Raw genomic sequence first — 144179 nt, forward strand, 5'->3', positions numbered from 1 at the left:
ACCCCCAACTTCTGTTAAAGCAATAGCCTCCATATCCTTCTGATATGACACAACCCCAGAAGGACTGAAAGACCTGTTTACCTGGCCCCTTGTGGGAAGGAGCCCATAGACCTTTAGAAAAAGGTCCAGGCAGGGAAAGGGGAGACCTCCCCTTTTACACCCATGCTTGCAAAAGGGCCCAAAACAGTGATTGATTTTTTTTTAAGTTAAACTTGCTTCTTTATTGCAGGAATTCCCAGAAGTTTTATCTTAAAATATATTGTGAATCTTCTAGAAAGTTACAAAATACATTTCCTATTTTTTCTAGTTTTATTGACATATAATTGACAAATAAAAATCTTATGTATTCAAGACGTACGATGAGATGACTTGCTATACATATATATTGTGTAATGATTACCACAGTCGAATTAGTTAATGCACTAGTCACCACACATAGTTACTGTGTATGTGTGTGTTTGGGGTGGTGAGGACACTTAAGATCTACTCTCTAAGCAGTAGTGAGATCTGCATAGAGAGTAGATATAGGTGAGATCATACAGCGTTTGTCTTTGTGGATTGTGTTTTCCTTTGATAATCCACCTTATTATAAGAACACCAAGGCAGAAACGAGATGGGGATAGATTCATTTGAGAACCTTGCCAGACCTCACGTTGTAGTTTTGCTTCAGGCATGTTAGCTCTAGAGGTCTCTTTGTCCTCATTTTGGCCCTGCTTTCTGTTGGTTATAGTCAGGAAGGCCCCACTGAGAGGCAGTTACTTCTTTTTCCTCTAGCTAGTCATGTTAATAACCATCACATATTAAGTTCTATTATAGGTCAGACCATTCGAGAAGCTCTTCATAAACTACCTCTAATCCTTACGACTCCACAAGACATTATTATCCCCATTTAGCAGATGTACCTCACAGAGTTTAAGTAATTTTCTTACATAGCCAGTACATTAAATAGAGAATCTGAAGTAATGTCTATGTAACTCCTAAGGCCATGCTCTTTCAAATATTCTTCTAAATCTTTTAGAATTAGATTGAAAATACAACCTCACATAATGTCCTTTCTGTGAACTTTGTCTTTGTAACATTCTCTAAAAGTAAAGTACCCAAGCTCTATTGCGTAAATTTTTTCTTATTGTTGCGAACCTAAAGGATATGAAATAACTAATTCTCATTGTACTACAAGGGAAAATATTTTATTCCTTTATTTTTATTAATGTCCAATTCCCTCATTTATTCTTAGAGTTTTGGTTTGTAGAGAATTAAATCCATGGTCTTCTCGGGCATAATCTGGCCACCCTCCAGGGGGCTGCAGGTACAGGAGTCATCCTATGTTTTTCTTCTCATGGTTATGAATTATAACATTGGTGGATCCGAGGGTTGTAGAACTCTGTTGCCGCAGTGATACAACTGTTTCAGCTACTAAATGATTTTCTCCTCCACTGGGGCTTGGCAGATTTTTCTAAATTGTTAAATTTTCATTAGATTATAATGTGGCTGTTTTAATCATGGTGCACTGTGATTGCTTGTTGAGGTCATCAAATCACAATTCCCAGGGCAAGCCCTGAAAAAGCATCATTGAGACTGGTTCATCTCCCATCCATTGTTTTCCCAGGGTTTCAGATTCAAGCTTCTACGTGTGTGTGTGTATGTGTGTATGTGTGTGTGTGTGTTTTGCAACAACTATTTTGCCCATAACCCTATAAAAGAAAATTGGCTGACTCACTTCTTGGTTATATTCTTTAAAGTGTCAACCTGTGGATAGGAAATTGGAAATAACTGTATTAGAAGGAAAAAATGTAAAGTAGGAAAAGGGAGTGCTGGTTAAAAGAGGTGGCTACCCTTGCCAGAAGAGTAAGTTAATGGATTTTCTCTCTTTTCAGATAAGGTATGATGAGCATTCAGACCCAGTGATGGATACACCCTAGCCCTCTGTGTGAAAACTCTTCTTCTGTCAAGAGATTCAGCTGGGGGAATATTCTGCATAGCCCACCACAGCTGATTGGATTGGGAAAGGCATCTGGCCATATCTGGTCAGTAGACTATAAGGGGAGCTTAGAACAAAGTCTCTGCCCATGTAGGGAGAACATGGACCAACCTCACCAGCTCTGTCTTAGAAATCTACACAAGTCAGTATAGAGAAGTTCATATAATTAGTGGCAGCTGTAGAAGATGAAAGTCCATGAGGTAGAGAGGTCATGGTGGACTGTAAGTGAGCACGTGCTATATGTAAGAAGAAACCAAATGGAAACCAGCTGGTAGAGGGAAGATGCGTGAAAGAGACCCAGAGTGAAACAGGTTGAGAGAGAGTAGCTGAGTCTTACGGATGATTCAGGCCTTTGATGAAAATGGAGGAACTTGTGCCTGCATCCCTCCAGTAGCCTTTGATTTGGTCTGGGGTGGGTTATGTGTCTCTGAGCTTCTGTGAGGCCTATTTGACATCGATTCAAAACAATGATTCCTGTTTTCTCATTTCTGTGTGTATTCTGACAATAAGATCCATGTTCTCCGAAGAAACTTGGAGATTTTTCAATCTTCCTGATTTGTATTAATATCTATAACATTTATTTTAAATAGTAATTTTTCCAGTCAATATTTATTATTTTATTGATTAGCATAGGAAGTAGAAAGGGCATGTAAGAAATTTATTTTTGAATATACTTCTACAAATAGAAAGGACATAGAGTTTATGCATTCTTCCTTACATTTAGGAGGAAGTTAATGTTACATACATTCTCTGTGCATGAAGGTGAACTAAGAGAAAAGACAGCAGTCAATATATTATGATTCTATCTTACCAAATCAAGAATTTCCTTTAGAGAATTAACCATGTTGCTGATCACCACTTATCAACACTTATACTTATGGGTTGAAATTGTGTTTATTCAGCAAAGTCTAATTTACCCTGCATTGCAAGTTGAAGGCTTTAGAAGGAACTGTTTCCTTCCCAAAGCTAGAGCTCTGCAAAGCTTCACTCTTCATTCAACTAAGGCAAGACAGTCACAGGCATAATGCAAGCATGATAGAGATATGCTTTCATTCTTTTGGGTTAGGGAGGAAATAGAGCAAGTGGCTGAGAATAGAGATGTTGATTCAAAACCCAGCTCTATTACTTACTATGTGTAAGCTTGGGTAGGTTAATCTCTAGTTTCCTTATATAGAAAATGGAGATGATGATAATATCCACTGTGTAGTGCTGGTATTGTAAGGATATATTAAAATATCTAACATAATACTTGACATTTACTAACGGCTCAAATAAATAGATGTGATGGTAGTAGTAGTGTAGTAGTATATGTTGTTGTGGTTGTTGTATTTGTGTAATTATTGTTGCTGTTGTTGGATGGTAGTGTCCAGGGATTAGCTAACTATATAGTCCAGGCTCAAATCTGACCCAGAGTTTGTTTTTGTAAATAAAGTTTTATTGGAACATAGTCACATTCACTCATTTGCTTATTGTCTATGGCTGTTTTCACACCACAACAGAACCTAAAACGTGTACTATTTGGCTCCTTGTAGAAAATATTTTCTGATCTTTAGCACAGTGGAAATAAGAAACAGTAAAAGCTTATCATTTATATAGTCATGCTTGAGTTCCGATTCTTCTCCTTAGCTTGGTGGAATTGGTCAAATTTACCTTTGAGACTCAGTTTCCTCTATGGTTACTATGAGACATAGACATATTATTGTGATTAAATGTGTGAAATTAGCACAAAATTGTTGCTCAATAAGTATCAACTTCAGTGTCTTCCTTTGACATTCCTTCTGGTTTCCTTGTTGTAGTAAGTTAAATAGGTTGGATGTTTCTGGATTTAATCTCGCTGTTTCAAAAAATGTGAAAACATTGCTGGTTTATGCTTTATATATACATTATTGCCTACTACAAGTGGCTAGCTGTACTTTGCTCAAATTCTTAGAACCAAGTAGGACCACTCAAAGCTATTAGCAAAAGAAGCTGGTATTTAAGTCAAATAAAAAATATGCTCATTTAAGGCAGAAATAGTTATTTTGTCTTTCAAAGTTATTAAAGCAAATTTCTCAAAGCAGAATGTTATATAAATGTACTAATAGTTTCAATATTTTATTTATTACGCTTCATATAGATTGAAGTGACTTGATATTTGCATCATGACAGTGATAATAATTCTAAGTTAGAGAAGATTTTTTTCTTTATGAGTGGTTCCAATAGGTTTTCAGACTTAGGTCTATCTGGTGGAGAGGAGCTGGACAAAAAGTGTGTCATAGCTTCCACATTCTATTTTAGAGAAGTGTAGGAATAATTAATCATAGTCAAGTTCTCTGGTGATTATATTAGAAGAATAAATGTAGTGTTACATTTTCATGCAAATCACTCTTCTTGTTCTTCAGTCTTGGAAATGTTTAGTTGTTTTAATTTTGTCATACTTGTAATCACTTGTGAATAACTTTTCCTGTTTTTCTGCTAATTTGGAAAAAACCCCACCATCTTGTCTCTAGAAATTAAAGACTAATAAATGTATCCCCTTTTCAGAGTATCAGAGAGATACATCATTACATGTGTACATGCTGAACACATTTGTTTTGATATTTACTATTATTTTTTTCATTTCCTTTTTCGTCTTCTTAAAAATTCTTCTTGGATTGCTTACCTATGTTGACTAATTCCCATCTTTTAGATATTCTTCTTTATACACCCCATTGTGATCCTAGGTCTTAGAATGCAGAACTTTAACAATGGAGCCTGGAGATAGTGATATTGAACATTCTATCTAATTTTCATTTTTTCCTCATAAAACTAATTTTAAAATTCTATATTCTTAACACTTTTGCCACTGGCCCACACAACTTTGCTTTTCACCAGTGTCTAAAGTGGCTGAAACATCAGCATTGGGTGGTGGCAATGCCTTGAGGGATATCTTATCATATGCAGCATGGCATCTCTGGGTAGGTGTGTTAAGTTATCCTATATTACTTAGGCTAATTTGTGACAAAGTTGGTAGGCTCAATGAAATAAACAAACATTTTGTAAAGAGGTAGAATAATCTCCCCACCCAGTATCTTATTCAAGTTTTTTAAAAGAGTAATTCCATCCCTAGACTTCCCACACTTAGTGGTCTTACATAAAACATACACATAGCAGACCCTCACTAGCAAACCTATTAAGAGAATAAATGAGTTTGCAGCACTAGTTGCTCAACCCAATTTGAGTATAGTTTTTGCTTATGTCACACACTGAACACACAGTTAAATAAACTTTTACTTCTTCCCTCTCTAATGCTGTTGGCTCCCTCAGAGCATCTCCTGCATAGATAACCTGCACCTGAGTCTTAACTCTGCTCTTAGGGTCACCCTAACTAAGACAAGATTATCTGAATAATGGCATATTACTTTTCAATATCTGAAATAAGTGTAGGACAGGAAGTACAAATTGTGCTGTTTTTCTAGAAGACGGAATAAATACTTTTTTAAGGTCTCATAATCTCAATTATAAATGAAAACTTAAGTGACCTTGGCATACTGTCAATGTAAATCTAGCTTTTAAAAAAGAGATCTTCTCTGCACCATGAATTCTAAATCTATCTGGGCTTTTTAATTTTAACCCTTCAGGGAAATTGAACTCAAATAGTAGGAGCACTTGTTCTTCAGGAAGCCTGAGGGTTATTAAAAAGGCCAATCCAAAATATTGTAGTAGCTATGGAACTGCAGAAGAGAGTCCAACTGTGAGGAAAATGCCAGTGTACAAACATTTATGTTGATATTTGCCTCCTGGGCTCATATCTTAGAAACTTCCTAGATACTTAGCAATTTGATTTATCTCATCCCATATAAAAGATAAAGTTGTCATTTATTTGAAATCCATCTAGAGAATTTAAGAAAACGTGAGGGTTCTGCATTCCAGATTATCCTTCGCACCTGAAGCAGTGCCTTGGTTCAACAAGGCCTTGTCTGGACTCTCTAGTGTTCAGATAAGTATAGACATAGAAGAGACTCCTTGCTGAGATAATTGACCCTAAGTCCCTTATTATGTGCTTCAAGGAGGAAAAACTCAGATTTGTCCAAGGTCAGACAACAGCAGCAGGCTGGACTTCGGTTTCCTGTCTGTCTTCTGCTGTGACTGGGCCACATGAAAAAAGGTTCCAATTGGGTATGAAGACTTCCCATAAAACGTTGGCTCAGATGGACATACTGGTGTTAATATCAAAAAAGAAGGTCAGAGTTGGGCCGGGCATGGTGACTCACGCCTGTAATCCCAGCACTTTGGGAGGCCGAGGCGAGGGGATCACAAGGTTCAAGACCAGCCTGACCAACGTGGTGAAACCCCATCTCTACTAAAAATACAAAAAATTAGCCAGGCGTGGTGGTGCGCACCTGTAATCCCTGCTACTAAGGAGGCTGAGGCAGGAGAATTGCTTGAACCCTGGGAGGCAGAGGTCACAGTGAGCTGAGATCCCACCATTGCACTCCAGCCTGGGTGATACAGCAAGACTCCACCTCAAAAGAAAAAAAAAAAAAAAGAAAGAGTTAAGACTGGTGTGTAAACCATTAAGGAAAAATTTTAAAGAAATTTTGTTTTAGCAAGCCGCATGCCAAAATAATCAGAAATTCACAAAGAAGTCTTGTCTCATTGCATATTTGCTGGGACAAATGCATCATTCATGTTCTTAGTTTAGAATGAAATCTTCAAAGTCTTGAATGTTTCTTTCAAAATCATCATTATTATTGTGGATTAAATTCAATATTAAGTTATAAAACTTTATATAAGTTATGAAGTGTTTGAAGATACTTGTTTTTTTGTTGTTGCTGTTGGTCATTTCAGGGATACCAAGAAAACATTTCTTGTCCCCAAATTTTCTTCTCACTTGTCTCCTTGATGCCTAACATTTTTCCTTTGATTTCTGCCTTTTGGGTTTTCATCATGGTGGGCTGCTGAAGAGTTGTCAGTGATACACAATGGCATATCAGCTTCAGTTACTTAGTAGTAGTCTTCCAGAGAGTTGACACCCAAGGGAATGGCATATGGGATGGAAAGTTTTTATGTAAGTCATAAGAGAGAGCACCAAAGAAGGGAGATCTGCATTAAGGTGGGGACAAAGCAGAAGTAAATTTTTTGAAAAAGAGAAACACCAAGAGAGTAGCAGAAGCTGCTGAATTATAATATTGCCTATCCCACAGTTTTGGCTAGAATTTGCTCTGATGGCTAATAATTTATAGAGGCTTTGGAGTTTTTCCTTTTTACTAACACACTGATTACATTTACATGGTGTTTTACAAGTTATCAAGCACAGCCATAGGCATGATCTTATCTAAATTACTCTGTCAGTTAGCCAGGATGGGTACCAGCAGCTCCATTTTACAGACAGTGAAATCGAGGCCCAGAGTTGTTAAGAGACTGGTTCCAACTCACATAAGCAGTGAATAGAGAAGCCAACCTGGGAACTCTCCTATTGTGATTTTGACAGGTGATCTTTCCCCTGCACTGCATGAGGTTGGGAAAATATTTTATGCTTTGGAGTCAGATGACCCAGGCTTAAACTTGCCAATTTTCTTGCCAGCAGTGTGACTTTAAATATGTTACTAACTACTCTGAATCTCTGTTTCTTCATCTGTAAAAAAAGAAAAATAATTCTACCTTGTCAGATTGTTGTGAAAATTCCATTTGGTAAAGCAAGGAAAGCAACCAGCTTAATGCTTGGCACACAGTAGGCACTCAATATACTTTCCCTGCAGTTAGAGATGAAATGATGAATGAGGGTAACTGTTAAATGACACTATGCCTCCTTGGTTTACTTTAATTCCTGAAATGATCTCCTGTGAAAGAGAGTGTGTGTGTGCATATGTTAATGTATCTGTGCGTGTACACACCTGTGTGCATGTCTTGGTGTACACCACACGCACCTGTGCACATCTCTTAGGGCACTGAAGTTGTTCTCTATGTTCTTAGGCTTCGTGGAACCAGACATAGTGATCAAACATGGAGCATATTTCTACTGCAGATAACTAGAAACTGGATCATGGCAATAAAGCTAATCCAACTGGATGGATCCTAGCTCTGTGACATGGCTGACTTCCAGAAGCACAGGCTTTTTTTGCTCTCAAATATCAGGATGATACCTGGAGTTCTGAGTCTGATGACCTGGAAGATTTGGGGTAATTCCGTTTAGTAGACACAGCTATTGACTCACACAAAATCGCATTCATTTTTGAGTCTACTTTATTTACAGTTATTTATCCTTTCTTGAAAACTTTTAGCATCGCCTTGATTAAAATAAGTTCATAAAATAATCTTCACTGTATTTGTTACATATGGCACAGAATAATTTAGCACTTTATAAATATGTCTCATTGATGCACAAATGGGAGAAGCACCCTTTGCTGAAAGCAGTACAGTGACTTAGTTCAATTTGGCTACGGTAGCACTTTAAAAAATTACCATGAGATGGCGCTGTGGCCAAGTAAATGCAGTATGCTTTAAACAGTTTTCCCTAATTATGGCAGTTAATTGCTTTTTTTTGAATATAGAGGAATCTATCATTCAACTTAAAGTAGAGCAAGGTTTGTTACTCCGTTTCAATAGTATTGATTAAAAGTGAATCCTTTAATCACAGATCCATAAATCATTTGACAACTGTGTTTCACTTAGGTGTGAGTCTGTTTAAAAAGCCATAGTAGTCAGAAAATTGCCAGACTAAACAAAGGGCCCAAAGGTACCATTTTATTTAGGATCAAGAAACTATATATGTGGACCATTGTTTTCGCCACCCTCATAGACTTGTCTTAAAGTTCTTCCACAAAATTAGATTAATTTCCAGTTTATTTAAAGAGCTGATATTTTTGTTACACTTTAATCTGCTTTGCAGCAATGGAAGGTCATAGAAATATTAGAACATGAATTCACATTTAAATAAACATGATACAAACATGCACACATGTGTATATACTGAGTGTTTTCATTGACTTGCTTTTCGTCCATATAAATATATAAATATTGAATAAAGTGCATGAGAACATGTCTGTACATATATACAGCTACACATTTGCCTATACAGTATACACTTGAATAGATACTTATGGAAGAAAAAAACACATACACATTTGTAATATATAGGTAGTCAAAAGACATCTATCAGGCAAAATTAATGTTCATTCTGATCAAGATTGAGTATATGGGGGTAGAATCTGTAATCTTTTCCCTAATATATAATGAAATGTGCAGAGTTACAAGTGAAGGCAAAATACATTAAAGCGGAGACATTTTAACATTTATATTTTCATCAGTTAGTATGGTATATCATAAGGAGTAGTTCAGTTCAAATGCAGCCTTGGTACTAGCAGCATATTATACATTCTATCTTTGAAATAGTGAACCATCTTTCAACATATCTATGAGGACATAATGAGAATTTTATGCATTTCCAAATTACACAGTGACACTTCCCACATTCTTCAGTTTTCAAATCTGTATTTTTTTCCCAAAGGTTTAGGGCAAACACTATTTCTCATTCAATAGAAATGCTTCAGCATTGTAATAATATATATATAACATTGATTCCAATAACAACATGCAATTTAACCTTGAGTGTTATAATATCGAGGTGGTTTAACTGTTGTTAATCTCTTTTTCTCTTTAGTAACCATTTCAATGAAATATTATAATATCTGCTTTTCTATTAGGGAGCCCAGTGTCAATGAGTAATACTGAAATGAGTGAGTTTTTGGAGAAATAGAAGAAAAATTTTGCTCAAAACTATGGTAGTTATAAACTGGCTTGAGATTGAGGTGCGTATTTCTAAATTAATTGCAATGTTAAGCCTCAAGTGATATTTTCCCCCTCCTTTATTTGTTTGGTGTTTATTGGTAACCAATCAGGAAAACTTATTTTTAAAACTACTCTCACAGTTGAAACAAACTTGTTTCTGAACCAGGTAAGAAGGAAATAAGTTGAAAGGATTCTAAAAATAAGTCTGTTTATATTTTTTGACTAAGACCATTTCAGTTTAGTCATTGTCTTTTTTTCTTTCTTTTTTTTTTGTGATAGGGTCTCACTCTGTTGCCCAGGAGGAAATGGCAGTGGTGTGAACTTGGCTCACTGCAGCCTTGAGCTTCTGGGCTCAAGTGATCCTTGTGTCTCAGCCTTCCGTGTAGCTGGGACCACAGTTGTGTGCCACAAGGATCAGATAATTTTTTGATTTTTTTTTGTAGAGACAGGGAGGTCTCACTTTGTTACCCAGGTTGGTCTCAAACTCTTGGCCTCAAGTGATCCTCCCATCTCAGCCTCCCAAAGTGCTAGGATTACACGCACGAGCCTCCGTGCCTGGCCGAGCCATTTTGTTTAAAGGCAAGGATTTTGTTTTAATTATTTTTATATTTCTCATATCTAGAAATTTGCTTCACACATAAATGCACACTCAATAGATGATTGTGGAACCAAGCAGAATGGTTTTAATAAATAGTATAAACCAATGGATCTGAAAGCATCAGTTTACCTGATGAGTGTCATAGGAAAGTCACCTGCTTTTTACAGAGATGTCCTAGGACTCTACCACTGTCAGCAGCCGGAAACCTGAGTTCATCCTCAATCCTGACACAGTTACATCAATATACATTTACTGCTCAAAAGAGTGCATGCATGATGCAGTCATTTCACAGCAAGTTACCAAATACCTCGATAGTGCTGTTTTAGAGAAGCAATTGCTAGAAAGGCATTTGGTAATGTTAAATCATCCTTTTGCTAGTTTACCTAGAAGAACAAATATTAAACAAGACCACACTGGAAATTCAGAGTAAAGCACAAGAAGTAGAAGAGAAAGCAGCAATAGTTATTGAATAACATATGAAGTCTTTTTCACTTCTGAGAATTAACTTGAAATGCAGCAAATGCCAGCAACCTTGTGAATATTTCAAAATGGTATCTATGAAAAAGCAGGAATGAAAAATGTTGTCAAGTATTTCATTTAATTATCTTAGCAATACAGATTTTATAACACTGACCTTAGTGTCTTTTTTTTTCTCCTTTCAAAATATATACCATAGTAAGTTTTAAAGATAATTTTTAAGAGGCCATTATATTCAATAAAATTTTCACTATTTATAGCTATTTTTATTTACAGCAATAGGTAACCAACTCAATCCCATGTCATCAATGAACAGCATAGCAGCAAGGTTTCCACTTGAAAATAGAAGTTAATTTAGATTTACTTAGGGCTTCATAATTATACAATAAAAGTGAATCATTTTAAAGACATATCATTTACAATGTTATAAATAAGTATGAGAAAGCTCACAGCTGAAATGCTGTCAGAACATTTTCCAAGCACACATTTTGTAGCATTGAACCCCGCTTTTCATTGACAGAATAAAATGAGGCATACAAATATGATGGTTGGCTCCACTACACTTGTCTAATTTTTTCCAATCTCTTATTTTTTTTTTTTTTTCCAGATAGGTGAAAACTTGCTCAGTGTGCCTTCCACAGTTGCCACGGCAACTAGCCTATCACACACAGCTCACCTTTTCATTCACTCCGTCGCTATTGTCTTTAGAAGCCTCTTCAGAATGCTGCTTTCCTAGAGCAACCATTGAGCAGTCATTATCTGTTGTCTTGGCATCTTGCTTTGAATTCTTTTTTTGTCCCATTTGAAGTTGGCTAGACTTGTAGGCCAAAGCCGGTATAGTGTTCACTAAAATTAACTGCAATGGTTTTTTGTTTTCCTTGTACTGACACTGAATATACCGTGAAAAGGCTGACCTATAGGTCTTGTTGAACAGTGTGTAAACTAGTGGGTTGACTGCTGAAGAGAGATAACCAATCCAAACAAACACATTGAGCAGGGCCCCAATGACATCCTCATTGCAGGACTCTTTGCAGATGACGGCCATGATGTTCGTGATGAAGAAAGGGCACCACATCACCACAAACAGGAAGAAGACGATGCCCAGCACCTTGCATGCCTTTTGCTCATTGCTGATGGACTGCATAGTCCTCCTGCCTGTGTAGGACCCTGGCTCCCTATGGATCGACCGCTGGAAGAGCTTTTCTGAAGACAAAGAACTCTGAGGGAGGAAGCTGAAAGAAGCTAATTTGGCCCGTGTGCCAAGATCACTTACACACAAAGTAGCTTCTTTCTGGAGTGACTTGATAGTTAGAAAGTAGGTGATCACCATGATGGTTAAGGGAATGAAAAATGACACAAAAGAGCCGATCAGGACAAAGTTATCATCGGCGAGTAAGCAACTCCCCTCCTTAAAGACCTTTGAATCGTCCTGTAGCCCAAAGACTGGTATTGGCATGGATATACCTGGAGTTGAACAGAAAATGAAACATGATTATTAAGGAATTAAGTATATGAAGGCAAGAGCATCACCACATAATATTGGCTATTGAAAAGATTTTATATCATCATTGTTTAAAAGCTTAACATAATTTGAGAATTTAAAATTCCTTTGGACTTACGTATGTGTTTTGTAAGTATATATTATGTAGTTCCTTGTATGTTATATTGCCCTATATAGCTAACCCTTATAAAGAAGTATAATAAATCTAGCTTTATTTTTTATGCCATATTTTTCTGATTATAATATGATACTTATTAATTGAAGAAACACACAGAGAGGCAAATAAACTAAAAAATGTCCAATAACGTCACCATCTAGAGATAGCCACAATTAACAACTGATGCTGTTCATTTTATTTATTTATGTATTTATTTATTTTTGTCTATGGAAATCTAGAATATAGATTTGTTTCTTTTTTTGATACTGTTCATTTTAGATACATTCACACACTTCCCATGTGCACACATTTTAAAACAGAATTGAGGTTCTTTTTCACAAATAGTTCTGTATCTTTTTTTTAAAATCTAATAATATGTCACAAGCATGGCTTATATATAAAAATAACTATAAAATTTTAAATATAGTTTATTTTCTCTCTAGAAAATTTGGGAGGTAAAAAAATGTAACAATGAATAAAGAAAAATAATATGTATTCTCACCAGTCAGGGGCAACCATAATTTACATTTGCATCATTTCTTCTTCCACTTACATGTACATATAAAAGCAAATGTGTATATGCAGTACTTTACATGCAGTACTTTGTGCCTTATATGTTTTAGATCTTCCTATTCCATTTAACATTATAAATCATGATAATTGCACATAAAATATTTTTGAGAAATACAATTTTCTAATATTAATTTAAAATAACTTTAACCAATTTTAATTCTTTTTAAAAAAGCTTTTATTATGGGACATTTTTAACACACACACAACTAACAAACCAAAACCAAACCCAGTACAGTGAACTCATCACCCAGCTTCAAAGATTATCAGCTCAAGCCCAATCTTGTTTCATCCATATGTCCTCTGGCTGCCATCCCTGCCATGTTATTATGAAGCAAATCCTAGACATCATGTCATTCAATCTGAAAATATTTATTACGTAGATCTAAAAGCCATGCACTCTTAGACAAACCTAATATTTTCACAATACCATTCTCACTCCTAAATATAGAAGTTTAATATTTCCTTAATATTAAATGTAGAGTTAGTGTTCAAATTTCCAATTGTCCCATAAAGGTTGTTGTATGTTTTTAGTAGTAGAGCATTCATAAGGATGGATTGCAAAAAACAAGACAGCCATAGACTTTCTATTGACAAATATAAAAAGTAGGTATAGGATGAGATAATACAGGGGAACATGGGCCTATATGGTTCATTGCTCCATCACCCAGATTTGGGGGATCTGTAAGGCTCCCTCAGGTACAGGGATTAGGCAGAGGAGGAAGCAGAAGTGAATAAAGGCAACCCCTGGCCTCTAATCATGCTATGTGCCCCACATGATGATAGGACCTTTTTAAAGGAAGATTCAACTGGCCATGTTGTGCAGTTTCACCACCCAGCCCCCACCATGGACAACCTCTCTGCTCCTGGGGAAATAGGTGTATCTTTCTCTACTGGCCTGGGATGGTTGGTCCAAGGCAATCATGAGATGGCTTATTCTCTCTGCCATAAAGGTAGAATCAGGGTGATAAAAAAGAGAGGAAACATGAATCAACTACTCTGTATAACTTAGTTTAAGATTGTTTCTTTCATGAAATGGTAGATATTGCAGGGACAGCCTGGGAGAAAAAGTCAGAAAAATAGTCCCCTTCTAACTCCTGCCCGTATTATCAGCACACTCAGAATTGTAGAATAAAGAGTGTTGTGGTTACTGCTTCTGACCGTCTTTAGAGTCTAATACATGGTCTCACACCAGCCAAGAACACTGGTTTATTCCAGAATTGGGGGCCACTGCCTCACTCTTGCCATCCATCTGGAAAAAGGTTTTTGGAGAATCTCTAATCTAACTTCTGCATACTCAGAACAGAGTTCCGCTTCATCCAAGCACAGGCATGACTGTCCTAACCTCATGTCACCTCACATCGGCCATCGTGGCCAGGAAAGAACATTGAGTTGATGTAATATTCAACACAAATCTTTCTTAGTGACATTTGCCATTATCTTCAAAGACTTAATTGACAATATTTGTCACTTGCCTATGCAAGCCCATCCAGGATTCTTGGAAGGTGGAGATAAATGACATCAGAGCTGTTCATAAGGACACTTATTGTGGCTAATGACTCTTCATTTCCTCCATCCCTCTCTGTTCCTGACCCATTGTTTGCAACATTCAAGAAGAGATTGATGAGCTGTGCCTCCAAGGAGAACATCCTCTGAGACCCTGGATATTGACCAGTTTTGCTTATCCTTCAGAAAACTCTTGATTGTAAAAGTAAGGGCATGATTTCTAAGAAGAGTGTTTTTCTCCCAGTGTTTGAATCTAGATCTGTGAAAGATATTTCCTGTACTCATGTACAAGGTCTTGTCAGACAGCACAGTTGCTCATTGATTAGAAAGGATGCTTTGTTCATCCATTCGAGACATCCCTGGATTTGAGTCTTGGCTGTGGCTCTGGGCTCCTGAATTGGCTACTTCATTCCTGTAGTCCCCACTTCTTCATCTATTGTGGGAGGCTGGCACCAACATACCTTCATGCATTTGGTGAGGATAAAATGGATCAAGTTTGCAGAGCACCTAGCGCAGCACCCAGTCCATAGTGATGTTCTACCAGTGGTCAATACACATGAGAGTAGCTTTCTCTGCAGAACTATTTATATGAAATATATCAACATTATTTTATTCTAATCCATTTTGCTTGGTTTGTATACACTAGATTTTATATAGCAGATCTTTTTAAACCAAAAGAGACTAAAAAGACTTTTGGCTATTGGCCATAGAGTTAACACTGATGTAATTTTAGCTTCTGCCAGGGTGACGCCGGGTCTTAATCAATTTTAATTTTGTGCAGCTAGAACTGTTGATTACTTTCCTAATGTGATGAATTACAGCATTACTATTAGTCATGATACACAGAAACAAGATATCAACTGTCCAAAAAAGGTGTGTGATTTTGTTATTAAACTCTTGAGTGTTCTTTTTCTAATTAATACAAAGGAAGTAACTACCTTGAGAGCCTTTTGCCCTATTTGCTTATAACCTGGTAATGTACATAAGTGGCAATTCTCAATTAACCAGAATGTGGGCTTACCTAAAATGCCAAATTCTTTAATTATTTGGAATAGTGTCTTTGGTTGGACACACACACACACACACACACACACACACACACACACACCCTTACAGAATAGCCCAGTTTCTGAGAGGGGTGATGGAGTCATCTGCACTGAAATAGAGAATCCCTCTCTTAAATGCCCAGGATAAAAAGCCACTCTACAAGAGGATGTGGTAAGAGGTTACACGCAGAGCTGTTCTGTCTGGAAGGGGGATATTAATTTGGAAGTGGAGAATCAAGCTGATCAGTTATTTAAATGGCCTATTCATCTTTACATATAACAAAAACATCCTGAATACTATCGTATACCATTCTTTTTCCATGCCTCACTCATAGTATCTGGTCAGCAAGGGTTGTAGAAAGAATAACCAGAAAGTCAAAGTAATACTCTATAAAGAGGAGAGGAAATTTTATGTCAAAAAACTAGAACACATAGATAGGCTTTGTGGGTACAATCAGCAGCTCAAAAGCATGTGCCTCTACCAAAAGAGATGAAGACATGGGCTGATATCCAATATCGTGGTCACAGCCGTCTCTGGGGCATTAATTATCTGGCTGCTTTGTTTGATAATAGCTGCTTTTGGAGACCTGACATCTCCTCTCACTTGAAATTTCTGCATATAAAGCATTTTCCTTTATGAACAAAACAGACAGTAACCTGAATTACATGACTCTGCATTTTGTTTAATATATTTTTTCTGAAGAGTGGAAAAACAGCAGTCAAAATTCACTATCAGTATTAGATCCTCTATGTAGAATTTTATTCATTTCCATTGAAACTCAGACAATAAAATGAATGGGAAACCTTGACACCTAAGAACACAAAAGCTTTGGTTGGTGTCTTTCTTTCAGCATAGCTCTGCTTACTTCCTGCACATAAACTTTGCACCTCTAGTTAACATCTTACCACAGGCTGCATAAATAATTCACTTTGAACCGCTGGCTGTGAAGGACTGGCTTTATTCTTAATCTTGGACTTTTTCTGAGACAGTGTACATTTCTTGGGAAATAAGAAGATTGCCTTCCTAGATAACCATCCTCTTGTAGGGAACAGGACAGTGGCAGTCCCTAGGGCCCTCAGCTGGAAAGGAGGTGGAGGGCACAGAAGTTATTTCGGGGCTCTTGTGAAAAAGATTGAAATTTGGGTTCATAGGTTTCTGTTTCCCCAAACTGCTACCTTTTCTTTGAATTTTAATGCATGCTGTATTTTTCAAGTTATAAGAACAAATTTACTAGTAGTTTGACAGAAAACACCACTGGTAAACACTGCAGGATAATCCTCATAATACAGGGAAAGAAGAATTGAATATATAGGGCAACTGCCAATGGGACTCACTATCCTGATGCAGAGTGGCTAAATTCCTTCTAATCTATGTATGATGTGTTGACAAGGCAGATGTACATAAAAATGAGAGCTACACAAACATGTCAGTTACCCAAAAGCTGTATGTTTCTTTTTCTCAGCTTAATTCCAAATAGCTCTGATAATAAATTGCAACTTTTCAAGGTATTATCACACATATTTACTCTAAATTGTAAATTTACTCTACAATTTATTTACTCTAAATTGATTTTTACAAAATTGTTAAAACATTACCCACACCTTCTTATGGGGCAGATGAAAATCCCACTTTACAGATATGAAAACTTGGGCCTACCAAGCTTAAGTAATTTAGTTAGAATCACACAGAAAGTTGGGGGCAAAATCAAGACCTCTACTTAGGGTTCTTAATTCTTATGGTGGATTTTTAAAAACTGCTTATTTGTTCCTTTGAAGGTAGTTACAAAAGTCTATGACTACCTCTGAGGCTTTTAACATTGGCTTCAGGAAGTCTATGATAGTCCTAAAATCTGAAAAATTTGTATATATGTATATTTCCTTGGAGATAGATCTTTCCTTAGATGGGCAGAAAAATTCTAGCCCCTAATATGACTAATAAGCACTCAATTACACCAACTGATATGGTTTCATTCTGTGTCTCCACCCAAATCTCATCTTGAATTGTAATCCTCATAATCCCCACATGTCGGGACAGGGACCTGGTGGGAGGTGATTGGATCATGGGGAGGTTTCTCCCATGCTGTTCTCGTGATAGTGAGAGTTCTCACAAGATCTGATGGTTTTATGTGTTTGACAGTTCCTCCTTCCCATGCTCTCTCTCACCTGCCACCATGTAAGATGCACCTGCTTCCCTTTCTGGCATGATTGTAAGTTTCCTGAGGCCTCCCCAGCCATGTGGAACTGTGAGTCAATTAAACCTCTTTCCTTTATAAATTACCCAGTCTTGGGCATTTCTTTATAGCAGTGTGAGAACAGACTAATACGCCAATGTTGCATGTACAGCACAAACTCTCTCTCTCTCCACCACCCCCACCAGTGATTTTCTGTACCATGATTTTGTTTTTGCATTCTTTCATCTCAAAGCCACAAGTTCCTCTAGCCAGACATTAAATTCATTGAGGCCAGAAAAATAGTTCAAAAATAAAATCCTTATAATCAACATTTAGTTTCTTTCAAATACTAGGGAAGTTATTCTCAACTGTAGCTGCACATTAGAATCACTGAGGGAGTTTTAAAAGTTACATTGCCTGAGCCTCATTCCCGGGGCTTCTGATGTTAGTACTTTAAAAAATATAAATGCCCAGGCACTACATAAACATGAAAACGACAACCACTCCAGGGATCTCTGTAAGCAGTTGTGCACTGCAGAAGCTGGTGGCCTAATTGCCCCCATCATAGATTCCTTATAAAGTGGTCTCTGTCTCCTCTGACCCTCCTTCCTTTTCCTTTCCATTTCATAGCCTAGAAGTTGTGCTTCAATATAAAGATCTTGTACTGAAAGGCGAAGAGATTGAATTCTGGCTTGTAGACGGGGCTTGTCAGCCGTCACTGCAACACTTAAGAACCCATCCACATCTCTCTTGTCTCAGAGAAGATTGACTTTTATCTACCATTTCCCCCCCCCAGACAATATATTACAAAACCCAAAGAGAATCTGAACCATATACTGTAATTTGAATAAATAAGCAGAGCCTTGTTTTGTTGTTGGAATCACAAGTAATAAGGCAACTTCTGCTGATCACTATGTTAGTCAGCTTAATTTCATCATTCTACATTGTAGGCATCGACCAAAATATCACATTTGTACATCATCAATGATACAATTATGATTCACAAATGAAAAATAATATTAATAATAAAAATAAAACTCTTCAATGCCACAGAAAGTTGGGGGCAAAATCAAGACCTGCCTCCTTCTTTTTTAATGAGTGGATATTACACTATCTACCCCTAGCAGGTGCTCTTTTCTAGGCTGCATATTTAGCAACGTGCTCATGAGTAAAGATTTATTTAGAAAAAAAACTCATCTCTGTCCTACATTATTGGGCCCCATCTTGAAAGTATTGTATCCTTTCTCCCATTTCTATCAGGGGGGCAGATTTTGGAGTGATTCTCTCTGAAAGCTTGGAGAATGAGTCTTACATGTGACATGTCTCATTTCAGAGACTCTGGTCTAGAAGGTGTGGGGAGAAACAGCCATGGTGTCTGGAAAGCTAGGTTGCGGCAGGTGCGCACATAATCCAGACCCACAACAGTCAGTTCTCTTTCCTCCAGCCTCGCTTGTATGCAGCATCCTGAAGCACCTTTTCCATCGTATTACACAAGAGACTATAGTGTCCCTAACACTCGAGCAATTACCAGCTACTCAGCCCACCCTACAGGGTCTTTGTAATCTGATTTTAACATAATTATTCAACTTTCTCAATAGTCATATGGTGTTCTCTCTCTGTTGCTCTCTTCTTTATGTTATGTCTTGAACTGCTCAGGAGGATATTACCCATAGCAAGATTTTTCAACCAGTCACAGAGTGTGATTTAAGGAGCCCCCAAGTCCTGCCTCCTCTCATATATGTCTTCTCTCAGTAGCTTGCTTGGTATACAGTAGTCCTCCCTTAAGCTTGCTTTCCCTTTCCATAGCTTCGGTTACCCAGTCAACCACAGTCTGAAAATATTAAATGGAAAATGCCAGAAATAAACAATTCGTAAGTTTTACATTGTGAACTGTTCTGAGTAGCATGATGAAATCTTGTGTTGTCCTACTCCACCCCACCTGGGATGTAAGCCATCCCTTGGTACAGTGGATCCATGCTGCAGATGCTCTGTGCCCATAAGTCACTTAGTAGTAGCCATTTCAGCAGATCAACTATTGTGGGATCACAATGCTTGTGTTCAAGAAACCCTTATTTTACCCAAGAATGGCCCCAAAGTGCAAGAGTAGTGAGGTTGGCATATTGTTATAATTGTTCTATTTTATTATTAATGATTGTTAGTCTCTTACTGTGTCTAATCTATAAATTAAACTCTATCATAGGTATGTGCACATAGAAAAAACATAGTATATATAGGGTTCAGTACAATCCACAGTGTCTGGCATCCACTAGGGGTCTTGGAATGTGAGCCCCAAGGGCAAGGGGAAACTATTGTACTGCAGTGTCTCTGTTAGAGTGAGAGGTCCATTCTGTGTACCTATAATACCCTGGAGGGTTGACTATTAACCTAAGTTCATGGTGTAGCAGCACAAAGACGCATAGTAGGGAGGACTCCTGAGGGCATAGGCCTTGGAAAGGAAGGTTGCCCTAGGAGGGAAGACATACAAGATTGCTCAGGGATGCAGGTCTGAGGGAGGTATGGTGGCTGTGCCACGCTGGGCTGTTCATTAAAGCCCACAGCACCATGGGGAAGGGGCAATCTAAACGGCTACTGGGAGGTACAGAGACTTACTTTTCATTTTTGCCCTGGGCCAATTTTGATGACTTTCCTTTCCCTGAAATGCTACACCAATGAGTAGGGGCTCCAGGATTTCTATGTAGCAGGGGCTTAGGAGTGGCGGCTGGGGGGCATGGGGGAATGAGGCAACCTGTCTTGAGGCTACATTTGCATACAAAACACATTATTGTACTTTAACTGTACAATTATTTGGGAGTGCTTTGGGAATCTGCAGATGGAGATCATGTTTCCAAACCACACCCTACAATTTTTTTCAAAACGTATCTCAAAGCACATCTGCTATATGAAATCTTCCCCAAATTAATTCTCTCTATAATAAGAACTATTTTTCTTACTCAATATTCCTTCAACAACTCCATAAATAAATTATACTGTGCTAGTTCACACTTTCAATATCTTACAATTTTTCTCTAGACATGTCATTATATTCATGAGATGACAATCTCATTAATAGCAGGGATATCTTTTTCTTTGTGTATTGTAAGACATCCCAGCATCGAATGTGCTTCTGCTTATACTTAGAGCTTAGTAAATGCTTGTGGGATTGATGGGTAAACAAATGAGAGAGAGGAAAATAAAAGAGAGAGTTGGGAATTATAATACACTTTATAGACACAGCTTGAAGTTACTGAATAATTTCGTAATGCTTCCCTTCATTTTTGTTGGGAAAACACAGTAATGAGGCTGCCAATTAGCCACATAGGGTGGAAAAAAGAAAATGGACATTTGTATGATACAAAATTTGTATACTACATAATTTGTACACTCTTTTAAGGGAGCCACATATAGGATTAACCAGCACATGAGCTGACCACCTTAACAGCTAAAATCACAAGGGAAAAGATCGCTGTAGAACATGGTGCCTAGTGAGAATCAGGAGACCTGCGTTTATTCCTGTCTGTTCTGACTCATATCCTGGATCTAGGCCCGTTATTTTTCACAAAGTGTCTTTCAGGTAAATTAAACAAGTATGTATCAGCAAACTGGAGCATGAATATAGTGGGAAAATCACAGAATTTGGAATCACAAGACACAGGTTTGCCTCCAGACTCTGTTAATCACTAGCTGGGTGACCTTAGGCTGCTTAACTTTCAAGCTTCCGTCTGTAGGGTGGAGATAATATAAAGAGGCCTCCTCTAATTTTCATGCAAGGCTTTGGTGAAAAAGCAGTGAGATGATGAGTCTGAATCATTTTGTAAAGTTTTAAGATTTATTTAGATGAGAGTGATTATAATTTACTTAACACTATGTGAGACTCTGGGTAAAGCAAAAGACCTTTGAGACATTTCATGATGTCTAAGATCTTTTTTTTAAGCTTTTTATTATGGAAAATTTTAAACACACGAAGCTAGAGAAAATAGTACTGTGAACCCTATGTACACATCACCCAAGTTCAATATAATCATGATGTCTAAGATCTTATAGGGAAAACAAAATATACACAATTGATTTAGGAAGGCAGCAGTGCAGGACAGAATGAGATTGAGAGGCAAAATAGATGACATAGATAAATTCCTATGTGATGTCACAGTGCGAGGCTCATTGTTGGTTGGCATCCCTGGGAAAGGCACAGGAGCTGAGCTGGGCCTGTGAATGAATAGAATCTGGACAGGGATGAGGCAAGGAGACAGGAGTGATCTCTCCACCCTGGGCCAAGGTGAGCCTGGACTTGCTGGGGCTGAGGCAGTCTGTTGTCTGGTATGCAACTGTGAACTCAGGAGCAAGTGCACACATTGCTTATCACTTACCAGAAGCACTGAGCAGGTCCTCTATCTATGATAGCAATCAGTTTTGTTCCTTCATCCATCAATCAAGTAGTAATTGAGCCTACACTGAGCTAGGTATTTGAGGAATTTGAGGGGAAGGTGGTTGAGTCTATAATAGTTACTTTACAATCTAACACCTTCACTACCATTCATTCATTCATCACTCCAAAAAAAAAAAAAAAAGAAAGAAAAAAAGACTAGGGAGGCAGAGGATACAGAGATATAAGCAGAAAACTAGGATCTTACAGGGAAATATATCTGCTTCTGCTTCAGTCTGTTGTGAAGTTACATAGCATGTATCCTCTGGAAAACTCTCTACCCTCTTAAAAGGGTGAATGGGAGAAAGGAAAATAATATCTTATCATAGTCATGCACCCATAACAATGTTTCAGTCAACATCAGACTGCACACACAACAGTGGTCCCATAAGATTAGAATAAGATTATAACACTGTATTTTTACTATACCTTTTCTGATATGTTTAAATACACAACTACCATTGGGTTATAATTGTCTATGGGGTTCAGTACAGTAACACTCTGTACAGATTTGTAGCCTAGGAGCATTAGGCTGTCCCACACAGCCTAGGTAGGGAGCATGCTACGCCATCTTGGTTTGTGCAAGTACACTCTGTGAGGTTCACACAGGATGCAATTGCCTAATGATCTATTTTTCAGAACACATCCCCTTAATTAAGCGATGCATGACTATATTTTGAAAATAGTATTGAACCCCTGGACATCCTGAAAGGATCTTAGGGATCCCTGGGAACCTGCAGAATATGTTTGGAAAGTCACTGATACAGGAGAAAAAAAGCCATTAGTTTGCAGTGAGAAAACCCAAATTTGGATCCCCTCTGGTTTTAAGCAAGTCATTTAATCTGAGTTTTTTTTTCTCCCATAAAATGGGGATTAACAGTGTACCCTTCAAGAGATGATCATGAGAAATATAAATGGGAATTGCTACCCTTATATAGTAAATATAAAGTAAATACTATATAGTAAATATAGTATTGTCTAACAGCTGGCAATTATAGAGAAGAATGTTCTACAGCCATCCTTAACGCCCAGAGTTCTTCATTCTGTCTAAAAATCTCTGCTGTAGCTGAAACCTCCAACCACTCTTGTTTGGTGCTAACAGAAATGAAAACCAGTTTAATATCATCTTTATATTTAGTTTAAAAATCTGTACATTGCTTGCCACTTTGCACATAGGTCTCTGTTAATATGGAACCAGTTCATCACCCAAGATAGGGGTCCTGCAGAGCAAGAATGTTTCCCAGAATGGCTGATAATGGTCTCCTCAGTGAAAATTGAATGACCTCTTGACTGTGGATGGTGACAATGAAGTTAAGTGCCAAGGGTGCTGAGTAATGGGTGTGCAATGTCATATTGCCTTAAAAGTACACATTGGGATTCACAGAACAAGGACAAAAGAGAGACTTCCACTGTGTCCTTTCTCTGTGGGAAGAAGGGTGGTCATATGAAATCTGGGACTTTTTTCACAGGTGTTATGTTAATAAGGAATCAGTTCTTTGCACAGAGGTCTATGTTAATACGGAATCAGTTCCTTACCCAAGACAACAGAAGGACCTGCCACAGTGTCACTAGTGTCATTTCTGTCCAGGGAATTCAGTCATGCAAGCCCTGGAAACCTGACACCTCAGCTGTGCTGGCAAAAATGGGGGTGGCTGACTCCTCCTGTTTGTTCATTTTGCTCTTTTCCAAATTGCAGTTTTGCCAGCATGCTGCTCTTTGGTGGAACCGAGGCTATAAGCCAATGTCCTAGCTACAAAGAAGGGTGGGAATTTGAGTTTCGATTCTTGGGAATTTCCCAAAATATTGAAAGGCTAGTTGAAAGAAATATGGCAGGCACCCACTTCACTTGACCTACGGCATGATTTGTAGCTGCTGTAATTGGGGCAGTGAGCGGGGGTGCCTCTTTCAAAGATGGTTCTGCTAGGATTTCTACCCTTTTTCAATTTCCCACTTTTTTCCCCTATGATCTTCCTCTCTTTTTCTGGCATCTCTGCAGTCAACATAAATTCAAGTGTTTAACAGTTAAAAATGAATCCATCTGTAAACATAAACTATATACCAATAGCTATCATCTCAAATGCTTACAGGGCCAGTGAAGTAATGTAATTGAGCTACCCGTTGGCAGATAAGATGGTAGGAAGGGTGTTGCTTGGTAAACTGGATAGTGCCTGAGGGCAATCAAGTTCAATACAGTAAGAAACAAAACACATTGTGCAAGCCAAACAAAACAGATCTGTGGGCTAGACACATTTTTCATTATTCAATTAGCTTGGCACAGGTTTAGAGCTTTACAAATTTCTTTTGGGTTCTTCTTTATTTCCATCTCTTATGGACTTCTCATCTTGGCCTTGCTCTTGTGGTCACTGTTCTCGTCCTGATCAGCTGACACTATTTGTACCACGAGGCCCAAATAACTTTTTGTTTTGGGTCCTAAATCCTAAGATTAGGCAGGATCTTTCTTAGTTTGGGTTTCAGATGCACACCTCTGGGATTCGGATAAAAATTGTTATCATGCAGATAGATTAGTGCCCCTGGGCACTATTTGGGGCACAGAAAGTCCCTAACTAGCAACTTCTTCTTGTAACCCAAGCTAAACTTCTGTATCTCCCTCTTGTCTTACCCACTGTTTCCTAGAGCTTCTAGGATTCTAGAAGCTTCTTCACAGTTTCACTTTTTATCACTCAACAGTCTGGTTGGCTGAGACCTCCAAACTTCCCATCCAGCTCAGGGAAGCCCAAGATGAAGACCTTTTGGTTTTGCTGTCTTTCAGTGAGTGATATGAAAGCCTCTACTCTATGAGATTTCATTTACTCCATCTCCTAAAAAGTTGTACGTACCCTGAAACATTAGTGATTTGGAGGGAGAATTTTTTGTTCATTTTGCAACATTGTAGAGACATTTCTATGGTTTAATTTCTGCTTGTGAAGGCCCTGTCTTCCCCAGTCTTAAGTATGCCTTTAGTTTGCAGAAAGATGCACTGGGTTCAGGTTAAAAGAAGCTTTAATCAAGAAGTTTATCTGGTTGTTTTCAAGATCTTGTACAGATTTTTCTTGAAGAGATGAAATAGAGCTTAGCGATTATCTAAGGAAGCAGCTTTCTTTTACAGTTAATGAGTCAAGGTAGAACTGTTAAGCTCTCTGTGTAAGTTTAATAGGTAAAAAGTGGGGGAAAACCCCACATTTACAGGTGTCCACAATGCAACAGACACTATGTAGGTCTTCACAGATGTCAGCACATTTCATCCTCACGAGGAACTCACAAGGAAGGAATTATTATTCCCATTTTACAGATGAAGAAAATATATTCTATAACTTGGTCTAGGCCTTATACTTAATAAATGCACAAGCTAAGACTCAAATCTACATCTGATTTGTTTTCTTCTGTACTTCCATTTTTTGTTAGAATCTGGACCTTATGAACCCTAATCTAGTGTTCTTTTCATGACATCAGAAGAGTTTAGTTAGCTTTTTCATTGGTTTCATTTTGTAGTTCATACTTTTTGGGTTTTAAGGATTAAGAGTGTTTACTTGTAAAGAACTTTGAGATGCATATGGAAATTACTGCTATCTGATATTACTTATACGTGGGAAGCAGGAATAGAAACAGGAGATAGGAAACTGAAAACAACAAAACCTCCACCCCAAGGGCTAAGCATTGTCATAATAAGTAATGAACAACTGAGACATTTAGCTGCCTCCTTGGCCTCTCAATTTGGATGTCTCCGATGGGCATCCCTAACCTTATACCATCACACTAGGACTCTGGGTTGCACTCGCTCACCCCCCACCTTTCCTTATCCCAGTAAATGGTCCTACCATCTATCCAGATATACAGCTTAAAAACTTAGGAGTCTCTTTCCATTATCCTGCCTTTGCAAAAGACTCACCAGCATTCTAATAAGTCTACCTAATAATCTATCCTAATTTTACCTGCAAAATACACTTTTTGACCTAATCTGCCTACTTCTCTTTCTCCACTGCCATCTCTGTACTCTAAGCCACTAGGACTCCTGCCTGAATTACCACAAGACCTTCCCCACTGCCCTCAAGGGGCTCCCATCCTTACCTGTGTACCTCTGAGCCTAAGACCCTCAGAGACCCTGCACTGCACTGAGAATACCATCCAAACTCCTTACTTTGGCTGCAGGCCCTCAGAGATGTGGCCCTGCTGACCTCTTCTTCCTCCTCTCTTCTCACTCCTTCCTTTCTTACTATACTTGAGCTGGACTGTCTGCTTTCTGCTCCTTCAACCCCGTAAGCTGGTTACTTCATCAGGGCCTTGGGACTTGCTGTTCCCACTGCCAGGAACACGCCACTCTCTACTGATATTACCATGGCTGGCTTCTTCTTATTTGGTGTCCATGTAAATGCCCTCTCCCCAATCAGCCTTCCTCACCCTGCCTGAGTCACTCTGTAGCGGATTTCTCTGATTTGTTTTTTTCCTTTAGCAGTTGCCACTGTATGAGATTATCTTGTTTGGTCTATTTATTTGCTTGTCATCTCTCTGTTTACGTGAATGTGAGCTCCATAAAAGCAGATACTTTTCCTAAGACAGTGCATGGCACATAGTATTTAAATATTAAACATGAAATAAAGATTTCTGGAATAAATGAATAAGCAAATGCAGAGGCCTTTGGGAACACATACAACATAAAAAGAAGAGGAGAGAACAATTATGACTACCTAGTAGACTTCCTTATTACCTTAGTTATCTTGGCAAGGGCAAGAAATTGCCCAAATATAGATCATTTGGGGGCTAACAATTCTGACAAAGTAGGGCTTTATAGAAGTTGAAGGTAAAGCTAGTTAATTTGAGGACTTTCCATACACGCAGCCCTTTCTCTAATATCCTAGTTAATAATAATCATCCATCTTTACATCCTAACAGTGCATCAGGGAGGACTATGTCACGGTGGTGGTAGTGAATAATAATGATAAAAAATAACACAATCAAATACTTACATGGTGCTTACTGTGCTCCAGGCACTATCCTAAGTGCTTTATACAGATTAGCTCACTTACTCCTCACAGTCACCCTATGAGTTTGTGCTATTATTATCACTGTTTGCTGATGAGAAAGTGGAAGCACAGAGAAGTTAGGCAAGTTGCCAAATGTCACACAGTAAGTGCTGAAACTAGAATTTTGAGCCACAGCCTGGCTCTGTAGTCTGTATTTTTCTATGCTCTGTAGCCTCAGCACACTTTTGCCATCAGGTATGCAGGCTTGGGGATCAAACTTCCTCACTTCAGAAAAGTTGCTGCTTGAAGAGTTGCTGCTTCATTGCTGCTCAAGGCTGGCTCTTAGATCCGGAGCCTGGAATTCATGCAGTGTCCTACCTATGAAATCTTTTTGTGGGGACAGGCCTCCTTTTATCTGTGCTTGTGTTGCAGGGGCTATACTTTTCTCATTTAGAGCCATTTACATGATATCTATGGGAAGACTGGCTATAGAAACCATCTTTTAAGAACTTAATGCTAAGGAGCAGTTATCTTTTACTGCAAGTCTTTAATGCACAATGCCAAGATCAACATTTTTTGAAATTACAATTTTCTCTGCTATTTCTTACAATGCATATTTTCTTTCCATGGTTCCCAGCTAATTGGTGTCCCGTACCTGTGCTGATGTTGAATGTTTTTCCTCCAAATTAACCTATAGATGATTTCTGGGGTGGGGGTGAGGATGGGGCAGAAACCCTTTGAAAAGGAGTGCAAAAGTTCATGTTCATGTGACTACGTACATTTTTCAGGAAAGAGGTAATTATCCCAATACTCTGCAACACAAAAAAGATTCTGAATCACTGAGCCTGGATGTACAAACACTATGTCTTGTGTGTATGTGTCTGTGTATATGTGTGTTTCCTAGTAAAACCAGTTTCATATCTTCATAGTTCTATTTCTTCTGGATAGTACTTTTCTAGAGAATATGGCAGTAATTTCTAATTTTAAAAGTCATAAGAAACAAAAGTCACAGTAAAAATCTAATCAGCCAAATAGTTTATAAGAAAATGCAGGAAAAAGATAAAGAATGAGCTCCTTGATACATTACATATTCTGGTTCAAACATAGTACATGCACAGATACATACAGCACAAAACACACTAACTTTAATATCCTGTGGAGAAGTTAATTTGCTGGATTACATATATGCATGTTAAATGGGAGCATTTATTAGAATAAGTCAGACCAAAAGAACACTTTCGCATGGAATATTTATATAATGGAAACAGGGATTTCTGAAAAATTGCTTCAGTTTTCCAGGTGGCTTTACAAGGGCAGGAGGGATGTAGAGTAACTGGGAGAGAGACTCTCCTTTTAGCAACATTCTGGGCATGAAAGGCAGTTGTGGATCCAGCCAAATAAGCTGCAAACTTCCCGATGATGTATTCACCGCTTTTCTACATTTTGTGATAGTAATAAGGAAGGTGTTAACTCTAGCCTGCTAAATGTTTGAATCTGATGCATTTTGTAATCAGCAGAATAATGGTCCCCAAAAATGCCTACGCCTAACTCCTGGATGCTGTGAATATGTTGTGTTATATGGCAAGGATAAACTAAAGTTGCAGATGGGAATTAAAGATGTCAATCAGCTGAGCTGGAAATAATTAGAGTGCCCTGGATTATTCAGGTGCGCCCAATGTAATCACAGATTTCCTTAAAAGTGGAAGAGGGAGGAAGGTGTGTTGGGTCAAAGTGATTCAATAAGAGCAGCATTCAATCTGTACTGGCTACCTTGGAAGATAACAGGAAAAGGACCATGGGCCAAGGAGTGTAGGTGGCTTCTAGAAGCTGGAGGGGCCAGTGACATTTTTTTTCCCTAGTGCTTCCAGAAAGAACGCAGCCCTACTGACACCTTGGTTTTGGCCTGGTGAGACCAACTTTGGACTTTTCACTTCCAAAACTGTAAGTAATAAATTTGTGTTGTTTGAAGCCAACAGCAGAGGTGTCATTTCAGTTTGTAGTCATTGCTACAGCAGCACTAGGGAGCTGGCACACATTGCCGGGACTCACTCTTGCTCTGGCGCTTGGGCGGCACTGTAGGTGTCCACGTTCTTGGAGGTAGTCAGCAAAGGGGGGCTCTGTCGGCTGGGCTGGCCACGTCTGCTTACACAGAGTGCTCCCCTCTTCCCACTGCGGTAACAGCCTTGCCTTAGCCCCTGTGTGTTTGGAGTGGCATTCGCTACAAAAGTTCTTCGTCAAAGGGACAAACAATGAGCTATGATGCCATTCAGACTGACGTGTTAACTTCTAAGATTTCCTATGATTAAGATAATTGTTCTATGATATGAGGAACGGCATTGCATGCAGTATATTTCTTTATGTGCTGTTAAAATGCAGTTCACAGCTGTAGACAGGTGGGGTGAAATTAGCACCAGACTGGGAGACAGAAGCCCTGATTTCTTTCCTTGGCCTGTCCACATACAAGCTATGGGTGTAATGAACTTTTGTTTTCCCATAAACATTTTAAAATCACTTAGTCATGCTCCTCAAAAAATTTTAACTTTTGGATTAAAACTGTTGAAACTGTAGATAATCTGGTGGAAAACGAACACCTTAGTTCTACAGTTAACAGAGGTAAGTTATCTCAATAATTTGAACATGTTATATTTTTGTCTACTTAGGTCTTGTCTGTCCTATAATAGTTCTAGGGTTTTTTTTTCCTATAAAGTTCCTGGTAATTCTTATCTGATTTTTCTTTTTCTCCTTAATATAGTGCATTATTCTGAATTGTTAGGTAAAAGTTGGTCTGCTTGTTGTCTGTATCTTATAGAGTTTGTGCTTCTCATATGCCTAGAAACTTTTTCTTGTGACTTTATATCCCCTTCAGGGGATATAAGATGCCATGATTAATATCGTACACCAGGAGAAGGGGTTACAGCCTGTGCGCGCCTCCTGGTGATCTTGATTAGGAAGAAGGGGAAGGTGGACCTTAGGGCAGATGGCCTCTAGCATTGAAATGTGGGCTCCCAGATCCTCCATCTGTCCACATCTTGCTGGATACATCCATACTTATCTGCCTGGGCCACTTCTCTGACTCCCAATCCCCTAACCCTTGGGCTGGGAGGAGAAAGAGCTCAGAAGCCAGCAGGTTGCTCTCTTCCCTTGCTGTGTGCTCTCAGTGGTTGTTGGCAGCACACTGGAATCACCTGGCAGCCTTAAATACTGATAGTGGGTTGAATCCATAGAGATTCTGATTTTGTGCATTCCAGGTGAGGCCAAGTGCATCAGGCTGTTTGAAACCTCCCCAGATGATTCTAATGTGCTGCTAAGGTTGAGATCCCCAGTCCCAGCCCTCTCCTGAAGCCACCCCACTGGCTGGAGAAGATACTGGGCTGACATTGCTTTTTCTCTGCCCTGCCATGGTTACTGGGTGGGCAGGCCCCTGTCCAGGGTAGCGTGGACACTCTTCCAAGGCAGCATCTACGACTCTCAGCTGTCACTCTCAGCTCTCCTCCATCTAAAACATCTTAGTTTTACAGTTGTGCTTTTCATATGCCTAGAAGTTTCTGGGCTACATTTCTCTCCCATATATGGACTTCATGACCGTCTATTTTCCCAGAGGTTTTTTGCAGTTTTTATGCTAGTTTTTGATTCACCAATCTTTTCCTTCTGTTAGGTTTAAAGAAAAAAGTCTACAGTTCCAGTTAGTCTACTTTTGTAACAGGACCTGACAACTCCACTCTACTTCCAATCCTGAAAGACTACAGGAAAAACTAGCCCAAGTGACTGAGCTGGGGGGTCCTAATCATCGGTAGTATGGGTATTTTGCTTTGGAATATTATTAAATAGTGGGGGGACCAGCACAGTGGACTTAGTGTCAAGTCTAGGATTTGATTCTTAGCTAACAAATTTCCTCTCTGAGTTGTGACGATTAAATGCAATAAAATGGAAAAGTGCCCAACAGTGATGGGCTTTCAGGAGATGCCATAGACATTAGCTGAATTTGAACATTTTCAACTTGAATGGTACAGAAACATTAACTGGAGTTGACAGGAGGATCAGCGATGTATCTAATAAGTAGCATTACAAATAGCACAAGCTTAGGTGTTCCTCAGCTACCACACCTTAGTGCTTGCTCCTCTGTTAGGATTATCTATCAGACTTTGCTATTTACTTTTATTACATTTTTATATTACAAGAGGGGCACATAATAGAGCTCATGCAATTTGGTTCATTTCAGACTTGGGCCAGCCTTAGGTGAAAGCTGCTGGAACTAATTTTTATAGCCAGGACTTCAAATAGTGACTTTGAGCCTATGTCAGAACAAAATATCATTATCCCCAGCTCTGGCTCTGACATCAGTTCTTTTGAGGTTGAAAGTTGCCCTGGGGTTGTAAGATCTTACATGACCAATAACAGAAGTCAGCAGAGACTCCTAGGCACAGAGATGTGATAACATAATTAATATTTTGATAGCATTCCAAACAGCAACAGAATAATGCCTTTGGCCAGGAAATCACAGATCCCTACCCACCCTGTTATGGTGGAACTGTGTCCCCTCAAATGATCCCCAGTAGCTGTGAATGTGATCTTATTTGGAAATAGATTCTTTAGTAGATGATCAAGTTAAGGTTAAGTAAGGTCATTAGGGTGGGCCCTAATCCACTACCACTGAACTTATAAAAAGAGAAAAAATTTGGACACGGACATGTGTACACTGAGATAACATTATGTGAAGATGAAGGCAGAGATTGGGAGACGGAACTATAAGTCAGGGAACACCAAATATGACTAATGTCCCCCCAGAGCTAAGAAGAGGCCATGGAACAGCCTCTCCTTCACAGGTCAGAAGGAACCAATCCTGCCAATACCTTGATTCCCAGAATTCTGACCTCCAGAACTGTGACACAAGAAATCTGTCAGTTTAAGCCAATAAGTTTGAGGTACTTTGTTACAGTAGCCCTAGGAAACCAGTACACCCCCTTTTCTCTCACTCTGCCTTCCAGGAGAAGTGATACTATAGATTGCTCAAACTCAAGGGAACTCCTTCAGTTTTTCGGTTGAAACATGTGAAAAGGCTGATATGTAACCACTATGACCTTCAGAAGGGGCAGTTTCACAGGATGTAGTCAAATATATTTTCTGGTGGGTGGAGCTTTGTGTGAGACATAAATCAATCTCACTGGGTAGCTGTCTCAATTTCCACTTTCCGAGTTCAGTGTGGGTGGATGGGGAAGGTGCTCTCAACTGGGAGGTACACAGACTGCTTTTCTCATTGGCTTTCCTTTATGCTTCTGGGACATTCTTCATTCTGTGTGGCCAGGGAACATGTAAACTGGAGACAGAACCCAAAAGCTTTCCCTCCCTAAAAAGGCCTAAGGTGGGATGGCCAGTAGGGCAGGTGAGGACCTTGCTACAAAAATTTTAGGACCGAGAAAAGGAAGTACTGCTCCCCCAAAAATTCAATCTCAAAATTAATATTTAACTTAAATATCTAAAATATAACATGTCCACTAGCCAGATCAGCTGATAGTAGAGTATATAAAGTTATATTTAATGTGGTGTATTATGTATAATATATGATGTGGTGGGGTCTGCAAAAGTAAGGGTGCCAAAGGTCTGAAACAGCTTTGGGCGTTGGAGCAAATGGTCTTTCCTCTGGCTACTATTGTCTTGTACTTACACCTTCCTCCTGACTGGTGTGTTCTTTGATATTCCAAAATAGTAAGATTAGAGACCTAGTGTGGGTTTGGGACAGAACAGGTAGAATAAAGCAATCCCTTACCCTGCTTCATCCCTGGTTATATGTTGATCTTAGAAAATGAAGAGTGCTCTGGACAGTGGGTGGGGAAGATTCAAGTACATCTTCGTTGCTGACAATATGCTCTCCTATCTTTTGTAAGAGTACACAATTTAAATTTCTAAAAATTCATTACAATAAAAAGCAAAACAATCCCTCATAGATTTATAATCAAACTAATATACCACTTAGAAAAGATTTGAAATAAATGCAAATACCTAGGTACAATGTTTTATCTTTTTAATGACACTTCAATAAACCTAATAACTTTTATTTTTCTGAACAAAGCAAGTGGGAAGAAAAATGTAAAGTGTTTCTTCATATCCTGCAAGCTTATGAAATTCAAGAGGTAGAAAGTGCAGCAGCGTTTTGAAGAAGAGCCTTTTAAGTGAATGTGAGGCTTGGCTATCCCTACACTTGGGAAGCAGGTCTTCTAAATGGATGTAAGTCTTGGGTATACCTTGAAGTCGATGAAAGTGAAAGTCAGCAAATCCTTCCCCAGTAGGCTTTAACTCTCTTAGTTAAACAAACAAACAAACAAACAAACAAAAAAAACCCCACTAGGCTGAATGGGCCATTTGTATCATCTAGTACGATGACTCTTATGTATGTACTTCTATCCTGGGACGAAAGTCCTTAATGAAGGATTTGCAGATTAGGTTAAGAGGGTTATCATTATCCAATTACACAACAAATGCATTCATCTCGCAAATACTTAGTGAACGTCTCCTAAGTGCCAGGCAGAATGCTAAACAAACTTGTCCAAAACAGCCACATGATAGCAGGGGCACGATAACAGTCCCTGTTGTCATGCAGCTCAGTTGAGTAGGAGGCATCTATAATTCCATGTGAGGATGAGGGCAGTGCAAGGTGCTGGGGGGAGCCCTAGCATCCTCATCCATTCAGGCTGCTAGAACGGTCTGCCACAGCCTAGGTGGCTTGTAAACAATAGAAATTCATTGCTGGCTGGGCGCGGTGGCTCACGACTGTAATCTCAGCACTTTGGGAGGCTCAGGTGGGTGGATCACGAGGTCAAGAGATAGAGACCATCCTGGCCAACTTGGTGAAATCCTGTCTCTACTAAAAACACAAAAATTAGCTGGGGGTGATTGTGCTCCCCTGCAGTCCCAGCTACTCAGGAGGCTGAGGCAGAAGAATCACTTGAACCTGGGAGGTGGAGGTTTCAGTGAGCTGAGATCATACCACTGCACTCCAGCCTGGTGACAGAGTGAGACTCCATCTTAAAAAAAAAAAAAAAAAATCATTGCCCACAGATCTCAAGGCTGGGATGTCCAAGATGAAAGCACCAGCAGATTCAGTGTCTAATGAGGGTTGGTTTTCCCAGTTCATAAATGGCACCTGCTCACTGCATCCTCACAGGATGGAAGGGCCAAGGCAGCTCTCTAGGGCCCCTTTGATAAGGGCTCTAATCTCATTCCTGAGAGCTCTGCCTTCATGATTTAACCACCTCTCAAAGGACTCACCTCCAAATACATAATCACACTGATGATTGCATTTCTACCTGTGAATTTTGGGGAGATGCATTCAGACCATAGTAAGTAGGGAGGGGCATTTGACTTGAATTTGAGAACTGATCAAAAAGGCTTTCTGTAGAAAGTGATAGCGAGGCCTCAAAAACAAGAAGGGCTTATTCAGACAAATGAAATAAATGCCCTGGAGGCAAGAAAGCACAGCATATAAGAGCTGAAAGTAATTTGATATGAGGTAAGGATCCTCCAGAGAGAGGAACCTGGGGAGGTAGGCAGAAGCCACATCTCGAAGGGCCTTGCAAGCCATATGGAGAAGATTCACCTCTACCCTGAGGGCAATAAGAAGCTACTAAATGACTTTAAGCAGAGAATGGAAATATTCAGATGACAGCCTGGCTGTTTGGTGGGTGGATTAGAGGGAAACTAGACCAGTAAAGAGGCTGCTGCAGTAAGCAAGGTGGGAAATGAGAAACAGTGCCACTGGGGACAAAAGTGGGGGACTCCTAAGACAGTGGCAGGGAACATCAGCAGGATTTAGTGATTGGGTGGAGGTGCAAGTAAGAAAATGAAGGTTAAGAGTTTAGCTTTGTAGAGTGGTACCTCTCTGTGGAGCTTGAGAACTTGGAGAGAAGAAAGTTTTGGTGGGAAGGGGACGATTCAGTTTTAGACATACTGATCTGGATATACATAAAGTATAGCCAAGCAGAGCTGCTTGGAAAACAGGTACCTGAATCTGACGACCCCTCACTCAGACAGCTCTCAGGGCAGGGGATTCCAGGAAGGAGTACTGAGCTGCCTTGAGGATGAAGAGTAGTGGGAGGGGGTGTGGCAGGAAATGCTTGGAAGCTGGGGAATGATGATGAGACTTACATGCCATGAGGAACTGCAGGTAGTACAGAGGGCTGTGGATGGAAGGCAGGGAATAATTCTTGATGGGTTTTGCCTGTCATATTTTATGCCTAAGGAATGAGATAGAGCTAATATAATATTTTAGACAGGCGAGAAACCTGATCATATTTGGGTTTTACAAATTAGACTGGCACTGGCATGAGTGTGAACTGGAAATGGAAATAAATCAGACCGGTTAAAATAATCTAGTTTTATGCCTGTCAAAAGATCAAGTCCTAAACTAAGGCTGAACAGTAAGGGTGAGGAAGAAGGAATGAATTTTAGGGATATTGAGGTGGCAGAAATGATAGCTATAGCCATGGACTAAATGTGGGAGGTGAGGAAGATGGCAAGAATGATATTCAGGGTTCTGGCTTGGCTGATGGTGGACCATTTGGTGAGATGGGCACTACCCATCTCAGAGGTGGAATGGCAAGGTACAGGTCTGAGAAAAGCAGGGCAGATGAGCCATAAACCCTGATCTCACAATTGACTGAAAAATCATGAGTCACTAAGACATTCGAATTCTTGATCCCTGCAAGGAACAGCAATTTTAATTACTTTCATCTGCAGTGACGAATTTGGCATCACTTTACCCTTTTTGTCAACATTAAGGCTTGGGAATTAGTTCTGTTTGCAAAACTACTTTATTTTTTGAAAGAAACAGATACTCAACATGGTAAAAATGGCCAAAATATAACTTGGTATTTGCAGGGATCTCTCTTTCCCAAATAATCAGATATTTAAAATCTTTTGTTGAAGAGAAGTACCTATAATTTGCCCAAGCCTTCAAGATGCTGATTCCTCTCATTCTTCAAGTTTCAGCTGAGATGAAAATGGTCAGAAAAGCATTTCCTGAACACCTTCTCCAAACAGGTCCTGTTATTACTATCATGGCACTACGTCCTGTCATCCATACCATTTCATCAGCTTAAAAGTATATTTTTATTTACATATTACTCTCTTCCCACTATGATTATAAGGTCCTTCAGGGTTGATATGGTTTGGATCTGTGTCCCTGCTCAAATCTCCTGTCAAATTATAATCTCCAATGTGGAGGTGGGGCTGGTGGGAGGTGATTGGATCATGGGGGTGGTTCCTGATGATTTAGCACCATCCCCCTAGTGCTGTTTCATGAGAGAGTTCTCAGGAGATCTGGTTGTTTGCAAGTGTGTAGCACCTCCCTCACCTTCCTCCTGCTCTGGGCCATGTAATTTGTGCCTGCTTCACCTTCTGCCATGATTGAAAGTTTCCCGAGGCCTCCCCAGAAGCCACCATGCTTCCTGTACAGCCTGCAGAACCGTGAGCCGATTAAACCTCTTTTCTTTATAAATTACCCAGCCTCAGGTATTTCTTTACAGCAATGCAAGAGTGGACTGATACAAGGTAAAGATTGTGCCTGCTTCTTTTACCTGAGTATAGCTAGTGGCAGCTTTATGCCCTGGCATATCATCACCATCCTATAAATACTAATTAAGTTCACGGCTAAAGAACAGTCACGATTCCTGTTCTCAAGGCTCTTTTTAGCCAGTATCATTTTTATGGCCATGTCGGTTGTTAAAATTCAAACTCCTTCTATACTTAAATCAATAACCTCTGCTCAGAGCCCTGGAAGTCTCCCAGCCCTTACTCATTCTTCTATTTGCCCTTTTCGAGGAATTCTCAGAATTCTCCTCAACCCACAACTTAAGGCCTAATACTTGGCCCAGTGTGCCCTAGTTCTGGTGCTGAGGACTGTGTGTGTTGGTTGGTGTCTGTGCTGTACGGGTTGGTAAATATTTTGAAGGTCATACCTGCCTAGACTTCTAATCCAAACCCAGAATCTACTTTCTGTTGCTATATAATACATAGAAACTTCCATAGTAATGACATAGAGTAACATAGGAAAAGATCCCTATTGCTAATGATGAACAAGTTAAATTCATATTAAAGCAAAACCATAGCCTCAGATAGGGTAAACAGATGGCCAGGTCTGTGTGAATGTGTTTGTGTCAGGGTTAGGAGTTAGGGAGGTCTGTGGCAAGGGAGGATTGCAGAACAATCACCTTTATGTTCTTTTGGATTGAAGACAAGTTTCATCTCTTCCAAGGAGAGAGAAGAGCTTTATTGAAAAAAGTCAAACTTCAACTGCGAATATATTCCTTAAGTGGAGAGATCCTGGGTGAGACTCCATCCAGAAGCTGGCTTAATTGGACTCCAACTGGGCAGAATGAATTCTTAATCAGAACATATTTTATTTGCTTAAAATGAATATTATTGCAGTTACCCCCGATTTATCAACAAAGTGGCCATTAACAGCCATCAGTGGCTGACCTTGACAGATTCCATTACTGAAATAATGAAATTTGATGGGTTACTATTATTAAGATTTGCTAATGGTTTTACATTGCAGAGCTTGAGACCAGTGAAACAGAGCTGCTTACTCAGGCAGGTTGACCACAGGGAAAATGAGAGGGAGGGAGTAATGAAAAGCACAGGGAGCTTGATGAAAAATGAATGGCTCCCAGGCAGAATTTCCACAAATGAAATGCAAATTCAGATATATATCTCTTAATCACCAAACTGAAAAGGTTGATTACTTAAAATTAGACTCACCAGATGTTTTTGTTGTAGGCAGGAATGGAAAGCTGACTAAGTGGGAAAATACAAATTTATTCTTTAAAAGGTCCTAGTTATCTCATAATAGCTGGTAGGAAATTGAACTGAAATCATAAATGGAAAGCAGCTAGATTCAGAAGGGAATGAGGAGAAAAGCTCAGAGGCAAGAAAAGGAGAAGAAATAAGACAATTCTATTGTGTTAGCATTCCTGATATTTGTAAACTTGGGCTGACGTGGAAAAGAAGTGATTTACTTTTTTTTTCCTAAAAATTCATTGGTTAGCAGCTTTCTTCTCACATAATTTTAGATTGTAAACATTTTACTTCCCTTATCCTCAAAGCCATTATTAATTTCCATTACCTTCAGACATGACCCAGCTACAAGAAACACCAACCCAAGTTCGTTTGAGTGGAACCAGCTGTGGGCAAAGGAGTAAAGTTGCTTCTGGGTTACAGTTTGGGAGACATTGGAAAGGCCTGTTCTTAGATTGTGTCCCTCACCTTCCTGGTTTTCCCATCAAAGATTTGTTTGTTTGGATCTATCAAGCATTTTGAACTTACTGGCTTCTGTTTAAAATGCAAACACTTCCGAAGAGGCGATAACTGAGAACCTATTAGGCTTATCAACTAATACCTTTGCCTAAATAGAGATTCTGTCAGGATAAAAGTTTTGAGGAGTGGATTATTTCAGAGCAATTAGTGTTTGGGAGAGGGAAAAAGGCACTCCTAAGAGTTGGAAGAGATCATTTTTACCTATCTTACAATTTCCAAGAGGAGGGCCCTTCTGTGGCTTAACTAGTATTTATTGCCAAAACTTCATGGATCAAAAACTCCCAAACTGAAGTCAGTTTTGGTTTCCTCATGCCTCTCTATATGGCAAAAGAACCCTAGATAATGAGGAATATTGGATGCACATGGAGATAACCTCCTTGTTTGTCTATAAGATAGAAATAGATTCTGTCTTGCTATTGCCTGTCCTTTACTTTCTGGGTCAGTGGTCCAGGATCCTGTTAATTTCTTACATAACAAATTAGCTGTGGACCTCAATAACCACTGTCCAAGTTTGTAAAACAGAGAACGAGATATGAGTAAGTTCCTTGCCAGATCTATTATAATTAAGTTACTGTAACTTCTGTAAGTGTACTTAAGCCTAACAGTCAGTACACAGCATATAGGAAATGCATATGTGGTTTTGAACCAATCAGCTTAAGTATATTGTACATTAGAGGAGATAGGCTCAAAGCAAGTAATTCCTTTTAAAATGTTTTTATATGCATCACATCCATAACTAAGGGCCTACTGTGTGGTAGGTATCACAATCCAGGAATGCAAAGGTAAGAACTGTGTAACATATGGGCCTGTTCTATGGAAATGAATGTAAGGGAATCTGTTATATTTTGCTATCAAGGTTAACAAAACAAAAACAGAAAAAGTTAGCCGGGGGGAAATGTATTGTATAATCCATTTTGGGATAGATAAAAGGTGACTTTGGGGAACATAGAGCCCCTTGCCCCCCATAAGAAACTCCAGAAATAGAAAAGAGAAACAGGAAAACCAAAACTGGCTGGCCACTCGGAAGATCACATTTGTTAGTGGCTTCCGCTAAGTGAACTATTTGAGACAACTTATAACTTATGTTGGGTCAGGTAACTCTAGAAGTGCCCTCTAGTTGATAATAAATAGCTTGTAATATGTCTGGTTCATATAATAAAACTTTATTTGAATGCCACTATTGTCAGAACATGTAGAAAGATATTATATTTGCACTACCTATAAAATGGTATTTGTTCTGCAAAGGTATAAAATTATAGGGGGATAATTAAAATGCTTAGACTTTTCAGGCACTTGACAGTCATTTCTGTGTAAATGACTTAAATCACTAATTGTAAAACATTTCAATTTAATCCTCAAGATACCTCAAGGACCTCCACTCGCTGATATTCTTTCTGGTATAACACTAGTTACCATGTGCATTGGAGAATAAAAATTTCTCTGAAATAAACTGCAATTTTGACTCTTTAATTCAGACTTATTTTCTCAACAATTAGTCAAAATTAGTCAAATAAGGTGAAAGTATAAATGGTTATACAAAACTCTTAATTTCTTATGAAGACTATAAGGGCAATTATACATGAAAAATAAAAGGCTTAACTCTCACTTTTAAAAATAAGAGAATCCAGTTTGATAGCTCTGATGCTTAAAAAATAAAAAGGGAATAAGAACAAAAGTTCTCTTTTCTTAGAGCATTTTCCTTTGTAAACTTGTAATTGGCCCGGTGTGGTGGCTCATACCTATAAATTTCAGCACTTTGGAAGGCTGAGGTGGAAGGATTGCTTGAGCCCAGGAGTTCAAGACCACTCTGGGCAACATAGCAGCGCCTCATCTCTACAAAGAGTAGAAAAATTAGCTGAGCGTGGTGGAGTGTGCCTGTAGTCCCAGCTACTTAGGGGGCTGAGGCAGGAGGATTGCTTGAGCCCAGGAGTTCAAGGCTGCCGTGAGCTATGAAGTAAGCTGCCACTGCACTCCAGCCTGGGCACCAGAGTGAGACTCCCTCAAAATGAAAAAAAAAAAAAAAAAAAAAAAAAGAAAAAGACAGTCATATGAAAAAAGCTCAACATCACTGATCATTTGAAAATCAAAACCACAATGAGATACCATCTCATGCCAGTCAGAATGGTGATTATTAGGAAGTAAATAACACGCTGGCAAGGTTGTGGAGAAAAAGGAACACTTATACACTGTCGGTGGGAGTGTCAATTAGTTCAACCATTGTGGAAGACAGTGTGGTGGTTCCTCAAAGATCTAGAGGCAGAAATATCATTTGACCCAGCAATCACATTACTGAATATATACCCAAAGGAATATAAATTATTCTGTAATAAAGACACATGCACACATATATTCATTGCAGCACTATTCACAATAGCAAAGACATGGAATCAACATAAATGTCCATCACTGATAGACTGGATAAAGAAAATGTGGTACATATATACCATAGAATACTATGCAGTCATAAAAATGAGATCATGTCCTTTGCAGGGACATGGATGGAGCCTGGAGGCCATTATCCTTAGCAAAACTAAACTATACACATGTTCTCACATATAAGTGGGAGCTAAATGATGAGAACACATGGACACATAGGGGAACAACACACAACTAGGGCCTGTTGGAGGCTGGGGCCTGGGAGGAAGTTAGACGATCAGGAAAAATAAATAATGGGTACTAGGCTTAATACCTGGGTGACGAAATAATCTGTACAACAAACTTGTGCCATGACACACGCTCACCTACATGACAAACCTGCACAGGTAGCCCTGAACTTAAACGTTCATCACACCCTTGTAATTATAAATTCTTTCTTTGGCTCTTTGAGATGAAAAATATTTTAAAAGGCCCTCGCAGGTCTTACAAGCCAGGAGTGTCATTTTCTAGGACCAAGGAGCCATCTCTCTGACGTAAAGGAGACAACACTTCTATCTTGCGGCTTCGGTAAGAAGGTAGGAGCCTAAACTTCCGAGGATCCTCTTCCTCCAACTTGCAAAACTACTTCTTGTCATTAAGATATGAGAAGTTTGTTTTTCCCTTTATAAGACACTAATTAGCTAACACAGATGTTCACCCCAATTACCAGGTATATTTAGGATGAACTATGGGAGGCACATGGTGCTGTCAAGTCCTTATGTGAGGACTGGCTAGTTGTTTATCTAGAGAATGCCTATGTAATAGGATGCATCTGTTTGGCTGTATAAAAGAGTGAGATTTGTCTTTGCAATCCCTCAGTGGATTCCCTGTATGTGTATCATATTGTAGTTTAGCGTTTATTCAATAATAAAGCTGCTTTCTTTCTCTACTATACTTGTAAAGAGGTTTTTTTAGGTTGGAAGATGATTTTGTCTTTAAATTTACCCAACCTAACCTCATATTGATTTTAGATATATTTCACATGCTCTTAAACTATGTCCCTAAAACCTGAGCAGATGTTAACATTAGCTTTACTGCCTATGGGTTAACCATTCATGTCAACACTGATTCTCCTTCCTCCGGATCTTGCTGAATCACCCTAGAACATGTTTTGCCACCCTTCCTCACTCACTTCCTGGTATTATCACTGATAATGGTCTGCAGCTTTAATTTAAATTAGAGGATTAATTTTATGATATCTCAAATAATGTGATAACAGCAAGTAGATTGTCTTAAAAGTCATGTGTCAGCTCGCTGAGAAAGACTGCAAGTGATAGGGAGGAAAGAGGCTGAGCTGTTAGGGATTTAAGGTCAGTGAGTAAATAACAAAAAATAAAATATTACATGCCTAGAAAGGCAGGACAAGATGAAGCAATGGCTCAAAGTTCATCAACAGAAAAGAAGTAATATAAGAGATTTCAGCCTTCAGTTCTAGCAACAGCCTGCAATACAAAACAATTCTGGCTCTACTAGGTGAAGATGCTGACCTAAACCAGTCCTGTGTCACCTGGACTGTACTTGGAGCAGCAATGTCCATTGGAACTTTCTGTGATGGAAGGGTTCCATATCTACTGCCCAATGTACTAGCCACCAGCCATGTGTGTACTGACTACTGAAAATGTGGCTGGTGTGACAGAGCAGTTGAATGTTAAATTTAAGTTGATAAAATAAAAATGAAATGGCAATATATATGGCTAGTGGCTACTCTATTGGACAGCACAGAATGAAATGGCAATATATATGGCTAGTGGCTACTCTATTGGACAGCACAGAACTATATGATTCAAGGGAAGATGATTTTTGGGGTCATTTACTTAAATATTACAAGGCTTGCGCTATTTGGAGAGAAATCTCTTGTGTAGGATACTGATCAGCATTTATCACTGATTGGAAGATGTACAGATAGTAGAGTTGAAGTGGTCCTAGATGTTGTTGGCAGTGATGGGAACATTTGGGTGCTTGAGACGAGGTAAGCTTTTCTGGGTTCTCTCCAGCCATCTCATGAGACTTCTTGCTGTATTTTTCACATATTTCATTATTTTCAAGTTCTGCTATCTTTCTCTTGCTCACATCCTGGGAATCATAAGAGGATTAATTCATGAGTTTCATAAATTGTTTTGTAGATTAAAATTCGCTATTAAAGTGTCTATTACTATCAGCAGTCCTGACTTGGAGAGATTAGATTTCTGACAATTCCTGTTTATAGGGTTCGGAGCAATCCATCTGTGCTATTAGCCCAGGAGGCAGGCCCACACAGACTCAGTTAGATTAAGCAATCAGCTTCCTGATAGGCTTACCGAGAAAGCTGACTCGCCCTTCAGCCTCAGCCTGGCCTCATGGTTCCTCCCTTCTCTGCCTGCTTCCTGTCCTAGGGTCTGTCAGCCACTCTGCAGAGCTATCCTGTACTGCCTGAGGGGCTGTGCAATCAACTCAGGCCTTAGGGGAGAGAGCAGCTGAGGAATGTATATGGTGCACAGTGTAAACAGTAATGCACTTGAAGTCACAAGACCTGGCTTTGAGTCCCAGACTTGCCTTGTTAATTATGAAATTCTGACTAGGTACTTAGTCTCTTTGAAACTTACTTTTCCCATTCCCATTCACTTAACAAATATTGAGTTAGGTACTGTGTTAGGAACTGGGGAGTCATCAGTGAACTAGACTAAAAACTTCTACCCTCATGGAATTTACATTTTCAGCAAGAGGAACTGAAAATAAAACATAATAAATGCATTACATAACACATCAGAAGGTAATAAGTAGGCCAGGCATGGTGGCTCATGCCAGTAATCCCAGAACTTTGGGAGGCCAAGGTGGGTGGATCACCTGAGGTCAGAAGTTCGAGACCAGCCTGGCCAACCTGGTGAAACATATTCTCTACTAAAAATACAAAGATTAGCTGGGTGTGGTGGTGGGCGCCTGTAATCCCAGTTACTTGGGCAGCTGAGGCAGGAGAATCGCTTGACCTGGGAGGCAGAGGTTGCAGTGAGTCGCGATTGCGCCACTGCACTCCAGCCTGGGTGACAAGAGTGAAACTCTGTCTCAAAAAGTGATAAGTGAGGGAGATAGATAAAGCTTGGCAAACTGGATGGGGAATAGATGGGAGACAACATGGTTTTTGTGGGGGAATCAGGATAAGCCTCACTGAGAAATAGACATTTGGGCCAAAGCTTGAGGAAATAAGGCAAGTACCTATCTGTGAAGAACCGTCCAAGTTTAAGTCCAGACATAAGACAGAGAAACCTGAAAATAAAAACTGGTTGATGACCGTCACCTAGAGATAAGTTACCCTTAAAATGCCTACTATGTGCTAGGTGCCAAATACTTACTTACATTTAAAGGCTGACGCTGACTGACTTCCTTCATCATGGAAAATGAAGGTTATCCAAATACCTTGACAAGTTAAAAGCATCTCAGGAAAGGGATCATTTTCAATTTGAATCTGTCTTGTTCCACTGTTTACTATGAATTTGTAGCAGTATTATGAGATAGCTTGCTGCATATGTGTATGTAATATATAAAACTGTTAGCCAATTCTGCATGGGAATCTGAGTTGCTAATTTCTCCAGAACATCTCTTGAAGGATTTTCGAATAGTGAATAATCTTTCAAGATGGAGATAGTGTCTCCATCTGGAGCAAAGGTCAGGTTTGCTTCCTGCTCATTATGAAGATTTGGGTTTGTTAAGCTCGGTTTTCTTTCCTGTATACAATCCACTGTGTCTGTAGTTGCCATATGGCCCTCTTTACATCACCCTGTGAAAATTGGGACTTGTGCAACTACTGCAAGAAAGTGGTGATACTCTGGCTATTGTACTGTGGTGAATCTCTTATCCAAGAGTCTCATGTCTTGCAGCAAGATAATGTGTTAGCCTGCAACTAGAATAAAATCCAAAACCTGCCTTTAAGTCTTGACATCTATGATTTGAGATAGAGATTTTTTAAAGAGAACTAAGTGAACTTTTTGTCCTGAGTGAAGCACAAAGTACCCACATTATAAAGTGGAAAACAGAATGGTTCATCAATTGTCCCAGCACCACTGCAAAGAGACAGTTACTTCTTAAGTAGCTGGTTTCCTTAGGCAACTGGAAATCTAGATAATATTGTGAATTTAATTGACCACTAATGGAAGTTCTCTATTTTTAAACATTTTTCTTTCCATCTTTCTGAAGCGATAGGAATACTTTTTCCCTAGAAAGGTCAGACTTCAGGAAGCACATAACATTTAAATAATCTGAAAGCTCAGCATCCCTGGATGTGCAAAGCTGCCAGAGCTGGGTCAGAGAGTCAAGCTGAATGGAATTACTGAAGGCAGCTATATGGCTGGAAATGCAGTCTGAAGATGAAGTGGAAAGCTAAGCTCTGACAGCTTGGTATTGAGATTTAACATTTGTACAAGGTTGTTGAGGATAAAGGCAATTGCCAAGAACAAGTAAAACTATTCAGAAGTTCATAGATTTGAGGGGGTCATTCATACGACCAAAAGAAAACTCCAACTCAAGGAACTGTGTATTACTTGTGTCTAATATTTCCCCAAAATATCATTGCTAAATTTTTTTTCTTCAAAATTAGGGAATTAGCACTCTTACAGATATATCATTTTTACTATTAAACATAGTTCTTTGAAAGAACCTACTCACAGGGGGTATATATGAAATTCCCTATGTTCAACTGAGTTTCTATTTTATCCTGTATGCAGCATTTCCATCATTTGTCCTTGGGCAATTCCCAAAGGAAGTCTAGGGCAGTTTTTCATCCTTGAAGCATCTAAATGTGCTCTATAAACTATATTCTATATTCACCAGCTACTTATATAATGTTATTTCTAAATGTGGAACAAAAAATTATTTACTTCCACTATTGGCACACAAATTCAATATGTATTAAAATATTCTTATTAAGAAGTGTTAGAAAAATAAAACTTCATGAAAATCTTTTAAAATTCCCAGATATATTGTTAAATAATAAGCAAGCAAACAGTGACTGGACTTATGGTGATAAAGTAGCTTTACGGAATCTGAAGAGACTGAAAAGGGAAAGTATATTAGAGAAATACAAAGTGATTGAAGTAGATATGTCACCAAAAGCACAAACAAAAACAGAAAAATAGATAAACCGGACTTCGTCATTATTAAAAACCTTTGTGCATCAAAGTATATTACCAAGACAGTGAAAAGACAACCTACAGAATGAGAAAAAATATTTGCAAGTCATATGTTTGATAACGGTTTAATGTCCAGAACATAAAGAATTTCTGAAACTCAACAGATAAAACAGCCCAATTAAAAATTGGGCAAAGAATTTGAATAGGGATTTCTTCAAAGAAGACATTACAAATGACCAATAAGCACATGAAATGATCAACGTCAGTAGTCATTAGGGAAATGCAAATCAGAATCACAATGAGATAACCACTTCTCACATACTATGATGGCTGTAACAAACACAAGGAAAATATTGTTGAGGACTTGGAGAAATCAGAACCCTTGTACGTTGATGGCGGGAGTGTAAAATCACACAGATGCTGTAGAAGACAGTTTGATAGTTCATCAAAAATTTAAAGATAGAACTATCATATGACCCAGTAATTCCACTCCTAGGTGTATTCCCCAAAGAATTAAAAACAGGGACTCAGTTATTAATATGCCAGTGCTCTGAATTGTAACATTATTCAGAATAGTCAAAAGCAGAAATAATCCACATATCCATCAACAGATGAATGAATCAAATGAGGTACATATATATAATGAAATATTATTCAGCCATAAAAAATGAAGTTCTGATATGTACTATACTACAGACCCTGAAAACAGTATGGTAAGTGAAATAAGCCAGATAGAGAATAAATGTTGTATAATTGCACTTGTATAAAATATCTAGAACAGATGAATTAAGAGACGGCAGATTAGAGGTTACCAGGGAGTTGGGTTGGAAGGAGTGGGGAGTTATTGCTTGATGGTTACAGAATTTGTTTGTGAAGGTGAAAAAATTTGGAAATAGATAGTGGTGATGGCAGCACAAGATTGTGAATTTAATTTATGCCACTAAATCATTACACTTAGAAATGGTTAAAATGGCAAATTCTCTATTATATATTTTACTGCATAAAGTATATGCCTTTATTTGTGACTTTTAAAAATATGAATTCTAAACTGGTCAAATATATATAATCGATTTTTTAAAACAAGAAAGTGAAGAAATTATTGGGGTCTAAGTAAACATACCTGAGATAATTACAGGCAAGTGAAACTAAAAGGACAGATATAGACTACTGTAGGGGTAGAATAAAATAAATCAGATCAAATGCTAAACTACTGTCTTGAACATGCTACTTTATTTGTAATGGTCAAGACTAGAAACAGAATTGGAAGAATAGTTAACAGATTGTGGTATACCAATATGAGAGAATAACTTGCAGGTATTAAAGTCATTATAAAGCCCATGTAGAAAAACAAATTGACAATACAATGTTATGTGAAAGGATCAGAATATAGAACAGTATATTACATTATTGCAACTTTGCTAAGATACGTTGTATGTGGCAGACAAAATATGAAAACAGTTGTGCTAGGATTAAAACATTTCTACTACTGTTGCTTTATTGTTAATTCAGGTTTTTAGAAAAAAGGATACATGAAAACATTGGTTTAATACCTTGCATCTCTATTAGTAATTATCTATTGTGCAAAATAACTTTGGAGATTCAGGCTAGCTTCTCTTTACTCTAGAGTTATATCCATCATATACTGTTTTACTATGCAGATTTGTTATGTCTAAATTGGGCTGTGATTAGTGACATTAGAGCTAAGCCAGGGATTTGAAGAAGTTAAAAGCTTAAGAAATTCCACAATGAGTTTTGCTTGGGATCTCACTAAATATTCTTATTTAACTCCAATATTTGAAGATTCAATATATATATAACTAAGATTATATAGTTTGAAATTAGCTTAGGAATTCAGTAGTCCAAGTTCTTTTAACAAATGAAAAAACTAAGGTATACAGCCCATGTGCTGACAAAAGCCAGACAGTAGCCAAGGTTGCCTGTCTTAATACTCTGCTCATTCCATTATGCCAGAGCAACTTCTCATCTATCCTCAAACTCCACATTACCATGTAATATAGACAGACACGTGCCTGCATGAGCTTGGTGCTGGAAGACATAACTTCAAAAGGATGCTAGCTTATTGCTGTTTACTTGTACTGAATTAACTGAACCCATTATCTCTTTGACATTGTGAGAATTACTTCAACTTATCAGTGCAACCTGATTCAGATTTCTTATTCCATCCTTGTGAAAAAGCTATTCCAAATCCATAAATTCAATGGGTCAGTTTTGACCTGAAAAAGTGAAATCAGTAATGAAAATATTGCCTCCTTTTATGATTATTCAATTCTACTTGAAGCAAGAGGCTGGATTGAAAAACAACCTCTTTTGGTCCATCAGTTCTCTTTTGGTCTAATTTTATTGCCAAATTATTACAGGCTGCTGAACCACTGATCAGGTTGCTAACTAATCAGTTTTCTACCCTATACTCATCCATAGTGGAAAAAGAAAATAAACAAGCAATTCAGAAAATACATTATTTAGCATTACTCTTTCAATATGGTCTATGACTTAGTTTATTACACCAAGAACCAACCCAATTTCAAATAATTACAAAGTGTTAGTAAACTCTCCAGGTAGGCACACAGAGACATGAGTTGCAGATAACGCTGCATGCATTGGTCAGGCCAGTAAGAGGTTTCAGTATCTTTCCCTGCATTTTTGACACCTAACTGGATGAGTATGGCTCTGCGGGTCATGTGGAAACTTAGAAGTAGAATCTCTGCCAACAGAACAAAAGCATCTTTGTTCAGAGGCTTGCTGACAATTTTAGGTGTTGAAACCCAACAGTAGAAAATGGAATTATAGAGCTGGAAAGGATTATCAAAATGTAATTTAATTCTAGACAAATCCCACATAAGACATGATTTTCTGAACTATTTCAGAAGAGTACCAGGGAAATTACTTTAGTCATATCTTTTATTTTTCCTCTTTAAATTCCGATAAATATCTTATTAATGGACAGTGATATCTTTACAATACCATGGTGTCCTTTCAAATATGAGAAGGTACTTTTTTACTCTGACCAATTTGGAATGAAAACTACACTTAAGTGTAGACTTTAAATCAAAGATAATGTGAGAGAAAATTATAAGAATCAAAGTGATATGCACCCACTTAAGGAAATCAGAATTGGTTATCAATGGCCAGTTTTAGCACTTATTAAGCGCCTGCTTTGCTAGTGGTGAGGAACTCAAAGACAAATAAGACATAGCCCCTGTCCTTCAGAGGTTATAAATCTAGCATGCTGTATTGCATGGTTTATTTGACCACTCTGTATATTACTAATGGAAGTGCTAATATTAACAAGCGTATGTGCAAAAAGGATATATGAAAACATTAGTTTAATACTTTGCATCTCAATTAGTAATTATTATGCAAAATAACTTTGGAGTTTCAGGCTAGCTTCTCTTTATTCTAGAGTTGTATCAATTATATACTATTTTATTATATAGATTTGTTATGTCTAAATTGGACTACAATTAGTTATGATTTGTTATGTCTGTTTATTTGACCACTCTGTATACTACTAATGGAGGTGCTAACATTAACAAGTGTACGTGCAAAAAGGACACATGAAAACATTGGTTTAATACCTTGTGTCTCTGTTAGTTTAATACCTTGCATCTCTATATACAAAAGCCCTGACATTTAAAAAAGTGTACATGCAGTATAATTCATGAGTAGATGTTAAAAGTCTGCTCCAATCCTAAACTGATAGTGTAGGCAGTGCTTCTCAGAGTGTCCCAATTTTTGGACTTCCCATTAGTTCCTACTCAGATTCTCTGGGAATGGGCCCCGAGAGTATGTATTTCCCAGTAATTATTATTATTATTATTTTGAGATGGAGTTTTGCTCTTGTTGCCCAGGCTGGAGTGCAATGGCGTGATCTCAGCTCACTGAAACCTCCGCCTCCCGGTTCAAGTGATTCTTCTGCCTCAGTAGCTGGGCGTGAGCCACCGCACCCGGCCACTGCCATTGTTTCCTGACTTTGCCTAGAAAAGTTAGCCTTCAGAGACAAATTCTCATTCAAAGGTGAAATGATCTTCAGTTATGAGTGATTATTTTTGCATCTATTTTACTTTCTTTTTTTTTTTAACCTTGGAACCAGTTTATTCTTGTGCTAAGCAGAACTGTAAAATAGTTAAAATGTCCTATCAAGTAATTCACTGATTACATAGACATCACTTTTGTTTTTTATTCCATTTTTTGTTTTAACTCATGTGGTAGTGATATTTAATACTTTCTGATCAAACAGGTTCAAAGTGAATCTTTAAATTTCAAATTTCTTTTTTAATTGTGATAATACATTTTATTTAACACAGTATATCCAAAACATTATTCCCAACTGTAATATAAAATTTATTATTATTATTATTATTATACTTTAAGTTTTAGGGTACATGTGCACAATGTGCCGGTTAGTTACATATGTATACATGTGCCATGCTGGTGTGCTGCACCCGTTAACTCGTCATTTAGCATTAGGTATATCTCCTAATGCTATCCCTCCCCCCTCCCCCCACCCCACAACAGTCCCCAGAGTGTGATGTTCCCCTTCCTGTGTCCATGTGTTCTCATTGTTCAATTCCCATCTATGAGTGAGAACATGCGGTGTTTGGTTTTTTGTCCTTGCGATAGTTTACTGAGAATGATGATTTCCAATTTACTTTCAAACTTGTCTGAGAACGGTTACTCTGGATGTTCAGAAACATTTCACTTCCACAGTTCAGTCATATTCTTGTCTTTCATTCAAATGTCCGCAAAAATAGGCAGGTGAGCAAGTGCTGGCTAAGGCAGTTCACTGAGGAAAGGGCTAGAGGGGAGGAGTTCTGAAGGCCATAACCAGAATCTAAAAGAAGTTCATTCCCCTGAGGAAAATTCCCTATTAACACTGTTCCCATAATTGCTTTCACTTTTATGAGAAATGTAAACAGTCAGAAATGAAACCTCATTAATATAATGAAAATATTTCTTGCTGGAATTAATAAAACTCTCTCCTGCTGAGTTTAAAGCACCAAGTTATTGAAAAGACAAAAGTGTGACTTTCAGCTTTTGCCTGACAATTGGAACGTGAAATTCTCATGGTATGTCTCTTATTCTTAGCTTCAGTCTTGCCAAAACTATTTCCATGGAAACAGACATCAAATCTGAAAATACTGAAAAAGCTACTATGGGAATGATCATCTAAACTCATTTGCTATACTTCACCAAGTAAGGTCCCGAGTGTAAAAAGGCGAACACAGGCTGGCATCCTAGTATAAAAATGACTTTGCTATCAGGGAAAAACCACAAGGGCCTCTTAGGGGACCATGTTTCTTCCTTCTATTTCCCTATCCCTCTTTTGTTTCTTTTTCCCTCCCTTCTCTTCTCACTTATTCAGTCATTCCTTCACCCAGTATAATTGAGTTCCTATTTATGGTTAAATATATGTACACATATTTGTTTTCTCCCATGTAAGTCAGGAACACTGATGCATGGTTTTCAGAGAGAAACCAATAGACAGATACTGTCTTGCATTGTATCTAGGAAGCATGTCTGTTTAAACAGATACAAACAATGGAAGGGCAAGGTTGGTGTCTTGCCATCACTGGCATCTAACACAAAATGGCTCCATAAACATTAGGAATCCTGACGCCTGAACAGAATGGTTGGAGCCATAGTAGAACTGTTGAGGACTGGTATAGGAAATGTGTTGGAGAGTTAGTGTAGCTGAGAAACACAAAAGGAACCTCGTTTCCTTTGAGTGAAGAAGCCACAGGTGTGTGGTTGGGGAATTCAGAAGCCTGTGCCTAAGGTGGAAATAGTAGACATAAAACCACAGTGCTTGAAGCACAGCCAATAAATGAGGATCAACTCTCTTTATTCCAGACAGGATTGAACATCTTCTCTCAAATGAAACAACTTTAATACAAAATTACCCTTATCAAAGAAAGATGGATTAATTGGTCTATTAGAAAAATAAAGAACACCCCTGAGTAGACAGACCTTTGATTTCTGTAGCAACTGGGTCATGTCCAAAAGTTCTCTATTAAATGTATAGCCTGAGTGGTTTCCTTGAATAATATGTCCAGTGGGAATTAATTGCACAATGTATTAATTATGGGAATATAGCCTACAAATGTAGTCAGTCATGTAAACCTTTATAGTTGTTCATCTGGGATTTTAAAAACTTTCAAATATGAAAAGGAATCATGAATCTACCCCCACATAAAATAGGGAATGGTAGGAGAAAAATCAATTCCCATTTTTAAAGACCTTTTAAAAAGTGGAGAATGGCAAGCATTCATGATTGTTACCCTAAAGGTTCTTATTGACACATGCTAATATAAATTGAGCAAAAGGTTTTGTTCATCTTTACATCTCACCATAGCTAATGGTTCTAACTCATGAAATCAGTTATTAATAATTAAAATTAATTTTAAAAGACAGTAGATAATTGACTTTGAAGACATCACTTTTTAAAGTGCCACCATACTTCATGTTTCTCAGCTCCTCCTGGTTAAAACAAAAGCTATTATAGACCCTTAAACAGGGCCCTAGAGTGTGAGGAAAGGTCAGAAAAATGCTGCCTTATGAAATGAGAGCCAAGGAGGATCATCATAAAATGGATGAAAATGTTCACCTACAGAAATCTTCCTAGAAGTGACTCATCAGAAGAAAGGTTTTGAAAATGTTTCCGATTAAAAACATAGCTCCCTGTTCATCCAGGACTCCAAAGCGGCTCTCCAAAAGTAATCCAAAACAAATACCCACAGCACAACTAGAGAAAGCAGGTGCTAATTTTGGAACTGTAATAGTAATATATGTTATAACAGACAATTTTGATGATTGACAAGAGATACTGAAAAAGATGAGTTCAACAGCTAAAAAGTCTTCAGCATTCTTTGCAGGGGAGAAGACATTCTGATTTTAGAAAACTGATCTTGCTTATCTAATCACAAATATCCCTAGAGTGGAAAATGGTGATTCATCAATGTTATCGAGTTATAAAAATATCCTTTAAAGAACATCTTAGTTCATATATCTCAATCTGTTGCTTATCAAGCCATATCATAACATCTTTCTTCCATATTATTCTATCTTCTTTGAAAGTTCTGGCCTATTCTCCATTTCTACTGTTGAAATTCTGCCCATCCTTCAAGGTTCAACTCAAGCATCTCCCTCTTGACACAACCATCTCTGATCCCCAATTTTTGCCAGAGTTCTCTGCATTTTTATTATGATGGCAGATTCTGCTTTCTCAGAATTAGCAGTTTCTTCATTCAATTGTAAGCCATTTGCTGTGTGCTTGTATTTTGATTCATATATATATATATATATATATATATATATATATATATATTTTTTTTTTTTTTTTGAGACAGAGTCTCGCTCTGTCGCCCAGGCTGGAGTGCAGTGGCGCGATCTCGGCTCACTGCAAGCTCCGCCTCCCGGGTTCACGCCATTCTTCTGCCTCAGCCTCCTGAGTAGCTGGGACTACAAGCGCCTGCCACCACGCCCTACTAATTTTCTTTTTTTTGTATTTTTAGTAGAGACGGGGTTTCACTGTGTTAGCCAGGATGGTCTCGATCTCCTGACCTCGTGATCCACCCGCCTCGGCCTCCCAAAGTGCTGGGATTACAGGCGTGAGCCACCGTGCCTGTCCTTGATTCACATTTTTAACAAAAGTTCGTGAGAATGTATCTGTCCAACTCTTTTGCTAGATGTTTTATGTTCACTGAATCCTCACTGTGTCCCCCACATGCTTGTATAGTCCCTTATCCACTGTGGACCCTTACTAACTTTGCATTGCCATTTAATATGACCAGCTGAGAAGATTCTCTTATCAGGAAGGTGTGTCCTTGCAGGTGAATGGATCCAGGAAAATGGGTTCCTATTACATTCATTTTAAATAAGTGAGCTTATTGGAATTTGAGTAATATAAGCCAACTTCCCAGAGTGCAATCATCTCTGGATGAAGGGGAAAACATAGTATATCTAAACTTACAAGTTGATGCCTAAACTGTGGAATGTGGGGACTCCACTAATGAGTAGCTGTTATGGTGAGACCCATGAGGCCTCTAGAAGCTATACTGTACCCCTTCTTATATATATTTTCCAAAAGCATCCAATTTAAAGAACAAAAAAACTGCCCTGAGATGATATGTGTATTCCAGTATGGCAGAACTCAGCTTAGATGAGAACGATTCTTGCACGCTTTCCAAAGAAATCACAAAATCTGAAATGAAAGCTCACCAACTTGATTGGGGAGAAATTCAAAATAAATCAACAGCTCAACAGCTCTTTTTTTAAGCAGACCTTACTAACTAGGCCTTCATAATTACAACACAGTGATATTAAGTAGACAAACAAAAGTAGTTTATTCTTATATAAAGGTTAGGCTTTCATTTAAAGTACTGTATAGGGAAAGCAATCTAAAACTTTTGAAACCAAGGGCACAAGGAAACATTTTTTTCAAAGTGCTTGCAGAGTCAGACTCCAGAAATTAATTTTTATATGCAGGTGTACCTGGATAGACATTTTCTATTACATAGTTTGTACTCAAGATGAAGTACATTTTCTGCTTTGCTTTCCATTCCTTGCACTCTGAAAATTTGTGACCTAGTAGGGGAATAAACTAATGATTATAATCAAATATGTGAAAAGATAGAGAGATGGAGGGGTTTTGGAAGAATCAAAGCAGGGCAAGTACCTCATTTATAGAGGGAAGTGGAAATGTGAAGGCTTCCTGGAAGAGGTGATGCCAAAATCATAGGAAAGTAGAAAAGTAGAAGGCAGCTAGGCAAGAGGATGAGAAGGCTTTTCAAGCAGAAGATTAAAAAATGAAAGTGTGGGAGTGAAATGACATGAGAATGATGGGAAATTTATTGCAGCTGGAGAATAAAAGATGAGGCAATATACGGTAAGAGATGAAATAGAGGCATGGACCAGGTCTGTATTTATGGGGACTTTATGCCTTTCATTTAAGGATCCGTACTTTATGGGGCAGGAGAGACACTCAAGAGTTTCAATCAGGAGAGCAATTTAGTTAAACCTGTTTCATATGGCTCACTTCAGTGGCAAGGTAGAGAATGAGAGCAACAACCCTGTGGACAGGGAAATGTTTGCATTAGCACCAGAGAGAGATGATGAGGGCTGACTGGGAGGAGAAAACTGATCTAGGAAACAGTGAGCAAGTAAAAACAAAAGAACCACTCAACTGCTTGCGTGTGGAGCTTAGGAGGAGGAGAGAAATTCTGTGAGTCTAATGGGCTGAGTAGATGTTGATGGCAGATGCTAAGACAGCCTTCAGGAGAAACAGGTAGACAATGAGTAGAGCTTTTCACCTGAGAAGCGTGGGGGACTTCTGGCTATAAGCAGCCACAGGGTAGTTGGATGCTGGAGGTTGAAGCCCTGGGAAGCACTTCATGCTGGGATGTGGATTATTAAGCAGTTTGTCAGTGTTCTAAGAGCTGAACCCACGAAAAGAAAAGGACCCAGCAGAAGCAAGAATAAAAAATGAGAAGGTAGAGAATGGGTCTCTGGAGGATATTACCATTTAAGGAAGAGGAGAAAAGGAGTCTGCAAAAGCCACAGAGGAAGAAGATCTAGGGAGTGGGAAGGAGCTGAGGAAGAAGACAGATGTGAAGAAATCAATCCACAGAATCAAACAATTGCATTAAAGAGTAACAGTAGATGAGTATGTGCATATATGTGTATGTATACACATATGATTCTGTTTTTGTGGATCAAGATAGTATCTGAGCACAAGTTTATACTGCCTCACCCCTAAAATTCTATTTAATGATACAAAAGAATTAGAAGAAAAAAATCAGAATTACTGAAAAGAAAATGTCATTTTATTAGTATTTTTTAAATGATGGAAGAATTTCTGGAAGACAGCAGATGGGATCTAGAGGGAAACAGAACTTGAAGAAAGGACAAAAACAAATATAAGAAACTGCAGCAAATGTCAGCAGGGTTTTGAGGAAACTGCATGAAATGCAGGATAAAAGGATATACACATGGATGGGAATTAAGGGGCATTCTCCAAGGGCTGAAATCTGAGGGAGCTTTGCTTGGCAGTGCTCCTCTCCTGCCTATGCTCTGCACTGGGGAGGAACAGCACAGTTCAAGGTTAACACAAGAGCTGTGGGTGCTGATCCAGAGAGGCAGAGAGGATGAAGGATAACTTCACTTTGTATTCTCTATAGTCCTGAGCTGTTTCTTTCATGTTGAGAATGTATTTGTGTATTACCTGAATAAATTGTTGAAATAGAAATAGTCTTTCGGATTCAATTGGAAATGCAGAAGGGCTTGGTGACCTTGACAAGAACAATAAAAGGGAAGGAGGCTGCAGCCAATGTTGCTTTGAGACATGAATGAAAGGTGACAAAATAGAAAAGCAAGGGTAAAATCTTGGGGAAATTAACATAAGTTGGAGAGAGATGGAGAGAAATCAAATTCTTGGGAAGGACAGGAGGTAGAGACAGGAAGTACAGAAGATCAGGGGTACAATTGGAAGATGGGAGTAGAAAAAACAATTGTGCATGATGGTCTTTTCTTGGGGAAGAATGGGACATGATTATCTGCCTTAGACAGTGGCAATCAAAGGCTGTAAAAAGGACCTAAACAGAAAAATCTGAAAAAAATCACTACCTGGCACAGTGGCTCATGCCTGTTATCCCAACACTTTGAAAGGCTGAAGTGGGAAGATTGCTTGAGCCAGGAGTTCAAGATCAGCCTGGGCAACACATTGAAAGCCCATCTCTACAAAAAATACAAAAATTAGCCAGGTGTGGTGACATGCACCTATATTCCCAGCTACTCAGAAGGCTGAGGTGGGAGGATCGCTTGAGCATGGGAGGCTGAGGCTGCAGTGAGCCATGATCACACCCCTGCACTCCAGCCTAGGTGACAGAGTGAGACCCTGGATCAAAAACAAAAAAAATCCAAGAACAAATTAAAGGACTGATAGCAATGAACAAGAGGATCTAGCTGAGGTTGAAAACCACAGATAGGTGGTGTGCCCAATTCACAGAGTAAAATTTTCTCCAGCAGGTCTGAGTTACTTGAGTGTAGCAACAGTAAAGGCTGGTTTGTCAGAGCCATCCAGGTTGGGTTTTGGTTAGGCCAATGAAGGAGTAGGATACTAGGACACAGAGGATGCTGGTGACAATAAACTGATCAGAAGATCCACCTTAGCTCCTTGCATGGTGACGATTCCTATCTCTTAGCCCAGAAAAGACTGATCTGGAGAGAGTGGAAGCCTCAAGAGCATACAGGATCCTGATGCAGCCCAAGGGCAGAGGGTGGGCATGAAGGGGCAGCATGCAGATGTTATTCCTCTGCTTTAAATAGCCAGAAGCAACACAAGTACCCTGTCCCTTCTCTTCCTCTTAGAAAGAATATTTAGCAAAAGAATAAAGAAATTCATAGTCCATAAGCCAGGCCAAATCAACAGACTAACAAAAAATAAAGCACTTCTGACCGGGCATGGTGGCTCACACCTATAATCCCTGCACTTTGGGAGGCCGAGGCAGGCGGATCTCCTGAGGTCAGGAGATCAAGACTAGCCTGACTAACATGGTGAAACCCCGTCTCCAATAAAAATAGAAAAATTAGCTGGGTGTGGTGGTGGGCACCTGTAATCCCAGCTACTCAGGAGGCTGAGGCAGGAGAATCACTTGATCCTGGGAGGCAGAGGTTGCGGTGAGCCAAAATGGTGCCACTGCACTCCAGCCTGGGTGACAGAGTGAGACTCTGTCTCAAATAAAAAGAAAAAAAAAGAAGGCACTTCTTTCTTTCTTATGACCTGATCGTTTCTTAATTATTCTCACCAGTTTCCAGTGGCCATGGAGCATCTATGCTGTGCTAAGTGCTGTTTTATTGAGCATGTTTTCCCAAAGATGAGGCTGAAGTCTGCCATGCAGACAGAAGTCAGCTGCCACTCTGGCAGGCTCTCAGCTGCCTGGGTCATTAAATGACTTCTTATCCATGGGTTAATGTCCCGAAGGACAACCGAGGACATGTCTTTCAAGAGCAGAGGTTTTCGTGATATTTTACCATATTGTGCTTCTAAGTATGAGACAACTGGCCAGGCAAGGAGATGTCCCTAAATTCTCTTGCATCTGTGGGCAGAGGAGGGGAAGGGTCACTGCACTCAGGGACAAGAGAAGGGGTGGGCCAAGTGGTGGCCCTGCGGATCCTTTGTTTCAGGGTAGTGACAAGCATAGATGGCCACTTGACACTTGACAGCTCTCCAGCACTGCCATACTCTAGAGACAGCAGCACTTTCTCTCAACATGGCTGTGAACATCTCTGTTCCTGGATGCCAAGCCACTCAGCTGCCGGCTGGGGCAGTGCCTGGATGTCTCTCTGGACCTCTGGGGAGGGAAATGAAGTATGGCAGGAGCAAAAATAAAGATACAACAAATGGAGGCAATTTCACTTCTTCCCCCTAGGAGAGAAAGTGAAACGATAGAGAAACCAAAGGAGACTTGGACTAATTCAAGTTTCCGTTTGTATTCTGGTAGATGCTAACTTACCATATGATCTCCCAGAAGTGGAAGTGAGGACAGGTAACCCAAAGCCCTTTCTATCCTGGTTGCCTGAATAGTCTCTGACATGTACTTCTCAGGCTGACTAATAGCCATATAAAGGAGTTGGGCATAAACCTGGAGGGTCCCAGGAGAGACAATCTCAAGTGGATTCCTCAGATAGTTTGTTTCGGGCTGTGGGGCTGGGAATGTCCTCCAGTGTAAAGGCTGACAGAACACCATCTGGTTTTGAGTCTGGTTTACTCAGTTGATTTATTTTTTCAAGCATTTTTTTTCCAGAAGATACGGCATCATAGGGAAATATATTTTGCTGTCATTCCTCTTGGACCTAAATGAGCATGCTATTTTTTCAACCTAAGTGCTTAGATTTTATGTAGTTACATTTGCTTATATACATTCACTTCATTCCATATAGAATTTGAGGTGGCTCATAAAAAAAGAAGTAAAAAATAAGACCAAAAAAAGTGCAAAAAGTATGCCAGTCAAAAGGTCTAGAAAGTAGATACATGAAGTTACATGCAATTCCAAGTATAGTAGTTTTTGGGAAATTAGAGGCTGAGTTTTGAAACTCACAAGCAAGTGAAAATGGTCAGGGAAGTTAAAAAAAAATGAGAGAGTACTAAATCAGAGACAATAAAAAAATCCTTAATTAAAAGTATGCTGTGGTGAACGACTAGACAGATCAGTAGAAACAGTCAATAAACACCTAAATACACATGGAATGCAGTAGATGGCAAAGGTGGTATATGAAGTCTATGGGGGAAACAAATGATGCTGGGACAATAGGTTGCCATGCAGAAAAAGATAAAATTAGATCACATGTTAATTTCTAAATGGCCCAAAGACTTAAATTTATAAAACAAAACCATAAAAGTAATGGGAGGAAACATTTAACTTTATAGTGGAAAAGGCTTTTGTAGTAATGATTCAAAATTCAGAAGCCTTAAGAGAAAGGAACATTAATAAATGAGACTCCATAAATCCATGTGGAAAAAAACAAGTAATGTCAAGTGACAAGTAACAAACTGGGAATGTACAGGTAAGATGTGATAACACAAAGAGCTTAATCCCCTAATTTACCAATTAGGAAAAAGCCAAGACAAGAGTTCAAATTATGTTGAAAACTTAATTAACACTTATATGACAAACATTACATTTACTCAGTCTTTAACCTCATAAAGACAGAAAATAAATTAGCATCTATTTTCTTTTCTCACATGGCTAATTAGTATAGGAAATAGAATCCAAGAGAGATCCACCATGCAAACAGAAACCATAATGTAGGTTCTGTTACCATCTCCATTTTATCACCAGGAACCTGAGACACAGAGAGGTGAAGTAACTTGCCCAAGGTCACACAGCTCAGAAGGGACAGAGCCAGTATTCAAATCCAGATAGTGTGGCTCCAGACATTTTGCTTATATTCACCAAGTCCTACAGTAAAAACCATGGAGAGCCAATTATAGAAAACAAAAACATAACATGAAGCGATGCTAAAACCCCCATATACTAAATCAACACAAAACTACAATGAGATTTTATCATTTTCTCTGTCCTTCAAAGCTTCCTGAAACATCTGCACTGTCTAGGAAGGTAGGTATTTGAGCTGCATGAAGGCAAGAGGTTAGGTCCAGGAAGGTTAGGATTCTATGTAAGGTGTCACAGCTTGAGGGGAATGGCCCCAAATAAATGTAACCCAGCTTGCCTTTCCTCCCATTACAAAAGTAATAATGCAGAAAATACATGATTATGTTTATCCTTGAGGGAAAAAAGTCTATTTAGACTGATGGTACTTCAAAATTACCCCATAAACTGCAAATATATTTCTGAAATGAAATAACATCCAGAAAAGGAATTTAAAGTGGTATCTTTGGTTGCCTGTCAGAATACGGCAATGTGAGAATAGTCATTTTCACCTTTTCTGAGATATGTCTTTGCTAAAGACAGGAAATAAAGTAGCTTCTATTTTCTCTTCTCATGGCATTGGCAGATGGAAAAAGGATACATCATGAAGGGTCCATGAGAAAAGAAACCATCCTGAGGAAAGGGTTTGCTCATTTTATACGTTGCGGTGAAGTCACAGTTACTGCTGATCATGGGAAGTAGGTTTATAAAGGGAAAATGAAATCCATAGAGAATACTAGGATCACTCTCTCTCCACCCCGCAGGATTATTCTTAATCCAATGCTTCAATCTCCTGTCACTGCTGCTTTACTCAGAAGCTCCCACACAGAAAACACAATGATTTGCAATTATGTTCCTTTTCCTCAGAATTAGATGGAATCCTTAGCAAGCAGTGAAGTGACCACACTGATAATGGTGAGCAAGGGGAAAGCAGCAGTACATTTCAGGAGTACTGAGTGCGGGAAAACTTGACTAATCTGTGATGTGGTTACCGAGGTGAAAATGTGTCAGATCCTTGCTGACTTTGAAAGTTGGCCGCCTCATCCAAGAAGCTGTCTTTGACCCATGATGCAGTTATAACAGCTGCATTCTGGATCATCTGAAACACTTTGGAATAAAAATATTTGTGACAGGCCGGGTGAAGTGGCTCATGCCTGTAATCCCAGCACTTTGGGAGGCCAAGGCCCCTACTTGGTATGGAGGGCAATTTAAAACTTTCAAATTGTCTACTTCTTGAATTTTCCATTTAACAATTTCAGACTGTGGCTAACTGGATAAATAAAACAATGGAAAGGGAAACTATAGATAAATGGAAACAACTGTAGTCTCAATATTTTTAAGATCTTCAAAATATTCTGCAATTTAGAGAAAAGTGAGATATCTAAACAAATCCAAGGTGGGCGGATCATGAGGTCAGGAGATCAAGACCATCCTGGCTAACACGGTGAAAATCCATCTCTACTAAAAATACAAAAAATTAGCTGGGAGTGGTGGTGCGCACCTGTAGTCCCAGATATTCAGGAGGCTGAGCCAGGAGAATGGCGTGAACCTGGGAGGCAGAGCTCGCAGTGAGCCATGATTGCACCACTGCACTCCAGCCTGGGCAACAGAGCAAGACTCTGTCTCAAGAAAAAAACAGAACAAAACGAAACTGTGACAAAACTATATAGAAATGCTTAAGGAAAAAGATGACAATCCTGCCATTCTTTCTAATTTAATCATCTTGATAAGTGTGAAGTCTTTTGACAGATTCTCAGCACTTGTGTGTGTATTTGTGTGTGTATGTATACATATATATATATATCCACATATTATCACTATATTATCATTAGTTTACCAGAATGAGCTCACACCATGCATACCACTCCAAAACTTGCTTCTTGCATTTAACATTATGAACATTCCTTCACTTAAATATCAAATACAGTGGTCCCCCCTTATCTGAGGGCCATACATTCCAAGACCCCCAGTAGATGCCTGAAACCAAGGATACTAAACTTGATATAGACTGTTTTTTTTCCTGTATATGCGTACCTATGATAAAACTTTATAAAGAAAGCACAGTAAGAGATTAGCAGCAGTAAGAATTAAAGTATTAGTAAATGATTGAGTAAAATAAAGATGACTGGACTACAAGCACTATGATGCCATGGCAGTTGATCAGATGACTGAGATGGCTACCAAGTGACTCACAGGTGGATAGCATCTGCAGTGTGGATATGCTGGACAAAAGGATAATTCTGGGTAATACGAGGCAGGATGGCGGGAGAGTTTATCACTCTACTTGGTATGGAGGGCAATTTAAAACTTTCAAGTTGTCTATTTCTTGAATTTTCCATTTAACAATTTCAGACTGTGGTTAACTGGGTAAATAAAACCATGGGAAGGGAAACTGGATAAATGGAAACAACTGTAGTCTCAACTTAATATTTTTAAGATCTTCAAAATATTCTGCAATTTAGAGAAAAGTGACATATCTAAACATAATCCAACCTTTCCATTTCTTCCATTCTGAAGAAATTGCTGCATTAAAAATCATTACGTGTGCTTTTGTTTTTCTATAGAATAGATTCTCTCAAGTGGAATTGGTAGGTCAAGTTTTAATAGCTTTTGCTAGATGGCCCAAGAACAAATAATTCACATTTCCACAAGCAGGGTTTTGAGAGAGTGCAAGTGGTGCCATATTCAGGGCAGCACTGGCTGTTTTCACTAACTTCATTTTGCCAATTGGATAAGTGAAAAATGTTACTGCATTGTTTTAGATTATATTGCCATGACTGTTAAAGAGGCTAAACATGTTAAATAAGTTTTATTGTCCATTTCAAGTTATGTTTCTGTGAATTGCCTGAAATTTTAGTTTGCTTATTCTCTCTGTTAGATTGTTTCCTTTTCCTCTTTTTAAATATGTTGCTATTTGTATTTTAAGGTTATTAACCCTTGGTCTGCCAATCATATACATTACAAGTATTTTTCATTTAACTTTGCTTACACTGATTTTAGCCATATCAAACTTATATAACTGTTTATGTATATATTCTTCTTTATGGCATCTGCATTTTTTGACTTGCTTTTAAAGATCTATTCTGCCACTAGGTTATTTAGAAATTATTGGAAAACTTGTGAATTGGGACTCAGGGTAATGAGGAAATAACTTAATGAGATTATTTATTTTAGATATATTAATAGAAATAACGTGATGATTTGAAATGGGACTGTAATCATGACAGCAATGGAAGAGTCCCATAACAATTCAAACTAACGGGGATGGAGGAAGGAAATTAAGACATTGTGCAAGTCAGTAAATGAAATAGCTCATTTAAAAATGAGCTATTAAAATATAAATATAAGATGGAAGGGCTAAAACTGATGCTGATTGTCACAAATGTGGGCAGGTAAAATTTCAATATTAAAAACGCAAAGACTAACAGATTTTGTTAAATAAATCTATCCATATGTTACTTGTGAAAATGCACATAAAGCAAAGCTACAAAAACATATTAAAAATGAAAAGGTGAGAAAATAGCCTGGGGAGAGTCAAACAAAAAAGATAGAGTAATATTAGTACCACATAAAGCAGAATTCAAGGTCCCAAACCTGTCCTTGGGGTCAGGGAGAGAAAAAGCAATTGGTGAGAGGGTACCAAGGTAGCCAGGATGTTAAGAAGTTAAGATTCTGGAGTGAAGGGAAGAGCAAGAAAGCAAGGTAATACTATGAGCTACCTTTCTACTCAGGCAGTTGCCAGTTTGTTAAAGGAACAGATTGAGAGACTGAATAGCTAAAGAGAGTTAGCAGTAGTCTTACGATGTTGAGGATATAAAACTTGAAGCTCAGAGCTCCTCAAAATGGAGAACACGTCAGGCTTTCATCTGGGATCATGAAAAAATACATCCTAGGTATAAAGACAAACTGGAAATAGACTGGCTTTTATAAGAAGCTTGCCTTAAATAAACTCAATCCCTTATTGGATTAAGGGGAACTGTGCTTACTTTAACTGCTGTTAATGCTAAAAGACTCCACTCTGGAGAAAGACAGTATCAACAAAGCACCCAAACATTTTATTTCAGTGTATTTCAGTATTCAATTAAAAAGAATTACCAGGCGGCCAGGCGCAGTGGCTCATGCCTGTAATCCCAGCACTTTGGGATGCCGAGGCGGGCGGATCATGAGGTCAGTAGATCGAGACCATCCTGGCTAACATGGTGAAACCCCGTCTCTACTAAAAATACAAAAAAAAAAAATTAGCCGGGTGTGGTGGCAGGCGCCTGTAGTCCCAGCTACTTGGGAGGCTGAGGCAGGAGAATGGCATGAACCCAGGAGGTGGAGCTTGCAGTGAGCCGAGATCGCGCCACTGCACTCCAGCGGGGGCGACAGAGTGAGACTCTGTCTCAAAAAAAAAAAAAAAAATTATCAGGCATACACAATACTCAATTAAAAAAATTACCAGACATATCAACAGACAGAATGAAGAGAAAAAAAACCCCAAAACTCAGAAAAGAGAAATCCCTAGGTAATCCCACAACCCAGAAAAGAGAGATCCAGATAACTTGTGATTAATATTTAAGAAAATAGATGAAAACATGGAGAATTATTCTAAAAACCTGGAATTTATAAAGAATTAAATGAAAAAATCTAGAACTAAAAGTGTATGAATTAAAATTAAGAAAACAAGAGATGGGTCTTAGGCAGATTAGAAGTAGCTGATGAGAGGACTAGCAACAGAAGAAGAAAAGTCAGTAAAGCTATCTAAAGAAATAAGAGGAGAAAAATGTACAAAATGTAGAAGTGTTTAACACTGCATGTTCTCACTAATATGTGGGAGCTGAATCGTGAGAACACGTGGACACATGGTGGGGATCAACACACACTGGGGCCTGTTGGTGGGGGGAGGTGGGAGGGAGAGCATCAGGAAGAATAGCTAATGGATGCTGGGCTTAATACCTGGGTAATGGGATGATCTGTGCAGCAAACCACCATGGCACACGTTTACCCATGTAACAAACCTGCACATCCTGCACATGTACCCCTGAACTTAAAAGTTGAAGAACAAAGCAAAAAAAAAAAAAATGTAGAAGTGCTTGAGTTATAAAGAACTTGGGTAAAAGGTTTAGCATACATGAGATTGGAGTCCCAGACATGAGGAAGAGAGAGAATGGGGCAGAAGCAATATTTGAAAAGATGATGACCAAGAGTTTTGTCAAAGTGGCCGAAGTCACAAGTTTAAGAATCAGTACATACACCATGCAGGATAAAAACAGAAACTAATTCACAACTAAGTACATCATGGTAAAGTTGCTAAAATAGAGACAAAACATTCTGAAGCAGCAGGGCGTGGCACAAGGTGATGTTTCTGAAGGAATAAAAATAAGACTGACAGCTGGGTTCTTACAAACAAAAAATATAAGCCTGGAATGTTGGATTTGCTGCCTATGAAGTGCTGAAAAAAAAAAGATGACTGTCAACCTAGAATTCTATACTGAGCAAAAATGTGTTTGAAATGAAAGCAAAATAAAGATGCTTAGGATAAGAAAAACAGAACAAACGACATGATATTCTAGAGGAAATTCTTCAGGAATGAGGAACCCAGGCAAAATCATGAAAATGAAGAAAGCAATAAACAGCAACAGGGGTTAATATGTGAGAAATAGTGAACAGAATGGCTATAATGATGTCTTATGGGTTTAAAAAAGACATTTAGTAAATAGGGAAAAACCCAAAAGACAACAGGGATAGATGGAGCTAAAAGGTTCCAAAGTTTTTGCACTATCCGAGAAGTGTTACAAGTAATAATTTGTTTTAGACTCTAAGGTCAATAAGGAATGTTGTAATCATTGAAGTAATTTAAAACAATGGATAACAAGCTCATAAAGGGGAATGATGAATTGACAATTCTTGATTAGTCCAAAAGAAGGTAAGAATGAAAATAAACTAGAATATAGAACAAATAGGAAAATAGCAAATAAGATAACAGATTTAAACCCAAATATGAGTTAACATCATATGTAAAAGGACTAAATACTCCAACTAAAAGACAAAGATGGGGTTAAAAACAAAACTTTATATGCTGCTTACAGGCTAACACTTTAAAGTCACAAAAGGTTTGAAAGTAACAGGATGAAATAAGATATATCCAAAAATGATAATCAAAAGAAAATTAACATAGCTATACTAAGATCAAATAGATTTTAAGTCAAGAAGCATCACTAGATACAAAGTGGGACATTTAATGATAAAAGAATCAATGTAAAAGTTAAAATTTGTATGCAGCTAATAACCCATGAAGGTATAGAAAATGTAAATGCAATAACTATAGAAGTTAGAAATGTAACTTAAAATACTATTTAAAAAGGAGCCAGGATGAAGAGATTTGGAACCAAGTTCTACATAACATCTCTAAAACATGTAATTTCTACTTGAAGACTTCAAGACTTAGGGAAAGTGGAAACTTCTCTATCATTTAATAAAGCTAGAAAAAGAAAACTTGTAAGAATCATAAACCAACCAACTTTGTCATCCAAACTCAATATTCCAGGAATGTAAGACAGTATTATATTTAGAAATTTACCAAGAGAGTGAACATATCAATAGCTTGAAGAGAAAATATCAATTGAGTCTAAAAAAAGCTTTAGTCACTAGTAGAAGCAAACAAGTTAGATCATATTTTAAAATTCCAGCTAGACTAAGGATCTAAATTAAAAGAAACCACACACAAAGCAAACAAAAAACCAAAATAATCAAAACAGAAACACTAGAAGAAAACTCGAGAGAATATTTGTGCTGAGTCTCTGTAGGTCCTTCATTAGATCTGCCTTTTTCCTTTTTACATTTTCCACTTGACCGCTCCTCAGGGCACACACCTCAGACTTCTAGTATAGATTCTATGTAACTTTTTTTTATTCTTTTGTTTCCTTGTCTTCTCCTACCTTACTGTGAGAGATCTTTGAATGCATATCTTTTTCATCTCGGTCTATACAGTGCCAAGCACATAGTAGATGCACATTACAAGACTGGTCAAATGTGGGTGCAGTGGCTCATGCCTGTAATCCCAGCACTTTGGGAGGCCAAGGTAGGGGGTCACCTGAGGTCGGGAGTTCAAGACTAGCCTGACCAACATGGAGAAACCTTGTCTCTACTAAAAATGCAAAATTAGCTGGGCGTGGTGGCACATGCCTGTAATCCCAGCTACTCAGGAGGCTGAGGCAGGAGAATAGCTTGAACGCGGGAGGCGGAGATTGAGGTGAGCCAAGATAGCGCCATTGCACTCCAGCCTGGGCAACAGGAGTGAAACTCCATCTCAAAAAGACTGGCCAAGTGGATGGATGAATGATCCCTGCCTGGCACCACCACAATCGTTCCAGCCTGCCTGCCTCCTGTGGTGATAGTCTGCCTCTGGCTCTTTCTGGCTATCTTTTGTGCAGTGGAAAGAGCATGGGCTTTGGACTCAGATTGACCCATATTGACTCCTGATTATAAGTGATATCATCCTGTGCAACTGAGTTCTCTGAAGCTGATTCTCTTTAAGGGGCTTTGTATACTACTGGGTCTGTACTCAGTGCTCAGAAACTGTTACCTTACTACTGGTGTTATCATGAAGCTTGAATGAGATGGGGGAGTCAGTGTGGCTGAGGAAAAGATGGTTGACCTTCCCAGCATTTGTCTCACCAATGGCACAGTATATTGGGGTAAGACTATGGACAGTGTATCAGGGTAAAAATAAATAGCTTCATTTGCTCCCTTTGCATTAATCTTGATTCTCCTACTTATCACGCTGACCACCCTGAAAACCTGTCTCAGTGGTCTTCAACTCTGACTGCCCCTTAGAATCACCTGGCCTCACCCTAGGCAATTAAATCAGAATGTTCCCAGGGGCATTTTATGTGTAATTGGGATTGAGTGGTTACTGGCCCTTCACTTTCTTGCTCTTAGTAGAATGAGTCCAACTTGCACAGTCCCAGAAACTACAAGCATTTTCTAGGAGCAAAAACTGTTTCCTAAGGAAGGTACAGAAAGAACAGGGCATGGTGCTGGAAGTTTAGAGTCCTAGTCCTGCTGCAAGTTGGAGACATGATCCAGTAAGACACAATACCTCTGTACTCTGGTTTCCTCATTTATCAAATAAGCACCATAGAATCTTCTATCTCAAACTGTAATGGGAAATTTAAAATAGGAAGTAGGTAAGACTTTTTAAACATTTGAAAGTGACACAAGTGTGATTTGTTAGTGTTTCCATCAGATGTTCCCATCAGAATTCAACAAAATCCTCGTTGTGCTACTTACTGGCTGTGGGGCATTGCACAGCTCATTTTGCTTTTTGAATCCCAGTTTTTCCTCATCTATAAGATGGAGCTACTTACTCTTCAAATTTCATAATAGTTCCCATTGCTAGCAGCAAAGAAAACAATGGGAACTAAAATACACAAGATATAGTATTATTGTGTTGGCTCTTATTATTGGTACTATTATTCCAATGCTGTGGATAAGCTCACTCAAGCCCTTGATTTCAAGCGGTGGGATCTCATAGTCTCTCATATTAGCAGATGCTGGCACTGGCGTGGCCATAAGCAGGTGCGACACTCCTGCCTGCTAAGCTTTTGGATTTTAAAATGAATGTCAGAGAATCTTTGGTTACCAACCAAGCTGCTGAGGTTGACAGGTACAATTCACTTCACTGCCTGAGACCCGCCCCCTTAGCTTCCATTACCTGGGCTTTTCTGACTATTAGGTGTGTGACAGAAGATCAATACTGGCGAGAGATGAATGTATGTAATCAACCTAACAGAAACAAGTTGAAATCCTTTGGTGTGTGGTATCATAAAAGGAGGAAGGTCAATAGGGACACTGGGTCAGACTGAAAAGCAGCCTTGCCCCAAAGCAAATCCTGGCACTTTCCTCTGGCCCACCTTTTCCCTCCAAGCTACAGCACATGGTACCTTTCTCTAGAGCCCAGAGGCTTTATGTTCTCTAGCAAAGTGGTCTGCATCCTTACGTTGACCATAAGTCCAGTGATTATAAAAGTTGAGGTCTTTGGGAAACCCAAGAATTAGAGTCGTGGACTTGAAAGTAAGAAATAGGGAAAACAGCACAGTTATTTCTGGCTTTTTGGCTCTACTGTTTATAGTTTTGCCTGTGCAAAGCAATACAAATTCATGTTGTCAGCCAGTGACATAAACAGATTTTTCTTTCCTGAAGCGAATCTGATAATTATGATGTTGTAACATATCTTGCACCACCCAAAACAGTAGATTGAGGATGTCAGGTTTCAGTACAACAAAATGGAACAAGTCTTTTCAGAAAGCACGAACTGTCATTTCAAATGAGACTCTGAAATATGTTCCCACTTACCTACTGATATGGTCCAAACAGCAATGATTTTCAGAAATGCCTTAGTTCTGGAGTTGAAGCGGCTGTGGTGGATGGGATTCTGGATGGCGACGTAGCGGTCCAGCGAGATGGCGCAGAGGTGCATGATGGAGGCCGTGGAGAAGAGCACGTCCAGGTAAATCCAGACTGCGCAAAGCTTGCTCGGCAGAGGCCACCGGTACCCTATGAGGCAGAAGGTTGGTGTCAGTGAGCAACCCTGTGCCTCCTGGAGCACGTGGATCCCTATCCTATGACAATTTCCAGCTCTGGGACAGGCACAGGTGGTGGCAAAGGGCAACACAATATATTTTTAGTATTTGAAAAAAGCTCACTGGCAACTGTACTTAATTAACTATGATAAGCTAGCACTGGCTGATGAATGCAGGGTTTGAAAATTTCTAGTGTCTGGAGTTATGTGAGTGTGGCACGGTAAGCTCGGATGGTCTCTATTTGGGGGTTCTCTTTCTTCCCCCTTACACCTGGCAAAACATTTCTTTTGTTAATGGCTTATGTCAAAATTTGTGTTTTGGCTCCTCTTCTGGAGCACCTCTCACACTGTACTGTCAGGATTTAGTCACATATTTCTCTGGATTGTATTTCCCTAAGGTTAGTCTCACCTCTTAGTCATTATTATAACCATCCAGTCCCATACAGTGATGGCAATAAATTGCATTAGTGCAAATGACTAAATGACTAAAAATTCAGATTGTGAATACGTCTGTTTGTAAAAATGAAAAATAATGATCTAATAATGCTTTGGGTGCCAAACTCAAATTTGGGGTATGTGTAGGGAGAGCTGAAGACAAGGGTGAAGAAAAATAAAGGAAGGTGTCCTTGCTCTGAGCTTTGTTTTAGGGAGGCATTTCTCAAACTTTAGTGAGCATCAGACTTTGCTACACCTCTTAAAACACACACTGCTGGACCTCCCTCCAGAGGTTCTGATGCAGTTAGTAGGGAGCAGGCTGTAGAATTTGCATCTGAATTAGCAAGCTCCCGGGTGATGCTGATGCTGCTGGTCCAGGGACCACGCTTTGTGAATAGCTGCTTTAGGGTAGTGGCTCTCACCCCTGGCTGCACATCAGTATCAGCTGGAGAGCTTTAGAGAAGGTCCTGATGCCCATGCCAAACCCAGTCCAATTAAATCATCTTTGGAGGGTGGGCTGAGGTGGACATCAAATGTCGAAGCGTTTGCAAAGCTTTTTCCAAGCTCCCCAGACAATTCCAATGTAAGAGACACTGCAGGTCACCTGCTATATGAGGAAGGTTAGAGTGTGCTTTATGGACATAAACAAAGTGTCCTGGTTTTGTGTTTTGGAGGGGGATCAAGCGGTTATGTAAACCTTAATTAGTTTTGATCACAGTATAAGCAGCGGAGTTAGATCTGCCTGCATGTAAGAAGGAAAATTTTAAAGTCCACTTTTCTTATTACAGACCCACAAAGCCGAACAAACTCCAACGCAAACGTACACTCTCTACCAAAATGCCACAAGAGATATTTAGACAAGTAAAGAGCGTAGGTACAAGCCTAATTTACAGCCATTCACTTGTATTATTTGCAAAGAGCTTGAGCCGAAAGGAAAGCCTTTTCCTTTGCAGCGCCTTATGGGGGAAGCCACGCTCTGTCTGTTCGGAACAGATGTTGGCCCTCGGAGGGGTTTCTCCGCAAGGAGGCGGCCCAGGCCTCAGTCCGTGTTTCCGATGCGGGAGAAGGAGGGGGCATTTCCTTGTGGGAGAAGCCCCATGCCCCACGCCCCGTGGGCTGGGGGAGGCGGGAGGAGCAGCCCAGGGAGGGGCGGGGCTCCGGAGGGAACGGGCTGTGCTCAGAGCGGCGGCCGCCAGGGGGCGCCGTTGCTCCCCAAGCGGGTGACGCCGGGGGTCACCCCACCCTCCAGCCTCTGTTTTGAGTCCCGCTCTGTCACTCCTCCTACCCCTACTGGAGTTTGCCCCCTAGGGGAGGGGGTTTGGGAAGCGAGAATCTTCCCCGGGATGCCGCGGAAAGGGCAGGCAAATTAAATGAAATCATTCCGGTGTGGCATTTAAATGGTCAAGTGAAGGCTGGACTTGGAATGAGCGTTACTAGCTTTGTGCAAACTGGCGCCTGCTCGCCCTTGCGTACCGCCTTCCTCTTTCACGTTCTCTAGGGCTGGGTTGATGTTTTTTAATCTTAGCCCCTAAGACTTGACCAGAAAATTTCCCTTTAAAGATAGCTATCATAACCTGTCTCTAAGCTCTGAGTGACTGCTGCTTGTGCCTGTGTCAGCAGTCACAATAGTCTCTCCTTTAAGGAGGTATCTGGCTGTATTACTCATAATTTGGAAAGAATATCACATTCTGGTCCCTTGCTGAGAGGTCTGGCTGTTTCAAACTCTGTTGAGAAGAAAGCAAGATTAATCCCTTCCCATTTGTTTCCCACCCTCCTCCAAACCAGACTGGAGGAGTTTATGCATATGCATTTTCAAAGAGTTGAGGATATAATTCAAAGGCACATTTCCAAATTAGCTTCTCTGGGCAGGGAACAATTAAAACTGGAGTAATTCATTTATTCTAATGGAGATACTGCATATTTTAACATAAAACCTATTGCACCACTAATGTTCTCTCTGCAAATGTTCCAAAGTAATTGGGAAGGCTTTATCACTCCATTAAAAGTGCTGAAAACTGTGTGACAGAGATTAAAACTGTTCTGTCCTGAAGGCTAGAATATTGGTTGGGAATATAAAGAAGCAAAAATCAAGTAGATTCAGAATGATGGGTAAGTTATTGGTTCATGACTGTATGGGGTAATTTATTGGTTCATGACTGTATGGGGTAATTTATAAACATTTCTACATTAAATGTACATGTTTTAAAGCACAAAACTCTCCAATGATCATTTTTACACAGGATGTACGCGTTTTGAAGCACAAAACTCTCCAGTGATCACAGGTCATAGACTGTCTGATTTTTATGTGAAATCCCATTTTAAGAGTAAAATATAAGTAACATAGTAGGCTCTAGTCTATAAACAAAGCCTTCTATTTATAGTTTGTTTGCCCCCTGAGCCCCATCTCATCTGCTGATGGCATGCACATGCTCTTTATTACCAGTGCGAATATAGCTGGGAAACTAATGCCACTCACCATACAGGATGGTTAACATGGACACGGGCATGACAAGGAAACCCAGCAGCATATCAGCTATGGCAAGTGACATCAGGAAATAGTTGGTGGCATTCTGCAGCTTTTTCTCTAGGGACACTGCCATGATGACGAGTATGTTTCCAGCAATAGTTAGAATAATCACTACGGCTGTCAGTAAAGCAGACCAGTTTTTTTCCTGGAGATGAAGTAAGGAGAGACACGATGGTGAGAGGCACCCTTCACAGGAAAGGTTGGTTCGATTTTCAGAGTCGACTGTCCAGTTAAATGCATCAGAAGTGTTAGCTTCTCCGGAGTTAAAGTCATTACTGTAGAGCCTGGTGTCATCATTTAATTGCATTAGGGAGTTCGTAGTTGAGCTCAAAGAAGTATTTTCTTCACAAAGAATATCCATGTCTAAGCCAGAACTTGTAGCAGATGAGGTGTGGAAGGACTAACAGGTTATAGCTTCTGCTCACCATTCACCTTGATGTACCCACACTCTGTAACACTGAGGCTGGTGTACATGCTGGTCTCCCGGGGCTGGATTTTTGTCTTCCATTATTACAATGATAGTTAAAGAACTGAACTGTGGTGGCTGTAAGTTTTCTTCATTCACAGTTTTAGGAGAGTCCACTGTTTGGTTTTATTATTTTCTCACCAAAGCGAGGACAAAAAAGCAGAATGAACTTTTAGCATAGAGGTTGCAGGGTTTTTTTTTGAGCATTTGGGAAGATAAATGTCCTGGACAAAGAAGAAAAGTTTTATAACTACTGGGACTCTTGTTTAACTATATCTCATTTTGTTGGTTATGCCAATGGTACTAGTTTAGCAACAGTATTATTAAAATAGCATGCAATCAGAAACAGTGGGGATGTACACATTCTACATTAAGAAAGTCCATTAAAAATACATCCAGTGTTAATCCCATAGTAATTGGATGTACTTTGGGTTACAGTTCTCAGCCATTCTTAGGCTGAATTGCCACAGCTGCTGTCAGGAATTTCAGCTCCTATAATGTTGCTTAGCTAATAAAAGGAAAACAAAAAAGTCTTAAGTAAAGATTAGCAGACAACTTTCCTCCCTAGAAATTCTCATTGAAATGATTACATGTTGGCCAAGCATGATTTCAAACCGGAAAGAAAATTACACAGCAATAAAATATAGCGGCATGAGAACTTACATTTGTCTTCAGGGTCCACACATGAGATACATTTGTTATTCTGTGACTCGCTGCATCTCTCACAGTAATTAAACTGGTGTAGAGTCCCCTCTTCTTGATCTTCCACCAGCATAATATGATAGTAATTTGGTTTCTGTTTTGCTGACTTCAAAAACTGCATGCAAGAGCTGAGCCAGCTCCCGCACTGCTAGGATCCTGTTGGCTTCCTCTGGCACGGCTCGGCTGGGTTCCTCCCTCCCTGTGCGGCTCGCCTCAGCAGGCACACATTTAGAAATCATTCACGAGCCCCTCAAAGTCGCACAAAAGAACTGCATGGGAAAGTAGGAAGAGCTGTCTGCACCAAGGGACTCCTGGTTTCCACGGGAATGGAGTAGCTCTCTGACTGCCTCGTTCATTTCATCAGACCTCCCTCTATGTGTATGTCATAAGCTGCAAGGTAGCAACAGCCAGGAGGGCGGACCAAATAGGCTTTTTCTTCTCCGTCTTTTTGCTACATATTAATATTGGGAAGTTTTCCTTTGCTTTTGAGAGAAACTGGAGAAATGGCCTTTTGTGCAGATTCCCATTAAGGTAGGTAAGTGGTACTGTGGTAATTTTTTAGGCTGAAGGGTGAAGAGACAACATAAATAAGGCTAGAAAACAGTATGTCCTCGGAGTGCTGTGAGTGTCCAGCACTTCCATCCAAAGCCAACAGTGTTTGTGTCCAGAGTGGAATTACTGACGTTGGCCACATAGGCTCAGGGTGGCTAGGCACATCTGTGGTGATAACTCTGATAAACTATTAGCACTATTTTTATTTAATAGATACACCATTGAACTGGCTTATTTTCTTCAGCAGAAATATGCCACCCAGATATTATTCAAAACCTCACGTGTGGTAGGAAATAAGTTGGTTTCGCAGTACCAATTTTTTTCCCCCACCAGTAATGACCACTTGCCTTACTTGTAAAGAAAGCCCTTTCCCAAGTAGGTTTCTAAAGGAGGCAGTTCGATCTCTCTCTTTTTGCAGGCATGAAAATATTTTCCTCAATAGTTGGGTTTTGCTACAGTTCTATCTCCTTCTGTTCTTCACATTCTCCCTAGACAAATTCAACCACTCTCATGCCTTCAATATGTTTGTGGCCAAGTCTGTACCTTCATAGCTGATTATTTCTCTCAGTTCCAGACCTAAATCTCCAGCTGCCCATTGGCTCCTTCCATGGTAGCCTGGGAGACCTTGACCTCAGCATCTTCCCTCACTCCGCATCCCCCTGCCCGGCTCTCAGTGCTTGTTCCTACCCATTGGCTTGCATGATGGAATCACCACCTCTTCAGACAGCTGCTGTTATCCGCGACTCTTCCTTCATTCTCGCTGCCAGATCCCACTTCGTCTCTGGTGCTACCTCTGTATGCGTATTTCTCACATGTCCTCTCCTGCAGCCTGCAGCTCGCACCCTGTGGTCGAGATCTAGCCACCTATTTCCTGGGTGGGTGCCTTAGTGCCCCCCTCACTGCCCTGCCTGCCACCCTCCTACCCCTCCACGTCAAATATGCACGCTGGCGAGCAGGCAGCGGAGAACACAGACCTTAGAGTTCCTTGGTTTTGGATCCTAGCTCTATCACTCATAAACAGTAGAACCTCGCCTCATCTAGTTGCTCCCTTTAAAGCTCAGTCTTCTCACTTGTAAAATGGGATAATACCTTCCTCATAAGATTGTAGCGAAGCTAAACTGAGATAATGTGTGTAAGTATTTGGCCCATGTCTGGCTTATAGGAGGTTCTCAAGTAATGTCAGCCACTTTCATTCTTATTGATATTCTTACTGATATTAATGACAGAATTGGCATCATTCCCATGCCTACACTCCTGCAGTCCCTTCCTTGTGGGGCACATGACACTTTTCTTCATCTACCTGTACCCTGCTTGCCCCACTTTGCAGGCCTGGACTCTGGTTACTCTCCCAGTCAGCCTGTATGCAGACTGAACTTACATGTTTCTGACCATTTTTATGTCTCTGTACTTGTACTTCCCTGTGCCCAGAGTGCTCTTACCACTCCTTTTGTGTGTGTGTCCATCTGGCAAATTCCTGCTCAGTTCCAGAGCAGCTCTGGATCCCAGGCCTACCACTCACCACCTGCATACGCGTGATTAAGCTAACTAATCTCTGTGTTTTAGTCTCCTCATCTGCAAGTAGGGAACATTAATAATAAAAAGACCTCAGGATTGATGTGAAAGCCAAGTAAATTTACATATTTGCCTGGCACATTTTAAGCACTCAATAAAGGTTAGTTGCTATTATTCTTACTAAGTTTACTGTTCCTAAGCTTTCTGTAGCCCTTCTTCCCAGTGGAGGCAAAGACTATAGCACCTTCTGCAGCCTTCTATTTTTAACAAATCATGTCTCATGTAAGCCTCATAAAGGCAGGAACTGTGTCTATCTTGTTAACAGCTGGGCGCATAGTGCTTAAGTATGTTTGTTGAATGAATGCATGACATCTATGTAAATGTCTGTCTTCTCTATTAGGTGTTGAACTTCATTTCCATATCCTTAATATAGATGTAATCTATATTACATCTATATTATACTATTATCCACCCAGATGCAATTCATAAACCTCACATGTGGTATCTAAGCATGGTATCTCATAATGGAAGGTCCTCAACAGATGTGTTCTGACTGAATTGTTATTAGCATAAATTAAGATGAGTTGATTATTAAAAAGGAGAACCAGGGAGAAACCTAGAACCTCTCATTTTTTCTTGTTACTTTGTTTATTGGGACACCAATTTAATTTTATTAAAGATAGCAGAGGGAAATGTAATATAAAAAGTACTCCAGTGTTAGGAAGTTATTCAAAAGTTTTCTGAGGTTAAATTTTATAGATGTTCTTGTTATAGCTCTTAAAGAATTCTGATGATCTCAGTCCATTATTTCTCATGAAGAACAGCTAGGCTTCTAGTCATGCCAAAACGAATCAGTGTTTCTTATTATGTGGTTTACACTGGGAAATATTTTTTTGGCTACCATCTAAGATTATTTGTAGTTTTTATTGCAATTTTATGAATACTTGTTATGGACAAAGCAGTAGGGGCACAATCTAGGCTCCTGATTCTTAAACAGAGCTTCTCGGTTAATAGCATGAGGGTTAGATTAGGTAGGAATAGTTTCTTGCTGGGCAGATGCCCCTTGTGAGTTTGGTGAGACGAGTGTGTGTTGGCTGCTGTAGTGTGCACCGTGATGCATCGCCCAGCTTCTGCTTCAGGGCTGAGACTCGGGCTCCCTGCTGCTGGAAGGATTGGTGGCTGGCTCTCCACTCTTTCTGTGAACACTCCCCTCAGCCAAGGAGGCCAGCTTGCCAGTGGTCATGCCCCTTCTCTGTGGCAGCCAGCATGCAAAGACCGGTCCGTTGTGAGGATATAAAGGGCTGGCCCTCTTGCCTGATGGCTGAAGAACTTTGGTTCCAGTGCTCCTATGGGATTCACTGAGGCCTTCGCTGTGTCAAATCCAAGTTAAATATCTCCCCTTGTCCAGTCTGGCTTCTCTTGCTCCCCAGCAGGTGTTGATCTGAGAGCTCGCCCCACACAAATCTCTTGCACACACATCAGTCACAGAGTCAGCTTCCTGGGGAGCTCAACCTATGACCTATCATCTTTAGCTGTGTTTTAATGCCTTGAATAACATCTCTGGGTGAGTTGGATGTCTTACACAAAACAGATAAGTGTTGTCTATGTGATGATGAATGATGCTTCCTTGCCATAAGCTTAGAGTTCTTCAATATACATCTGGCTTTGCTATCTAATTACTGCCAGAAGGAATTTAAGGTCAACAATACCAGAACTATATTTATTATCTTGGGCAGAATTTCTCTAGTTCTTAATTGGACCATATATAGGAATACATTTTATAACTAGTTCATTTTGGAAGGTTCACTAGAAAGTGATTGCTTAAAATTAGATGTTAATATTTTCTCAATGACTTCAGTGGTATTTGTAGCCTTTGTTTGAATTTTTTTCCAGGCTAAAGTTATTGGGTTTCTGAAACTGTAGTGTCTTACATATGTCAATGTATATGAGAAAAAAAAGTTCCTTGACCAATTAAGTCTGGAACATTACTGTATCTTATAGTCTCCTCTTAGAAATATACAGTGCATAGTTGCATATTAAAAGCTGTAAGAGATCCTGCAGTAAGGAAATTTGTTTATATTTATTTCATTCCTCTTCGTCCAGAACACTCATTGAAAGACACTTTAATTTTGTCTAAATTGAGTTATATTTTAAATTTATTAAAACATAATGCTCTTAAGTGTACAATTCACTGAATTTTGACAAATATATACACCCATGTAACCATCACCCAAATTAAGATATCCACCATTTTCATCATTTTTGAAAGTACCCTCCTATCCTTTTTTGACTTTAACTTAAATGGACACATGTGGCCCTCCTTCCTAGTGGAGGCAAAGACTGTAGCATCTTCTGCAGTCTTCTATGTCACGCTTCTTTCGCTCAACGGTGTATCTGTGAGTTCATCCGTGTCACTGTGATTGAATGATTATTTAATGGATTGTAGTCTGAGAAACTGAAATGGCCTGGACATTTGGGGTTTCAACATTTATTTTTTTTCTTGTTCAAAGGAACATAGAATAGGTCCCTTTTCTTTGTTACATTTGTCCTTTTTAAGCTGCTTAATTTTTCAAGACAGTGCCAACCTTAACCTTCACTCAATTGATTATACCTGATTTTGTTATGAATTGGCAGCATAGAATTCTTTTACTCTATGATATTTAAGAATATGTCTCTAAGATTTCTGCTGCTCAAACATTACTAATGGCCTGAGAATGAGGAAAAAATATTAACAGAGGGTTTACTGACTGACATTTAATCTATCACTTCCTTTTGGTGCTCTGATTCTTAGCTTTGGAACAAGCCAGACCATCGGACCAATGTATATTTAGAAAACAATATCATGAACTGCCTTCTATTATGGCACTGGCTTGTATCTAAAAAAAAAAACTACTTGAAATTAGCTAATGACTGTCATCTATCTTTTTAATTTTCTCACAGTGGCACTGAGTTGAACAGTATTCATTAATTTAACAGTTGATAATTGGCTGCTGTGTCAAGCAGTATTATAGGTGCTGAGTATAACCATGAAGATGAGCATAGTTCCTGCCTTCATTCATTCAAGAAATAGTTGGCAGTAGCATGGATGAGTACAGAGTTTAGGGAAGAGACATCAAATAGCCAATGGCATATTGGTATTTAAGGTATGCTACTAGGTGAAATCATCTAAGAGAGTGAGTGGAGATAAAGAAGGGAAGAGGTCTGAGAACTCAGCCATGGATTACTCCAATAGTTTAGGTCAGAGAGTGTGGAGGAACCTGCCAAGTAGAATGAAAAGGGGCACCCAGTGAGTTAGGAGAGACACAAAGAGAAAGTGTAATCCTAAAGTAAAAGAAAAGAAAGACGGCCAAGGAGAATGAGTGTGTAACTGGGTGAAATGCCTCCTGATCAGCTGAGTATAATAAGGACTGAGAAATCACCGTAAAATTTGTCAAAATGGTAGTCTTTGGTGGCCTTGATAGGAACTGTTTCAGTGGAGTAGTTGGAATAACAGCCAATTGAATGGGTTCAAGAGGGGAGGGGGAGGGAAGCAAGAACATCAGTTTCAGGTGAGAGATGGTGTGGCTTGCACTAGGGTAGTGCTAGTGGGTTTGTGAGAAATGGTCAGATTCTGCGTATGTTTTAAAGGTAGAGCCAACAGAACTTGATGACAGATAATGATAGGATATGGGATGTGAGAGAAAGAAGAGAGCTGCGTCACTCTGAAGGTTTTAGATCTGAGCAACTAGAAGGATGGGGCATCGTCCTTAACAGAAATAGTCAAGGCTTCAGTGGGAGCTTATTTGGGGTGATTATCAGATCAGTCTTGGATATGCTAACTTGAGGTCTGTGTAAGACAAATAACTATGTCTATAAGACACTGAACATAAGAGTCTGAAATAGAGCACAGAGGTCCAGGATGCAGATATAAATTTGGAAACTGTCAGTATATACGTGGTGTTGAAAGCTGTGAGGTAGAATGTGATTCCCTAAATATCCGAGTAGAGGAAGAAGCAGTTTAAAGACTGAATCTGGAGCTTCTTCAACAGTTAGAGGTAAGGGAGATAAGAAAGACGTGGCAGAGGAGACTGTGGGGTTGGCGAGGAAGGAGGAAAAGTGAAGAATGTGGTGTTCTAGGAGCCAAGATAAGAAAATATTTCGAGGAGGAGAGAGACCGAATGAAATACGGTGAAGCTGCTAAGAGTCATATACTTGAAGAGCATTTCATTATGTGGGAAATCGTGCACAAGCTAATGTTAAATGAGAATGAGCTCTATAGTCCATGTTCTCAACTTAAAAAAACCATGGATACGTGGTTCTAAACTAGAAGGAAGTATATTCAAATGTTGACAGTGGTATCTTCTGGGTCAAGGAGTTGTGATTTTTTTTTTTTATTTCAATGCTGATTTCGAATTTTGTAAATATTCTGAAGCATACATGTGTTTATAAACATAAAATAATTATTTCAAAAATATTTAAAATAAGTTCTGGTAAAAGAGGGTCAGAGATGACCTTATACTTTAATCATGGCTGGGACAGACTGGCTTTAAGGTAAAATTTTTAAACCGCTTGTTTTTGTTAGGTGTGGCAGTTGTATTATTCAGGATTATTGTAGACAAATGGCAGAAATCCAAGTCAAAAAGGATCAAGGGAGATGTGCAAGTAATTGACAAGTCCAAGGTGGGACTAACTTAAGGCATGGCTGGATCTAGTGGCTAAAAGGACCTTATTAGGGCTATGCTGCTACCTCTAGAATCTGCTTCCCTTTCACTGACCTGATTCTCTTCCTCTATAGGTGACTTCTTTCATGTAACTGGAAAAGGTGGTGGTTGGCAGTTCTGATTTTACATAATTGCAGGCTGTGAAACAGGATTTAACTCTGCAGTAGAGTATTTTTCACTTGCAGACGAGACCCTGGTTAGACACACATGCCCATCTCTGAAATGAACATGATAGCTGGGGGAATAGAGTACTCAAATTAGCCAGTCTGGGTCACCCTCTGGGCAGGGGATCGGAGCAACATGACTTATCAGCTTCACTGACACTGCAGGAAATGGACCCTTTCCCAAATAAAAATACAGGCCTTTTGTCCAGGCCTGTAAAATAATGACTCTCTATTAGCAGAAGGTACTCCTCAGCTTATCTATTTTTTGTTGTGTTTTTACTCAGCTACATTGGCTCTGGTGTCTGAGTCATACTTGGTTGTTTCACGAGGCATCACATTTTTTTTGAGGTGACAGGGAGATCATTTTTTACATTTTTACTCTGGAGGTAAATAGCACTTCAGCCAGTCAGTGATCTAAAAGTGTGTTTCCCAAAATATCTAATTTACTACCAGGCATAACCTAGGTTTTGGGAGAAATGAATATATTATCACTTAGATTCTCATTACAGAGCAAGATGATTACCTTTCTTATAAGAAAAATGTAGAACTATTGGAGGAAAAATATTTTTGCTAGTCCCAAAGAATTACCCTCACACATTTTTGCAGATGCCTATTGGTTGAATCATAAGATATTTGGCCAGGATCCCAAATTTTGTTCTGGCACCAACTGTCAGGTGTCTGTGGCTGAAGGGACATTTGAGGTACATTTACCTCTTATTCTTAATGAGGGCATGTAGTGAACCAGACGGGACCATTTGGGTTGTAAGGGTTCTGTTTTCCTGGTCAGGGCCTGGCTAGCAGCCTGTTAGATCTGTCCTCTGAGCCCATGCCAGTTTCCACTTCATGCTGTGGGGGATGGGGAGAGACTGATGGTTCAGGTACTTCCCACGGGAAAGAGGAGCCTTTTGGACCAATTTTATCAAACCAGCTCTATGAGAAAAGCAGCCTATGGGAGGAGAGAGACACACCTAAAATGAAAATAATGAGAGTTCTCTACTCAGAGGATAGATTTTTAACCTCTTTGCTGCTTTCAGTGATCTGTTAACAATATGGCCTATGGTGTCCCTGGTCTTGACTCATGTTGATGCTCTCCCTCCTTTGTGATGAGTGGCAGTTCGGGAGAATGGAAGTCTTGAATTTTGACTTCAGGGTAGAATGGGTAGACCAGATTCTTGGTTTCTCTGCATTCCAATGGCTTCAGCAGTCACAGGTCAATCAGTATGAATATGAAATACTGCCTTCTTTGGGAGTTTCCCAGTATATCAGAAAAGTCAAGTTCTCACCTTCATGAGGATACTTTTAAGAACCAAATTATTGTTCCTCTGTCCACCTGATATTGATGACTTAGGCACTTAATCCCCTCAGAGCCTTTTACCAATATCTCAGACGGGGTCCTAGAAACCACTGAAATGGATCAGAACATTATCTCAATTTAGTTGAAATTACTCTTCCTGTTCTATTTTCCATCTCAAATTATGCTTGACGGTGTTGTCCAGGATAAGGTTGTACATTGTATTTCAATATGTCTGGTAAGACATGCTCCATAATTTTGGAGTAAAAAAGATAAATATTTGTAAAAATTAATCATTTCGTTTCCTATCTGCCCTTAAAACACAATGTCTAGTATCTCCCTTTTGAAGCCCATTACTATCCCCGCTTCCCCCCAGATTGATGAAGGACTCTGGAGTCTCTGACCAAAGAGGTCAGTCCCACACCAAACCTTATGTGGAGGGGTAACTGATCAGTCCTCCATTGCCATTGCTTCTTGCTGCCACATAGTGTCTCTGTTGCAGCCTTTTCTGCCCTTTTCAAGAAAGTTGATTTGTCATGGAAGCACCTTTGCTCCTTCGCATTCTGCAGTGGTTAGGTGGCCAGTACAATTCTTTATTCATACTCACGTGGTGGCCATTGGCCCTAGAGTACAAGACTATGATAGGGTGACTTGGTTCTGGGATCTTCCTACCAGAACTACAAATACTTAGGCACCAGGAGGTTGTGAATTCTCACATCAGGAAGGTTGAAGAAGACTGGACACTAAATTTCTAGAATCTCTGGAGGAGAAATATTCATAGAATGAGTTGGCTTTGATGTCCTTGTAGGTCCCTTCCAATCCTAATGTTTGATTCTGTGATCTAAAAAACATTTAACATTGATACTATATTGTAAATTTGATCTTTCTTTATTTCATTTTTAACTATAAAAATGCATAGTGTAAAAAATTCAAACCATGTTGAATCTTTCATACTCCTCATATTTTATATCCTTTATTTTCTTTGAATATACAAGTGTTTACATATATGATTATATGTATTATATATATATAATACATATGACTTAAAAATGTATAGATTGGTAATAGAATTCTCATGAATATACCATAATTTATTTAACTGGTCTTTCTTTGAACAGGTTAAATAAATTATTAGGATTGCAAGTGCTAAATTTCAAAGATCCCACCAAATAGCTGTCTAAAATAATATGCTAATTTATATTCCCACCAACAATATATTAGTGTTTTCCTCACATCTAACGTGGAGTTTTTTAAATTGGCAACTTTAACACCTTTATATCTTATGAACTACCAGTCGGTTACTCTATTAAAACTTGTCTCGTTGTAAAACAAAATTCTTATTTTTCTCATAAAGATATTTATGAAAAATTTCACAAATATATAAATGCTCAAGGGCTAAAAATGTAGCAATATTTTTGGAAGCCACAATCTTCTTAAGTCAAAAAAGTGACCATATCCCCACATACTATCTTCTTCCCACAGTTTGAGATTCCCTGCTTTTACCATTTCCATCAGTGTTTATTTTATCTGCATTTCAGTAACTTGTTTCTAGAGAATTTCTCTACAAAGATCAAGTACTTCTCTTCACATCATTTGCCAAAAAGAAAATCCAAAGGCTATAATGTGTTTGGAGAAAATATTTCACCTATTAATGTACTGTGGAAATTCGTCATAGCCTTGTGCAGAGCTGTGACTCATCAAGGTCTTTATGGATCTTCTGACTTAAGCATATGTATGCCTTTACTGCTTGATTTGCCAGCTTTAGCTAATATCTATAAAGGAAGGAAAAACCATCATACGTATTTTCTTTCTTGTCTTTCTAGTTTTGTTAATTATATAATTTCTAAACATTTCCAGGGTTTATAATGTTAAATCCTGTTTTAGGACCACGATTCCCATATCTGTCCTGGTCTTAGTCCTGTAGTTTGATGGGATGAATATTCCCCACCCTCCATTTTGCTATAGCTGTCCAGTTAGCTCATGGTTGGTTAAAGATTGTTTTCTAGTAGTTTCCTCAAAAACAAGTCATGGAAATGTATTTCCTGAGTGATTTAAAATTCAACACCAGTTCTACGTTGTCTTTATCCCTGAATAACATTTGATCAGTCTAAAATTCTTGTCACATTTTCTTTCCTTGAACATTGTAAGTATTAACTATTTTCTGGAGTTGAATATGGCTATAGAGAGGTGTGAGTTCAGTGACTTTTTTCACCCATTTAGGTGTCTTAAGCTTTTTGTCTAGATGCTCAAATAACTCTTTCTTTTATTCATTTTGAGCTTTTGATATCTAGTAAGTTTTCTAGAATACCTATTACTGTTGGTTGTTTTGTGTCAGGTTTTCCTATCACATTGTACTCTCTTTTCATCTGCAGATAAAATTCTTGAATGCCCCTGAAATTTTCTTTCTCTCTGCTTCCCCTTACCGTTCCCTCCCCTCTTTTCCTCTTCTTTTTGACAGTGTCTCCCTCCAGCACCCAGGCTGGAGTACAGTGGCATGATCTTGGCTCACTGCAACATCTGCCTGCTGGGTTCAAATGATTCTCCTGTCTCACCCTCCCAAGTAGCTGGGATTACTGGCATGAGCCACCACACCTGGCTAATTTTTATAATTTTTAGTAGAGGCAGGGTTTTGTCATGTTGTCCAGGCTGGTCTCGAACTCCTGGCCTCAAGTGATTCACCTGCCTTGGCCTCCCAAAGTGCTGGGATTTCAGGCGTGAGGCACTGTGCCTGGCCGAATGTCTCTAAAATGTTCTTAACTGTATTTTTACATATCTTTTTACTATCTTGATTAAACTGTCTTCCTTAGGGAAACCAATAGTGAGTATATGTTGCCTTTATTCACTTTTATTTATCTTATTCACTTTTCTCAATCCTGTCCCCCTTGTCTCTTACTGTGTTTTAGCAGTGTCTATTCTTCTTACTGCTTTCAACGTGGTCTACGTTCCTGTGACTGCTTTTTGTTTTCCTTCATGAGCCAGCTCCTGTTATGTTTCCTTCTGATGTTCCTGCTAATCTTACATGAGTTTATTTGAGATTTTGAATTGCTGCTTCACGCTTTTATTTATATGAAAGATTGCTTGATTAAGATCTTTATGTTCATACATGTCATATTTGGTCAGTTCTAATCTCCATGGTCACTTTTTAGGGGGGAGAATATTCTTGGTCTGCCAGTTTTTGTTTTTGTTTTTTTCCCTGTTGTGTTCTTTTCTTTTTCTTTGGGAATTTCTCCATAGGTCCTATAGAACTAGAGCCTAGTCTTAGTGGATTTATGGCTGGTTTGGTCAAGCTTCTTATCCCACTGTGTGTATATGTGTGTGTGTATGTGTGATTTTCTGTTTTTATAGACTTAGAGAAGGTACAGATGCTGACTTGTTATGTGGATATTTTGTGTAGTGGTGACGTCTGGGCTTTCCGTGCAACTATCACACAGATGGTGTACATTGTACCCATTAGGTAATTTCTCATCCTTCATTCTCCTTCCACTTCTCCGATGTCTAGTATTCCACCAAGAGAGGGAGAGAGATTCTAATCTTTCCCCTAGCCAGCAGAGATTGATGCTGCAGGACAGCAATCAATGCAAACCTTTTCCTGTAGTCAGCCTGTCCCACTCACTGAAGACTGCTTCCTGACGTCTCATCCCTCCCTGCCTTTTCTGTGCCAGATGGGATTAGGGAAGCTCTTGCCATCAGTGCACCTACCCCAGTCTGTTACAAAAAAGGGATTGTTGGTGTTCTCTCTCATAATTTGCAACATCTTGGAAAAATGGATGTGGCTGGCTTTGTCTGTGGTCTGTAGCCACAGGCATGCTCTCCTGGCATCTTCCCACGCCAATTCTTTTGACTTCCTCTGAATTTGGCAGCCCTTTCTCATATATGGTGGTTCAAGGCCACAATAGGCTACCAATTTTGTTGAAGTTAGAGCCTGCATTTGTTTCTAACTCTTACTGTTTTTTATAGTGTCATTGAAAGGAGAAAGGAGCAAAATTGTCTTGCCTGCATACACCTTTATTTTTTGTAATTATTTTATTTCAGTAGCTTTAGGGATACAAGTGGTTTTTGGTTACATGGGTGAATTGGATAGTGGTTAAGTATGGGATTTTAATGACCTGTTACCTGAGTAGTGTACTTTGTACCCTACAGAGAGTTTTTTGTCCCTCACCACCCTCCCATCCTCCTCCCTTCTGAGTCTCCAGTGTCTATTAAACCATTCTGTATGCCTTCCCATGCCCATAGCTTGGCTCCCACTTATAAGTGAGAATGTGCAGTATTTGGTTCTTCATTCCTGAGTTACTTCACTTATGATAATGGCCTCCAGTTCCATCCAAGTTGCTGCAAAAGACATTATTTCATTCTTTTTTATTTGTCTGCATATTTTAGATTATAAGCCCTTTGTCGCATTGAAATGAATCATGTTTGAATCAGTCACGTAGAGTGGATTTTCTTCCCCTAAGAATTCTATTTTGTGTCAGGAATTTATCTTTCATTCATTTTAAGGTTTTGATATTATGCTTTCTAAGCGTATGAAAACAGGTGAAATATGTGCTTAAATATCAAGAAAGAAGGTTTTCTGTTTTTTCTAAGTATAAGAAGACTTAAAGAAGAAGCTAGTATCTTATGAGAATAAGTGCCCAAGCTTTTAATATGGCATCAAGGACTGATACCTTCTTATAGCTAGATTTATTAAAATAGGTGTTTGATATATTCCACTGAACAGAAATGTGGTTTTAATAGTACTCTCTAGAGTAAGGGTGGGCAAATGATGATCCTCAGGCTAAATATTTGCTACCTGTTTTGAAAATAAACTTTCATTAGAATACAGCCATACTCACTCACTCACATATTGTCTATGGCTTCTTTCATGCTGTTATGGCAGAACTTTGAGTATTTGTGCCAGAAATCAAGCAGCCTACAAATTCTAAGGTATTTATCTTTCGCTTTACAGAAACAAATTGCTGACCCCCTGCTATAGAAGAGCAAATTCTCTGTCACCTTACAATTCTCTATTTCTATGTTTTTCCATTATAATCACTCTAAGAACAAATCAGAAATCTCCATCTCCCATTTCTGTCCTCTTAGTAATAGTATGTGAAAGTTTGGCAGACGTTTTAAATTCTTAGCCACAGACCTGACCCAATTTTTGTATGCAATCAATTTACTTTTTGGAAGATGCCAGAAAATTAAGTTTTTAAAGATTTCAAGGTAAAGAGCAAAGTTATGATATTTTACTGTTGTCTTTGTCATCCTTTCTGATATTTAGAAGACTGTCATGTACTATATTGATATTTCTTGGCAGTATAACTGCCTCCAAATTTTCTTAGTATCTATTTTGGGGATGATCATGATCCATGACATTTAGAATCCTTTGCAATTGACCCTAGTGACCAAGACCATATTAGAACATTGTGGAATATAAAACAACTTTATTCATTGAAACACTTCTTTTTCTTCTACTTTTTATTTCCAGGCATTTTTTTTATTGCCATCAGAAATTATAGTTATTATTCCCTCACTGTATTTGTTCTAAAAGCAAAATAACTTCAGTCAAGAAGGCATCATTCTTGCCTGGGAAGGCAGTAATTGAACCAATATGCAGGGCATTAAAACCACACAGTGAGATTTATTACTTTTGGTTTTGTTGCCCATCTATTTCTGTTATTTTTCTCCATAAATCCTTGATATTTTGATTCAAACACACCTAATGATTGTTGGAGTGTCCCCTACTTTTCTCCCTGTGTGAAGAATGCTAGTTAATTTAAAATTTTGCTTACTTGTTTTAGATTTCAACCTTTGCTCCTCTCAATCTTCTCCAAATCTCATCTGCCCTGGAGCCCAGATGAGAACTGGGGGTGAGGGCAGATGTTCCATACTATCAGAGCGCTGTGACAAACCATGCCAGCTCCCCTTGCAGCATCAGATAATGGGCTGTCTTTTAAATGAGAACATAGAAGTGCTTACTCCCATTCAGCTTGAAATCCTTCAATACCCAGATGTTTTTTCTGTTGCATCTGGATTTGGCTGTTGGAGTTTTATCATCCTTTCTTCAATGACACAACATATCCAGGTTGTTGAACGGTGTATCACTGCCCGTGTTTTCTTAGCCATTACATTGTCCACCTCATGGATATGGATGCTGGAGAAGGTGTGTGTCTGTCTGGTAGCTCAGTCACTACCACCATTTGTGTTCTCACCTCAGAAAAGAATGCAAATTGGAAATACCTAAAAATCCTCTGGGATTATGTAATTCTGAATTGGCGTCCACATTTTGTTGTATTCTGTATGCTCACACTGATATTGAGTTATACATTGGTTATATACCCTTACTACATTTAAGAATATAGCAGTTGGCTTTCTATGAAACTTATTTTCATATTTTGCTTTAGAGTCAAGGAAGGAATGGGGATGAATGAGTGCTTATTGAACCAAGTGCCAAGTGTTATGCTTTACATACATATGTTAAATAATCCTGGCAATGACTCTGCAAGAGAGGTAAAATAGAATCTATGACACAGACGGCCCTCAGGTCAAAAGATGCGCCTGAGTTTATCTCATGCTGTAGTGCCAGGATCTCAATGCCTACATCTGTTACTCCTTCTCTCCCTGTTATATCACCCTTTCCTTTACTATATATTTTAAGTTTTATTATGTCTTGATTTTAAAATGTTCAACTGCCTAATAACTCCTGTTTATTTTGTTATGGACATTTTAGATATATTTTACCTTTTATTATATTGCTGTATAACATAGTACAGTGCACATAGTGTTAAGTGTACAGCTCGATTTTTCTCCAGTGAACATACCCATGTTATTAGCACCCAGGTGGAGAAATAGAATACCAGCATCCCAGAAATGCTCTTTATTCTCCATTTTATTCTCTTTCCCCAAACTCCCTACTCCAAGAGTAACTGCTATCCTGACTTCTAGCAGCAAAAATTCGTTTTGTTCTCGAATTTTATGTTAATGGAATCATACAGTATGTACTCTTTTATATCTGGATACTTTTTCTCAACATTTCATTTATGAGATTGATCCTTACTGTTGCTTGTAGCTGTAGATTGCTTTATAACATTCTATTGTGTGAAGATTCTCATTTATCCATTCTTCTGTCTCTAGGCTTTTGACTAGTTTCTAGTTTGGGGATATTATGAATAGTGCTGTTATCAGACTAGTATATGTCTTTTGATAAACATAAGTATATGTATGTTGGGTATATACCTAGGAGTGGAATTGCTGTCTTTCTTTTTTTTAAAAGAACAATTTCAGTAGGCATACTAAATCATTGGTTTATTCAACAATTATCTTTGGAGATTTTTAAACATTCCTATGCCTAATTCCACCTTATAAATTTAAATTCAGGTCATCCATCTGGAGTAATGATGAAGGACAGAGGAGTCCTAAAGTGGGGCTTAGCCTGGGAGGGTTCTTGGCTTTGCCTAGGAAAGAATTGCTCTGAAGTGCTATGGCTCTGTGACTGCTTCCACAGAGCAGGGCTACCCCACAGGCAATGTGGTGGGCATGGAAGCTCAGAAGCAGTTCTGTAGTCATATTTCTACCCATTTCTAATTACATGCAGATTAAGGGGTAGTCTATGCAGAAATTTCTAGAAAAGGGGTGATAACTTCCGGGTCATTGGGTCTTTGCCATGAAAAGGTATGATAACTTTTGGGCATTGCCATGGCAATGGTAAACATGGCACATTGGTGGGCATGTCTAATTGGGGGGTACTTCCAGACTTGGTTTTAAATTAGTTCTCAATTTGGTCCTGTGACAGAGCTCCGCCTCCAGAGTTAAGTCCCACTTCCTACCTGATTAAGACTAAGTTATAAATTATCTTCATTAAAAACAAAACTTCATGGAAATTCACTTATGCAGCAGAAGTTGAGAATAACTGATCGTTTTTATGGCAAACCATGTTAAATATTCCTTAGATATATTTTTTACACTTTATATAAGGGTATGTGTATATACATATATATTATCTAATGATATTTTACAAGTGTAAACAAACACATTTCTATTTAGCTACTTTCTTTTTTTTAAATTTTATTATTATACTTTAAGTTTTAGGGTACATGTGCACAAAGTGCAGGTTTGTTACATATGTACACATGTGCCACGTTGGTGTGCTGCACCCATTAACTCATCATTTAGCATTAGGTATATCTCCTAATGCTATCCCTCCCCCCTCCCCCCACCCCACAACAGTCCCCAGTGTGTGATGTTCCCCTTCCTGTGTCCATGTGTTCTCATTGTTCAATTCCCACCTATGAGTGAGAACATGCGGTGTTTGGTTTTTTGTCCTTGCGATAGTTTGCTGAGAATGATGGTTTCCAGCTTCATCCATGTCCCTACAAAGGACATGAACTCATCATTTTTTATGGCTGCATAGTATTCCATGGCGTACATTTAGCTACTTTCAATCATTCTCTTTCATTTTTAAAAAGAACAAGATATTTTAACTTGTTTCAGTTCTATCTAGTGTTTACTTAGTGCTTGTTTTGTGTTTAGCTCTCAAGGATTTGATGTTTTCATATAGCAGGTGTTTTTCAGACCAAAGAATTAAGTTGTTTTTGTTATAAAAGTAATTTATACTCTTTGTAAAGAAAACAAATGAGGCAGTAGAGAGAGATATAAAAATGAAAGTTCTGCTTGTTCACCCACCACCTCTCAGTCTTAACTTTCCAGAGGCAACCACCGTCTCCCTCCTCCATTTTCTAAGCATATGTGAGGTGTTTGACTTTTGTTTGGTGATATGGTACTCTCGTTTGTGAACTTAGGCTAGCCAGGTCATTCTGAGCCTGTTTCCTCTTCTATAAAATGGGGTGGCATAGGATTATTGTGAGGATGAATGTGACAACATCTGGAAAGTAGCAAATATAGTACCTGGCATGTGATAGGCACTTCATAAATGGAACAATTAGGATTATAATTATGATACTAACAGTCTGCTTTCAGAACAAAGTACTTTAATGAGGTAAGAGGAAAGCGCTTTGTATGATACATTTAGGCAGTATTGCTCACCTTACAAAAATGTCTATTCCATTTTAATCCAATTTCCACATAAGCAGAAGCAAGTTGGAAGCTCGTGCCATTCACAGAAAATGTCAGAGATAATGTTCTTATAATTTGCTGAGTTACAAATATGCCAAGCTTCCTGAAGGTAAATTTTCTGGGATCCAGACATCTCTCACTGTCAGAAATATGACAAAGTTTCATGCTTATATTCACAGCTTGTGTGGCATAATGCATTTTTGTTACTATGCCTCTATTCAAATGCACTTTTATCATGGTACAAATACAAGATTCCTAATTTCTAAACTATTGTATTGCATTTTGGTTTCTTTCATTTTCCATGAAACTTGTTCCTGACACTTCACTAAAGGCTTACCTTTAGTTGGCACACCACAAGCTATGAGATGGTCCCCTCAGGCTCCTTGTTCAATTTCATGATGATGTGATTAGACTTACACACAACCCATAAATACAACCCCACTAGTTCTACTTTATTAATTGATTGACAGGTTTTGGCTCTGTTGCCCAGGCTGTAGTGTGGTGATGTGGTCAGAGCTCACTGCAACCCTGAATTCCTGAGCTCAAGTCGTCCCACTGCCTCAGCATTCCGAGTTGCTAGGATTACAGACATGTGCCACCATGCCCAGCTAATTTGTGTGTGTGTGTGTGAAGATGAGGTCTTGCTATGTTGCCCAGTCTGGTCATAGTTTTTCTTTAAACAGAATTATTTCTGCTGATCTCCTCTACATGTCCCAACACATGCTTGCTCATTTACAACCGTGAGATAGCATGCAATTAACAAGCCCACTATAGTTACAGTGTTCTCACTGCCTGTGAGGATCTTAAGATATGCTGTTCTACTTTATAGATGTAGCCCAATGCGTAACAGTGTGAGTACCATAACTATTGAATAGATCAAATAAGTAGGTGGCTGAGTGCTCCTCACAATATGTAAGGAGATATGTATATATATAATCGATGTGTTCTGAAAGAATTGTGGCTAATTTTTGTAAACTTGAACTATATTTTATTCATTTATTTATTTTGTAAACTTGAATTTTATTCAAGATGGAAAAGTAATGGCTATTTCAAACAAACCCGAGATAAATGCTTTTGAGAAGTTTTTTTTAATGAATCATTCCTCTGCTTTATAAGAAGGGATCAGAATCATCTTTTGCATTTAATTGTGGGCCATATGAAAAGCTAAGGATGATCATATGCAGAAGAGCAAAAGAATTAGGTTTTACTGGAGGTTCATATAGCTCAGTAACATAAATTGATTTCCCCTCACAGCATCCAGCTTGAAAAATAGATGTCCTCTAAGCAATCACATTGTTCTTAAACATTCTCTTTTTGTTTTTCTAAGTATTGAACATGATGACCTAATTTAAGGAAAGTAAGGGAAGCTTAAAACAGTTTGGTTCAACTACTAGAAAAACAATGTGAGATTTTCCCACTGAAAATGAGGCATTTCAATCCAAAAGGTTAAATACAAGTCAATCAATCTGAGCAGGTGTACTGTTTACAACTATAATCAATACTGGTAATATTATGCATATTTCCACAAATTAGCCATTTCATATTACCCTTAAAAAATGAGTGCCCTGGTGGAACCCAAAACAAAAGGAAATCTACCTGTGATGTATTCTATACATCCTTTTTAAAAGGACTTTTAGAGCAGTCTTAGGTTCACAGCAAAATTGAGACGAAGGTACAGGTTCCCATATACCCCTCTAACTCCCCATTAGCAACATCCCCCACCAGAGTGGTACATTATTATAATCTATGAACCTACATTGATATATCATCATCCCAAGTTCATAGCTTTACATTAGGGCCTTCTTCTGGTGTTGTACATTCTATGAGTTTGGACAAATGTATAATGATGGGTATCCATCATTGTAGTATTAGTGTATTTTCCATTGTCCTAAAAATCCCCTGTGCTCTGTCTATTCATCCCTTCCTCCAGTCCCTGGCATCCATTGATCTTTTCATTGTGTCTGTGGTATTGCCTTTTCCAGAATGTCATGTAGTTGAAATCATACTATAAGTAGCCTTTTCAGACAGTCATCTTTCACTTATAACATGATCTAAGGTTCCTCATGCCATTTAATGGCTTGATAGCCATTTCTTTTTAGCACTGAATAACATTCCAATGGCTTAATGTACCACAGTTTGTGTTAAACTTATGTCCTTTTGTCTTGAAGTATTTTGTGGAGATTTATTGCGAGTTTCTGCATAGATAGTCATGTGATTTGCAAATAGGGTTACTTTTCTTTCCAATCGATGCCTTTTATGTATTTTTATTATTGCACTGGCTAGAACTTCCAGCATTATGTTGAATTAACATGGTAAGAGTGGACATCTTTGCCTTATTCTTGTCTTTCATCATTAAGTATAATGTCAGCTGTAGGGTTTCAAGTATAACATTAAGTATAAAGTAAGCTATAGGCTCTTTATTACGTCAAGGAAGTTCTCCTCTATTCCTGTTTTTTGAGAGTTTTTATAATAGTTATTGAAGTTTGTCAAATGCTTTTTCTGTGTCCATCGATATGATCTTGATTCATTCTTTTTTAGCTTGTTAGTAAGGTCAGTTACTTTTTTTTTTTTTAATATTAAACCAGCTTTGCATCCCTGGAGTAATCCCAACTTGGGCATGGTGTATACTTCGTTTTGTATTGCTGAGTTCTGTTTGTCAATATTTGGTTGAGAATTTTTGTTGATGCCATGAGGGATATTGGTCTGTAGTGGTTTCTATGATACTTTTTTGGATTGATATTGATAATGCTAGTTTTATAAAATGAATTGGGAAGTGTTTTCTACCTCTTCTGTTTTCTGGAGGAGACTGTGTAATATTGATGTTAATTCTTCTTTAAACATTTGGCATAGTCTACAGTGAAACCATCTGGGGGCTAAAGATTTATTTTTTGGAAGTGTTGAAATTAAGAATTCAAATAACTTAATAATTACAGGGCTATAAAACTAGTTATTTCACACTGAGTGAAGTGTGGTAGTTTGTGTTTTTTAAGGAATTGGTCCTTTTCATCCAAACTGTCAAATTTATATGTGTAGAATTGTTCATAGTAGTCCCTTATTATTCTTTTGATGTCTACAATGTTTTAGTGATAACCTGGGTTTAGTTCATGAAGATAATTTGTGTCTTTTCTCTCTTTTTTGTCAGTCTTGACAAACCTCTAGATTTTCAATTTTTAAAAGTCTTTTCAAAGAACCAGGTTTGTTTCATTCTTTTCTTTTTTCTTTTTAACATTTCAGCTTTTATTTTTGATCCTGGGGGTACATGGGCAGGTTTGTTATGTTGGACTATTATGTGATGCTGAGGTTTGAGGTACAAAGCCCATCACCTAGGTAGTGAGCATAATACTCAATAGGTAGTTTTTTGACCAACCCCTCCCTCCTTTTTCTTCCCCCACCCCAGTAGCCTGTAGTGTCTATTGTTTCCATATTTTTCTCCATGTATGCTTAATGTTTAAGTCCCACTTACAAGTGAGAACATGCAGTGTTTGGTTTTTTTTTCTGTTCCTGCATTAATTTGCTTAGGATTATGGGCTCCAACTACATTTAGGTTGCTGCAGAAGACACGATTCCATTCTTTTAACGGCCAAATAGTATTCCATGCTGTCTATGTACCACCTTTTCTTTATTCATTCTACCATTGATGGGCACCTAGCTTGATTCCACATCTTTGCTATTGTGAATAGTGCAGTGATGAACATACAAATGCATGTCTTTTTGGTAGAATGATTCCTTTTCCTTTGAGTATATTCCAAGCAGTGCGATTGCTGGGTCAAAAGGTAGCTCTGTTTTTAGTTCTTTGAGAAGTCTCCAAACTGCTTCCCAAAATGGCTGGACAATTTACATTCCCACTAGCAGTGTATAAGCGTTCCCTTTTCTCCACAGCCTCGGCAGCATCTGTTTTTTGGCCTTTTAGTAGCCATTCTGACTGGAGTGAGATGGTATCTCATTGTGGTTTTGATTTGCATTTCTCCAATTAGTGATGCTGAGCAGTTTTTCATATGTTCGTTGGTCACTTGTATGTCATCTCTTGAGATGCGTCTGTTCATGTCATGTGCCCATTTTTTAATGAAGTTGTTTTTTGCTTGTTGACTTAAGTTTCCCATAGATTGTGGATATTAGGCCTTTGGCAGATGCATAGGTTGTGAATCTTCTCCCATTCTGTAGGTTGTCTGCTTACTTTGTTGATAGTTTCTTTCTCTGTGAAGAACCTCTTTAGTTTAATTAAGTCATGCTTATCTATCTCTGTTTTTGTTGCAATTGCTTTTGGGGACTTAGTCAAAAATTCTTTGCCACGACTGATGTTCAGAAACGTATTTCCTAGGTTGTCTTCTAGGATTTTACAGTTTGAGGTCTTATATTTAAACCTTTGAGAGTTAATTTTTGTGCATGGTGAAAGGTAGGGATCCAGCTTCCATATTCTCTATTTAGCTAGCCAGTTATCTCAGCAGCATTTACTGAATAAGAGGTCTGTTCTCCATTGCTTTTTTGGTTAGTCTGTCAAAGATCAGATGATTGTAGTCATGTGGCTTTATTTCTGAGTTTTCTGTACTGTTCCATTGGTGTATGTTTCTATTTTTGTGCCAGTACCATGGGGTTTTTTTTTTTTTTTTGGAGACGGAGTCTCACTCTGTCACCCAGGCTGGAGTAAAGTGGCACAATCTCAGCTTACTGCAAGTTCCACCTCCCAGCCTCCTGGATTCAGGCCATTCTCCTGCCTCAGCCTTCTGAGTAGGTGGGAATACAGGCGCCCACCACCACACCCAGCTAATTTTTTGTATTTTTAGTAGAAACGGGGTTTCACCGTGTTAGCCAGCATGGTCTCGATCTACTGACCTCGTGATCTGCCTGCCTCAGCCTCTCTAAGTGCTGGGATTTCAGGTGTGAGCCACCGCGCCTGGCCTACCACGCTGTTTTGTTTACTGTAGCTTAGAGTTTGAAATTGGGTAATGTTATGCTTCTGGCTTTGTTCTTTGTGCTTAGGATTGCTTTGGTTATTTGGGTTATTTTTGGTTCCATATAAATTTTAGAATAGTTTTTCCTAATTCTGTGAAGAATGACATTGGTAGTTTGATAAGAATAGCATCGAATCTGTAAATTACTTTGGGTAAATGACCATTTTTATGTTGATTCTTGTAATCTATGAGCATGGAATGTTTTTCCATTTGGTTTGCTAATATTTTATTGAGGATTTTTGTGTCTATGTTCATCAGGGATATTGGCCTGAAGTTTTAATTTTTGTGTGTGTGTCTCTGCCAAATCTGGGTATCATCAGGCTAATGCTAGCTTCATAGAATGAGTTAGCAAGGAGACCCTCCTCCTCAATTTTTTTGAATAGTTTCAGTAAGATTAGCACCAGCTCTTCTTTATACATCTGGTAGAAGTCAGCTGTGAATCCATCTGGTCCTGGGCTTTTTTGTTGTGTGCTAGGTTCTTTATTACTGATTGTATTTCAGAAGTTGGTATTGGTCTATTAAAGGTCCCAAACTCTTCCTGATTCAATCTGGGGAGATTCTGTGCTTCCAGGAATGTATTCTTTTCCTCTAGATTTTCTAACTTATCTGCATGGAGTTGTTTATAGTAGTCTCTGAGAATCTTTTATACTTCTATGGGATCAGTTGCAATAATATTGCCTTTGTCATTTCTGATTGTGTTTATTTGGATCTTCTCTTTGTTTTTCTTTGTTAATCTAGCTAATGGTCTACTGATCTTAGTTTTTCAAAGAACCAACTGTTTATTTCATCTTTTGTATGGATTTTTGCATCTCAAGTTCATTAAGTTCTTCTCTAATTTTAGTTATTTCTTTTCTGCTAGGTTTGAGGTTGGTTGGTTCTTTTTTTTCCTAGTTCCTTTAGATGCAAATTTATATTGTTAATTTGACATCTTTCTAACTTCTTGATGATAAGTGATTTGATTAGAACTATTAACTTTCCTCTTAATACTGCTTTGGCTGCTTCTCAGAGATTTTGGTAAATCGTATCTCTCTTTTAATTAATTTCAAAGAATTCTGTGATTTCTGCCTTTAATTTCGATATTCACTCAGAAGTTGTTCAAGAGTAAGTTGCTTAATTTCCATGTATTTGGGTAGTTCTTAGAGATCTTCTTGATATTCATTTATATTTTTATTACATTGCAGTCCCAGAATGTGCTTGGTATGATTTCAGTTATTTTCAATTTATTGAGACTTGCTTTATGACTGAGCATGTGATTGATCTTAGAATATGTTCCATGTGCAGATGAGAAGAATGTATATTCTGTGGTTGTTGGTGGAGTGCTCTGTAGATATCTATTAGGTCCAATTGGTGAAGAGTCAAGTTTAAGTCCAGAGTTAGTTACTTTTTGTTGATCTGTCTAATGTTGTCAGTGGGGGTGTTGAAGTTTTCTATATTATTGTGTGGTTGTCTAAGTCTTTTCATTGGCCAAAAAGAACTTGTTTTCTGAATCTGGGTGCTCTAGTGTTGGATGCATATATATTTAGGATATTTAAGGCTTCTTGTTGCATTGTACCCTTTATCATTATGTAATTCCCTTTATTATGTATTAATGCATGTCCTTCTTAATTTTTATTGGTTTAAAGTACATATTAATGTCCTTCTTAATTTTTATTGATTTAAAGTCTGTTTTATCTGATATAAAGACAGTGATCCCTCCTTTTTGTTTTCCATTTGCATGGTAGATTTTTCTCCATTGTTTTACCTTGAGCCTGTGGGTGTTGTTACATGTGAGGTGGGTCTCTTGAAAACAACAGAGAGTTGGGTTTTGTCTTTTTATCTAGCCTGCCACTCTGTGTCTTTTTTTTTTTTTTTTTTAATTTTTATTTTTTTGAGACGGAGTCTCGCTCTGTTGCCCAGGCTGGAGTGCAGTGGTGCGATCTCGGCTCACTGCAAGCTCCGCCTCCCGGGTTCACACCATTCTTCTACCTCAGCCTCCGGAGTAGCTGGGACTACAGGCACCCACCACCATGCCTGGCTAATTTTTGGTATTTTTTAGTAGAGACGGGGTTTCACCATGTTAGCCAGGATGGTCTCAGTCTCCTGAACTTATGATCCACCCGCCTTGACCTCCCAAAGTGCTGGGATTACAGGCATGAGCCACTGCGCCTGGCCCACTCTGTGTCTTTTAAGTCATGGGTCCCCAACCCCTGACCTATACTGGTCTGTGGCCTGTTAGGAATCAGGCTGCACAGCAAGAGATAAGTGGTGGGCAAGTGAGCAAAGAAGCTTCATCAGTATATACAGCCACTCCTCCTTCTGCCAATATCTATATTTTAATTGATATATTTAGATAATTTCTATTTAATGTATTTCTTAATTTGTAAGACTTAAGCCTTTCATTTTATTTTTTTCTTTCTTTGTATTTTCTTATTCTTAGTTTTGTTTCTGCCTTCCTGTGGGTTACTTGAACTTTTTATTCTTTTTGGGGGACAGAATCTTGCTCTGTCATCCAGACTGGAGTGCAGTGGCCATGCCCAGCTAATTTTTGTATTTTTTTTTTTTTATAGACACAGGGTTTCTCCATGCTGCCCAGGTTGGTTAGTTGAACATTTTTTATAACTCCATTTTGATTTATTTATAGTACTTTTAAAATATATCCATTTGAATAGCTCTTTTAGTAGTTGCTATAGCTAATATATTATGTATACAAAACTTGTTACAGTCCATTGGCTTCATCATTTTACCAGTTCTAGTGAAGTATGGAAACCTTATTTCCCTTTGTCTATTTTCCCAACTTATAAATATTTTAAATATTTCCTCTACAGACATTTAGAACCTCATCAGTGTTATAATTTTTGTTCTCACTGTCAAACATAAGACAACTAAAAAGAAGAAAAGTCCATTGTATTTACCTATATTTTTTTTCCTGTTGTTTGAGTGTTCCTTCTATTAATATCATTGCCATTGGTTTTATTTCATTGCCATTGCCTTTAATGTTATAAGCTGCCCTCTCAGCATTGCTTTTGCTGCATCTCACAAATTTTGATATAGTTTATTTTCATTTTAATTCAGTTCAGTGTATCTTTTTTGTAGTCCCTGAGACTTGCTCCTTAACCCACGAATTACTTAGAAGTATGCGGCTTAGTTTGGAGAATTTCCTGTTACCTTTTTCTTATTGATTTCTAGTTTGATTTCATTGTGGTTGTAATAACATACTTTGTATGATTTCAGTTTTTAAAAATTTGTTGAGGTTTATTTTAGGGGCTAGGATATGGTCTTTCTTGCTATATGTTCCAGAGTGCTTGAACATAATTTGTATTTTCAAATTATTGTATGTTCAGTGGTGTGTTCTATAAGTGTCTGTTAGATCCTGTTGGATAATGGTGTTGAATTCTTTTATATCTTTGTTGATATTCTAATTTTAGAGAATTTTGTTTAGCCATTTTTAAAATGGGTCTGCTGGCAACACTAGCTTTCTTTCATCTGCGAATGTCTTGTTTCTCCTTCATATCTGAAAAATAATCACATTTGAAAAATGTGCCATTTCCTTCTGGCGCCCATGATTTCTGATGATAAATCCATTGTCATTTGAATTGTTTTTCCCTACAGATAAGATGGTATTTCTCTCTACGTTTTTAGAACTTTGACTATGATGTATCTTGGTGTAGTCATCTTTGGGTTTATCCTGTTTGAGGCTTACTCAGCTTGCAGGTTTATGTCTTTTGTCAAATTTGGAAAATTTCTAGCCATTATTTCTTTGAATAGCTTTTTGGCATTTTTCTTTTCATCCTTTACTTCTCAGACTCCAATGACTGAATATTAGATCTTGTGGTTCCACACGTCCCAGAGGCCCTGTTAATAATATATTTTTAGTATGTTTTCTCTCTGTTCAGGTTAGGTGATTTCTATTGTTCTATCTTCCAGCTCACTGATCTCACTGATTCTTTTCTTCTGTCCTCAAATGGGCTCATTTCTGTTATTGAGCCCATTCACTGAGTTTTACATTTTTTAAATGATAGTTTTCAGTTCTTAATTCTGTTATTGAGCCCATTCACTGAGTTTTAAATTTTGGTTATTGCGGTTTTTAGTTCTAAAATTTCCATTTTGTTCTTTCTTATATATTCTTTGATGAGACTCTATTTTTTTGTTTGAAGTATGTTTGCATGTGCTCCTTAGAGCATTTTTATAATGGCTGCTTTAAAATAATTGTCAGAGTCATTCTAATATATCTGTCATCTGTTGTTGCCTATTGATTATTTTCATTCAGTTTGAGACATTTCTGGAATTTTTTCATATGACCTTCACTTGAAAGCTGACATTTGTGTATTTTGTTATAAGATTCTGTATCTTATTTACAAACACCTTCTGTTTTAGTTGGCTTTCTCTAACCCTGCTTATTCAGGGAAAGGGAGAATGCTGCTTTGTTACTGCCATGTGGGGATAGAAGTCCAGGTTTCTCACTTGGCCACTGATATGGTTTGGCTGTGTCCCCACACAAATCTCAACTTGAATTCCCATGTGTTGTGGGAGGAACTCAGTGGGAGGTGATTGACTTATGGGGGCGGGTCTTTCCTGTGCTGTTCTGGTGACAGTAAATGAGTCTTATGAGATCTGATGGTTTTAAAAATGGGAGTTTCCCTGCACAGCTCCCTTTTATTTATTTATTTATTTTGCCTGCTGCATCCACGTAATATGTGACTTGTTCCTCCCTGTCTTCTGCCATGATCGTGAGGCTTCCCTAGCCATGTGCAACTGTAAGTCCAGTAAACTTCTTTTGTAAATTGCCCAGTTTTGGATATGTCTTTATCAGGAGCATGAAAATGGACTAATACAGCCACCATTGACAGCTGAGGGTAGGGTTCGTTTTTACTGCTGAGTGGGACTTCTAGCTCCTCTCTAGGCCTCTACTGATTCCTCCTATGCTGAAATGACACCAGCACCTCATTACTGTTCCCCCCAGGGCCTCCAGTGACACCATAGGGAGGGGGTGGCCTCATTACATGCAATGGTGAACATCCTGACTATCCACTGGACCTCATCTGACACTACCACATTAGGGGAGAGGAAAGGCACCTTGTTTCTGTTCCATGGGGGTAGAAGTCCAGGCTCCCCACGTGGCTTCCCCTAACACTGAGGTGGAGTGACTTGTTATCACCCAGCAAAGGCAAACGTCCTGGCTACCTACTCAGCCTTCTCTGACACCACCTTGGTGTGGGGGCTTTCAGTGCCTCAGGACAACCTCGCAAGTGTGGCAGTCAGTGCTCTCCACTCAGCCTTCACTAGATGGGGCCACATCTAGTGTATTCTGTGACATTTGACTTTAGTAGAGTAGTTATTATCTAAAAGTTATCCATCTTTCTATGTTGCACCTTTCCTGGTTCTTTGGCTAGAAAGAGTCTTTTGTTGGGGCTTTTCCTGTTTTTTCCTGTTGGTGTTTCCTAGTTGCCATTTTCTGAAGCACCCAGTTTAGGATATCTGAGATAAGATCCCACCCACCTCCCCCAAAAAACCAAAGATATTACTAATGTGTTGGTCCTTGGACTGTAAGGACCCAATTGGCCTTCTACACCTTTTAGGGTCATCTTATTATTATTTTTCAAAATCTATACAGCATCCAAGGTTTTAGTTGTAGTGAGAGGGATAAATAGGATAAAGTATGTCTACTCTGTATTCCTGGAAGTAGAGGTTCCTTTGGTGGAGCTTTTGAAGATTATCTCAAAATTATGGGCAGAGATCATCTCAATAGTCCACTCCTATTCTATTTGTCTACAGAAAGGGCAGTAATGCCATAGCTTGCTACCAACTCAACTTACATAGCAGAAGCAGAGGCTTTGAAAAGAGAGTTTGAATAAGCTGATATACTAGGAGATGGTTACTATATACTCTTACAGTTTTTAAGAACTTTGATGGTTAACATTGAGTGTCAACTTGAATGGATTGAAGGATGCAAAGTATTGTTTCTGGGTGTGTCTGTGAGGCTGTTGCCAAAAGAGATTAACATTAGAGTCAGTGGATTGGGAAAGGCAGACCCACCCTCAATCTGGGTGGGCACAATTTAATCAGCTGCCAACATGGCCTGAATAAAAGCAGGCAGAAGAACGTGGAAGGACTAGACTGGCTAAGTCTTTTGGCCTCCATCTTTCTCTCATGCTGGATGCTCCCTGCCCTTGAACATCATACTCCAAGATCTTCAGCTTTTGGACTCTGGGACTTATTTGCCAGGGGCTCTTGGGCCTTTGGCCAAAGACTGAAGGCTGAACTATCGGCTTCCCTACTCTTGGCTCCTCAGCTTGCAGATGGCCTACTGAGGGACTTCACCTTGTGAATATGAGTCAATTCTCCTAATAAACTGCCCTTCATATATACATCTATCCTATTAGTTCTGTTCCTCTAGAGAACCCTAATACAAGAACTATTACCTTCTTCCTAAGTTGTGTTCCATTTGTGAGAAAAGATACTAATTATCTAGGTTAGCAATACCTGGACAGTTTGAAGATTGTGTATAAAGGAACAAATTAAATACAACAGGAGATGAGAAAATAGAATGACTATTTCTCTTAAAAATTTTAGTCAAATTTTAAATTATAAATAAACAATAAATAGTAATAACCTTTAATAATAAATGAGAAATACCACATAACATGAATTCACAAAGATAACTAGAAATGATCAAATTCCATATGCAATACTTAAGCATATTAGTTCCAAGATGCAACCTCTTAATCATAGCCTACTCAGTCATAAGATGTTCATTACATATTCCTGATGAATTTTCACTGTCATTTTCCTGTCAGAAGTTTGACATTCTCTGCAGTGTTTGCTGTGCTTTTTTAACAGTATTTAAAAATCAGTTAGATTCCTGCAAACATAATTAGGTTAGAGATGTTCTGTCTCTGATAAAAACTCTCTAATTGAACAGAGGGATGTTTTCTGTAACTTCTTTCAAATTCCAGTTACCCTGACAGTTCCTTATTTTTTTCCAGTTTCTCTTAAACATCTTCTGGCATTTTCCTCACTCATTACTATTTATTAGGGACCTACTGTTACCCAGGTATTACTCTAGAGGCTGAGCATATACAGATGTGAGTAGAGTGGAATTGTGTTTCTCCCTTACAGAGCTTCCATTCTAGCTGGGAAGACAGACTACAAAAAAATACACAAAATAACACAAAACACTTTGCCAAGTGATATGCATAGAACAATGGTGCAGTGTAAGAGGACAGGGGGTGATGAATGGTGAGGGGTGAGAAGTATTTTAAATAGAGTGGCTAGGAAAAATCTTTCATAAGAGATAATATTAGAGCTGATATCTGAATAACAAGGAGATGAGAATTGGAGCAAGAACTTTCCAGGGAGAGGAAAAAGCAAATGCAAAGACCTTTGATGTGTGATTAGCTTGGGATATTTAAGGAACAATAAAGTCCAGGGTAGCTAGAGTAGAGGAAGTGAGGGGAAGAGGGAGTGGTGGGACATGAAGTTAGAGAAATAGGCAACCAGCAGATTATGGAGAGCTGTGCAGGTCATAAGATGCTTGGGACTTCAGAAGAGGAGTGCTTTAGCTGTTGGGTAGAAATTTGATTGTAGGAAGCAAGAGAAGTAGAAGGAATTCCAGTTGGAAGTTGTGGCAATGGTCTAGGCTTGGACTAGCTGGTATTGGTGAAAGTGATCTCTTCAGTTTGGGGATATATGAAGTAGGTAGACCTCAATAGGACTTGCTGATGCCGTGAATGTGGGGTGTGAGAGAGAAGGGAGTCAAGAGCAACTCTGGAGTTTTTGGCCTGAGCAGTTAAGATGGAGTTGCCGTTTAATGAGATGTGAAAAATTATAGGAAAAATGTATTTCTGGTGGAGGGCAAAGATTAAACTCTATTTTGGACATGTTAAATTTGAGGTGTTTCTTAAGACATTCAAATGGAGATGTTAAATAAGCCGTTGGATATATTGGTCTGGAATTGAGAGATGAGATTAGGGATACAGTATAAAATTTGAGAGTACTTGGTACTTTGAAGCCACGTGATTGGAAAAAGTTGCCTAAGGAGTTTGCAGAGATGAAGAGAAGAAGATGACTGAGGAGTCCCTGGAATGTTCTAAAGTGTAGAGTCAGTAAAAGAAGGAAGGCTACCTCAGAAAAAAAAAATTCCAAAGAGATGCAGTCATTGAGATAGGAGGAGACCTAGGAAAGCAAAATTCTGTGAAATCCAAGAGACCAAAGTTTTTCAAGTTGACCAGAGGGTGTCAAATGTCGCTGAACGAGGAACAACGAGAAGATTGAGAATTGACCATAAAAGTTACAAAATCTCGTTTTATGACCTTGTTGACAGAGGAATTTCGGGGAAGTGTAGGGACTGAAAGTTGTCTGATTAGGATACATTTAAATAGAATGCAAGGTCAAAAAGAAGAAAGAAGGTAGTGAATAGAGACCATTCTTGGGTTTTGCTATAAAGAGCAGGAGAGAAATCATGCGGTACTGGAGCTTGTTTCTGAAGGAAAATGTTGCAACATGTTTGTATGTTGCTGGGAATGATTCCATAGTGAGGGGGATGGAAGTACTGAGATAGAAGACATTACTAGCTGTGTTAAATGTGGAATGGAATAAGATGAGGATTAAAATAGGATAGAAGAAAAATAAAATACAACAAAATAAAAGCGGGTTAGAATAACATATAACAAAATATTTTCACTTTAAACTGTTATTTTCTTTTAAATTATTTTTTTAACCATCTCTTTTAACACATGCTTTTCAATTTAACCAAACACAGGACTGGTCATGTGAAATGGACATGTATTGCTTTTGTCTGTCTGGCTCCCCTCTCTAAGTGGGGGATCTGCTGTCTCTTGAGTTCAGAAATTCTGATGGACCTGCTTTTATTGCCTACTGACCTCTAGGGTGAGCACAGGACCTAGCCAGGCTGATTGGGAGACCTTATCCGTTTCACTACTGTGTTGGTCTAGTTGTGCACATAGGATATCAGAAGACTGAATTAGGACCAGGTGCAGTGGCTCACACCTGTAATCCCAGCACTTTGGGAAGCTGAGGTGGGTGGATCATGAGGTCACGAGTTCGAGACCAGCCTGGCCAACATAGTGAAACCCCATCTCTACTAAAAACACATAAAATTAGCTGGGTGTGGTGGTGGGCACCTGTAATCCCAGCTACTTGGGAGGCTGAGGCAGGAGAATGGCTTGAACTCGGGAGGTGGAGTTTGCAGTGAGCCGAGATTGTGCCATTGCACTCCAGCCTGGGGGACAGAGCGAGGCTCTATCTCAACAACAACAACAACAAAAGACTGAATTAAAGTCCTGTGAGATTTTAAATATAGATGCTGAGAGGTAGAATGACTCTTTTCCTTTTGGAGAATAACCTATAAGCTTAAGGCAGGAAAGAATGAGGTAAATAAACAAAAAGAAGCAAAGACAAGACAGAGTGGGAGCAGCATCATTCAGGTCTCTAGATTTATGCCCAAATTGTATTCTCCCTTAAAATTTCTAGTTATCTGAGCCAGTGATTTCCTCTTCTTGCTTGAGCTAGTTTGATTTGAGTTTCTATCAGTTGTATCTGAAAGAGTCCTAATGATACCTTACATTACAGCACACAATTAAAATTATATATTTAAAGGACAAGGTTATTGGATGACAAGAATGCTAATCAAGAAAGAAAAATGGGATGGGCATGGTGGCTCACGCCTGTAATCCCAGCACTTTGGGAAGCGGGCAGATCACCTGAGGTCAGGAGTTCGAGACCAACCTGGCCAACATGGTGAAACCCTGTCTTTACTAAAAATACAAAAATTAGCCAGTGGTGCATCCCTGTAATCCCAGCTACTCTAGAGGCTGAGGCATGAGAATCACTTGAACCCAGGAGGTTGCAGTGAGCTGAGATCACACCACTGCACTCCAGCCTGGGCAACAGAACGAGACTCTGCCTCAGAGAAAGAAAGAAAGAATGTTTTGTTTGTTGGATACAATTTTTATTTTGCTTGGAATGTAGTAGATATTTTATGAAGGGAAATTAATGGAGGAGTGTGTTGACGACATATTCCCCTGAGCTTCATCCCTCAGATTGTTATGTCTGCTCACCTCCTAATAAGGAAACTATATTGTCATGCTGGCTGCCAGCATGTGCTCAGATCTTGGTCACACTGCTGAGATGTACGTAGAGTAATTGAGTTTGCAGGACTATGAAAGCAGGCCATGTCTGCTTAGTGAGTTTACCCACATTCATCTTAGGAGCCCACCATGGCATTCTCATAAAAATAAAGTAAATCTGCTGATAGGAACAAAAAACTCTTTATCACTAATATTTGGATATGGTGTTTGAATACACACACTGACAATGTTGAAAGATGGAGGAAAGTCATTATTCACTAGGAATTGCTTATTTCTGGTCATGATTTGTAGAAGTCCACATAGGGCCCCGTTCTCCTGCCTTCTCAGCAAGAGAAGATTACCAAGGTAACTTGGATCTAAGCAATGACACCTACACTTCCCCAGGAGGAAAAGGGGATCACAGACTAGGAGGAGAGTTTATTCTCTAATTCATTCTCCACCTTCAGTGCTCTCAGGACTCCAGCCTTCTCTCTCTGAAACACTGAGGTTGAGGGGTACTTACATGTGTGAAGGGCTGTGGTGGCCATGTAAGGTGACCATCCCCTACCTCTTCCAGGCTGTGACGGGGACCTTCACTGCTGCTGTGAAGCAGAAGGGGAGGCCCAGGGTCCAGGTTACTTCCAGCCTCTCCTACATCTGACATTGGCAAAATGCTCCACATCAGCTTGTGTGTTATGTTTTGCCTTAAAGCAGAGCTATCGGTCTCTTAGGTTTCCTAATGACGTTCTATTATGCTCATTCTGCACCACAGTCTCCTCGTCATAAAAAAGTCAATCTGTGTGCCTGGGTAGTAGGGTAGTTTGAGTAGCATGTACTATATATATTTGGAGTTATCCTTCTCCGGAAAACAGCTAGCCTAGTGAGAATAAAACAAGTAGACAACCATCTGCAAACCAGGAAGTGGGGCCTCATGAGAGACCATAGCTGCCAGCACCCTGGTCTCGGACTTCCTAGTCTTCACAACTGCAAGAAATAAATATTTGTTGTTTAAGCCACCCAATCAATGGTCATTTGTTATAGCTACCCAACTGACCAAGACAATGCTTCTAAGTTATAAAATTTCCATTTGTTCTTCTTTGTGTCATTTATTTATTTGTTCTTTTAAGAGTGTTTACAATTGCTTGCTGGAGCATTTTTATAATAGCAGCTTTAAAGTCTTTGTCAGATAATCCTAACAAATGTTTGATCTCTGATGTCTGTAGGTTGTCTTTCACCATGTGAATGGAGAAGTTCCTGGTTCTTCATATGCCAAATGATTTTGGATTAAATCCGACACATCTTAAATATTATGTTGTGAGATTCTGGGTCTTGTTTAATCCTGTGGTGAATATGAATAGTTTTTTTTAGCAGTCTCATTAGTCAGACTGAAAGTTTAAAACTGCAATGGTTCCAATGTCAAGTCAGTTTTAAAAGCCTTGCAGTGTTATTTGGATCTACTCCATCTGCATGTCAGCTGGTGGTCAGTTTGGGATCACCAAACTGGGTGGAGATCTGTCTTTTAGTTCAACTCTCTCTTTTATCTTATTACATTTTATTTTATTGTGGTAAGAACTTTTAACATGTAATATACCTTCTTGACAGAGTTTTAAGTATACATTATTGTTGATTATAGTTAAAAGGTTGTACAGAAGATCTCTAGAGCTTATTCATCTTGATTAATTGAAACTTAATGCCCCTTGATTAGTAACTCCCCATTTTCCTCCCCCCAACCACTGGCAACCACCATTCCACTCTCTGATTCTATGAATTTGATCATTTTGGATACCTCATCTAAATGGAATCATGCAATATTTGTCTTTCTGTGACTGGCTTATCTGACTTAGGTTCATTTATGTCGTTAAGATTCATTCATGTTATCACACACTGCAGAATTTTCTTTTTAAAATTTGTATAATATTTCATTTTCTTTATGTATCTGTCAATGGGCATTTAGATTGCTTTTACATCTTGGATATTATGAATAATGTTGCAATAAACATGGAAGTGCTGATAATTCTTTGAGATTCTCATTGCAGTTCTTTTGAATAAATACCCAGAAATGGGATTGCTGGATCATATGGTAGTTCTATTTTTAATTTTTGAGGAAATTTAATACTATTTTCCATAGAGGCTGTACTATTTTGTATTCCCCCATCAGTGTGGAAGAGTTTCAGTTTATTCACATCCTTACCAACACTTGTCTTTACTTTTTTTGACAATTTCTACTCTGACAGGTGTTAGGTCATATCTCATTATGGTTTTGATTTGCATTTCTCTGATTAGTGACATTAAACTTTTTTCATATACTTTTTGGTCATTTGTATGGCTTCCTTGGAAAAATGTCTATTCAAGTCTTTAGCATGTTTTAAATGCTAAATTATTTGTCTTTTTTGCTACTAAGTTTTAGGAGTCTCATATATTTTGGATATTAATCTCTTATCAGATAGATGGTTTGCAAATGTTTTTTTCTCATCCTGTGGGCTGCTTTTTCACTATGATTCTTTTGCTGTGCTAGAAGCCTTTTAATTGAATGCAGTCCCACTGGTTTGTTTTAGTTGACTGTAATTTTAGTGTCATATCCATGAAATCATTGCTAGGACCAATGTCATAAAGATTTCCCTCTGTTTTCTTCTAGAATTTTACAGTTTCAGGCCTTACATTTAAGTCTTTAATTCATTTTGAGTTGATCTTTGTGTGTTAGGAGAGAGCGGTTCAGTTTTCAATTTTTTATTTACTGATTAAGATCTTATCCACATGTGCACAGCTCCTGGATGAACCCAGGAGTTAACAAACAACTTTAGTCCTTTAGCCAGATATATGGGGCTTCAGTTATCCTGTTCTTCCCTGGACTTCTGCATCTGTACCCACATGTGGGGCCAAGTGGTGGAAATTCTGACTAGAGGGATAAAAAATGGTAAATTCACCACTGATTGGGTGGTACTTTGAATTTTGATCTTTATTCCCAATTAATCTGCCACTATTTACTTTTCAGAATGTCCCAAAAGCTTCTGCTTCCAATCTGTCTAGGTTTTATAATTCAGTGAGAGACAGTGAGGAATGTGTTTACTCCATCTTGCCCAGATTCAGAAACTCTGGCTTAGAATTTAGATAATACCTTGAATTTTTTTTCCCTAAAGGGAAAATAGGAAATATTTCAGGCTAGTGAGTCACATAATTTCTGTTGCAACTACTCAATCCTGCTGTTATAGCATGAAATCAGGTGTAAACCATATATAAACGAATGGGTATGACTGTGTCCCATTAAAAATTTATTGATTAAAAACAGCTGGCTGGCCTGCCAACCATAGTTTGCCAACCTCTGTTTTAGATAATGAGTGAATAATATTGAGCCAGGGGTATGGAATGGCAATAGGAAATATTAAAAGGTTTTTCTCTTCACCTCACTGTGGACATCTTGTTGGGGTGTCCAGACCCAACACCAGGTCATGGGGGCGATGAATCCGGTGGAGTCAAAGGATTGAGAAAAGACAGTTTGAGAGAGAGAAGTGGGAACAGGGGGCCATTGTGATCATGGAGGCTGTGAAAACCCCAAGCTCTGGGAGCCCACACTGTTTATTGGTAATCCAACAGAGAAACACGTGGTGAGAATGTGGGGTCAAAAGAGCAGGCGCATGATCTACAGCTGTGATGGTTTAGCATTTATATGGAACATGTTCTGCTGCTTGACATAATGGGAGTAGGAGCCTAGGAGGGCTAGAAGCAAGGAGCCAGCAAGTCTAGACACACTCCAGAGGACATTATGTCAGTCATGCAAGCCCTGCCTCAGCTTTCTTCCCAACCCTAAGCTTTTTTCTCAACAAATCCCATGTGGATAATGAGAATTCTCAAAGGTAACCATTTATTTTATTATGTTTCATTTAAACACTGTGATATTCCTATCTCTTGCAGCATACCATATTGGACATTTAAGTAGTAAGGGTTTACTTCTTGAATTATAGGCTAATTATGGTCTTTCACTCTTCCTGCCAACTGTTATTTTCCTATTGTTCTTCAGAGCTACTTCTCAACTAAGATTTAGTTACCTATGTCTTTTATCACTGTTGATTTTTGACAGGGATAGGGTAGGACAGCTAATTGGCTCATTATCTGAGCTGGATTGGTGAGCATACATGAAGATGGTACTGTTTCTTCAGGTGTCAGCCAAGATGGCAAGCAGGAATAATACTTTAATTATAGAAGGCTGACATTTCTCACCAATTCATGTGGGCATATGAGCACAGTATTTGCAATTCACAACAGAAAAGATTGCTGATATTAGTCCTGGTTAAACAGAAGCATTGTTTGTCACACAAACCAACTAGAAGCACATCTTGACCAAAGAAATTTAGCCAGTCTGCAAATGTGGAAACAAATGTTTGCAGGAGGTCTTTTGGGATGGTTACTTCTCAGGCTTAGATGTTATCCCAATGACTCAATTTTTTGCCCCATGGAATCATAAAAAAATGTTTTCTAAGACCCCCCAAGAACCAAGTAGAATGGACAGAGATGTGTTATCTTGATTTCAAGAAGAGATCTGTAAGAAGAAGTGTTTTGCAATTTTTAATTTTACATTCCACATTGAAGTCTGGTCACTCTTGTACAAAGCAGGCATCCCTTGAGGCTCTGACTTCCATCTGCCTAAGATTTAACATCTGGTAGAAGCTGATATGAGGCTATTTTCTGGAGTTCTTTTTGAATTGTTTGATGAACTTCTCACCTAGCCCCGCTTTCAGCAGTTCTCATTGAAAAACAATGCATTTTGTCATAATCTTTTTTTTTGAGGAGCTGATAATGAGGAAATAATAAGAGAAGGAAAAAAGGGAGGAAAAAAGAATGAAGAGGGAAGAAATTAGAAACCAACATTACTTGCAAGAAGAATAGCTTAATACTTTTATATATTATATAATTTAATATTTACAGCTGTTGACAGAAAAGCCAAATTCTGCAAAAGCATATTGAAAGAGGTTTATTCTGAGAAGAGGCAGAACAAGATGGTTGAATAGAAGCCTTCATTAATCATCCTCCCTGCAAGAACATCAAATTTAGCTGTCCACACATAAAAGCACCTTCATAAGAACCAAAAGCCAAGTGAGCAACCACAGTACCTGGTTTTAACTTCATATCACTGAAAGGCATTGAAGAGGGTAGGAAAGACAGTCTTGAACTGCCTATGCCACCCCTTCCCTATTCCCTTGCAGCATCCATGTGGCACAGAGAGAGAATCCATCTGCTTGGGAGAGACAGAGCACAGTGATTGTAAGACTTTGCACTAGAGCTCAGCGTTGCCTTGTCATAGTGGAAAGCAATACCAGGCAGGACTCAGCCAGCAGCCACAGAAGGAACATTCAGATCAGCCTTAGCTAGAGAAGAATCACCCATCCTAGCAGCTGGAAACTGAGTTCCAGTAAGTGCTGCCACTGTGGGCTAAAGTGCTGTGGAGTCCTAAACTTGGAATATAGTCTAGGCTACAAGGACTGCAATTCCTGGGCAAGTCCTGGTGCTTTGCTGGGCATGGGTCCAGTGGACTTGTGAGGGGTACGTGAGCTAGTGAGACACCAGGTGGGGCAGTCAAGGGAGTGCTTGTACCACCCTCCCTGAACCCCAGGCAGCACAGCTCACAGCTCCAAAAGAGACTCCTTCCCTCCACTTGAGGAGAGGGGAAGGAAGAATAAAGAGGACTTTATCTTCCAACATGGATACCAGCTCAGCCATAACAGGACTGGTCACTGGGAGAAGTCCTGAGGCCCCATTTTAGGCCCTAGCTCCTGGATGACATTTCTATGCACACCCTGGACCAGAAAGGAATCAACTGCCTTGAAAGAAAGGACCCAGTTCTGTCACCAGCTGACTAAAGAGCCCTTGGACACTGAATAGGCAGCAATGGTAGGCAGGTAGCACTTGCTGTGGACCTTGGGTGAAACTCAAGAGGCATGCTGGTTTCAGGTATGACTCAGCATATTCCCAGCTGTAGTTGTTATGAGGAGAGACTGCTTCTGCTTGAGAAGAGGAGAGGGAAGACTCTATGGGATTTTGTCTTGCAGCTTAGGTACCAGCTCAGACACAGTAGGGTAGAACACCAAGAGGGTTGTTGGGGTTCCTGATTCTGTGTCCGGAATTGTTTGTTTTCTTGGTTTCACTGACTTCAAGAATGAAGCCGCGGACCCTCGCGGTGAGTGTTACAGCTCTTAAGGTGGCGCGTCTGGAGTCTGTCCCTTCTGATGTTCAGATGTGTTTGGAGTTTCTTCCTTCTGGTGGGTTCAGGGTCTCGCTGGCTCAGGAGTGAAGCTGCAGACCTTCGTGGTGAGTGTTACAGCTCTTAAGGTAGCACGTCTGGAGTTGTTCGTTCCTCCCAGTGGGCTCGTGGTCTCGCTGGGCTCAGGAGTGAAGCTGCAGATCTTCACGGTGAGTGTTACAGCTCATAAAAGCAGTGTGGACCCAAAGAGTGAGCAGTAGCAAGATTTATTGCAAAGAGCAAAAGAACAAAGCTTCCACAGTGTGGAAGGGGACCCAAGTGGGTTGCCAATGCTGGCTCGTGCAGCCTGCTTTTATTCTCTTATCTGGCCCCACCCACATCCTGCTGATTGGTAGAGCCGAGTGGCCTGTTTTGTCAGGGCACTGATTGGTGCGTTTACAATCCCTGAGGTAGATACAAAGGTTCTCCACGTCCCCATCAGATTAGTTATATACAGAGTTTCGACACACAGGTTCTCCAAGGCCCCACCAGAGCAGCTAGATACAGAGTGTCGATTGGTGCATTCACAAAGCTTGAGCTAAACACAGGGTGCTGATTGGTGTATTTACAATCCCTGAGCTAGACATAAAGGTTCTCCAAGGCCCCACCAGAGCAGCTAGATACAGAGTGTTGATTGGTGCACTCACAAACCTTGAGCTAGACACAGGGTGTTGATTGGTGTGTTTACAATCCCTGAGCTAGATATAAAGACTCTCCACATCCCCACCAGACTCAGGAGCCCAGCTGGCTTCACCTAGTGGATCCCGCACCAAGGCTGCAGGTGGAGCTGCCTGCCAGTCCCACACTGTGCGCTAGCATTCCTCAGCCCTTGGGTGGTTGATGGGACTGGGCGCCGTGGAGCAGGGGGTGGTGCTCGTTGGGGAGGCTCGGGCTGCACAGGAGCCCATGGAGTAGGTGGGAGGCTCAGGCATGGTGGGCTGCAAGTCCCGAGCCCTGCCCCACGGGAAGGCAACTAAGGCTCGGTGAGAAATCGAGTGCAGCGCCGGTGGGCTGGCACTGCTGGGGGACCCAGTACACTCTCTGTAGTCACTGGCCCAGGTGCTAAGTCCCTCATTGCCCGGGGCCAGCAGGGCTGGCCGGCTGCTCTGAGCGCGGGGCGTGCCAAACCCACGCCCACCCAGAACTCCAGCTGGCCCGCAAGCACCGCACGCAGCCCCGGTTCCCACTCGCGCCTCTCCCTCCACACCTCCCTGCAAGCTGAGGGAGTGGGCTCCAGCCTTGGCCAGCCCAGAAAGGGGCTCCCACAGTGCAGCAGCAGGCCGAAGGGCTCCTCAAGTGCCGCCAAAGGGGGAGCCCAGGCAGAGGAGGCGCCGAGAGTGAACGAGGACTGTGAGGACTGCCAGCACACAGTCACCTCTCAATTCCAGGCCTTGACTCTAGGATGGCATTTCTGGACCTGCCCTGGGATAGAGGGAGTCCCAGGTCTGGCAGCATTCACCACAAGCTGAAGAGCCCTTGGGCCTTGAGTAAACATTGGCACTAGCCAGGCAGTACTCACCACAGGCCTGTGGCAGTGGTGGTAAAGGGGAGAGACTCTTCTCCTTATGGAAAGGAGAGAGAAGAGTGGGAAGGGCTTTGTCTTGTGGCTTGGGTTCCAGCTCAGCCACAGTAGACTAGTGTACCAGGTAGATTCCTAAGGTTTCTGGCTCCTGGACAGCATCTCTGGACATGTCTGGAGCTGGGGGAACTTGCTAACCTGAAGGGAAGGACACAAGCCTGGCTGGTTTGCCACTCATTGATTGTAGAGCTCTAGGGCCTTGAAAAAAACATAGGCAGTAGTCATAGTGGTTACCATGGGCCTTGAGTGAGATTCAGTACCATGCTGGCTTCAGGTCTGACCCAGCACAGCCTCAGTGGTGGTGGCCACAGGAGTGCTTGTGCCACCCCTCTCTAGCTCCAGGTTGCTCAGCACAGAGACTACAATTGTTTGGGAGAAAGTAAGGGAAGAGAACAAGAACCTCTGCCTGATAATCCAGAGAATTGTCCTGGATCTTATACAAGACCACCAAGGCAGTACCTCCATAAGTCTGCAAGAGCTACATTGTTACCTGGTTTGGGGTGCCCCCTAAGGCAGATACCTGGAAAGTATTACCAAGAAGGGCAGGTACAAACAAACCCAGACTGCAAAGACTATAAAAGGTATTTAACTCTTCAGTGCCCAGACACTGACAAATATCCATAAGCATCAAGACCATCTAGGAAAACATGACCTCACCTAACAAACTAAGGAACCAGAGACCAATCCTAGAGAGACAGAGATTTGTTTTTCAGACAGATAATACAAAATACCTTTTTTTTGAGGAAACTTAAAAACTCAAGATAACACAGAGAAGGAATTCAGAATTTTATCAGATAAATTGAAAAGAGATTGAAATAATTTTTAAACATCAAGCAGAAAATCTGGAGTTGAAAAATGCAATTGACATACTGAAGAATGCATCAGAGTCTCTTACCAGCAGAACTGATCAAGCAGAAGAAAGAATTAGTGAGTTTGAAGACTGGCTATTTGAAAATATAGTAGGGGAGAAAACAGAAAAAGAATGAGAAAGAATGAAGCATGTCTACAACATCTAGAAAATGGCCTGAAAAGGCCAAATCTAAGAGTTACTCATCTTAAAGAAGATGTATGTGTGTGTGTGTGTGTGTGTGTGTGTGGTGGGTGGGGGGTTGGTTTTCAAAGGGATAATAAAAGAGAACTCCCCAAACTTAAAAGATATTGATATTCAAGTACAAGAATGTTATGGAACACCAAGAAGATTTAACCCAAATAAGACTATTTCAACTTAGTAATCAAACTCCCAAATGTCAAGGATATAAAGAAAGGATTCTAAAAGCAACCAGAGAAAAGAAAGAAAGAACATACAATGGAGCTCCAAAACATCTGGCAGCAGACTTTCCAGTGCAAACCTTACAGGCCAGGAGAGAGTGGCGTGACATATTTAAAATGCTGAAGGAAAAAAAAAACACAAACTTTTATCCTAGAATAGTATATCCCGTGAAAATATCCTTCAAATGTAGAGAAATAAACAATTTACCAGACAAATGAAAGGTGAGGGATTTCATCAACACTGAACCAGGCCTACAAGAAATGCTAAAAGGAGTTCTTCAGTCTGAAAGAAAAGGACATTAATGAGCAATAAGAAATCATCTGAAGGTGTAAAACTCACTGGTAATAGTAAGTATACAGAAAAACACAGAATATTATATAACACTGTAATTGTGTGTAATCTCATATCTTGAATTATACTAGAGTAAAAGAGAAAGTAATAAAAAATAACTACAACATTTCAAGACATTCAATAAGATATAAATAGAAACAACAAAGTTAAAAAGCAGGGGGACAAAATTAAAGTGTAGTTTTTATTAGTTTTCTCTTTGCTTGTTTGTACAATCATTATTAAGTTGTCATGACTGTAATGTATTAAATTATTCACAAGCCACATGTAACCTCAAATCAAAAAACATACAACAGATACACAAAAAATAAAAAGCAAGAAATTAAAACATATTATCAAAAAAATCACCTTCACTAAAAAGAACAAAGAAGGAAAGAGATCACAAAACACCAGAAAAAATAACCAAAATGGCAGGAGTATGTCCCTACTTAATAATAAGATTGAATGTAAATGAACAAAATGCTCCAATGAAAAGACATAGACTAGTTACATGGATGAAAAAGCAAGACCCAATTATCTGTTGCTTAGAAGAAACACACTTCAACTATGAAAATACTCCATGCTGGCCAGGTGCGGTGGCTCACGCCTGTAATCCCAGCACTTTGGGAGGCCGAGGTGGGCAGATCACGAGGTCAGGAGATGGAGACCATCCTGGCTAACACAGTGAAACCCCATCTCTACTAAAAATACAAAAAAAAATTAGCTGGGTGTGGTGGCGGGCACCTGTAGTTCCAGCTACTCAGGAGGCTGAGGCAGGAAAATGGCGTGAACACAGGAGGTGGAGCTTGCAGTGAGGCGAGATCATGCCACTGCACTCCAGCCTGGGCAACAGAGCGAGACTCCATCTCAAAAAAAAAAAAAAATACTCCATGCCGGTGGAAACCAAAAAAGAGCAGGAATAGCTATACTAATATTAGAGAAAATAGATTTCAAGACAAAAACCATAAAAAGAAAGAAGGTCATTATATAATGATAAAGAAGTGGATTCAGCAGGAGGATGTAACAGTTGTAAACATATATGCACCAAAACTGGAGCACCAGAGATATAAAGCAAATATTACTATACCTAAAGAGAGAGACAGACCTCTATACAATAATAGCTGGAGACTTTACCACCTCACTTTCAGAATTGTACAGGTCACTCAGACAGAAAATCAACAAAAACATTGGACTTATTCTGAACTAAAGACCAAATGGACCTAATATTTACAGAACATTTCATTCAATGGCTGCAGCATACACAGTCTTCTCAACATATGGATCATTCTCAAGGATTGATCATATGTTAGGGCATAAAACAAGTCTTAAAAAATTAGAAAAAACCAGCCTGGCCAACATGGTGAAACATTGTGTCTACTAAAAATACAAAAAAGAAAAAAATAAGTAAAAACAAAAATTAGCTGGGTGTGGTGGCACGTGCCTGTAATCCCAGCCACTCGGGAGGCTGAGGCACAAGAATTGCTTGAAATGGGAGGGCAGAGGTTGCAATAAGCCAAGATTGCACCACTGCACTCCAGCCTGGGTGACAGAGTGAGACTCTGTCTCACACATACACACAAATATATATTTATATATTAAGTATTTTCTTCTCTGGCCACAATGGAATAAAACTAGAAATAAATAACAGGGAACTTTGAAATTATATGAACACCTGGAAATTAAACAATATGCTCCTGAATGACCAGTGGGTCAAAGAAGAACTTAAGAAGGAAATTGAAAAATTTCCTGAAACAAATGATAATGGAAACATACCAAAATCTATGAGATATAGTGAAAGCAGTACTAAGAGGAAAGTTTATAGATATAAGTGCCTACATCGAAAAAAAAATAGAAAAACTTCAAAGAAATAACATAACAGTACACCTTAGAGAATTAGAAAAGCAAGAGCATGCCAAACCCAAAATTAGTAGAAGGAAAGAAATAATAAAGATCAGAGCAGAAATAAATAAAATTGAAAGGAAAAGAACAATACATAAGATCAATGAAATAAAAACGTGTTTTTTTAGAAAGATAAATAAAATTGATAAAAACCTTTAGCCAGACTAAGAAAAAAATGAGAGAAGGCCCAATAAATCAGAGATGAAAAACAAGACATTACAACTGATACCACAGAAATTGAACGGATCATTAGAGGCTGCTATGAGCAATTATATGCCAATAAATTGGAAAACCTGGAAGAAATGGGTAAATTCCTAGACACATACAACCTACTAAGATTGAACCACGAAGAAATCCAAAACCTGAATAGATCAATAAGAAGTGACAAAATTGAAGCGGTAATAAAAAGTCTACCAGCAACAAAAAGAAAGGAAAAAAAAAAAAAAAACAAAACAAAACCGAGTACCTGAGAGCTTCACTACTGAATTCTGAATTTTGCCAAGAATTTAAAGAAGAACGAATGCCAATCCTACTCAAACTGTTGAAAAAAATAGGGAAGGAAATATTTCAAAACTTGTTCTATGAGACCTGTATTACCCTAGTACCAAAATCAGAACAACACATCAAAAAACAAAAACAAAACACACACAAAAAAACCCTACAGCTCAGTGTTTCTGATGGACACTGATGTAAAAATTCTCCACATATTAGCAAACTGAACTCAACAATACATTAAAAAGATCATCTACCATTTTCAAGTGAGACTCATCCCAGGGAAGCAAGGATAGTTCAACATATGCAAATCAATTATTGTGATACATTGTATTGAGATGAAGGACAAAAATCATATGATTGTTTTGACTGATGTTGAAAAAGCATTTGACAGAATTCAACATCCCTTTATGATTAAAAACTCTCAAAGAACTGAGTGTAGAAAGAACATACCTCAAAATAAAAAAAGTTATATATGACAGTACGGAGCTATACTGAATGGGGTGTCATACTGAATAGGGAAAAACTGAAAACCTTCTAAGATCTAGAACATGACAAGGATGCCCAATTTCACCACTGCTATTCAAAATGATACTGGAAGTCCTAGCTACAGCAATCAGACAAGAGTAAGAAAGGACATCCATATTGAAAGGAAAAAGTCAAATTATCCTTGTTTGTAGATTATATGGTTTTATATTTGGAAAAACCTGAAGACTTCACTAAAAAGCAAATGAACAGTAAAATTCAGTAAAGTTGCAGGACATAAAATCAATACACAGAATGAGTAGAATTTCTATATGCCAATGACAAACAATCTTAAATCAAGAAATAATCCTGTTTACAATAGGTACAAATAAAACAAAATACCTAGGAATTCACTTAACCAAAGGAGTGAAAGATGTCTACAATGAAAACTATAAAATGTTGAAAGAAATTGAAAAGGACTCAAAAATTGGAAAGGTATTGTATGTTCACGGATTGGAAGAATCAGTATTGTTAAAATGTCCATACTACCCAAAGCAATCCACAGATTTAATGTAATCCCTATGAAAATGCCAATGACATTCTTCATAGAAACAGAAAAAATAATTCTAAAATGTATATGGAACCACAAAATATTCAGAATAGCAAAAGCTACCCTGAGCAAAAAGAACAAAACTGGAGGAATCACATCACATGACTTCAAGTTATACTACAAAGCTATAGTAAACAAAATAGCATGGTAATGACATAAAAAACAGACAGATGGAGAAATGGAACATAATAGAGAATCCGGAAACAAATCCATACATCTACAGTGAACTCATTTTTGACAAAGTTGCCTAATCATTAGGGAAAGGGTAGTCATTTCAATAAATAGTGCTAGAAAAATTGGCTATCTGTGTGCAGAAGAATGAAACTAGACCCCTATCTTGTTCCATACAGAAAAAATCAAATCAAATCAAAATGGAGTAAAGACTTAAATCTAATACCTCAAACTATGAAACTACTACAAGAAAACATTTGGGAAAACTTAGAACTTTGGAGTAGGCACTTTTATTTTTTTGAGACAGAGTCTCACTCTGTCACCCAGGCTGTTGATCTCAGCTCACTGCAACCTCTGCCTCCTGGGTTCAAGCAATTCTCCTGCCTCAGCCTTCCAAGTAGCTGGGACTACAGGGACGTGCCACCATTCCTGGCTAATTTTTTGTATTTGGTAGAGATGGGGTTTCACCGTGTTGCCCAGGCTGGTCTTGAACTCCTGAGCTCAGGCAATCTGCCTGCCTTGCTGGGATTATAGGTGTGAACCACCACAACCGGCTGGGCAAATGTTTTTTGAGTAATATCTTGCAAGCATAGGCAAACAAAGCAAAAATGGGCAAATGGGATCACATCAAGTTAAAAAGCTTCTGTGTGGCAAAGGAAACATCCACAAAGTGAAGAGAAAACCCACAGAATGGGAGAAAATGTCTGCAAATTATCCATCTGACAAGGGATTAATAATCAAAATATATAAGGAGCTCAAACAGCTCTGTAGGAAAAAAATCTAATAATAATCCAATCTAAAGATGGGCAAAAGATCTGAACAGTCATTTCTCAAAAGATGACACTAATGGCAAACAGGCATATAAAAAAGTGCTCAACGTCATTGATCATCTGAGAAATGAAAATGAAAACTGCAATGATATATCATGTCACCCCAGTTAAAATGGGTTTAATCCAAAAGACAGGCAATAACAAATGCTGGTGTGATGTGGAGAAAAGAGAACCCTCACACATTGTTGGTGGGAATATAAATTGACCACTATGGAGAACAGTTTGGAGGTTCCTCCAAAAACTGAAAGTAAAGCTACTACATTAAATCCATAAAAGCTACCACATATATCCCACTGCTGGGTATATACCATGAAGAAAGGAAATCAATACATTAAAGAGATATCTCTACTCCCACCTTTATTGCAGAACTATTTACAATAGCCAACATTTGGAAGCAACCTAAGTGTCCATCAGCAGGATGAATGGATAAAGAAAATGTGATACATATACACAATGGAGTACTAGTCAGCCGTAAAAAAAAAATGCTATCCTGTCATTTGCAACAACATGGATGGAACTGGAAGTCATTATGTTAAGTGAAATAAGCCATGCATAGAAAGACAAACTTTACATATTCTGACTTATTTGTTGGAGCTAAAAATTAAAACAATTGAACTTAGAGTAGAAGGGTCATTACCAGAGGCAGGAAAGGTATTTAGGGGAACAGGGAATGTTTAAAAATATAGTTTGATGGACTATACCACAAGGCTACAGCAACCAAAATAGCATGGTACTGGTACCAAAACAGATATATAGACCAATGGAGCAGAACAGAGGCCTCAGAAATAATGTCACACATCTATAACCATCTAATCTTTGATAAACCTGACAAAAGGAATGGGGAAAGGATTTCCTATTTAATAAATGGTGTTAGGAAAACTGGCTAGCCACATGCAGAAAACCGAAACTGGACCCCTTCCTTACACCTTATACAAAAATTAACTCAAGATGGATTAAAGACTTAAGCATAAGACCTAAAACCATAAAAACCCTAGAAGAAAACGTAGGCAATACCATTCAGGACATAGGCATGGGCAAAGACTTCATGACTAAAACACCAAAAGGAATGGCAACAGAAGTCAAAATCGACAAATGGGATATAATTAAAGACCTTCTGCACAGCAAAAGAAACTATCATCAGAGTGAAAAGGAAACCTACAGAATGGGAGACATTTTTTGCAATCTATCCGTCTGACAAAGGGCTAATATCCAGAATATACAAAGAACTTAAATTTACAAGAAAAAAAAACCATCAAAAAGTGGGCAAAGGATATGAACAGACACTTCTCAAAATAAGACATTTATGCACCCAACAAACACATGAAGAAAAGCTCATCATCATTGGTCATTAGAGAAAAGCAAATCAAAACCACAATGAGATACCATGTCATGCCAGTTAGAATGGAGATCATTAAAAAGTCAGGAAAGAACAGATGCTGGAGAGGATGGGGAGAAATAGGAACGCTTTTACACTTTTGGTGGGAGTGTAAATTAGTTCAACCATTGTGGATATAGTGTGGCAATTCCTCAAGGATCTGGAACCACAAATACCATTTGACCCACAAACCCATTACTGGGTATATACCCAAAGGATTATTAATCATTTTACTATAAAGACACATGCACAAGTATGTTTATTGGAGCACTGTTCACAATAGCAAAGACTTGGAACCAACCCAAATGCCCATCAGTGATAGACTGGATAAAGAAAATGTGGCACCTATACAACATGGAATACTATGCAGCCATAAAAAGGATGAGTTCATGTCCTTTGCAGGGATATGGATGAAACTGGAAACCATCATTCTCAGCAAACTAACACAGGAACAGAAAACCAAACCTGGCATGTTCTCACTCATAAGTGGGGGTTGAACAATGAGAACACAGGGATACAGGGAGGGGAACATCACATACCGGGGCCTGTCATGGGGTGGGGTTTGGGGAGGGATAGCATTATGAGAAATACCTAATGTAGATGACGGGTTGATGGGTGCAGCAGACCACCATGGCCTGTTTATACCTGTGAAACAAACCTGCATGTTCTGCACATGTGTCCCTGAAATTAAAGTATAATTTAAAAAAAAATGGATCACAGAGACAAATATAAAAATAAAATCGTGCAACTTCTAGAAGAAGGAAAAAATATAGTTTGATTGTATAAGTTCTAGTATGCGACAACACAATAGGGTGACTACAGTCAACAATCATTTATTGTACATTTTAAAATAACAGTTTAATTGGATCATTTATAACACAAAGGAAAAATGCTTGAGGTGATGGAAACCCCACTTACATTGATATGATAATTTCACATTATATTACTCTATCAACATGTCATGCAACCCACAAATATATATACCTACTATGTTCCTACAAAATTTAAAAATAAAAAACTTTACAGAAAATTCAACCCTTTTCTTATTTTCTCCAGGAATATCTTGCCAGTGGTGGTTGTGGCTCTGGCATTTACTCCAAGATAATTTTGCCGTAAGATATCTCGCCTTTATTATTATTTTAGCATTACTGTAGTATATTGACTTTGGAACAAAGCACATCATTCTATTTATAGCATTCTGTTTTTATTAGTGGTATTTCCATTTATAAAATATAGTAATTCTTGATTGCTAAAAATGTCAAATCATAGAAAACATAGCATTTCTACACATGATGTTAACATTGTTCTCAAAGAGTTGTTGGCCAAATGTATTAGACCATTTTCATGTTGCTGATAAAGACATACCTGAGACTGGGTAATTTATAAAGAAAAAGAGGTTTAGTGGACTCACAGTTCCACATGACTGGGGAGGCCTCACAATCATGGTGGAAGGTGGAAGGCACATCTTACATAGTGGCAGACAAGATAGAATGAGAGCCAGGTGAAAAGGGAAACTTCTTATAAAACCATCAGATCTCATGAGACTTATTTACTACCTTGAGAACAGTATGAGAGAAACTGTCCCCATGATACAATTTATCTCCCGCTATGCTCCTCCAACAACATGTGGGAATTATGGGAACTATAATTCAAGATGAGATTTGTGTGGCGTCACAGCCAAACCATATCATTCCACCCCAGCCCCTCCCAAATCTCATGTCCTCATATTTCAAAACAAATCAAGTCTTCCTGATAGTCCCCCAAAGTCTTAACCCATTTTAGCATTAATTCAAAAGTCCACCGTCCAAAGCCTCATCTGAGACAGGGCAAGTCCCTTCTGCCTATGAGCCTATAAAATCAAAAGCAAGTTAGTTCCTTCCTACATACAATGAAGGTACAAGTGTTGGATAAACATATCCATTCCAATGGGAGAAATTGGCCAAAATGAAGGGGCTAAAGGCCCCATGCAAGCCTGTGATCCAATGGGGCAGTCAAATCTTAAAGCTCCAAAATAATCTCCTTTGACTTCATGTCTCACATCCAGGTTATACTGATGTAAAAGGTGGGTTCCCACGGTCTTGGCAGCTCTGCCCCTGTGGCTTTGCAGGGTACAGCTTCCCTCCTGGCTGCTTTTAGGGGCTGGCATTGAGTGTCTGTGGCTTTTCCAGGTGCACAGTGCAAGCTATGAGTGGATCTACCATTCTGGGGTCTGGAGGATGGTGGCCCTCTTCTCACAGCTCCACTAGGCAGTGGCCCAGTGGAGACTTAGTGTGGGGGATCCAACCCCACATTTCCCTTTCATACTGCCCTAGCAGAGGTTCTCCATGAGGGCCCCACCCATGCATCACACTTCTGCCTGGGCATTCAGGCATTTCTATACATCCTCTGAAATCTGGGTGGAGGTTTCTAAACCTCAATTCTTGACTTCTGTCCACCCATAAGCTCAATAACATGTGGAAGCTGCGTTCTTGAGGCTTGTACCCTTTGAAGCCATGGTCTGAGATGTTCCTTGGCCCCTTTTAGCCATGGCTAGAACAGCTGGGACACAGTCCCTAGGTAGGCTTCACCAGTCCATGAAACCATATTTTCCTCCTAGGCTTTCAGGCCTATGATGCAAGGGGTTGCTGTGAAAGTCTCTAACATGCCCTGGAGACATTTTCCCTATGGTCTTGGTGATTAATATTTGGCTCCATGTTACTTATGCCAATGTCCACAGCAATCTTGAATTTCTCCTCAGAAAATGGGTTTTTCTTTTCTACTGCATCATCAGGCTGCAAATTTTCCAAACTTTTATGCTCTGTTTCCTTTTTAAAACTGAATACTTTTAACAGCACCCAAGTTACATTTGAATGCTTTGCTGATTAGAAATTTCTTCTGCCAGATACCCTGAATCATCTCCGTCAAGTTCGGAGTTCCACAAATCTCTAGGGCAGGAGCAAAATGCCACCAGTCTCTTTGCTAAAACATAGCAAGAGTCACCTTTACTCCAGTTCCCAACAAGTTCCTTATCTCCATCTGAGACCATCTCAGCCTGAATTTCATTGTTCATATCATGATCAGCATTTTGGGCAAAACCATTTAACAAGTCTCAGGAAGTTCCAAACTTTCCCACATCTTTCTGTCTTCTGAGCCCTCCAAGTCTCTGGGAAGATCCAAACTTTCCCATGTTTTTCTGTCTTCTTCTGAGCTCTCCAAACAGTTCCAACCTCTGCCTGTTACCCAGTTCCAAAGTCGCTTCCACGTTTTCAGGTATCTTTACAGCACCACCCCACTGCCTGGTACCAATTTAATGTATTAGTCCATTTTCATGCTGCTGATAAAGACATACCTGAGACTGGGTAATTTATAAAGAAAAAAAGGTTAATGGACTTGGTTCTACATGACTGGGGAGACCTCACAATCATGGCAGAAGGTTGAAGGCACGTTTTACATGGCGGCAGACAAGAGAGAATAAGAACCAAGCAAAAAAGGAAAACCCTGTATAAAACCATCAGATCTCGTGAGATTTACTACTATGAGATCAGTATGGGGGAACTGCCCCATGATTCAGTTATCTCCCACTGAGTCCCTCCCACAACACATGGGAATTACGGAAGCTGCAATTCAAGATGAGATTTGGGTGGGGACACAGCCAAACCATATCACCGAGGTTCATTTGATGAATCTGATCTTTCTGAAATAGATGATTCTGATGATTCAGATGATTCTGATGTTCCATTTAGAAATAACTCTAAGGACAGTTTTTATGTTTTATTTTTACATTGAAAATCAGTCAGATTTGCTTCAGAGTGTGTTCATGTAAAATTAAATGAGAGCTGGCAGTGAACTCTACTTTTGTTTTTCTAAACAAGAAAAGGGTTAAAAAAGAGGTTTATTCTGAACCAATATGAATTACCATGGCTTGGGGTTATGCAATCTCAAGAGGTCCTGCGGAAGTGCCCCTGAGGTGATCAGGATGCAGTTTCATTTTATACATGTAAACCAAAAATGAAATTTGAAGGCCCCCTTCAACCATCTGAATGAACTTCATTCTTGGCCAGGGCACTCTAAAATTTAACCTGAAAGACTGGTTAAGGCCATGATGGGAACTGGGGGTTGGACATGACTCATTATACCCCTCCGGCATTAACATCAACACAAACCTTAAGTCTCACAAGAAATATTTACTGTTTATTCTCTCTAAAGCCTGCCCTCTTGGAGACTTCATCTGCATGATAAAAGCTAGGTCTCCACAACCCCTTGGCATAAACCAGACATTCCTTTCTATTATAACTCTTTCAACCAATTGCTAATCAGAATATGTTTAAATCTACCTATGACCTAGAAGCCCCTGCTTTGAGTTGTCCTGCCCTTCCAGATGAAACCAATGTGAATCTTACATGTATTGATGTGTATGTCTCCCTAAAATGTATAAAAGCAAGCTGTAACCCAGCCACTTTGGGTACATGTCATCAGAATCTCCTGAGGCTGTGTCACAGGCACATCCTGAACCTTGGCAAGATAAACTTTCTAAGTTGATTGAGACTTGTCTCACATCTTTGGCTTATATACATCTCAAGGAGACAGGTATTATAGGTAAAATAATAAATCAACACATGGAAGCTATACATTGGTTTGAATGGAAAAGGCAGGGCATTTCAAAGCAAGGTCTTACAAGTCACAGGTGGGAATCCTTCAGTTGACAATTGGTTGAGAGAATTGAGTTATTATCTAAAGACTTGAAGTCAGTAGAAAACCGTGCTTGATTTAAGTTAATGGGGTTGTAGGGTCCTTTGGCCCTCTGAACGTTTGCTGAAAATCACTGATATGAGATAGATTGATTAAATAAATTTGTATGCCTTTTTTTCCTATTAATGTGTACACAGCCTTCAGAATGAAAACACCACCTGTCAATGAGGTTCGGAAGCTTATATATCATCCTGAGGTTACAGAATAAATGCAAGCTCAGATCGTGGCCAAAAACAGGTTTTAGCAGTGAGAAGAGTTATGGGAAGGAGAAAGGAAGAGGCTTCGCTAGCAAAGGTGGCCTTGTTATGTAGATGAAGCCTCATAGGTAGCAGCCGTCAGAGAGAACAGATGGTGAAAGTCTCTTTTCAGACATTGAAAGGTGTCAGACTCAATCTCCCCTAGATCTAGGAAAGGCCTAGAAAGGGAAGTCATGACTACATTAATGGAGATTCTTTACAGATGCAAATTCCCCCCACGAAAGACAGGTTTGCAAGGCCATTTCAGTCTGTTGCCCTTGAGGCAACCATTTGAAAATAAATAATCAGGAACAAATAATCAAAAGAATAATCAGGGTCTTTATTTGTGGTGTGATGTTATATCAGAGTCAGATTGCAAAGTAAGTCAGGTAATACTGGGTTCATAAAAAAAAAACAAACTCATCTAATGAGATTTTTATGGTTTGTAGGGTATAATCCTCCAGGCTCCTTCAATGGGAATCTGGGCAAGAGAAAAAAAACCTGAGTTTCCTTCTTACAACCACTCAGTAGAATATGGAAGATTTAATTTGCATGCAAGTGCAATGATCCCCATGGTAGAACCTGGTCTAATACCTTAGTGGTTAGGAGCTTGGATTCTGTTGCCAGATTGCCAGGATTTGAATCTTGCCTCCCCTACTCACTACCTGTGTTACTTGGACAAGTTACTTAACTAATTTGTGCCTCATTTTACTTATCTGGAAAATAAAGAAAATAATGGTGCCTACCTCAAAGGACTGTTTTAAGGGTTGATTTGGTATCAGTAAAACATTGGGTACAGTGCCTGGCATGTAGTAGGCACTATTTAAGTTTTTTTTTTTTTTTTTTTAATTTTTTATTTTTATTTATTTATTTTGTTATTATACTTTAAGTTTTAGGGTACATGTGCACATTGTGCAGGTTAGTTACATATGTATACATGTGCCATTCTGGTGCGCTGCACCCACTAACTCGTCATCTAGCATTAGGTATATCTCCCAGTGCTATCCCTCCCCCCTCCCCCCACCCCACAACAGTCCCCAGAGTGTGATATTCCCCTTCCTGTGTCCATGTGATCTCATTGTTCAATTCCCACCTATGAGTGAGAATATGCGGTGCTTGGTTTTTTGTTCTTGCGATAGTTTACTGAGAATGATGGTTTCCAATTTCATCCATGTCCCTACAAAGGACATGAACTCATCATTTTTTATGGCTGCATAGTATTCCATGGTGTATATGTGCCACATTTTCTTAATCCAGTCTATCATTGTTGGACATTTGGGTTGGTTCCAAGTCTTTGCTATTGTGAATAATGCCACAATAAACATACATGTGCATGTGTCTTTATAGCAGCATGATTTATAGTCCTTTGGGTATATACCCAGTAATGGGATGGCTGGGTCAAATGGTATTTCTAGTTCTAGATCCCTGAGGAATCGCCACACTGACTTCCACAATGGTTGAACTAGTTTACAGTCCCACCAACAGTGTAAAAGTGTTCCTATTTCTCCACATCCTCTCCAGCACCTGTTCTTTCCTGACTTTTTAATGATTGCCATTCTAACTGGTGTGAGATGATATCTCATAGTGGTTTTGATTTGCAGTTCTCTGATGGCCAGTGATGATGAGCATTTTTTCATGTGTTTTTTGGCTGCATAAATGTCTTCTTTTGAGAAGTGTCTGTTCATGTCCTTTGCCCACTTTTTGATGGGGTTGTTTTTTTTTTCTTGTAAATTTGTTTGAGTTCATTGTAGATTCTGGATATTAGCCCTTTGTCAGATGAGTAGGTTGCGAAAATTTTCTCCCATGTTGTAGGTTGCCTGTTCACTCTGATGGTAGTTTCTTTTGCTGTGCAGAAGCTCTTTAGTTTAATTAGATCCCATTTGTCAATTTTGTCTTTTGTTGCCATTGCTTTTGGTGTTTTGGACATGAAGTCCTTGCCCATGCCTATGTCCTGAATGGTAATGCCTAGGTTTTCTTCTAGGGTTTTTATGGTTTTAGGTCTAACGTTTAAATCTTTAATCCATCTTGAATTGATTTTTGTATAAGGTGTAAGGAAGGGATCCAGTTTCAGCTTTCTACATATGGCTAGCCAGTTTTCCCAGCACCATTTATTAAATAGGGAATCCTTTCCCCATTGCTTGATTTTCTCAGGTTTGTCAAAGATCAGATAGTTGTAGGTATGCAGCGTTATTTCTGAGGGCTCTGTTCTGTTCCATTGATCTATATCTCTGTTTTGGTACCAGTACCATGCTGTTTTGGTTACTGTAGCCTTGTAGTATAGTTTGAAGTCAGGTAGTGTGATGCCTCCAGCTTTGTTCTTTTGGCTTAGGATTGACTTGGCGATGCGGGCTCTTTTTTGGTTCCATATGAACTTTAAAGTAGTTTTTTCCAATTCTGTGAAGAAAGTCATTGGTAGCTTGATGGGGATGGCATTGAATCTGTAAATGACCTTGGGCAGTATGGCCATTTTCACAATATTGATTCTTCCTACCCATGAGCATGGAATGTTCTTCCATTTGTTTGTATCCTCTTTTATTTCCTTGAGCAGTGGTTTGTAGTTCTCCTTGAAGAGGTCCTTCACATCCCTTGTAAGTTGGATTCCTAGGTATTTTATTCTCTTTGAAGCAATTGTGAATGTGAGTTCACTCATGATTTGGCTCTTTGTTTGTCTGTTGTTGGTGTATAAGAATGCTTGTGATTTTTGTACATTGATTTTGTATCCTGAGACTTTGCTGAAGTTGCTTATCAGCTTAAGGAGATTTTGGGCTGAGACAATGGGGTTTTCTAGATAAACAATCATGTCGTCTGCAAACAGGGACCATTTGACTTCCTCTTTTCCTAATTGAATACCCTTTATTTCCTTCTCCTGCCTGATTGCCCTGGCCAGAACTTCCAACACTATGTTGAATAGGAGTGGTGAGAGAGGGCATCCCTGTCTTGTGCCAGTTTTCAAAGGGAATGCTTCCAGTTTTTGCCCATTCAGTATGATATTGGCTGTGGGTTTGTCATAGATAGCTCTTATTATTTTGAAATACGTCCCATCAATACCTAATTTATTGAGAGTTTTTAGCATGAAGCGTTGTTGAATTTTGTCAAAGGCTTTTTCTGCATCTATTGAGATAATCATGTGGTTTTTGTCTTTGGCTCTGTTTATATGCTGGATTACATTTATTGATTTGCATATATTGAACCAGTCTTGCATCCCAGGGATGAAGCGCACTTGATCATGGTGGATAAGCTTTTTGATGTGCTGCTGGATTTGGTTTGCCAGTATTTTATTGAGGATTTTTGCATCAATGTTCATCAAGGATATTGGTCTAAAATTCTCTTTTTTGGTTGTGTCTCTGCCCGGCTTTGGTATCAGAATGATGCTGGCCTCATAAAATGAGTTAGGGAGGATTCCCTCTTTTTCAATTGATTGGAATAGTTTCAGAAGGAATGGTACCAGTTCCTCCTTGTACCTCTGGTAGAATTCGGCTGTGAATCCATCTGGTCCTGGACTCCTTTTGGTTGGTAAACTATTGATTATTGCCACAATTTCAGCTCCTGTTATTGGTCTATTCAGAGATTCAACTTCTTCCTGGTTTAGTCTTGGGAGAGTGTATGTGTCGAGGAATGTATCCATTTCTTCTAGATTTTCTAGTTTATTTGCGTAGAGGTGTTTGTAGTATTCTCTGATGGTAGTTTGTATTTCTGTGGGATCGGTGGTGATATCCCCTTTATCATTTTTTATTGTGTCTATTTGATTCTTCTCTCTTTTTTTCTTTATTAGTCTTGCTAGTGGTCTATCAATTTTGTTGATCCTTTCAAAAAACCAGCTCCTGGATTCATTGATTTTTTGAAGGGTTTTTTGTGTCTCTATTTCCTTCAGTTCTGCTCTGATTTTAGTTATTTCTTGCCTTCTGCTAGCTTTTGAATGTGTTTGCTCTTGCTTTTCTAGTTCTTTTAATTGTGATGTTAGGGTGTCAATTTTGGATCTTTCCTGCTTTCTCTTGTGGGCATTTAGTGCTATAAATTTCCCTCTACACACTGCTTTGAATGCATCCCAGAGATTCTGGTATGTTGTGTCTTTGTTCTCGTTGGTTTCAAAGAACATCTTTATTTCTGCCTTCATTTCGTTATGTACCCAGTAGTCATTCAGGAGCAGGTTGTTCCGTTTCCATGTAGTTGAGCTGCTTTGAGTGAGATTTTTAATCCTGAGTTCTAGTTTGATTGCACTCTGGTCTGAGAGATAGTTTGTTATAATTTCTGTTCTTTTACATTTGCTGAGGAGAGCTTTACTTCCAACTATGTGGTCAATTTTGGAATAGGTGTGGTGTGGTGCTGAAAAGAATGTATATTCTGTTGATTTGGGGTGGAGAGATCTGTAGATGTCTATTAGGTCCGCTTGGTGCAGAGCTGAGTTCAATTCCTGGGTATCCTTGTTGACTTTCTGTCTCGTTGATCTGTCTAATGTTGACAGTGGGGTGTTAAAGTCTCCCATTATTAATGTGTGGGAGTCTAAGTCTCTTTGTAGGTCACTCAGGACTTGCTTTATGAATCTGGGTGCTCCTGTATTGGGTGCATATATATTTAGGATAGTTAGCTCCTCTTGTTGAATTGACCCCTTTACCATTATGTAATGGCCTTCTTTGTCTCTTTTGATCTTTGTTGGTTTAAAGTCTGTTTTATCAGAGACTAGGATTGCAACCCCTGCCTTTTTTTGTTTTCCATTTGCTTGGTAGATCTTCCTCCATCCTTTTATTTTGAGCCTATGTGTGTCTCTGCCCGTGAGATGGGTTTCCTGAATACAGCACACTGATGGGTCTTGACTCTTTATCCAACTTGCCAGGCTGTGTCTTTTAATTGGAGAATTTAGTCCATTTACATTTAAAGTTAATATTGTTATGTGTGAATTTGATCCTGTCATTATGATGTTAGCTGGTGATTTTGCTCATTAGTTGATGCAGTTTCTTCCTAGTCTCGATGGTCTTTACATTTTGGCATGATTTTGCAGCGGCTGGTACCGGTTGTTCCTTTCCATGTTTAGCACTTCCTTCAGGAGCTCTTGTAAGGCAGGCCTGGTGGTGACAAAATCTCTGCATTTGCTTGTCTGTAAAGTATTTTATTCCTCCCTCACTTATGAAGCTTAGTTTGGCTGGATATGAAATTCTGGGTTGAAAATTCTTTTCTTTAAGAATGTTGACTATTGGCCCCCACTCTCTTCTGGCTTGTAGGGTTTCTGCCGAGAAATCCGCTGTTAGTCTGATGGGCTTCCCTTTGAGGGTAACCCGACCTTTCTCTCTGGCTGCCCTTAACATTTTTTCCTTCATTTCAACTTTGGTGAATCTGACAATTACGTGTCTTGGAGTTGCTCTTCTTGAGGAGTATCTTTGTGGCGTTCTCTGTATTTCCTGAATCTGAATTTTGGCCTGCCTTGCTAGATTGGGGAAGTTCTCCTGGATAATATCCTGCAGAGTGTTTTCCAACTTGGTTCCATTCTCCCCATCACTTTCAGGTACACCAATCAGACGTAGATTTGGTCTTTTCACATAGTCCCATATTTCTTGGAGGCTTTGCTCATTTCTTTTTATTCTTTTTTCTCTAGACTTCCCTTCTCGCTTCATTTCATTCATTTCATCTTCCATTGCTGATACCCTTTCTTCCAGTTGATCGCATCGGCTCCTGAGGCTTCTGCATTCTTCACGTAGTTCTCGAGCCTTGGTTTTCAGCTCTATCAGCTCCTTTAAGCACTTCTCTGTATTGGTTATTCTAGTTATACATTCTTCTAAATTTTTTTCAAAGTTTTCAACTTCTTTGCCTTTGGTTTGAATGTCCTCCCGTATCTCAGAGTAATTTGATCGTCTGAAGCCTTCTTCTCTCAGCTCGTCAAAATCATTCTCCATCCAGCTTTGTTCCGTTGCTGGTGAGGGACTGCGTTCCTTTGGAGGAGGAGAGGTGCTCTGCGTTTTAGAGTTTCCAGTTTTTCTGTTCTGTTTTTTCCCCATCTTTGTGGTTTTATCTACTTTTGGTCTTTGATGATGGTGATGTACAGATGGGTTGTCGGTGTGGATGTCCTTTCTGTTTGTTAGTTTTCCTTCTAACAGACAGGACCCTCAGCTGCAGGTCTGTTGGAATACCCTGCCGTGTGAGGTGTCAGTGTGCCCCTGCTGGGGGGTGCCTCCCAGTTAGGCTGCTCGGGGGTCAGGGGTCAGGGACCCACTTGAGGAGGCAGTCTGCCCGTTCTCAGATCTCCAGCTGCGTGCTGGGAGAACCACTGCTCTCTTCAAAGCTGTCAGACAGGGACATTTAAGTCTGCAGAGGTTACTGCTGTCTTTTTGTTTGTCTGTGCCCTGCCCCCAGAGGTGGAGCCTACAGAGGCAGGCAAGCCTCCTTGAGCTGTGGTGGGCTCCACCCAGATCGAGCTTCCCGGCTGCTTTGTTTACCTAAGCAAGCCTGGGCAATGGCGGGCGCCCCTCCCCCAGCCTCGCTGCCGCCTTGCAGTTTGATCTCAGACTGCTGCGCTATCAATCAGTGAGATTCCATGGGCGTAGGACCCTCCGAGCCAGGTGTGGGATATAGTCTCGTGGTGTGCCGTTTTTTAAACCGGTCTGAAAAGCGCAATATTCGGGTGGGAGTGACCCGATTTTCCAGGTGCGTCCCCTTTCTTTGACTCGGAAAGGGAACTCCCTGACCCCTTGCACTTCCCAGGTGAGGCAATGCCTCGCCCTGCTTCGGCTCGCGCACGGTGCGCGCACCCACTGGCTTGCACCCACTGTCTGGCACTCCCTAGTGAGATGAACCTGGTACCTCAGATGGAAATGCAGAAATCACCCGTCTTCTGCCTCGCTCACGCTGGGAGCTGTAGACAGGAGCTGTTCCTATTCGGCCATCTTGGCTCCTATTTAAGTTTTAGCTACACTGAAAAAAAAAAATGCCCAAGGATACTCATGGGCAGCATTCAGGGCTGTTTCCACCAAGAAGAATAGGCCTAGATAGGCCAAGAGCTTGTTGTAAGGCAGATAGAGTCAGGATGTATAAATCTCGTTTATAGTCATTTGGTGGGAATTTGAAGGGGAAAATATGGAACACATGATATATGATCTCTTAATAAATTATCTTCCAGAAAAATTCCTGCTAGGGAAATCATACCAGGTTCCTGGGGTGGGGCTATATCGGGTCCCTAGTGAGTCATGTTAATGAGCCGTGTATAGCCTTAAGGCCATATTGGTATCCAGGAGCCCGATGATGCTCTATGCTATAGCTTAATAGTGGATTTCGGCACACATAGGGGATCATATTTCCCCTTTCAGTGTACTACGGGTAAGAGGAAGTTGAAAAGTGACAATTCATGGTGATGTAAAATAAGACAAAATATTTGATCTTTGTTTCCACAAAGCTCTTATGAAAACCTCAGAATTTCCTGAGCAATAAGGGAGATAGGAGCGTCTTCTGTTATTCACAATAAGTCCATTTCAACCTTACCTGAATTTATGCTAACGAATAAATTAGCATTTATTCATTATTTATTCAGCTCCTGGTGGGCTTCTAATTAGCTTCAGGATGCGGCTGGTCACCAGGAAGAACAAAAATTGATTCAAAGCTTGGAATTTTCAGCCCCACTTCCTAACCTCTGGGAAGGGGAGAGGGTCTGGGTAATGAGCTCAATCAACAATGGCCAACGTTTTAATCAGTTATGCCTACATAATGAAACTTCCATAAAATCCTTTAAATGGTGAGTTTTGGGGAGCTTCCAGGTAGGTGAATACATTGAAATTCTGAAAGAATGGTATACCTGGAAAGGACGTGGAAGCTCTGTGCCTGCCTCCCCATACCTTGCCCTGTGCATCTCTTCCATTTGGTTGTTCCTGAGTGTTCCTTTATAATAAAGGGGTAATAATAAACTACTTACCTGAGTTCTGTGAGTCATTACAGCATATTATCACACCTGAGAGGAAGGTTGTGGAACCCTCAAACTTACAGTTGTCTGAGCAGAAATATGAGTCGCAGTCTGGCATGATTGAGCTCTTAACTCATGGGGTCTGCACTAACTCCAGGAGTTGATATCAGAACTGAATTGTTAGATACTCAGTTGGAGTCAGAGAATTAGAATTGTTTGGTGTGGGAAAATTTCCACATATTTGGTGCTAGAACATGTCACATGGCCAAATGAGAAATATCTACATTGCTAAGATGAGCCATATCTGTGCTCAGGAGGGGAAATATCTTTGGCTAGGACATGGGTTTCCTGGGAGCTTCAGAGAGAGGTACAATTGCCCAAAGGAGGTGCTTGGATGTTATAATATAGATATTGTAAGGAAGAGAATCAATGTTATTTGACATTTATGTAAGAAAAGCCTGAGGATTCCCAGACTAAGTCAGAAGTGACTTCTGGGCTGAGTTTTCCATGACTGCATTGATTATTAATTTTTTATTCATTTTTTCAATAAAGATATATTGATTTTCTGTTATGTGCTAAGCATTTGAAATATAGCAGTGACAAGTCCTCATCTTGAGATAGGCTATTATTTAGCAAAAGAGAAAAGACATTGAACCAATAATTAAATAAATGAAGAGCTGATGAGAACTAAAGACTACAGTTATATTTTTTAAAATTTGCTATGCCAGAAGCTCTCAGGAATATGCAAGAGGGAGACTAAATTTAGAATTAAAAAACCTTCTGGAATTACTTAACTACCCTGCACTTTGTGATATTCTTTCCCCCAAGAAAGCATAACATTCTTTAATGCAACTCATACAAAAAAACATAGAAGAGGATAGAGATAAGGAAGTTTAAAATTCTTGTTAGAGATACGTGATGCCCTGAGATAGGTCGTAATTCCCCAGTTTCTAATGGAGTACTTTGTGGTAGCGATATGCCTATTCGGGATGTTCTAGTTTTACTGTGAGGAAGATCTTCCTCTTCAATAAAATGAGATGATAAAGAGTAATGATGCATAATCTACGTGTAGTGTATACTTTGAATATCACATAGTATCACATAGCATACTTTGAATATCACATAATATACTACATAATATGTAGTATATTATTAGAATAGAGTATTTGATTTTCCGAACAGAACACAAAGCATTGTCTGTTTTAGGAACTGGCCTGTCTTCAGGATCCATTCCCTTATTTCAATCATTCTTAAATTCTATCCAAGGACTGTTGGTTTTCTACCTTCTTTTCATAATCCCTATAAATTGTTTCCTATTCGCAAGTATTTACTCCATTCTTCAAATTTGACTAAAACAACAAAAATGAGTACTCACAGCATACTGCAGTAGGCCAGCCTAGTACAGCCTACCGACCCTAACAATCTCTGATTTCTATAGTGTTTCAGCCATTGATCTCCCTTGGAACAGATGACCTGAGATCAGAAAAGAGAGGTGCTCATTATTTATGCAGGCAGTTGGTTATTTAACACATCTTTAACTCTTAAAATTACCCTTCCAAAACTTGTACATCTCTGAGGAGACATTTCTAGAGATGGAACCCCCATTTTGACTAAAGCTTTTGTTAAAATCAGAGGGGCAGGACTATAACTGCCCAGCCAAATTCTTGATTTGATGCAAAATACAAGTAGGTTGGGTTCTTATGCCTGAGCCTATAGAAAACTCTACATACCCTGTCTTCATGTAATGAAATTGGTCTTCTTCTTGAATGCAGTTTTCAAGCTGCTGAATTCTGCACCTGCAGCAATTTCTGGCTTATTTTCAAGAAAGTCCCAGGGAATCACAAATTATAGAGCTATATGCCTTGCACAGAAGTTTAACAACATAGCCCCATGTAGTCTTTGCATTAAACACATCAGAAATTAAGGGAAATGAAGATAAACAGCAAATATTAAAATTTGGTTGCACTTAGCATGTATGAAAGTAGGGGTTGTACAGTCATTTGCTTAGTGTTTCTATGGCCCAAATAAGCCTACTCTTAGTTATTTCCTGCACCTTTCTAAAATCCTAACACTATGTGTCAGGAGTAATGAGTCTCTATTTTTAAAAAACTGTGTTTATCCATATTAAATCCAATAATGAAGTCTCTGAAATAATTCAGACAGCAGTGCTGTCAATCAGTAGAGCTTTTTCAAGAAACACTAATTGTCCTGTGAGATGGTGCAGCAGGCTGTGTAGAAAGTTGAACATTTACATGATCTCTAGCCAAATTTCCAGTGTCTGCCTAGATTTATGGCTTTCAGTCTCACTGAAGTTTTGTAGTCTCATATGACACTCATTGTATTCGTATCTATTGACTGATGACATATCAGCTAATAAGTACATAAATATAAGTAATGTTAGAAAATCACAGCTGGGCGCGGTGACTCATGCCTGTAATCCCAGTACTTTGGGAGGCCGAGGTGGGTGAATCACCTGAGGTTAGGAGTTGGAGATCATCCTGGCCCACATGGTGAAACCCCATCTCTAACAAAAATACAAACATTAACTGGGCGTGGTGGCGGGCACCTGTAATACCAGCTACTCCAGAGGCTGTGGCAGGAGAATCGCTTGAACCCTGGAGGCGGAGATTGCAGTGAGCTGAGACCGTGCCATTGCACTCCAGCCTGGGCGACAAGAGCAAAACTCTGTCTCAAAAAAAAAAAAAAAAAAAAAAAAAGAAGAAAGAAAAGAAAAAATCGCTATCTTTTAACACCCAGGGGAATAACATTGATAAATACTAAAACTAATGGGCAAAGGTGCAAAGGTTTTGGGGAACAGGAAATTCATATGGTCTTAACGTATCACCCTATAGATTACTTGCTATTTACAAAGGGAAAAATGAAACTTTGAAGTGGAGACATGTGCCCATGATCATCTTAACCAGGTGACCAACTTAGCATCCCTAATAGTAGGACAACTGGCTTTATGTGCCTCTTGATTGCAATGCCATGAGAAGTACACAGTATCACCTCTGAAATATTCTTGCAAAAAATGTTTACGATGAATCTGTTAATGAAGCATCAGACAAATCCATTATGTGGGATATTCTACAAGACCATTGGCCTGGCCTCTTCTAAAAAATTAATGTCATAAAAAATGAAAATGAGTGAGGGGACTATTCTATATTAAAAGAGACTAAAGAAAAAACAACCAAAGACCTTCTTTGAATCTCATTTAGATCTTAGGTCAGAAAAAAACCCCAAGCTTTAAAAATTGTTTTTAGGACAATTGATGAAATTTAAGTATGGTCAGTTTCTCTCTTTTTCTGTCTGTTATTATTATGTTAGTAGGTATGAGAGTCACATAGTGGTTGTGTTGGTACATTCCTTTTATTTTAATTTTAGATAATGCTCAGGTAAGGGGCAAAGAGAAATGATACCTGGAATTTACTTACAAAAGTAGCAGCAAGATAAAAGCATTGAGTAAGCTCACAAGAAAGTGAGCAAGAGAAAATGGACATATACTGCTAATAATGCTAAGAATTGATGAAACTAGATGGAGGGCCTGTGGGTGTCCATGTGCTATTCTTCCAACTCCTCTGTACCTTTGAAAATGTTCAAAATAAAAAGTTGGGAGAAAATCTGGGTATTGAATCTAAATGTACACAAGAATCTCCTAAATGTCAGAAACTGAGTTAAATAATATATTTAAATTAATTGGAATCATATTAAATAGAAAAACACCTCCTTATATTTGAACCATCATAGAACATTTTATGTGGATGACACATTCAGTTGTACTTACAGATTCCCAGAGCTCTTGAAGTAACTCACACCCAGCTCTCTTGGGGATCTGCCGCCTAGGGAGGGAGCTCTCTGTTCTACAGAGGATTGCTTCCTTGTAATCAAAGTTAGTCTGATAGATCTCTGTGCCTAATGTAAAGCTACTCTTCATTTCAAAAATAAAAATTATACTCAGTGCATCTGCTTTGGAAGATAATGTTCATTCTCGGGCTTTAACAATGATTGTATCTGCCTTGCTGGAATGGTGGCTCTGTCCGACTGCTGTCCTATAAGCATTTCTAGTTCTATGGAGAAGAATACATTTTCCTTAAGGCTGTCTCAAAATTAGTTTATCTTTCTATGAATATTCTGTTTGCTCTCAGTTGACAAATTTCTAGATCTCTTACTCTATTGGCAGCACATTTTACTTTGTTTCATAACCGCTTCCTGAGTCCCTGTTCTGTGCACTATTCTAAGCATATGACTGTAAATATAGTAAGTTTTTAAATAAAATTGTGACTTTGAAAAGGGAAGTTCATATTAAGTATGCTCACAAACTCAGAATAACAAGAAAAAGGCCTGAAATATAAAGTACTTAAAATATATTTTACTGGCTGGGCGCAGTGGCTCACAGCTGTAATCCCAGCACTTTTGGAGGCCGAGGTGGGCGGATCACAAGGTCAGGAGTTTGAGACCAGCCTGGCCAATATGGTGAAACCCTGTCTCTACTAAAAATACAAAAATTAGCCAGGAGTGGTGGCACGCGCCTGTAGTCCCAGCTACTCAGGAGGCTGATGCAGAAGAATCGCTTGAACCCAGGAGGCAGAGGTTGCAGTGAGCTGAGATTGCGCCACCGCACTCCAGCCTGGGTGACACAGCAAGACTCCACCAAAAAAAAAAAAAAAAAAAAAAAAAAAAGATATATATCTCGCGTAACTAAAAGCCCTTTATTGTAAAACAGATACAAAGAATTGTATAAAATGAATATGTAACATGAATTATAAGGCAAATGGCTTTGTAGCTATCACCCAAATTAAGAAACAGAACTGTGTTAGTCACCTTCGAAGACCGTGCAACTTTGTATTTGCAATTCCCCAGGCTCTTTCCACTTTTTCTAAAAGTAACCACTATTCTGACTTTAATCACTGTTTTTTACTCTTCTTTGTTTTATCACCAAAGTGTGCAACCTTGAATACTCTGGTTTCCTCACTCCCTTTCTTCTTTTCATATACATATTTTATATATATGTATATATGTGTATATATGTATGTATGTATATATACATGTATATATACATATACACACACACAGGCACACACACATTTTAGTGCCCGTGTAGCGAAGAATAGTTCCTTTACAGTCTCTTTAGTGTACAGATTTTCTTTCCATCTCCCCTTTCTCCCTTGCAATTTATTTGTTGAAAAAACCGAGATCTTTGATCCACCACGTTTCCCCCAGTCTGGATTATATTTTGCATTCTCAACATATGGCTTAGCATATTCCTCTGTCCCCTTTATTTCCTATATATTTGTATCTGGATATAAAAACTTAGACATGAATTTTTTGGCAAAACCATTTCATAGGTGGTGTGTGTCCTTTACTGCTGATGTTAGTAGCCATTGCCACTGAAAGGTTAGATCCAGTAATTCATTAAGATAGCAGTGTGATGATACTCTAATTCTTTCTCTCTCTATCATTTGAAACCTTCTACAAGAAACTTAAGCTCATCTGCTATTTGGCTATTCTTATGTATAGCTATAGTTGAAAAGACAGGATAAATGTATTTTATTCTTTATTTACCAATTTTAAAATAATAAGTTGCTCACTATCATCTTACACTGCTGATCAATTAGGGTACCACTTTTAAGAAATACCATTATGAACTTATGGTTTAAACATTATTAGTATGTAGTTATGATCCTTATTAAGACTTAATTTGACTGTCTTTGAGAGGCCTCCTTAATCTGGCCCCTGGATCTTTTGCATATGCCCCCAGTCTTTGATGGCTTTCTTGCTCTCTGGTAGGACACGTTCTTGTACATTTCTTGTTCCTGTTATCAACCATTTGCCAAAGATCACTGACGTCTTTTAGCAGAAATGGTTTCTGAAGACCATAAGCTAGGTGCTACTGGTGTTTAGTGACACTGAGTTGGACATTGTTTTTTTTTAGGCCTGCAGTGGACAGTATTTAGGGGGAAAAATGTTACCTAAAATCTACAAAGATATTTTGTACTGAGAAATGATACTTAAAAGTCAAACTTATAATACAGGATTTCTTTTGAATAGATTCTATCTTACATGTGAATCTGTGAATCTTCTTTTTCACATCGGGAATCTTGATTCTCAAATACATGGGATGATTGAGATATCATATAATTATTCACTTATGTCACATTACTTACGCAACAGGCTCAGAATTACATATTAATACTACCATCATTAATATAAAAACAGTTAATGTTTCTTTATGCACATGTTCTCCTCATTCTTCCCCATTAAAAAAGTTACAGAATCTCTTTATGGTCATAGCATATAGCTGTGGAATACTCTATTATCATACTTTTTAACATTATTGAGTCTTAGTTTTTACTTTTCTATTTAATGCTCATTACTTATCCTTTTGTTAGTTTTTCTTTAATCATTTTGGTTATCTGAAACTTGTTCTGTAGTAGATTCTGCAGGAAAATAATGTGAAAATATTCCCAAAGCTACTGCATGTTGATATTTGTTTCATGTGGTCATATTTGCATGTCAGTTTGGGTATAAAATCTTTGTTTTACATTTTTTTGATATCTTAAATGCTGCTTTATTTTCCTTTGGTGTAAAGCATTGCTGTTGAAAAGTCTGATAAAAATATAATTTCTCTGTAAGTGATGTCGCTTTTTTGCTTTGATACTCAAAGTTTATTTTTTTCTTAAATCCCACTAATTTTACTAGACTATTTCTTTGTGTTGGTAATTTCTAGTTCTAATTTTTCAGGTATACTACATGTTTCAGTATTTGGTTTCAGTGTGTAGTTTTGAGTTTTTTAATTACAGAATTTTTAAAATCATGTTTTTTGGTATTCTGTTTTCTCAGTTTGATTTCCTCTTTGGACATTCATATTTGTGTATGAGCTTGAACAATGATTGTGTCTGCCTTTGCTGGAATGGTGGCTCCTCTACCTACTTTTCAATATTTGTTACTTATTCTCAAGTTATTTTTATCTGTTTCTTCATAGTTTTTCTTAAAATTTTTTATTTTTTAGAACAGTTTTAGGTTCATAGCAAATTGAGCATAACGTACAGAGAGGTTTCATATATCCCTTGTCTTCTCCTCCACATATACCTCCCCCAACTATTGACATCCCCCACCAGTGTGGTGCGTTTGTTATAACTGATGAACCTACATCAACACATCATCATTGTTCACAGTCTATAATTTACATTAAGATTCTTGGTGTTGTACATCCTCTGAGTTTGGAGAAATGCGTAATGACATATGTCCACCCTTACAGTATCATACAAAGAGTTTCACTGCCCTAAAGATCCTTCATGCTTTGCCATTTTTGGGGAAGCCTTTGGAACCCCTAGCAACCACTGATCTTTTACTGTCTTTATAGTTTTACCTTCTTCTCCAGAATACCATATATTTGGAATCATGCAATATGTAGCTTTTTTAGATTGGCTGTTTTAACTCAGTAAGATGCATTCACATCTTTTTTTTTGTCTTTTAATGACTTAAGAGCTCATTTCCTTTGTGTTGAAAATATTCCATTGTCTGAACGTACCACAGTTTGTTTATTCATTCACCTACTGGAAGGCATCTCAGTTGCTTCCAATTTTAGGCAATTATGAATAAAGCTATGAATAAAGGAGTATGATTGCTGGATTCTGTGGTGAGCATGTTTAGTTTTGTAAGAAACTGAGCAGCTGTCTTCCAAAGTGGCTGTGCCATTTTGCATTTCCACCAGCAATAAATGAGAATTCTTGCTGTTCAACAACCTCGCCAGCATTTGGGGTTGTCAGTGTTTTGGATTTTCTCACTCTAATAGCTGTGTGGTGGTATTTCGTTGTTTTGACTTCATATGTTTTTGAGAGCTTGTTTGGAATTTCTAGTAGGGGAGTACAGCTACTCATATACCCTTGACCAAAGAATGGTCCTCCTCTATTGAGGAAGGTCATCCTCTTTTCAGCCCAATCAACTCTGGCCATAAATGGGGTGATAGATGTTGCAGCCAGATTGCCCTCACATCCCTTTATACTTTTGTGATTTTTAAAATTTCTCTCCCTTTTACCTTCTACATCTTTTATGTCTACTTTTAATTCTTCTTTCTAGTTTAATGTTCTTTTCTGAAATTATTCTTTTATTTCCAATTCTCTTCTGAATTCTGTCATCTCATTTGAGTTTTTCCCATTCTGATTTGTATTGATCTTCATGACTTTTATCATTTTTTTTTCTAATGAATTCGGCTCATTCTGAAATATTAGATTCTAATTTTTATGTATTTTTGAGCATGCCTTTATGGCATACATTTATTCTAGCAATTCAAGCAATGTGATCTAGAAAAAGTCTTACTCTCTGTGAGCCTCAGTTTTCCCAGTTATAAAATGGTGAGAATAATTCTTAATTCATTTATGATTAACTCCAAATGCCTGCCCAAATTTTAAAGTTATGTAGATGTGTAAAGCACTTTACAGGTATAACACATCATTTCTACGTCTGCAACTTAAAAAGTATATTAACTGTCTTCCTGACAATCAACATTCCTTATGTCTCACTTGGCAAATCCTCAGTTGGTGCTTCCTGGTCATATTGACCTTAGTGCTACAGATTGTGTATGTTCATTTCCCCCTTTTTCTTATATTAACTTAGTATGGCAATAGCCTCATGTCTTTTCTGTTGATTTTTTTAATGAAATTTGTTTTCTTATAGTTTAGAAGGAGGAGTTAAGGTAACTTTTCTAAATTTACACTCGAAAGCAAATTCTTTTGTTGTGTGTAGTGTTAAAAAATATGACCATTTCCTTCCTAGATCTCCTGGTTCTGTTCTCATCCCCATTTAAAAAAAAATGTATTCATTTACATGTTCTCATCCCCTCATTTTTTTTTTAATGGGGGGATGAGAACAGAGCTCTTTCCTTTTTCTCTGATAGTCTCATGTTTCTCAATTTTGATTTTATTCCTTGCACTTCATCCTTAGTGTTGGGCTTCAGCCTGGAAAGGAGCTTTGGAGATTAGTTTTGACCCACCCCTGGACGATGCAAAACCCACACAGTTTCAGCTGCGATTCTCACATTGTTCCTCTGAAATTTCCAGTGAACTCTTACTGGCTGTTTTGGGGCTCTTAGGGCCGTAGGATGCCTCCTTGCTCCCCCATCCTTTCCCTGGCACACATGCGGTGCCTGTCTTATAGCTAGTGAAGGTTTGTCCACATCTGCCTGTATTTTGGAGTGGGTGAGGATACCTTGTCACCTCAGTTTGCTGAAGATATTGCGCATCTGTTTTTGTCTTTTCTAGTTGTCTATTTTTTTTTTGTGGGATTTAAATAAATTCAAAAACTATGCTGCCACTGCTTCCATCTTCCTTGTATAAAATTTTATGATGTTTAAGAATATTTAATGAGGCCGGGCATGGTGGTTCATGTCTGTAATTCCAGCAATTTGGGAGGCCATGGTGGGTGGATCACTTGAGGTCAGGAGTTTGGGACCAGCCTGGCCAATATGGTGAAACCCCATCTCCACTAAAAATATAAAAAATTAGTTGGGTGTGGTGGCACATGCCTGTAGTCCCAGCTACTCGGGAGGCTGAGGTAGGAGGATGGCTTGAATCCAGGAGGCAGAGGTTGCAGTGAGCCGAGATCTTGCCACTGCACTCCAGCCTGGGCGACTGAGCAAGACTCAGTCTCTCTCTCTCTCTCTCTCTCTCTCTCTCTCTCTCTCTATATATATATATATATATATATATATATATATACACACACACACATATATATTTATAATAGTACATAGTTGAGTCATTCATGGAACTAAACTAGTTTCAACCAACAGATGGTTTTGTAATAAATATTTTTGTAATATGTGAATACTTAGAAATTGGCTTTAAGTAGGACTGATTTACCTAGCACAGTTATCTATGGTCTCATAAAACTGGCTTAGTTTCATGAAATACTTGGTTTTTCTCTAGTCAGTCCTTCAACCTCTAGTGCCTTACATTTTTTCAAAGAAGTAAGTGTGGCAATTCCCTATCTAGGAGAATAGACATGGATGCCCCACAATTACAGTAATCTTCCTATCCAGAATCATGAACCATACTTTATTTTCTAATTCTCTTAACTTCTGTGGTATAATTTTGCTTCACAAACCCTTCTAACACTACTTTTAGTTTGCTATGTGTAAATATTCTTTGGATGTAAAAACAATATTGAATTCTAAACTTTTGCTTTCTTTTGAAGGTCTCTGCTGAGCTTTTGA

The 144179-nt window shown here is 39.0% G+C and overlaps 1 protein-coding gene and 1 long non-coding RNA gene across 4 annotated transcripts; one reads left to right on the plus strand and one right to left on the minus strand.

Moving 5' to 3' along the window:
- Nucleotides 1-8164: 8164 nt before the first annotated feature.
- Nucleotides 8165-74997, minus strand: HTR2A (5-hydroxytryptamine receptor 2A). Of its 2 annotated transcripts, none has more exons than XM_055359806.2 (3): nucleotides 73555-74997; nucleotides 69238-69438; nucleotides 8165-12266 (listed from the first exon to the last, which is right to left on the minus strand). In XM_055359806.2, exons 1-3 carry the CDS (start codon nucleotides 73712-73714, stop codon nucleotides 11464-11466), a joined length of 1164 nt encoding a protein of 387 aa, XP_055215781.1. In that variant the 5' UTR covers nucleotides 73715-74997; the 3' UTR covers nucleotides 8165-11463. The 2 variants fall into 2 exon arrangements, with proteins under 2 accessions (XP_055215781.1, XP_004054535.1); XM_004054487.5 differs by lacking the exon at nucleotides 73555-74997 and adding an exon at nucleotides 72375-73115.
- LOC109029448 (uncharacterized) lies at nucleotides 21909-29166 on the plus strand. Of its 2 annotated transcripts, none has more exons than XR_008670832.1 (4): nucleotides 21909-22026; nucleotides 23350-23483; nucleotides 28646-28797; nucleotides 28991-29166. It is a non-coding gene; the product is annotated as an uncharacterized lncRNA (long non-coding RNA). The 2 variants fall into 2 exon arrangements; XR_002008531.2 differs by having other exon boundaries at nucleotides 28649-28797.
- Nucleotides 74998-144179: the final 69182 nt, after the last annotated feature.

Source organism: Gorilla gorilla, chromosome 14, assembly GCF_029281585.2.
Source record: "Gorilla gorilla gorilla isolate KB3781 chromosome 14, NHGRI_mGorGor1-v2.1_pri, whole genome shotgun sequence".
Lineage (NCBI taxonomy): Eukaryota > Metazoa > Chordata > Mammalia > Primates > Hominidae > Gorilla > Gorilla gorilla.

Excerpts from the sequence above, each read along its gene's own strand:
- HTR2A (XM_004054487.5), bottom strand. The coding sequence starts at position 72,786 with ATGGATATTCTTTGTGAAGAAAATACTTCTTTGAGCTCAACTACGAAC. Across the intron at positions 69,439-72,374 it reads CATGTTAACCATCCTGTATG|GGTACCGGTGGCCTCTGCCG; the intron begins GTGAGTGGCATT and ends TCTGCCTCATAG. Across the intron at positions 12,267-69,237 it reads TGTTTGGACCATATCAGTAG|GTATATCCATGCCAATACCA; the intron begins GTAAGTGGGAAC and ends GTTCAACTCCAG.